This window comes from Glycine soja, chromosome 12, assembly GCF_004193775.1.
Source record: "Glycine soja cultivar W05 chromosome 12, ASM419377v2, whole genome shotgun sequence".
Classification (NCBI taxonomy): Eukaryota; Viridiplantae; Streptophyta; class Magnoliopsida; order Fabales; family Fabaceae; genus Glycine; species Glycine soja.
Genome location: NC_041013.1, coordinates 8,624,000 through 8,768,178, shown reverse-complemented (window position 1 = coordinate 8,768,178; position 144,179 = coordinate 8,624,000). Strand labels below are relative to the sequence as shown.

General features: G+C 32.8%; 10 protein-coding genes across 18 annotated transcripts; 1 reads left to right on the top strand and 9 right to left on the bottom strand.

The window, feature by feature from the left end:
- Nucleotides 1–11,570: 11,570 nt before the first annotated feature.
- LOC114380359 (uncharacterized mitochondrial protein AtMg00810-like) lies at nt 11,571–12,806 on the bottom strand. Its single transcript, XM_028339362.1, has one exon. The coding sequence runs from the start codon at nt 12,804–12,806 to the stop codon at nt 11,571–11,573; it is 1,236 nt and encodes a 411-aa protein (XP_028195163.1).
- Nucleotides 12,807–15,034: 2,228 nt separating this feature from the next.
- LOC114380358 lies at nt 15,035–15,586 on the bottom strand. The gene has a single exon (XM_028339361.1). It carries the CDS (start codon nt 15,584–15,586, stop codon nt 15,035–15,037), a length of 552 nt encoding a protein of 183 aa, XP_028195162.1.
- A 17,691-nt stretch (nt 15,587–33,277) lies between these two features.
- Nucleotides 33,278–41,098, top strand: LOC114378331 (homeobox-leucine zipper protein HDG2-like). 3 transcript variants are annotated; one of them, XM_028336901.1, is made up of 13 exons: nt 33,278–33,647; nt 34,183–34,426; nt 34,849–35,051; nt 35,215–35,332; nt 35,429–35,617; nt 35,959–36,405; nt 36,811–36,912; nt 37,114–37,314; nt 37,542–37,716; nt 38,252–38,523; nt 39,454–39,549; nt 39,664–40,064; nt 40,725–41,098. In XM_028336901.1, the coding sequence occupies exons 2-12, from the start codon at nt 34,316–34,318 to the stop codon at nt 40,033–40,035; spliced, it is 2,286 nt and encodes a 761-aa protein (XP_028192702.1). In that variant the 5' UTR covers nt 33,278–33,647; nt 34,183–34,315; the 3' UTR covers nt 40,036–40,064; nt 40,725–41,098. The 3 variants fall into 3 exon arrangements, with proteins under 3 accessions (XP_028192702.1, XP_028192701.1, XP_028192703.1); XM_028336900.1 differs by having other exon boundaries at nt 33,279–33,647; nt 40,719–41,098; XM_028336902.1 differs by having other exon boundaries at nt 33,280–33,647; nt 34,788–35,051; nt 40,719–41,098.
- Nucleotides 41,099–59,018: 17,920 nt separating this feature from the next.
- LOC114378303 lies at nt 59,019–60,965 on the bottom strand. Its single transcript, XM_028336876.1, has 2 exons — nt 60,431–60,965; nt 59,019–59,441 (listed from the first exon to the last, which is right to left on the bottom strand). Exons 1-2 carry the CDS (start codon nt 60,755–60,757, stop codon nt 59,262–59,264), a joined length of 507 nt encoding a protein of 168 aa, XP_028192677.1. The 5' UTR covers nt 60,758–60,965; the 3' UTR covers nt 59,019–59,261.
- A 3,892-nt stretch (nt 60,966–64,857) lies between these two features.
- Nucleotides 64,858–70,375, bottom strand: LOC114380147 (O-fucosyltransferase 1-like). Of its 2 annotated transcripts, XR_003659657.1 has the most exons (10): nt 70,202–70,375; nt 69,945–70,104; nt 69,761–69,839; nt 69,573–69,643; nt 69,304–69,392; nt 67,311–67,434; nt 66,940–67,223; nt 66,092–66,221; nt 65,231–65,920; nt 64,858–65,132 (listed from the first exon to the last, which is right to left on the bottom strand). XR_003659657.1 is itself a non-coding variant. In XM_028339087.1 (9 exons), the coding sequence occupies exons 1-9, from the start codon at nt 70,207–70,209 to the stop codon at nt 65,333–65,335; spliced, it is 1,533 nt and encodes a 510-aa protein (XP_028194888.1). In that variant the 5' UTR covers nt 70,210–70,375; the 3' UTR covers nt 64,858–65,332. The 2 variants fall into 2 exon arrangements, 1 of the variants encoding a protein (XP_028194888.1); XM_028339087.1 differs by having other exon boundaries at nt 64,858–65,920.
- Nucleotides 70,376–76,743: 6,368 nt separating this feature from the next.
- On the bottom strand, nt 76,744–80,390 carry LOC114378655 (septum-promoting GTP-binding protein 1-like). Its single transcript, XM_028337301.1, has 6 exons — nt 79,784–80,390; nt 79,348–79,468; nt 79,125–79,221; nt 78,950–78,989; nt 78,769–78,852; nt 76,744–77,400 (listed from the first exon to the last, which is right to left on the bottom strand). Exons 1-6 carry the CDS (start codon nt 80,111–80,113, stop codon nt 77,236–77,238), a joined length of 837 nt encoding a protein of 278 aa, XP_028193102.1. The 5' UTR covers nt 80,114–80,390; the 3' UTR covers nt 76,744–77,235.
- A 920-nt stretch (nt 80,391–81,310) lies between these two features.
- Nucleotides 81,311–81,640, bottom strand: LOC114380356. The gene has a single exon (XM_028339359.1). The coding sequence runs from the start codon at nt 81,638–81,640 to the stop codon at nt 81,311–81,313; it is 330 nt and encodes a 109-aa protein (XP_028195160.1).
- A 1,497-nt stretch (nt 81,641–83,137) lies between these two features.
- LOC114378127 (glutamate receptor 3.4-like) lies at nt 83,138–89,279 on the bottom strand. Of its 3 annotated transcripts, XM_028336674.1 has the most exons (7): nt 89,150–89,279; nt 88,331–88,732; nt 86,343–87,688; nt 85,916–86,193; nt 85,545–85,576; nt 85,027–85,436; nt 83,138–84,026 (listed from the first exon to the last, which is right to left on the bottom strand). In XM_028336674.1, exons 2-7 carry the CDS (start codon nt 88,629–88,631, stop codon nt 83,616–83,618), a joined length of 2,778 nt encoding a protein of 925 aa, XP_028192475.1. In that variant the 5' UTR covers nt 88,632–88,732; nt 89,150–89,279; the 3' UTR covers nt 83,138–83,615. The 3 variants fall into 3 exon arrangements, with proteins under 3 accessions (XP_028192475.1, XP_028192474.1, XP_028192476.1); XM_028336673.1 differs by lacking the exon at nt 89,150–89,279 and having other exon boundaries at nt 88,331–88,990; XM_028336675.1 differs by lacking the exons at nt 88,331–88,732; nt 89,150–89,279 and adding an exon at nt 88,144–88,300.
- Nucleotides 89,280–105,950: 16,671 nt separating this feature from the next.
- On the bottom strand, nt 105,951–125,982 carry LOC114380559 (protein DETOXIFICATION 40-like). Of its 2 annotated transcripts, none has more exons than XM_028339673.1 (7): nt 125,529–125,982; nt 124,357–124,988; nt 122,362–122,418; nt 120,976–121,214; nt 120,299–120,417; nt 120,091–120,177; nt 105,951–106,016 (listed from the first exon to the last, which is right to left on the bottom strand). In XM_028339673.1, exons 1-7 carry the CDS (start codon nt 125,880–125,882, stop codon nt 105,951–105,953), a joined length of 1,554 nt encoding a protein of 517 aa, XP_028195474.1. In that variant the 5' UTR covers nt 125,883–125,982. The 2 variants fall into 2 exon arrangements, with proteins under 2 accessions (XP_028195474.1, XP_028195473.1); XM_028339672.1 differs by lacking the exon at nt 105,951–106,016 and adding an exon at nt 119,666–119,972 and having other exon boundaries at nt 125,529–125,981.
- Nucleotides 125,983–138,992: 13,010 nt separating this feature from the next.
- Nucleotides 138,993–143,798, bottom strand: LOC114377993 (uncharacterized GPI-anchored protein At1g61900-like). 3 transcript variants are annotated; one of them, XR_003659239.1, is made up of 8 exons: nt 143,520–143,798; nt 142,834–143,016; nt 141,347–141,946; nt 140,969–141,214; nt 140,834–140,845; nt 140,246–140,389; nt 139,811–140,107; nt 138,993–139,391 (listed from the first exon to the last, which is right to left on the bottom strand). XR_003659239.1 is itself a non-coding variant. In XM_028336487.1 (8 exons), the coding sequence occupies exons 1-8, from the start codon at nt 143,587–143,589 to the stop codon at nt 139,321–139,323; spliced, it is 1,371 nt and encodes a 456-aa protein (XP_028192288.1). In that variant the 5' UTR covers nt 143,590–143,798; the 3' UTR covers nt 138,993–139,320. The 3 variants fall into 3 exon arrangements, 2 of the variants coding, with proteins under 2 accessions (XP_028192288.1, XP_028192287.1); XM_028336487.1 differs by having other exon boundaries at nt 140,063–140,107; XM_028336486.1 differs by having other exon boundaries at nt 138,993–140,107.
- Between the last annotated feature and the right edge of the window lie 381 nt (nt 143,799–144,179).

Sequence of the window (144,179 nt, the reverse complement as noted above, 5' to 3'; positions counted from 1 at the left end):
AAATTACACTTTCAAGATGCTAACATGAAGAGCATTGGAGGATCACTTGGATGATTTCAATAAGACCATTCTTAATATGGATAATATTGAAATCAAGATTGATGGTGAAGATTAGGCATTGCTTCTACTCAGGTCACTGCCAAGTGAATTTGATAACCTTTCAAACACACTCATCCATGGCAAAGATACAATATCATTAAAAGAGGTTCAAGCTGCTCTGTCTTCAAAGGAATTGAAGCAAAGGTCTCAGGGAAGAGGAAATCAAACAGGTGAAGAACTATACACAAGGGGCAAGTCAGAAAAGAGAGATTCTAAGAACAAGAAAGGATTAAGATCCAAGTCAAGAAATGGCAAGAAAGAGTGCCCTGACTAAAAAAAGAAAAATAAGAGTGGGGAACAAAAAAATCAAAGTGGTGATGTAGATTTGGCTTCTAAAGGCTATGAAAGTGTTGAAGTTATGTGTGTTTCAGGAGAAAAACTCATCATGAATGGGTTCTTGACTCTAGATGTTCATTCCACATGTGTCCTAACAAGGAATGATTTGTCTCTTACACTGAAAACCATGGGGGAAAGGTGCTTTTGGGAAATAACAAAGTATGTAGGGTGGTTGGAATTGGTTCCATAAAATTGAAAGTTACATATGAGGTAACCAGGATATTGCAAGGTGTAAGACATGTACCTGAATTGAAGAGAAATTTCATTTCTCTTGGAATGCTCGATGCATAAGGCTATAAGTATAAGGTAGAAGGTGGAGTTCTGAAAGTCAAGAAAGGTTCCATGGTGATGCTGAAGGAAAAATTGGTAAGTGGGTTGTATTTGCTCCAAGGAAATACTCTGGTGGGTACAATTGCTACAGTTTCTGAAGAAAATTAGTCCCAAGCAAGCCTTTGGCAAAAAAGGCTTGGACATATCAGTGAAAGAGGTTTAAGGGAGTTAAGCAAGCATACATTGTTGGGAAAAGATAGCATTAAAGCATTGGAGTTTTGTGAACACTGCCTCTTTGGGAAAGAAAAGAGACTAAAATTTTTCTTTGTTGTTCATCATACTAAAGGTACCCTTGATTACATTCATAGTGACTTATGGGTGCCATCAAGAGTTCCTTCACACAGTGAAGCAAGGTACTTCCTATATTTCATTGATGATTTCTCAAGAAAGGTATGGGTTTATATTCTTAAGAGTAAGGATAAGTCATTTGCAAAATTTAAGGAATGGAAGGCTCTAATTGAAACCTATACTGGTAGAAAAATTAAGAGACTTATAACTGATAATGGGTTGGAATTTTGCTCTGAAGAGTTTGATTAGTTTTGCAAGGAGAATGAGATTGATAGGCAAGAGACAACTACAAGAACTCCACAACAAAATGGGCTTGATGAAAGGATGAATAGGATAGTCATGGAGAAAGTTAGGTGCTTGTTGTCTAATGCCAAATGTACTAAACATTTTTGGGCTATAACAGTTATGCCAGTTGCTCATTTGATCAATAGAAGCCCCTCTATTTCTATTGGTATGAAGACACCATATGAGATGTGGTCCGGTCATCCTCCAACCTTCAAAAATTTGAGAGTGTTTGGGTGTGTGGCCCATGCTTATGTAAATTAGGGAAAGCTTGAACCAAGTGCTATAAAGTGCATGTTTCTAGAATACCCTTAAGGTGTAAAAGGGTTCAGATTATGGTGCATAGAAAAGGGGCAGCCCAGGGTACTAATGAATATGGATGTTGTGTTTAGGGAACCATAAATGTATTACTCAAATAAGGACTCAAGTCATCAACATCAGAAGTTGGTAGGTGATGAGAGGGTTTAATTGGAGGTAAAGCCTTTGCAAAACTGAACAGTCCAAGAGACTAGTACAAAATATGGAATTGATCAAGAGGAGCAAATTAAAGATCTTACTCAGGATCAATAAGATTATATCTTGGCCTGAGATAGGGACCGAATAACCATTAAGGCACCAAATAGATTTGGATATGTTGATATGGTTGCCTTTGTTCTTACTACAAGAGAGGAACTAGAAGGACATGAGCCTAAGAGCTATGATGAAGTTGTAAACAACAAACAATCTCAAAATTGGATTGCAACTATGAATAATGAATTAAGTTTTTTGTATAAGAATGGTTCTTGGGTGCTGGTTGACAACCCTAAAGGCAAGAAACTCGTTACTTGTAAATGGTTATTCAAGCTTAAGGAGGGAATTCCAGGGGTGGAACATGCCATATTCAAAGCAAGATTGGTGGGACGAAGTTTCACACAATGTGAGGGAATTGACTACAATTAAGTGTTTTTACCTGTTGTGAAAAACACTTCAATCAAAATGGTTTTGGCCTTAGTTGCACAAGAAGATATGGAATTGGAACAACTTGATGTAAGGATAGCTTTCTTACATATTGAGCTTGAAGAAGAAACCCACATGACTCAGGCAGAAGGTTTTGTCAAAATAGGTGAAGAAGGAAAGGTATGCTTGCTAAAAATGTCCCTTTATGGCCTTAAGCATTAATAAAATGGCTTAAAAAGGTGTGAGTATGATGGTTGTGTTTACTTGAAGAAAATTGAGCATGATGCTATTGTCTACTTACTCCTCTATGTAGATGATATGCTAATTAATTGCAACAACAAGGAAGAAATAAAAAAGGTAAAGGTGATGCTTGAGAATGAATTCGAAATGAAGGATATAGGGGCTTCTAGTAAGATTCTGGGCATGCAGATCTTAAGGGACAAAACCATGGGAACCTTATTCATCACTCAAAAAAGCTATATAGCTAAGATTTTGAAGAAGTTCAACATGGATATGTCTAAGGCAGTGTCAACTCCTATAGCTCAACATTTTAAGCTTTTACATCAAGATTCACCAAAGACTGAAGATGAGGTTTCTTATATGAAAAAGGTTCCACATGCAAATGCAATAGGAAGGCGCATATATGTAATGATTTATACTCGACCATATTTGGGATGTGCCATGAGTTTGGTCAGTAGGTACATGAAAAAACCAAGAAAATTGCATTAGAAAGTTGTGAAGTGGGTTTTTGTACATGTGAAAGGAACATCTGAAGTTGGCTTACTGTATTTCAACCATGAAGGCAGTGATGTTGGAGTGACTAGCTTTGTTGATTTAGATTGTACTGGTTGTTTGGACACTAGAAGGTATTTAACAAGATATGTTTTTAAGTTATATGATAATACCGTGAGCTAGAAGTGTAATCTCCAACATATGGTATCCATATCCATTACAAAAGTTGAATTTATTATTGTCACTAAAGTAATTAAGGAAGCAATATGGATGAAAGGAATGGCCATAAGTTTGAGAGGAGAGCATACAACCCCTAAGGTGTTTTTTGACGGTCAAAGTGGTATACACTTGGCCAAAAATCAAGTGTGCCATGAAAGAACAAAAGATATAGATGTTAAGCTCTATTTTGTGAGGGAAATCAAAGCAAAATGGGAGATAAATTTGGAGAAGATCAGCACTGAATACAATCTCGCTAACAGTTAACAAAGGAACTACCAAGGCCTAAGTTCAAACATTGATTGAAGATTCTACAGGTTGTGGAAGATAATTAAAGTCAAGCCAAGGTGGAGACATTGTTAATAATTGTCTTTGGACTTTAAGGCTTTGGGAGTTAGCATAGTGTAGTTTTTGTTATATCCTTATAACAAAATGTAACTAAATTAGTTGGCAAATTAGATAAGTCATTAAAGCTCTATAAAGCTTATATTTGTTATGATTGAAAGGCTAATGAAAAGTTATTATTCCCCACAAAACTCTTCTTCCCTTTGTTTTCTTCTATTCTGTATTCTTCTGGTTTCCATAACCATCTTTTGCTTTGCAGAGATCGACCAGTTACTATAACAAAAAATGTAGCATTTGACTGAGTTTGAATTGCTCTCCAACATTAACAAAAAGCTAGCTCATGGACTATATAAACACCTTTATTCAAAGGAGTTCATTACAACGAAGGAAAATAGCCAAAACATCCTAGCTTTTGATTAAAGTCTTCTTAACCCAAACACATTATGATTTATGGCAACTTTGTGTCCATCTCAAAGAATATATGTAAGCCTCATATTTATGTATAACCTCATTGAAGTGAGCATCCATAAAAAGTTATAAAGTTTGTCCAAATAGAACTTGTGAAAAGAGAACTTAAAAGTTCATTGAAGTGGTGCCTTTGAAGAGTGTTGTAAGCACAACATAGTTTGTTTTGCGAGTTTGAAATGAGGTTGCAATTGGGTGAAGCTTAAAAAGGCCTATGAAATAATACTTGGGTTGAGTGGAACCTACAAAAGTTGAAATGCCAAAGAAAGGAAGCTTTAGTGGTTAGAATACAGAGTGAAGAGCCTACAAAGTTGAGAATATTGAGTTATGTAATTGTGGATATGGAAATATTGTCTCAAAGAATAGAGAATAATAGAATACTCGGTGCACACCTAAAGAGATGATAATACTTGAAGCAAACTTACAAGGGTGTGAATATTGACATGAAAAAGGTGAGAATACTTGGTGCAAACTTGCAAAGGTGATAATAATACTATGAACACTTGAGGAGACTTAAGGAAATAATTCTATGAATGCTTGAGGAGACCGAAGGAGAGAATACCCTTTTGTAGTTGGTGTTTTCTTATTGAAAAATCCTTTATAGGTTGAACAGATTGGATATAGTTCAAGGTTGTCAATGAATCAATATAATTTTTTTATGTGCTGTATCCTTTCTTTTAGCTCATGTCTGCTATTGATTAATTTAATTTGTAATTATTGAAAACCTTTATTTTCAAAAACTAAAGTTAATTTAAAACTAAGCCTAAAAGGTTTTTCAAGATATTTTATTCATCAAAAGCAGCAACATATCCTTGCTAAAATTTGAAAACAGGATTTTGAAGCAAATCAGAATATGTGATTTTACATTCCAGACTTTAAAATCAATTTATGATATTAATTAAACTTAGTGTATGTTGTATTGTATTGCTTACATTTAAGTTTAAGAAAATATTTCCTTGCTCCTTAACATACTTCTAATATCTAAGCAAAAATTTGAGGGGAAAATATCATAAGTTTTTTTGGTTGTGTAGGAAAAAAAAACATTGATTGTTAAGTGTTATTGCTCTAGTGATTATCTGATCTACTTCTGTCACAACTTTCATTTCTTTTTTACGAATCAATATTAAATGTCAATATAAAAAATGTTTTTTGCACTAGTGCAAAGTTGACTTTCTATAATTAAAAGGATTACATGAAAGAAAAAGTACTCTATAATAAGCCAATAATTCTAATTTAAAGCAGACCTAAGCCAAATACCCAAATCGAATTTAGAGCACACCTAGGTCCTAGGGCAAAATGGGGCGTGGGCAAGTATAAAATTTAAAGTTTCAATAACTTGAAGCAAAACTACGTACGCCAACATCAGGTATAACAATAAATAAAACAAAGCATACATATGCGCATATGGAGTAACCCCTTAGTTCTATCCTCTATTTTTCAGATAGTTTAGCTCTATTATATTTAATGCATGATTAGAATTACACCTGTATTAAAATAACTTCCGAATCGAAAAAATCATATATAGGAACATGAGTCGTGATATTGTTGCCATTCGAAAAGATCTTAATTTCTTGCCAACATACAAAACATAACAACATTTGAATTTTCTATAGTTATGTTAAATAAAATTAGTTAAAAAGTTAATTGAAAACTGAAAAATTAATTTGTAACTGAATGCTAAAAGCTAATAGATAGAAATCAAAATACTAATTTATTAAATTATAAGCATTCGATAAAAATTAACTAGTATAAAAAATTAAAAGTTAACTGAAATATTTTGTCGAACATAAGTATAACTTATGTTCGATAAGACATTTCAATTAGTTATTAATTTTTTTTATTAGTTGAAAAACTTATTATTTGTTTGGCAAATAAACTTTTTAAATAAATTCTAGTGTTTTTTGAAATGTTACTTAAAGTAGCATTTTTAAAATGTTAGCTTCTAACTTCTAACTTTTTATAAAATTTTTTTCATTTTTATCCTCAATACATTTATTCAATTTCCAGATTACCTTTTTAAAATAAATCATAATTTTAATATTTTTGTCATTTTACATTTTTCAGCTACTTCAACAACTAGTTTTATCAAATACTTATAATTTAATAAGTTAGTTTTTTAGCTTTCTAGCTTTTGACTATATCCGATGATACTAGCTAGAAGCTGTTAGGTGTTCTAGTAGCTGAAAAATTATAAAGGGTTCAATAAAATTAGTTGATGAAATAGTTGAAAAGTATAAAATGACAGAAAAATAATAAAATCATAATTTATTTAAAATTGGTAACTAAGAAATTGAATAAATATATTGAAAATAAAAAAACTAGAAGCTAGTGTTTTAAAAAATTATATATTAAGACTATATTTGGTAAGACATTTCAACTAACTTCTAGCTAAAAAACTTATTTGATTATTTTATAATAGCTTTTAGAATTTTTTAAAACATTAGCTTCAAGTTTCTAGTTTTTTTATATTTTTTTCATTTTTATCCTCAATATATTTATTCAATTTCCTAGTAACCATTTTAAAATAAATCAATTTATTATTTTCCTATCATTTTATATTTTCAGCTACTTCAATAATTAATTTTACCAAATATTTATAATTTAATAAACTAATTTTTCAGCTACTAACTAGCTTTTCAGCTACCCGTCAGCTTTCAAACTAACGTTTCAACTAGTTTTATCAAATAGTTAACTAGCGTTTCAAAAAATATTAAAAATTTCTAAAGAAAACTTATTTAGCAATCAGTCAAACAAATTTTTTAACTAAAAAAAAAAGTTAAAAATTAACTTAAAATACCTTACTGAATGAACATGTATAATCATAGTCTATAACGAATCATTTCAGTTGCTAGGTCTCAGTCAAATATTGACCTGTGATATAACAAATGTTACTGGCTTCTACAATAGGAAAAAGGAAAAAAAAAAAAAGTGAATGCTGAATTTGGTTTTCGTAAAACATATAGACATCAAGTTGACCTTCTAAAAAACTTTTACACCGATTTGATTTTTTAATATAAAATAATCATCAAATCAATGTCTTAATCATATGCATTTCCTCTAAAAAAATTATATGCATTTAAGGGCCATTTTATAATTAATATTTACTTTTTTTATCAGGAAATTAATATTTACTTTAAACATTGAAATTCTAAATTAATATTTGTTCAATTCTGGTCACAAATTATCCTTAGAGAATGGTCTAAAAATAGCATATGACCAGGACATTTAGAGTTGATAACCCTATCCCTGGAGTTTCGATCTAAAATATGTATCTTTGTCTAGTGTTGCTTATGTGATCATGCTGAATTTTTTTTGAAAGTAGTTTCATCCATGCATGGTAGCATACTTGAAAAACTCGGTTTGATTTGGTCGATCGAGCTAGTCCAATCAAGACCCGATTGTATAACCGAATCGGTTTGGTTATTTGATCGGTCATGCATCTATCCCAAGATGAACTGATCAAATCCGGCCAGTTTTGTGTAAACTCGGCGACCTGCCTGGTTTTTGAAACCCAAATTGGGTTTTTCGCGTAAAAAAAAGTTCCCGAAAAAACTCCAAACCGAGAGCTACAACAGCTTCTCCGCAAGCCGCTTTGACGCCGAGGGAGCTTCCAGCTTAGCCAACCTCTCGCCGTGGCCCATCGCTGCTCACTTTAACTTCCCGTTGGCTCAGGTAATGCTTCCTGTCATTGTTGGCAAAGACATCATCGTTTGGGATCACAAGCATGACCTCGATTTGTCGGGTAATCTTTCTCTCCCTTCTACGCTAATAGCTTTTTTTGTCTTTTAATTGAGTGATAATATTGAACTTGAAGAGCAATTGCAATTTGCAAAAGTGAAAATGATGGAGAGGTTTGCTAAGTTGCTTCTGGGAGAGGACATGTTTGGAGGTGGAAAAGGGGTGTATACTGCACTTACAATCTCCAATGCAATAACCAATCTCCCTGGTTAGAGACTTTCTCGTGTGCTAATTAAGTAATCAATTTACACAATGTTATAGATACATCTGACCATAACCACTTGTAAAACAAGAAAAATAAGATATTAAAATGATTTGATATTCTATCAGAACCTATAATTGACTTATAGCCTTCGGCTTTTTTTGACTTGTGTTTTCATTTCAAAATTTATTCTTGAACTTGTGTAATTGTATTATTGAATTATTATTTTGTAGATTTAAGTTATCAACTTTAATACTTCAATTGGTATTTTGAATTCTGGGGATATGAATAAACTTTTCTTAATCAAACAATATTCGTCATATACTTATATATAATAGATACATATATAATCTTAAATTTTTTGATATATTCCGAGTCAAATCAGACCAATTATTGGTTCACCGGTTAAATCACTGACACATAACCTCGACCGAGTCAATGACCTGACCGAATTTCATAACATTGCATGGTAGTCAGGAACATTCCCTAGGTATACCCCTGCCGGGAGTTGCCAATATTTTAACCTAACTTCACTGGATGATAGAGTTCAACGTATAATATCGAGTACTAGGCTAATAAAGAGATCGATGGTGTTGAAGTAAGGTTATTTTCAGTGGTACTCAATCTCGGACAAGGATTCTGAATCAAGGATAATTAGTATAAATGATCAAAATTGATTCTCCAAAAAAGAAACTCTCACAATTCTTCAACCTCAAGCCTAAAAGTTGAAAAGGCTCATGGTTGAGTTTGTCATCAGCCTAAAAAACTTGAAAGATACATAACTTTTCAGCCTCAGCCTAAAAGATGAAGAGGCTTGTGACAATATAAGTTTGTGATCCGCGCAAATAGCTCATAGGATACAATATCTAAAATACTCATAAAAGATTTCATTATTTCATGTATATTTTGGAATAAGTTATTTATTGTTTATCGCAAAAGAAAACTCATTTTGAAGATTCTGAGCTGACTATGATATCATTAATTTCCCCAACAGGAAACTTTAAACCAACATTGACCTCTGTTTATGAATATAGGCGACCTATAATTATGACAACTAAGCGCACTTGTATAAAGAAAAGCAAAGGAAGCCTTCAATTGCGCCATGCCAGTGGACTTTGCCAATATTCTCATGACTTGACTTGTGTTCAGTGTTTCACTTGACCTTGGCCAATGTATATAGAGAAGTAAAAGAAGCCTTCAACGAATTAGGTCATGTGTTCAGTGTTTCACTATTTGGAAAACTAAGAGCCTCCTTGGCCCTTGCACACCGGTTTTGTGCTTCAAGTTTGACCCTCATCAATATCGAAGACTGTTTGTCATAAGTCAATGATGACAGTTGTATTTCTCACCATGACAGCTGCAGCTAGCTACATGCAGATCCTCGCTGTATGCAAATATGGACTCACATCATCATGGCCTACACAGCAAATGGACGTGCAATTTTGACAGAACCTGGCTCATATATTTGGGGTGGAGGAATAAATGAACAATATATAATCATCAATAAATAAAACAAAATTTCATATCAAAAATGAAACGCCCAACTACCCCAAATATATAAGTTAAAAAAATAATAATTTTATGATTTTTATATTTTTAGTTTTTATAGTTTGAAAGTAATTTTTTTTAATTCCTAGTTTATATTTTAATTCTCTTTTAGTTCCTAGTTTAAAAGTGATTTTTTAGTTTTTATCATTTGTATTTTAATTTCTATAGTTTAAAAGTGGTCTTTTTAATCTTTATATTTTATATTTTAATTTTCTTTTAGTCCTTACCATCAAAATATGAGTAATATTATCAATTACAATTAACTACAAAAAATATTAACAAGTAATTCATAGCTAATTTATCCTAAGATAATTTATAATAAAACAATAGTAAATAATTTATAGTTAATTTGTAGCTAATTATTTTTATATATTTTTTTTGGGTAAAGACTAAAAGATAATTAAAATACAAATTATAATAACTAAAAAGATCACTTTCAAACTATATGGACTAAAAGAGAATTAAAATACAAATCATAATAACTAAAAATAATGTTTTTAAATTACATGAACTAAAGAGAATTAAAATATAAACTATATAAATTAAAAAAATCTTTCAAATTATAAGGACTAAAAAAAGAAAGAATCGTAAAATTATAGAGACCTAACTAATTCGTAAATAACATGTCATCTCTGGGTCTATAAAAAGAAAAATAGAAAAAAAATTAGAAATTAGATAATATAAAGGGTTTATATCCTCTCTTAAATGCCTCAAAAAAATCCTCTCTTGCATGGATATATGGGATTAGCTGGTAGAAAGGTATTGATGAAAAATAAAATAAAAAGGAGATAATCATATGATTGTTTATATATAAAACTCATTAGTTATATATTTTTTTTCTCCTCTCGTATATTTTTCTAACAGAATGATATTCCATTATTCAAGATAAAGAGGATTCAAATCCTCGTACATATAAATAGTCTTGCATTGGAACACACCAAAAGCAAATGAATGTAATGAAAGCTGAAGATTTCATTTCACAATTTTGATTCACATATTCCAACTGCAATATATATATATATATATATATATATATATATATATATATATATATATATATATATATATATATATATATATATATATATATATATAACCTTCACATTATTATTACTAATTAAAAAATCGGAGGATAATTAATTTTATTTCCGTCAAATTTACATTGTAGTTAATTGGATTTGGAACAGATGTGAATTAATTTTTGTCCGCAAAATACGGTTAGCCCATATTTTAATTTTCATGTCCAATCTAATAAATAAATGGAGTATCATTTCTTCTAATATTAAAAGACTGGAGTACTGCATCCGTGTAGCACAGGACAGAAAACTGAAACAAATTAAACAAGAAAAAAGTGAAAGAGCATAAGGAAAAAAACACTATAAACAGTTGGCATTGTTCACTATTTGAATAGATTGTTATAATATAAATTACATTATATTTTTGTATGAGATAGACCCTGTTGGAATATATGATACATATATTCTATATATCTCCTATTTTGATTATGTGATTAATCTTGTGTATATTTTGTCCAGATTCTTAACTAATTAGTGTCTTACTTTCTAGGTTAATTATGCTCTTTATATTATATACAAGAGCATAATTAGCCTAGTAGGACACTAATTAGCCAAGAATCTGGACAAAATATATACAAGATTAATTACATAATCAAAATAGGAGATATACATAAATATAGAATATATGTATCATATATTCTAACATATTCCCGCAGTTGAAACAGGAGGTTCACGAACGTTGAGACTGGCTTGAAAATCTTCAAATAAAATACGAGGTAGGCCTTTGTTAAAAATATCGGCAATTTGATAACAGGAAGAAACATGTAGAACTCTACGTTGCATTTAGCAACCTTTTCCCTGACAAAATGAATGTCCATCTCAATATGCTTGGTACGATGATGTTGTACTGGATTTCCTGATAAATAAATGGCACTCACATTGTCACAATAAACTAGAGTAGCTTTAGGAATAGGACAATGTAGTTCAAGTAATAAATTTCGGATCCAACAAGAATCAGAAACAACATTAGCTACTCCTCAATATTCAGTCTCAGCACTGGAACGTGACAAAGTTGGTTGTCTTTTGGACGACCATGATATCAAGTTGTCACCTAGAAAAACACAATATCCGGAAGTAGAACGTCTAGTATTCAGGCATCCTCGCCTGCCAGCATCAGTATAAGAAATGAGCTTGTTGAAAGAGGATTTATACAAGTGTAGACCATAAGACAAAGTACCCTGCAAATAGCGCAAAATAAACTTAATAACACTCATATGCTCGTTTCTAGGATCATGCATGTGAAGGCAGATTTGTTGAACTACATAAGAGATGTCAGGTCTAGTAAAGGTAAGATATTGTAAGGCACCAGCCAGACTGTGGTACTTCCTAGGATCCTCATAAGGTGAATCATTCGATGCACTAAGTTTTGGTTTGGTGTCAACAGGAATGGGACAAGAGCTGCAATTAGCCATACCAGCTCTATCAATGATCTCTGTGGCGTACTGTTTCTGAGATAAGAACATATCATTAGCATCGCGGGACACAACAATCCCCAAAAAGAAGCTTAGAGGACCTAGATCCTTCATAGCAAACTCGGCACCCAAGAGAGCCATAAAATGCTTTCTCAATCGATCTAATGAAGCTGTAAGAATAATATCATCAACATATAACAAAATATATGCCATATCCAAGCCCTGACTGTAAGTAAATAATGAGTGATCAGATTTACTGTGAGAAAAACCAATGGTGGCAACAAAATATGCAAAATGCTGATACCAGGCCCGCGGAGCCTGTTTAAGGCCATAGAGAGATTTCTTTAGTAAACACACATGATCCGGGCGACCTTTGTCGCGGAAACCCATGGGCTGATGCATATAAACTGTCTCATTGAGATAGCCATGTAAGAAAGCATTCTTGACATCTAATTGGTGAATATGCCAAGATTTAGAAACAGCAATGCTAAGAACAGAACGAATAGTAGCCGGTTTGACAACCGGACTAAAGGTCTCATCATAATCAACACCTGACTGCTGTGTTTTCCCATCACCTACAAGACGAGCTTTATGCCACTCAAAAGAACCATTAGATTTTCGTTTATGGCAAAAAATACACATAGACCTGATTACATTCACATCTGGTGGCCTAGGTACCAATACCCATGTTTTATTAGAAACAAGAGCATTAAATTCATCTAACATTGCATTTTTCCAATTCGGGTCACGAATAGCACTAGCTGGATCTTTGGGTAAGGGAGATATAGTAGTGGTAGTCATGGCATAAAAATTAGAAAAATATTTCGAATTCGGTTTGTAGATCCCATTTTTAGCTCGAGTTGTCATGGGATGAGGGGTAGGACTTGGCAACGGTGTGGGAATGGTTGTAGGTCGATCTGGGGAGGGATGATGGGCTTGCTGGTGGACTGGCCCAGTTTGCATAGGGAAAGAAGGGGGCGAACCAGGCTACTGGTCAAGAGCGTGCAATGTGATAGTACCAGAAGTAGAGGAGTGAGTGGGCTGAGGTGGGTATGTTGACGCCACAGGCCTAGGACGGGAAGTAGGGTCAGCTTGGTGCGCCAAATTTGGAGGAATATTGCTTTGGTGGTGCAAGTGACGAAAAATGGGATTAAAATCCAGAAAAGTATAATCATCTTTGTGAGGGGAGTGAAGCTTAGAGAAAAGGAATTCAATTTCAACAAATTTCACATGACGACAAATAATAATTTTTTTACTTGACATGTCATAGCATTTTGAACCTCTATGATTTGGGGCGGGACCAAGATAGACACAAGGAGTGGACCTTTCTTGCAATTTGTGAATAGAAGTGGACGGGAAGAGAGGAAAACATAGACAACCGAAGACACGTAATTCTGAGCATATTGGATCACATTGATATAGAATTTGAGTAGGAGACATAAATCCTAGGACCTTGGTTAGGAGAATGTTTAGGACATATGTGGCCATTTCTAATGCATGATGCCAAAAAAAAAGAGGCAAAGAAGCATGAGCAAGTAAGGTCCGTATGATATTGTTTATTGATTTTATATGGCGTTCGGCTTTTCCATTTTGAGGGAAAGTATGAGGGCAAGATAGACAAAAAAACATGCCATGTTGATCAAAAAACTCTTGTAAAGTGCCATTAATATATTACGCGCCATTGTCACATTGAAAAGTCTTAATATCACGGGTAAATTGTGTATGAATTAGACTATGAAAAGATTTGAACAAGTGTTTAACTAGGGATTTCTTTGCAATAGGATAAGTTCACAAAAATTTACTGTAATCATCAAGAAATAGAACATAATAACAATGGCCAGAAAAACTCATGACAAGCGAAGTCCAAAGACCACTATGAATTATATCAAAAGGAGAAGCAGTGTGCGACATAGAATCAGAAAACGGTAACTTAGAATGTTTCCCGAGAGGACATGAGGAACAAAAGGTTTTACAAGCCTTATTATAATTAATAAAATTTTTGCTATTAAGGGATCTAAGAACAACATCACCAGGATGGCCTAGGCGAGTATGCCAAAGATCGAATGAAATAGCGGTAAACACTGAATTATTGACTGGAGGAGTGGCTTGAGTGTTTGAGAAGAGAGGATAAAGGTCACCGGTACTGTCACATCTCATTAGTTTGGCTCCCGTTTGTAAGTCATTCACAGAAAAACCAAGGGGATCAAATGCAACGGAAACCGAATTATCAATGGTGAATTTACGAACATATATTAAATTTTTAATCAATTTAGGAGCATGTAAGACATTGCTCAAGTGAAAGGGAGGGTAAGGGGATGACAACGTAGTACTACCGTGACCAACAATTGGAACCAGATGTCCACTACCCACAACAATGTTATTATTTTTAATGCTCAAATTGAAATAAGAAGAAAAAATACCTTGGTCCGCAGACATGTGAGATATAACGCTAGTGTCCATTTAGAAATTCCTATCCGGCTAAGAAAAAGATAGAGCATGCATTGTTGCTTCAATGTCCGTAGGTGTGTAGCTAGTGGATGGTGCTATGGCATTGTATGCCTATGGACGTGAACCTAAGATCCCTGGCCCAAATTGGTGTGGCCCAACAGTAGGAACAACAACATTTTTCAGTGCCCAGGAGGAAGCAGGATATGGGCATGGAGGCGGGTTTGGCCATTAAGCCAACCAAGGAGCCCAGGCGGCCCATGGCTGTTGCTACCAATTAAATGGCATGAGTCCAGATTGTTGTGGGGCCACTTGCCCATTGCTATTAAGGTTTTTCCCAGAAACCTTGGAGTTGGACTTCTTTTGCTTATTTCCTTTGGAACTCTGATGGGATGAAGCAGAGGATGCAGAGGTGTTGTTGTCCGTGCCGTGGTGGCTGTCGGTGCTCGTAAGGAGAGCGGCTTGAGAGCGGTTGCCGGAGTTGCCTTCCTTTGCCAAGAGGTTTTTAATGGTCCGCTCTGCAAGTTTGAGTCAAGATCGGCAACTCGCAAACGAGGGTAATAGTTCTTGATTTTGGATGATATCTACCGTCCCGGCATAGGCCTCAGGTAGCCTTGTCGTGAGTTTGAGAACCAATCTGCTGTGTTGGTGAGAGGGGCATCAACATCGGCAAGTTGATCAACCAACGACTTGATGTGATTACAATAGCTATCAATCGACGAAAAATTCTCAAAATTAAGGTCCGCAAGTTCCTCTTCAAGATGAGTAGCCCGAGAAGCCTTGTTGTCCTGAAACATAGATTCGAGACGAGCCCACGCCCCTTGAGCTGTGTCATCTTTAAGCAAGATAGCGTGAAGGAGATCGGTGGATATAGTCCCGTATATCCATTGAAGCACCGCGGCATCGAGTCGCTTCCATAGAGCAGGGTCTACGGCTTTGGATGCGGCATAGGCGGCTACCTCATGTGCCTCCGTAGGAGAGATGATGTGGTGATGTAAATCATGAACCCTAATAGGGACCTTGAATAAAGCCGCCCAAGAGTGATACATGCCATGCTCCGCATCCAACGTTATGGGAATGAGGGACTTAACATTGGTGATAGTCAAAGCAGGATGGAATTTGGGTTGATCGGCCATGGAGAATTGCAGCGGAAGGAGAATAAAAAAGGGTGGAAAAGAGGTGGTTGTTAGGGATTTTAGGATCGAAACTAAATTGATATCATGAAAGAGTTTGAATCCGTGTCTTTTCTCATTAGTAACGTGAGAATATTTACAATATACTAGAGCATAATTAGCCTAGAAAGTATGACACTAATTAGCTAAGAATCTGGACAGAACATGCACAAGATTAATTACATAATCAAAATAGGAGATATACATAAATATAGAATATATGTATCATATATTGTATATATTCTCATGTTACTAATAAGAAAAGGCACGGATTCAAACTCTTTCAGACACTTTAGATTCTTTAAATGAAAATAAACATCTTAGCAATAATAAATAATATAAATGCAAAATGAACTTGCATTGATAGGTCGCAGGTTTAAACTTTCACTCATATCCATGGAATAAGATAAATATTATGAATTTTTATGTGAATGCTCCTTCAACCTAGAGATTTCATCTATCTGCTTTGAATTGGGACATTATCTTCTCTTTCTAATTTTTCTTACACACAAAATTTATAAATGAGCCTTTTCTGAGTATTTTCTTCTCTTTTGCTACTTGTTGAGAAGCAGTGACAATTAATTTTAAATATCTTGCTGACGAATATAGAATTATAAAATTAATATGAAACAAAGTTATAAATATTACCATTGTCAACTTTAAAATTTTCCTTAAAATCTACATAATAACTTTTAAATCCTAAATTTTATAATATAGATTCAAATCAGTTATTAATGATGTTCAATATGTTTATATTACATCTTTTCAAAACACGAAAAGATCTAATATAAACATATTGTATGAAGAAAGAATAGTGTAATCTACTTAAAAGTTTTTTTGAAAAGTTTTTATAGAAATGACTTTGATTTTAAATATGCTTATTTTAGTTGTATATTTCTATATTAAAATTGATGTCATTTCTATATCAAAGTCATTTACTATGAAATATATAATACCAATGGCAAACCTACATGTGAGTGAGGGTGTGCACTTACATCCCCTCATTTTTTAAAATTCATCAAATTTATAAATAAAATCTTATATTTTTATATTTTATTTTATTTATATTTATATAATTAAATTCACTTATTTTATTTTTTTATAATTTACACCCACTAACTTAAGGTCTTGGATCCGTCACTGAATAATACTATATTATTTTATAGTAAAACTAGTTATAATACATTTTTATAATGACGTTAATGAGTGAAGGCCTAAGCAAATGGAGTAGAATGTCTAGCTCCACATACCATATAGTAAACTTCAATGCTTGACTGAATTTGAATGCAAAACGATGGCTGTTATTGGTGTTTTAAACATCACCCTGTGTGTTGCTATGTAAAATATATTTGTAATGTATGTGTGGAGCTACACATCCCTGCTTTCTCTCTCTACTTAGGTCCTACCATTAATTACCTTGTTATAAAAATGTAATTTAGCTAGATTCCTTATCCAATGAATTCGCTCTTTTTTGTTGTCATTTTAAGCAAACTGTTTATTATGTCATGAAAAAACTAGTAGTTTATTTTTCTCTGCAAAATTGGAACTGGATAAGGCGCAGCAATTGGAACAATCTTAACATAACCACCCGACAGGAAAACTGCTCAATAAGACAAATGAAAATCATTGACTTTGGATAATCAAATTTTCTAGCAGTTTGGAATTCAACTTATAGTCCAACCAATTTTCTAATTAAGTACTGCAAACTCTAGGTTTTCAAAATCCGTAATCAAAGTTAAAAAAAATGAACTTATGAATTCCACACACATAAAATATAAAGCAAATTATTATGTTTTAAATGAAATCGCATTACCTTTTTTCATAGAAGAGTGGGACTGTTTAGAATTATTATCTCATTTTATTGATAACCTTTAAAGTATTTTTATTTTTATTTTGAATTTGGGTATTTTTTTCGTAAGAGGGTTTGGGTGCTTTTACTCTCCTATAATTTAGATAATGTTGTATTATAAAAGTCTCGGATTGAGCACGTGTCTCGTGATAAGAATGAAGAATTGGAGATCATCAATTTGGTTCTAGAACATAATATTTATTAATTCATATTTCATATATTCATATGCAGTGCAACGCAGTGGCGAGGTGGCGTGCAGCATAGGGAAGGTAGGGTCCTTTCGCAGGCTGATCAACTGCTATCACATGGCCACTTACGACTTCCTTCTGCCCTCGGTGACCTCTGCCTATTTTTTGTGTTTTCTTTTTCTTTTTCTATAATATTAATATGAACTAGAAGTTTTCTATTGCTGTTCTCAATAATTTGAGAAATTTTGATACAATTAATTTTTTAATCAATTAAATTATATGTTATCTTTTTGTTTTTTTAAAATTATTTTTTAAAATTTTTGAAATTATAACTTTTATAAATTAGAAAATATAACCAAAGATGATTTTAGAAGCTGAAGTGTAAAATCTTTTAGTTACTTTTAACTTTCTTGCTAAAATCTATACTTAATAAACAATAGTAAGAAATTTTTAAATCCTAAACCCCAATTTTTTTTTTTTTTTATAAAAAGTGTTGAAAGCATACTAAAAAGATTTTAGGGTTTAAACTTTTAAAATCATCTTTAATCATATTTGTAATTTTAAAAAGTTGAAATTTTAGAAAAATAATAATCAAGGACTAATTTGAAAAAACTAATAAAATAACTAATGAGAAAATAACATGTAATTTAATTAATTAAAAAATTAACAATATCAAATTCTCTCAAATTATTAAAGACACCATATAAATTCTTTATAAAGTATTTATTGATTCTTCTTACGATTAATTTTTGTTAGTTACTTTTAGGGATGTTTCTTCTTTTCTCAATCAGGTTATTATTTATAAAGTATAAATTCAAAATCAAACTTAAGATGATGATACTCAATTAACCAATTTTATTTAAACTAACAACTTGTTAGTACTTTTAAAAACGAACAATATGGAGGTGTTTAGATTGTCGGTATCTACTTCCCTTTGTGTTCAACTTCCGTTTTTAGGAAACATCATTTCTTTCGTCTACGTTAAAGTTGTCTCGTATTTGGTATTGTAGCAAAATCTTTGAATATCCAACAAAAAAAAAAAAAACAGAAAACGACAAGGGTATCGGCCAAGTTCCATCAATGATCAATGTCCCGCGCTCCACCCATGACCCCCTGACTCCCTTATATGAGCTTAATTGTCATAAAAACAGTTATTGTATAAAGATCACATTTGGGGTCAAATGATACTTCGGAATTAAAATGTGCTTGACTTTGAAATAATATTTATTATGCAAAATTTATAAATTTAGACAATATAATAATGTGTATTTATGTTATTCTAAATTGTATTGATGTTATTCTCATGAATGAAATAATATAAGAGTGTTTTTTAAAAAATTGTATATTTATTATTGAAAAATATTCAAAGTCCCACATTGGTTAAAGATAGTCTAGAGTTTATAAGGTGAGGACAATCCTTATTCTATTAACTAATTTTTGGGGTTGAATTAGACCTTAATTCACAAAAGATATAATAAAAAATACTCGAGTCTCACATTTACTAAAAATATTTAACATAAAATTTTAAAAGAATATTTTAGAGGGTGTATGGTTAACATTTTTCTTATAATTTATTAAGGCCAGTTTAGTTGTGGGAGTATTTGAGTTAGTCTGAGTTTCTTCTGCATTGGTTTGGAACAATCCGAGCATGGCCTAACCCTGTCAGACCAAAGTTTGATTTGGATAGGTTCAATTTTTTAAAATAAACTCAATGTATTTTTTAGGACGGATTTGGGTTACGTATCGGATCATCCCAATCTTGTATAGTATCTAATATTTCCTTAAAAATGTACTTTTTTTTAATAATTATGTATTAATAAAACTTTTATTTAATGGTTAATATTTTATAAGGAATGTTATTTGTTATGAAGCATTCCTTGCACGAATTACACAAGGCAATATGTGTCAGTTTTTTCAAATCTATAAAGTTGTGTTTTTAATGGAACACAAGGCAAGCGAATTTAAAAATTAACCAATATAATCAACATTTTTCGTATGTTTTTTACGAAAGTAATTTCGCACCAATTAGATTTTTGATATTTTGTATAACATGATGCTATGTTTATAATGAAATGGTTTATTTTAAAATACATGTTATTAAATATACCTTAATTTACGTTTTGTATTTCTTTTATTCTACAATTTAACTATATATAATTTTGAAATTAATATATTGTGCTAAAATCAGATTTGTCTAGTCTTATCACATATATTTTGGTTTTTGATATATAAGGTCAAATTTAGGTTTTAAAAATGAATTGACCTAAATTTTGGATCAAATATAGATAAAGATAAATTTCATCTAACTGTTATCAAATTATAAATTATTATATATGATAATTTTATTAACTTTAATAATAATTACCATAAATATCATATGAATGATAATTTATGATAAAAAAAATAAGTGTAAAACTATTTTAATACATATATATATAATCATTAAAATCATATAATAATTTATTAATTTAATTATCAATTTTAGATTAAATATATTAAAGATTCTTCAATTTATTTTCTTTCAATATGTGATGTGACTACTCTATAGAGTTTATTATTATTTTATTTCTTAAACTTTTTTAAGATTTATGTTTTTAGTCTTGAATTATTTTTAATTGATTAATGTCTCTTGACTTTTTTCCTTGCATAACTTTAGATCCTTAATTTTTTTCCCTACGTCCTTAGTTTCAGTCCCTTTATAAAACCAGTTAAAAGAAAAAAATTAGAGATTAAAAACAAAAATACTAAAATGTTTAGAGACTAAAAAAATAACAACCACTCTCACATTATATGGCTCTTTCATTTGTGACATGATATTTATTTAATTGTTCTAATTTTTTTTAGAATGAAATTTTTTAAAACCGATAGATATAGCACATAGAAATTCAACTCTTATGAAAGTATCTAAAATTTAGTCTTTGACATTTTTTTCTCTTGTAAATGAACAGGGAAAAAATTCACATATTTTTAAAAGTTAAAGAATTAAATTCATCGATTTAAAAGTTTAGTAGACAACCAAATATAACAAAAATAATATAAAAACTAAAAACACATTTTTCTTATAAAATTCTACATCAATCTAAACAGTAAGATGTACGTTTATGAGTGTTAAATCATGCGTGAAAATTTATCTTCTGTTACTAACGCTTTCTTAAAATTTTCTCAGTTTTGAGTACAAAACTTTAAAAGAATGATATGGACGTGAACGGGTAGTAGGTTACAAACATGAGCGTAGTAAATAGCATTTGACATGCAGATCCTGCGTGGCCCAGAAACATTTAATACAGAGAAAGGAAAAATGGAAAATTGCGGAAAAGGGCGTGTGCTTAGTTTGTATAGCTGGGGGGGAATTAAAGGCCATGATTTGGCATGAGTGGAAAGTAGTGATGATTTAGGTGCACTTTCTTACCATGTCAATAATCATTAATTTCACAGCACAAATTTGTTAAGATCATTATACATTTATTTTAAAAAAAATCGATCTTTTATAGGTGTCAAATTAATTTACGGAAAAACAAAAAAGCCATTTATAGCATTTGTATTATAAAGTTAAAGTTATAAAGAAGAACTTTTAAAATTAAAGTTGTTTGGTATTTTTATAATTTTTTAATGAACAAGTTATTTTTAAGTTAAAAATTTTGATTAATATATTCTTTGAATCTTTGGATCTATAGTAACGTACTCAGCGTTGGTGGTTGGTGTTTTATGAGTTGCTTAAAATTAAACAATATTACTTAACAAATTTTTACTAGTGGGACATGATTTGGTATTATGTTGCTTTGTTTATATAAGCTACCGTCCTTTAATTCATTCTTATCAATTAGAAAATTATTTTTCAATTATAAAATTTAATATAGTTCAAGTTAAGTATTCATGCTAGCAACTTTAATATTAAAGTAAATTTTTGTATAAAATTTTTAAATTTATGTAATATTATAAGATTTATAAATTTAGGATAAACAACTCATTTAAGCATGCATTATAGATAGCATTGTAGATCCTCTAACTAAGGAAGAGGAGAAGAAAAAGTTAGTTTAATTCACTTGGCTAAAAGCTTTTCTATTTATATTTTCTTTATTGAAGAAATAATCATTGTTCATTTATAGAAGTGCACTAGAGAAATTTAAAATAAGTTGAGCAAATATTATAACGTTGTGTTTATTATGGCGTGATTAACTAAGTGATTGAAGAACATTATGAGAGTAATTTAATTTAATTTTTATGAAAAGATTTAATTAAATTAGCATTGTACTTTTTATTTTTCATGCAAATTTGATGGAGAAATCCTACTAGAATTGGTTATCTATATGGTGTCAGTGTAAGTGTTCACTCAAAGGGTAAGCGATTGAGAAGAGGAATGCCATGAATCAGGATCATAGTGTCATTGACACGTTTTCCTACACAATCAACAAGTTGATCGAGGTTAATTGCCAGTTGACTTTGTTATTTTGGCAAAAAGCGTAACATATTGCTTATGGCTAATTACCTTGCCTTTTGTGATAAGAAATAATTTAAAATGGATTTTCCCATCTGTGATTAAGAGTGTTTAGCCCATCATTTATCCTTTTTGGCAAAAGCAAGTTTCCTTTTTTTTTTTTATGGACTTAGAACCCTTGGTTAATAAAATCCCTCTTTAAATAGCCTAATTAGCTGAACTGTAAGAACTTTTTCACCATCCTTGCCCTGTTGATTTGTGGGAATTGAAGAGCCCATCCATTATTGAAGCTTCCTTCATCTTCTTCCTTAGAAAACCCCTCTATAAGACCTCCGAGTAATGGAAGTTACCCTTAGTGCTTTTAATTTTTTGTATGATGTATGAAAGTATTATTTAACGTGTTGAATGAATTGGTTGTTATCCAATATTTACCTATGGTTGATTTTGTGAAGTTATGTGCAAGTTTAGCAAAATTATGAGTTACGATGATTTTGTAGTTATTTAACGTTTTGGTTTATTAGTATACATGCATATGATGTTGATATGGGTTGTTAACAGTGTTTAAAAGGTTTGTACATGATACAAAATATGAAAAACACATGAACGAACTATATGTAAAGCCTCATGCTGAGTGAGACCTTGTCAGCTAAGCGAGACAATGAAATATAGAAAAAAGATGGTGTACAGCACCATGATATCTTTCTAAGCAAAAGTACAACGAATACACACAAAACATGACTAGACAGGCTAAGTGAAGTAACTAGGCTAAGTCTTATGAAGATATGAAACCTCGATCTGAACGTCATTGAGCGAGATAATGACTCATGAAGTGCAAATTATAAATCTCTAATAACTATAAAAGATGTTCAGTAAGTGAAAGATAACTCTCACTAAGTGCTCCTGAAAAAAAAGAGCTCCAAGTGGTTTTGCTTGCTAAGCAAGATAAGTTCTTGCTAAATACAAAATTCACACATCAATATAATAACCTCGATCTATATGTAGTTAAGCGTGAGTCACATTCTCGCTTAACAAAAACAAAACAAACCTGTTTGTATCGTCTTATGTAATGATCCTCAATGAGAGAGGAGGATACAACATTGAGCGACTAAAGGTTGCATTTAGAGTTGAACATGCAAGTAAGTCCGCCTATTTAAGTTTACAGCTGCAAAACTTGCAACTGCACCCTTTAGTCTTGCTAAATGAACTCTATTTTAAATGGTCCCACGAAGTCCACAATTTAAATAGTCTCTATTTTAGTGAGCCCACAACTACACCATTTAGTCCTACTAAATGGGCTCAATTTTAAATGGTGCGAAGTCCACAATTTAAATGGTCTCTATTTTAGCGAGCCCACAACTACACCATTTAATTCTGTTAAACGGGTCGATCACATAAAAAAACAAAAATTAAATTTAAAAAATCTGAAGTTTTATACAATTGACTAAAAAAATCAAATTAAAAAAGTGATTGGAAATCAAATTAAAAACTCTTTTGTCATCATTTTATACAATTGGAATGGAGGGAGAATGAAAAACATAATATTTAATTCTATTTTTACTAAACTAAACTATTGATTTTTTTAAGTTAAGGTATAAAAAAACTTGTGGGGGCCAAATAGACCTAATTAACTCATGGGTTAAAGGGTCGGGCTAAAAAACCCGTTCTTTATATTGTCTAAAAAAAATAAAGTTCATATATTGTGTGGATTGTGAGTTATGCAGGTGACCCATGGGTTTAAACCCAAATGTATGAAGCAACCATATAAAAAAAACATATGAAGGGTAAGGGCATTGTTAAGTACCATGTCTTGTTCATTTAAAGTCACACATAGTGATTTTTAGGTTTGACCAAATAAAAAATAAGTGTTGGAGTGTTCAATGCAATCATAATAGTTTTATCACATATGAATAGAGTTTGAGAGAAAGATTTATAATAACATGCATATGGAATAAAAGAGAAGGCAAGGAAAGTTACCTTATAAAAGGATTTGAACTTTTATTAGATTTAAAAAAATAACAACAACAACAACAACAACAACAACAACGCCTTATCCCACTACGTGGGGTCGGCTACATGGATCAACTTCCGCCATAATGTTCTATCAAGTACCATACTTCTATCCAAATCATTAAGTTCGAGATCCTTTTTGATAACCTCTCTTATAGTCTTTTTGGGTCTTCCTCTGCCTCGAATTGTTTGCCTTCTCTCCATCTGATCTACTCTCCTCACTACAGAGTCTACCGGTCTTCTCTCTACGTGCCCAAACCACCTAAGTCTATTTTCCACCATCTTCTCTACAATAGGCGCTACTCCAACCCTCTCTCTAATAGCTTCGTTTCTAATTTTATCCTGTCGAGTCTTACCACACATCCACCGCAACATCCTCATCTCCGCTACACCTACTTTATTCTCATGTTGGCTCTTGACCGCCCAACATTCTGTTCCGTACAAAATCGCCGGTCTTACTGCAGTCCGATAAAACTTTCCCTTTAGCTTGATCGGTACCTTTGCATCACATAACACCCCCGATGCTTTTCTCCATTTCATCCATCCTGCTTGAATGCGATGATTCACATCCCCTTCAATTTCTCCATCATCCTGTATTACAGACCCAAGATATTTAAACCGTGTGACTTGAGGGATAATATGGTCTCCTATTTTCACCTCTGAGTTATAAACCCTTCTACTTTTGTTGAACTTACATTCCATATACTCCGATTTGCTTCTGCTTAGGCGAAAACCATGTGTTTCTAGAGCTTGTCTCCAAGTTTCCAACCTCTCATTCAACTCCTCCCTCGACTCTCCAAGGAGGACTATGTCATCTGCAAAAAGCATGCATCTCGGCGCTATCTCTTGGATTTGTTCCGTGAGGACATCCAGAATTAAGGTAAAAAGGTAGGGGTTAAGGGTTGACCCTTGATGCAAACCAATTGTGATGGGAAAATCGTCTGACTCTCCACCCTGTGTCCTAACACTAGTTGATACCCTATCATACATATCTTGGATAGCTCGAATATATGCAACCCTAACCCCTTTCTTCTCTAGAGCTTTCCACAAAATCTCTCTAGGCACTCTATCATACGCTTTCTCCAAGTCAATAAAAATCAAGTGCAAGTCTTGTTGGTCCATGCGATATTGCTCCATCACCCGCCGTAATAAATAGATCGCTTCCATGGTCGACCTTCCCGGCATGAAACCAAATTGATTCTCAGTAACTTGAGTCTCCTTTCTTAATCTCCGTTCGATCACTCTTTCCCATAATTTCATGGTATGACTCATGAGCTTGATTCCCCTATAATTTGCACAATTTTGTATATCCCCCTTGTTCTTATAGATTGGCACTAACGTGCTTCTCCTCTATTCCTCCGGCATGCGTTTTAACCTCATAATTTCATTAAAGAGTTTGGTGAGCCACTCAAGACCTCTATCTCCAAGAGTTTTCCACACTTCAATAGGTATGTTGTCTGGCCCCACCGCCTTACCGTTACTCATTCTTTTCAACGCTTCCTTTACTTCCTGTTTCTGAATCCGACGATAGTACTTATAGTTCCGGTCCTCTTCTCTTGTGTCTAGACTGCTAGAGTCATATCCATATCCATCATTAAATAAGTTGTGGAAATACGCCTTCCACCTTTCCTTGATATCTTTTTCATGCACTAAGACTTTGGCTTCTTCATCCTTAACACACTTTACTTGATCCAAATCTCTAGTCTTCCTCTCTCTACCCTTAGCAAGCCTATATATAGATCTTTCTCCGTCCCTGGTTCCTAGAGCTTGGTATAGTCCGTCAAAAGCTTGGGCTCTTGCCTCACTCACCGTCTTTTTGGTTTCATTTCTAGATATCTTATACTTATCCCAAGTTTCAGAATTTCTACACCTAGACCACTCCTTGAAACACTCCTTTTTTACTCTAACTTTGCTCTGAACACTTTCATTCCACCACCACGATTCTTTACCCCTAGGTCCAAAACCTCTAGATTCACCCAACGTCTCTTTAGCCACTTTAATAATCTCTTGGGACATCTTGTTCCACATATCATTTGCACTTCCTTGTGATTGTCCACACCATCCCTCTCATATCTTTTGTTGGAAGATTCCTTGTTTCTCACCCTTCAAGTGCCACCATTTGATCCTTGGTGCTACCATAGGACTTCTTCTCTTTGCCCTATCTCTAATTCTTACATCCATGACCAAAACTCTATGTTGGGTAGTCAAGCTCTCTCCCGGGATAACTTTACAGTTCAAGCAATACTTCCTATCAGACTTCCTGATAAGGAAGAAATCTATCTGAGAACATGTCCCTCCACTTTTGTAAGTGATAAGATGTTCTGCTCTTTTCTTAAATCATGTATTGGCTATAGAAAGATCCAAAGCCTCCGAAAACTCCAAGATGGATTTACCCTCCCCATTCATCTCCCCTAGGCCAAAACCCCCATGCACCCCCTCAAAACCTCTAGCCACGCTACCTACATGTCCATTGAGATCCCCTCCTAGGAAAACTTTCTCTCCTTGGGGTATATCCTGAAGTACCCCTTCTAGATCCTCCCAAAATTTTACCTTAAAGTGTTCTGCTAACCCAACCTGAGGTGCGTACCCACTAATAACATTAAAGGTGTCCTGTCCCACTACCAATTTTAAGGCTATGATACGATCACCTACTCTTCTTACATCCACGACATCCTTCTTCCACTCCTTGTCCACAATAATCCCTACCTCATTTCTTAATCTGATTTTTCTCGTATACCACAGCTTAAATCCCGAGTTGTCTAAAAAAATAAAAGAGGAAAAACTATGTATTTGATTTTGTCATAATTTTCAATTACTGATTTTTTTAATAAATGATTGTAACTGTATTTTATTTTCTAAAATGCACCCCTTAACTTTAGAAGAGTCAGAACATGTTATAAGGATTTGGCTCCTCTAAAGTGAGAAAAATGCACTTTATAGGAAAAAGTGCAATAATAATTAATAACTATTAATTAAAAAATTAATGATTGAAGTAATAATTAATTTTAGATTTTGTTTAAAAGTATATTTGATTTTATAACAATTTTCATATTGATTTTCTAATCAACTATTATAAGTGTATCTAAAGTTTATTCCTCTCACTTTAGAGGAGTCAAAATGCACTTTAGAAAGTGAAATAATAATCATTAATTAAAAATTAACAATTAAACATTACTAGAATAAAGGTTTTCAATGTCGATTCCAAAACACATTGGACGACAGTTCCAGAATCATCTTTAAAGTCACCATTGTGAAAAGTGTTCGATTATCCAACCGTCCTAGTTTGGAAGATTTATAAGATGGTTTTTCAGAGAATCATTTTAAAATATTTTTTAAAAATAAAAAATGTCAACACGTCAAACAAATCCTATAATCACCAAATTTGGTGCACTTGTGTCAATTTCAACAATTCAACAAATTGGTAATAATCACAGTGCTGAAATACGAAATTTGTAAAATATTACCTCAAAACAAATAGGGCAATCGTGATGCATTGCTCCTTCCACACAAGGGTGATTGTTTTTCAGTTGAATTAAGTAGCAACAAACTGTGCAAAGAAATCATGGAAGAATGATCAACAAGTAAATCATTTTAAAACCTTGATATTTAGTATTCATTAAAATGTATAAAATACAGTCAATTTAAGAAAACAAAGTACACAAAATAGTCAAACTATATAAAGAACAGACACAAGGAAAGTGTCACTTCAAGATATTTGAGACAAGTTAACTTAACTAATTAGTAGTTCATATAGCTGCAAATTCCACATCCACTGCAATGATATTGCTGCTTAGATACATGCAATAGATAAAATAAATAATAGTGTTTTATAATCAAACACATTCTATGTTTACAGAACATGCTACAAAATGTTAATTAGGATGGTTCAATAGTTCTTATAATCAACGTAATATCCATCACCAAACTACTTACCATATAGTAGAGAGAATAGACACTGGCTTATGTGCTCATATCACAGATTGAATAAAATTAAAGTATAAAACACGAAAAAGAAAAAGAAAATAGTTCCAGGGCTGATAACTAAACTCATCCACAATCCACAATCAAAGTCATTCTTATTCATTCTAATTAGAATCATTCAACAATGAAATTTGAAATCAATAATAACACCGAAACTAAACTCATCCACAATCCACAATCAAAGTTATTCTTATTCATTCAAATTGGATTCATTCAATAGTGGAATTTGAAATCAATAATAAACAAATAAATTACCTGAGTGTAGATTTCAAGAGAGGTTTGTTGGAAGCGACACGAAACGGAGACCGAGCCGCTTTGGCTTCGGAGCCGAGACGAAACACGACACGGCAAGAGGAGCATGAACGAAAAATAGACTACTGTCACCACCACCACCAATACTGCACCTCCGTCGCCTTAGATTCCCAAAGTCGTTCCTGCCCCCAAACCTATCTCCGACTTTGACGATTTCGTCTTCGACTTCTTCAAAAATGTCGTTACCAAGGTCCAAACCTTAGAAGTTATGAAGGCGTTGAAGTCATCATCAACCTTGCACTTGATGGCGTAGTCGTTGTTGTTGATGCATCCTCGTTGAAGTTGGAGACAGTGTCCTTAGCTTAGAGAGAGCAAGGGTGGGGTTGCGGTCAAGGAAGGTTGGTGACCTCTTTTCTTTGGCAGCCCTCATCGGCATTGACAATGACCTTGTAACGGTTGCGGTGAACCTAGGTTCTAGCATTTGGCCTGAGCAATATGGTTTGGTTGTAGAAGGAAAGAAGATTTGGAATTGAAAAAAATCCTAGGAGGAGCGCGCTCGAGTGGACACAACGCTGAGGCTTCTTAGTTAATTTGCATTGAATACAACAATGGTTATTCAAATCCGTCTTTAAAGGCGACCTGTCTATGACAATTTTGACTAAAATCGTCGTCGTTAATGCATCTAATATTTACAAAATTGTCATCATCTGCTGAAACAAAGACAATTTTAATAAAACCATCTTTATTTTAGCATTATAAAAATTTTTATTTCTAGTAATGAAAATAATTATTAATTTTAAAATTTGTTAAACATGTATTTATTTTATCACAATTTTCAACTATTAGTTTTCTAATAAATGGCCGTAAGTGCATTTTATCCTCTAAAGTTCGCTGCTTCACTTTAGAGGAGCATTCTAAGTTAATTGTTACAAACAAATTTCTTGAATTTAACCTATGTAATTATAAAAACGTGCATGATCTCTTTCTTGCATCTCATTGAAGACATCATTATAGAAGTGAATATCGTCATGGTAAAAATTGGCAAACACAAACCATGACAATGTGAATGAATTGATCTCTATTTCAATTGGTGTGCAGTTAATTAGAAAATACTTTCTAATTTTCTAGATAGATTATTGGTACAATTAAATAGTCTTTGTTAGAAATGTCAAAAGTTGCAAACTAAATCAACGTTTTAGATCAACTGTATCAATAGTGGATCTATAAAATACTTTTTTAGATCATTTCCTAGTACAACTAATCGAGAAATTCTTATTAAAAATTTCAAAAGTCACCAAAGCGTTAATATTTTAGACTAGATGCTGAAGAATAGTAGAAATTAAGTATATATATACTTTAAATCAGTTATCGTACAACCGATCCACAATGTTTTCTAGATATAGGTTCGATTAAAAAATCAATTTACAATATTTATCTCAATATTACAAAAATACCAATATTTTACATACTATATCAATTTTCAAGAATTTATAATTTAAAAATCGTTTTTCTATCCTCGTGTATAAAGATATCATTCAATAATATAAATTTACCTTTTATTTTAACTAATATAAAAATAAAATAATTTGATAAAATATCGATTAATTCTTAAATTATATAAATTATATATATTTTGTGAGATCGAATTAATATAATAATTAGATTAATAAAATTTAATATTTATAAAAAAAATTATTGAAAGCGTAATGTAATGTCAATTAGTCTTTAGTCTTATGAGGATATAGTGTTTTAGTATTTTTTTTTAGGTTGGAATTATTCTTTTTTCTTATTATTTACCCAAAATTCCAACATCAGATCTCTTATTAAGTCAAAATAATTTCTATGATGGATTTAAGATATGAGGTTAGTGGGAGCAAACTATTTTAAAAAATAAATCTAACTTATAAAAATAAGGAATGGTTCAAATAAGTAAATGTAAAATATAAAATTTTAAAATAAATATTCATGATTTTATTAAATAAGCGGGTGCATTTGGTTAATGATGAGAATGAGTTAAGGGATTCAAACACATAATATTACAGGTATAAATATAAAATTAAAAAAAACGTGAATTTATTAAAATGAGGGTACGTTTGTTCATCTTCAATAATGCTTGGTCAGTCACTAAATAACATTATGTCTGTATTTGGATAGACATTGAAAAATTGATTTTGAATGGAATTAATGTAATTTATATTTAAATGTTTTATTATAAAATTAAGCTAAGAGTAAAATTCATTACAAAAATTTGTATCAAATGCAAAAATTATTCAAAATTATCTCAATCCAAAATAAATTTGGACCAAAAATCAATTTTAATTTTTTTTTCAACCATATAAAAATATATTCAAAATCAATATTAGACTCAAAATTAATTTCCCAATACTAAATCAAACACTCACTAATTAATTCAAGTGCTTAGTGGTTGGGATTATTGTGCTTGCAAGTGAATATAATAGTGCCGGTTAATGATATATCATTTGTTTTTAATGAAGTTATTTTTGGTTTAGTTTCTTTTAATGAAGTTACTATAAATTTAATTATAGTTGTTCAAACTAATATTTAGTCCGAACAAAATACAAATTGGCTACCGCTATGCGCTATCTAACAAAATTTTCCGAGTCATAACATGCAGATGCATGCGGTTCAAAATTAATACTTGCACTCATCATAAAATTTGTTCATATATAGGTAAGACTTTCCACGTCAAATATAAATTAAAGTGCATAGAACAAAAATAATTAAATTGCAAATGTATTTTATGGTAAATTGCAATTCTTTATAATAATGTACTATACAATATTTATTTAGAAAACAAAATCTTGCGTTACGAATTAATTTTTTTAATGTAGTTACGAATTGAATTACACGGTTACAAGTACCATGCATTTTTATATGCTAAGAGAAATTCATATTTTTAATCAATCTTTTACGAAGTGACTAGCTTACACGGTTACACTACATTGTAATCAAATTATATTATATGTAGTATCTTTTTTCTTTTATAAAATATATTACTAGGAAGTATCTTGTGCGGATACTTTTAAACACAAAGAAAATATAAAAAATACAAAAATATATAATTTTAAAAATATAAAAATATAATCAACAGAATGATTTTTCTTAATAATTTGAAAATATTTTATCATGCATAATGTTAATAAAAGAAACTCAAGTATTAATTAAAGAAATTAAAAAACTAAGAACCTTCTTTAATATGATTAATTGAGGAAATATATCAATTTAACACATTTCAAGAAATAAAAAATACATGCTTATGTAAAATATTAAAAATATATATAAATGTTATATCTCCGTTAAAAACACGTTTAAATTTAGAGTTCAATTAAAATATATTGAAAATGTTTTTTTTTTGTAGTATTATCTAATACTGTATAAATTATACCATGTAAGATAATATTATTGATTCTTGTAAGAATTACTTTAAAAATATATCTAAACGGTTTGTAATCATGCAATATTATAAATTTTCTTATATTCCGTAAAAAAATAATATTTTATTATAATAATATATAAAATCAAACTCTTATATTCATAATATAGGAAATAGTAGTCTTCAAAAAAACAGGAACGAATAAATCATCTCAATCTTATCATATCAATTATTAATTACCTAATTTCTTTAATTAATTAAATTATCAATAAAAAAAAGGTGAACTTTGGATCAAATAATATAAAGTTATTTCAAATTAACCAATGTTGTAAAATTTGGATCTTAAATATACAGTCACATTAACTTTGTAAACAATCTTACGCATTTGAGCAAGGTTACTTCCGCTGAAAGATGTATATAAGATGAATTTGTTTAAAGTTTTAAAAGATAACTTTAAAATAAACATTTTTTAAGTAATAAATATGGGCCAATTTGTTTAAACTTGAAAAAATAATTTAAAAATAAGTACTTTTTTAAATAAGTAGATAGAATTTGTGTCAGTTTGTTTAATTTTATTTATTGAAATAAATGCTTATTTTATTAAAATAAATAACTTTCTATTTTTTTAATGTGTTTTCCTAAATTATTTCTACTTGTTTTAAAAAGAAAATCTTTGCAAAAAGACATTTATATAAAAAAATTATTTTAAAGTTTTTTTTAAAAATTTAAACAAACTCACCGTTTGTTTCTTCAAATAAGCGGATTTTTTTAAAAATAGAAACAGTTAAAAAAAATAAAATAAACATAAAACTAAATATTTTATTAAAATAAATACTTATTTTAACAAATAAGTTTAAACAAATTATCACATGATTTACTTCTTAAAAAAACAAAAAAAACTGTTTATTTTAAGTAAAAAAAGTCTAGACAAACACATGATAAAATCATAAAACTACTTATTTTATTTTTAAAAAAATACTTATTTTAAAAATATGCTTTAAAATAATTAGCTCATAATTTGCATCAAAAATCACAACTCACGAATTGGGAGTGAATAAATTAATAGTAATTAGCTTGGCTCTTTTTCTTATTTTTTACTCCCTATTTTCCTTTTTTATAAGGCTTACTAGACTCTTTTGCATGACCAGCGTCTCTGGTCAAAAGAATTAATAATAATAATAATAATAAAATTCATTAAAAATCACATTAAAAGAATATTAATAATCACATTAAAAACATATTTAAAATCACATTAAAGCACATTAATGACATTTTCAATAGTACTAAGAACTCTTTCAATTCTTGAACCAATATTACTCTTATCTTAATGGAAAATACTCTACACTTATCCGAACGAAAAAACTGCAAAAGAGAAGAAGAAATGAATGGAGTGACACGCACAAATTAATTTCAAGATACCAGCACTTAGCAATTTAGCATTTGTTTGGTAGCCGTCATTCGTTGCATTGCATTGCATTTGCATTTGCATTGCACCGTCAACTCGCAAAATATTTAAAGTTTTATACTACACCAAACCAAAAAATATGCTGCGTCTCTTTCTCTCTCCCCTCTCTAGCAATTACACCTCTTTTGCCCTCCATTAAATGCAATTGCACCCTCTCAATACGCTCTGCAATTACTCTTCGCTGCCACATTTTCCTCCATCTGTTCCCCACTTCTCTCTCTCCTTCAATGCCCTTGTCCCTCTCTCTTCTTCTTCTTCTTCTTCTTCTCACTTTCTCTCTGTAACACCTTCTCTTCATGATATAGCTTCTTCACCTTTTTTTTCTTTCTTTTCTTTGTTACCATATATAAGTAAACTAGATTCCATAACTGTCCCAAGCCCTTCCTTCAAAAGGGTCCTCTCTTTTCAACCCAAAACAGATCTACACCTTCATCTTCCACCACCACTCTCACTGGTAAGTGCTAAAAAATATTGATAATAAAAGCTTCTGTCGCAACCAGGGTCGCGGCGTGTTTGTGTGGAACATTCATGTTTTGTTAAGGTTCTCTAAGGTGACATTTGTTTTTTTTTTTTTTAAAACGAAACTAATGAAGCTGTTTGGTACATTTTGTGAGTTCTACTAACATTTTCCGGGTGAGTCGCTTGCAGCTAGGGCTGTGAGAAAAGGAACGTTATTAGGTCTGTAAGAAAAAAGAAAATATCCTGAAATATAGGATGCGTTGTAGGATTCTCCGAGATCTTCGTGTTGTTTTATTTTATAAATAAAAAAGTTTTGATTTTGTTTTGTGAAAAGGCAAAAGATCAGATAAGGGTTACAATATTTCTTTTCTTTTTTATTCTGTTTACATATATTGATGATATATATATGCATAGCGTATATTTGTTTCGAAATTTTGATAAGTTTTTATCTTTTTAATTTTTTTTCGGCCGTTTGTATAACTGAGTTTTGTAGTAACACACTGACTCGCTTTGACATTGTCATCTGACAGAATCCAAGGGCTCAACCTCTTTTAGCTTTTTCTCTATCCAAGAACCTCTTAAGAGAGAGAAAGAATAAGAGAAAGAGAAAGTGAGAGAGCCAATTCTACATTTGTTGGTGGTGGTTTTTGAGGCATGTGAAATATGCAAGCCGGTATTATGATGATTCCGGCGAGAAACATGCCTTCGATGATAGCAAGAAACAACAACGTTGTAGGGTTTTTTGGATCATCTGCACTTTTCACTCTTGCCCAGGTCGGTGCTTTTTAACTTTTCACCTTCTCTTTCAACTCTTTTGACTCTTACCTTTTTATTTTTTTATTTTTTAACCTTTTCAAATTTTCACTTTTTTAACGCTCTCTCTTTTGAATCACAAATTAAACAACCCTTCTGTTTTGTACAACCAACCAGGCCAAATATCCTTCTCGATATTACAACTCCGCGTTTTCCCCAAAACTGCGTTATTTTCTCCATAAAAAAGTCAAAAGAAAAAAATTACACGTTTTTTTTATAAAAAAACAAGAAAGAAAAGAAAATAAAATGTTGATGTGTTTGTGTCTTTTTCTCTGAGAGAGAACCGTACTATACTACATGTGTTTGAATTGTGTTTTGTTAGATTGAGAAACTATAAGCCTCTCCGGAACCTTAAAAGATCTATAGCAATAATAATGTTCCAGCCGAACCTGATGGACGCGTTGGAGATGGGTCAGAACACTTCCGAGAGTGAGGTTCCTCGAATCCTTGAAGACGAGTTCGACAGTGCCACCAAGTCCGGTAGTGAAAACCATGAAGGTGCCTCTGGTGAAGACCAAGACCCTCGTCCCAACAAAAAGAAGCGTTACCACCGCCACACCCAACACCAGATCCAAGAAATGGAAGCGTAAGTTTTCCCAAATAAACCCCAATTTCGTGATATTTTTTTTATACCAGAAATAGTTCTGTTCATGTCAGATAAAAAATTCTTTTTTGAGTATTTAAGTTCAAACTTAAACTTTTGGTTAAACTGGAGCAAATAAAAAAATTGGATGAATTTTGTTTTGCAGTTTTTTCAAGGAGTGTCCGCACCCAGATGACAAGCAAAGGAAGGAACTGAGCAGGGAGTTAGGGTTAGAGCCATTGCAGGTTAAGTTTTGGTTTCAGAACAAGCGTACTCAGATGAAGGTATATTTGTATATCTTTGGTGCATATATAGTAGGTTTTGCTTTTCTATTTTTGTGAGTTGTTGGTAAAGGGGGTGATGGAGTTTTGTTGTTGCAGACACAGCACGAGCGGCATGAGAATACAAATCTCAGAACCGAAAACGAGAAGCTTCGAGCAGATAATATGAGGTATAGGGAGGCTCTTAGCAATGCTTCGTGTCCTAATTGTGGTGGACCAACCGCTATAGGAGAAATGTCATTCGATGAACATCACTTGAGGCTTGAAAACGCAAGGCTAAGAGAAGAGGTACATCAATTAATTAAGTAGAGCTAACATTTTATGTGTGTGACACACTATGTGTTTCAATAATTCTATGGCTACTATTCGTTGGTCCAAGTATGGACCTTAATTAAAATAAATATTAAAAGAGCATGCATTGTCCTTTTTAATGAGTGCATGCACCCAATTCAACTCATATTATATATATTAGCAATGACCTAACATGCCCAACAGTTGCAAACCCCAAAGGGATAGTTTTTTTTTTCTTCTTTTTTCTCTATTCTACTTGAAGTCAATTTTGTTCGAATTGGGTGGGACATTTGATTATTTCATGACATTTTTTGACTTTTTGATTTATTTATTTTCAGATTGATCGCATCTCAGCAATTGCTGCAAAGTATGTAGGGAAGCCAGTGGTGAACTATTCAAATATTTCTCCTTCTCTCCCTCCTCGTCCGTTAGAACTAGGGGTTGGTGGTGCTGGTTTTGGAGGCCAACCAGGGATTGGTGTGGACATGTATGGAGCTGGGGATCTTCTTAGGTCAATTAGTGGACCCACTGAAGCTGATAAGCCAATAATCATAGAGCTAGCTGTTGCAGCTATGGAGGAGCTCATTGGGATGGCACAAATGGGTGAGCCTCTTTGGTTAACTACCCTTGATGGCACATCCACTATGCTCAATGAGGATGAGTACATTAGGTCTTTTCCTCGAGGGATTGGTCCAAAACCTAGTGGCTTCAAATGTGAAGCTTCAAGAGAAACTGCTGTTGTTATCATGAACCATGTCAACCTCGTTGAGATTCTCATGGATGTGGTATGTTTCTATTCTCTTATTCTATTTTCAAAAAGGTTTTGTGGACACCATTCAGGTGTCTTCCCTGGAGAGAAAAAGAAAGAAAATGTTCAAGGTACACGTATGGGTGGAAAGAAGAGAGTCAAAGAGAAAAGTTAAAGGAAGAAACTAGGACTCATAAATATAATAAATGATGTGATAGAAAATGAAAAGAGATAAAAAATGATAAATGTGACTAATATGATGTTGCAAGAAAAGAAAGATCAAAGAAACTGAGTGTTAATTAAATGTATGTTTACACTCGTAAGGTGTTAAAAGATTGTAGTTGTTATACATTATTATTTGTCTATGTTGTGCTCCTGAAATGTGTTATTTCAAGCCCTTATTTCTCTGGACTTTTACATTTGATTTCTTTGTTCTCTTCAGAACCAATGGTCCACAGTGTTCTCTGGTATAGTCTCAAGAGCCATGACTCTGGAAGTTCTATCAACAGGGGTGGCTGGGAACTACAATGGTGCCTTACAAGTGGTACATATTTACTATGTTAAAGTAGTTTAATTAACTTGCAAGCAATTAGAGATATAAGGCTGATTGAATAATTAAGAGAAGAAAAGGAAGGAGCAGAAGGTCGCGGGTTGAACCCCTCCTACTAGTAAAACTAACATTTTAATAACTAACATTTGTAAAAAATAAAAAAAATACAAATGAACCTATTGTTTGTTTCTGCAGATGACAGCAGAACTACAACTACCTACACCACTTGTGCCAACTCGCGAGAGTTATTTTGTGAGGTATTGTAAGCAACATGCAGATGGGACTTGGGCAGTTGTGGATGTTTCTTTGGATAATTTGCGCCCAGGTCCTTCAGCCAGATGTAGAAGAAGGCCTTCTGGTTGCTTAATTCAAGAAATGCCAAATGGCTATTCAAAGGTATCAGACACTAATATAATATACATGGTAGTTTTGTACATGTTTGTCTTTTATTTGTATTTTTCTTCAAAGGTAAGGTTGTTGAACCAGTGACACCGGTTACACTGACCTTTCCTATAACCTTGTGCACTAGGCCGTACCTTTTATTTTATTTTTTTCTGTTAATTTTTTTTATCTACAAATATTCTTAGTTAATGTTGGCTTAGTCTGTAATCTCTATTTATTAGGTCACATGGGTTGAGCATGTAGAAGTGGATGATAGAGGTGTTCACAATCTTTACAAGCAGCTTGTTAGCTCTGGACATGCATTTGGTGCAAAACGTTGGGTTGCAACCTTAGATCGACAATGTGAAAGACTCGCTAGTGCCATGGCAACAAACATTCCCACTGTAGATGTTGGCGGTATTAATAAAATACTTATTCTCTAGTTTTACACATTCTTTAGTTTTGAAAAAAAATAAAACATTCTTTTTAACACTGTTTTTTTAATTAGTTATATTAATTATAGGATAATGATATCACAAACATTCTTTTGATATTCTTTTTTTATCTCTCTTTATCATAGATATTATATCACATGGCAATGGTATATATATTTTTCAATCTCTCTCTCGTCAAGTGGCATAAAGGTGTTCATACATGATGCATTATTCTTAATTAAAATTAATTGAAACTCTTAAAATCAAATTAACAATGAGATTCAAATAAAATGAGATAAATAACTTTTTTTTTATGAAAACTACTTTAGTAATATAAAATGTTATTATATTGTTTGTTATTCTGTACTTATAAAATTTAGCTTATGATAATGTTTGAAAATAGTGTAGCTATTACAAAGCACACATTGGCACGTTGCTAGCATTCCTAAAAGTCTTTGATGGGGACAATTTTGTATCTTAAAATTAACTTTTGATTCTTATATACTATGGTACTATAGTGATAACAAACCAAGACGGGAGAAAGAGCATGATGAAGCTGGCTGAAAGAATGGTGATAAGCTTTTGTGCTGGAGTGAGTGCTTCCACTGCTCACACATGGACAACACTCTCTGGGACCGGTGCTGATGATGTAAGGGTTATGACCAGAAAGAGTGTGGATGACCCTGGAAGACCCCCTGGCATAGTTCTCAGTGCTGCCACTTCTTTTTGGCTTCCTGTTCCACCTAAACGAGTCTTTGACTTCCTCCGTGACGAAAACTCTAGGAATGAGGTATGTGCAAATTTTTTTTAAAAAAGGCTAAGTTAATAGCGTTTTAGGGTCCATTATTGGGTGTTAGTAGGCCCATTATTAATTAATAGACAACCTTCATCTGGTAATCTTGCTTACTTGATGGATTTATATTTATTAATTATGATTTGACTTGCCTATTTTTTTCACCAATTATCTTCTATCAAATGCTTTGGATTACATGCATATCTTTTTCACATTGCCTAAGACAGCATGATAGATACTCCTCCTTTTCAATAAAGGCCCGGGATATGCTAAATGAAAAAGTGTTAGGTAGAATAACGATAGATATCTACTTTTACACAAACAAAGCAATTTACATTTAGCTGGTGTTTATTATCTAATTGGTCCCATTTCATTTTCTGCTCACCTATGTTCTGAATCTATTGATGTAACGTGATTAATTTATGTCAACAAAAATGTGTACCATGCATATTTGTGTTAGATAAGAAATTCTTCATTTTTTTTCTTTTTTACGCACGTCTTTTCACAAATTAAAGAGCATCAACTTCTATTGGAAAAAAAATTAAGTTCAACGGTGAACATATTAAGTCAATGCGATCTTAACAAAACTTATTTTTAATTAAAAAATAGAATTAAGTTAATAAATCAAGAGTTGCTCTTTGACTACAAGCAAGTGCTGTTACAAAATAAATGTTATTAATTTTTAAAGAATTTAATTAGAATTTGCTTTATATTTCTTGAATTTTTGTAAAAATTATTTAAAAAATTTAATTATATATTTTTATATTGATTACTACATGAAAATTAAATTCATTCTAAAAATTATAAAGCATATGTAAGCATGTGTTTGTGGGTCAGTCCTAATATCTTGATCTTTATTTCTATTTAGATTTAATTTGTATATTGTTTCTTTGTCATTTTAACATTTTCAACCCCTTAAAACGACAGTGGGACATTCTTTCCAATGGAGGAGTTGTCCAAGAAATGGCACACATTGCAAACGGAAGAGACACAGGAAACTGTGTATCTCTACTTCGAGTAAATGTATGTTATATATTATATCTTATATATGTATATTCATTATTTGTCAATTTGAAACATTCCCAGTAAATTAAACTGAGTGAAGTGTGACTAATTAACTATGTCATAACCTTGTAGAGTGCAAATTCGAGCCAGAGCAACATGTTGATATTACAAGAGAGTTGCACCAATTCAACAGGCTCTTTTGTCATTTATGCTCCGGTGGACATTGTTGCAATGAATGTGGTTCTAAATGGTGGAGACCCAGATTACGTGGCACTTCTTCCTTCAGGGTTTGCTATTCTCCCTGATGGAACCACATCGCATAATGGAAGTGGTGGCATTGGCGAAACTGGCCCTAGTGGTTCTCTCTTAACCGTTGCGTTTCAAATATTGGTGGATTCTGTTCCAACCGCGAAGCTTTCTCTTGGATCTGTGGCCACTGTGAACAATCTCATTGCATGCACTGTTGAGAGAATCAAGGCTTCTTTGTCTGGTGAACCTGCTTGATCAGAGCTTCAAGACTTTTGGATTCTGCGGTACGTTCATGATCATGAAACCTATTCAAGCTTTATTAGCACACGTGCACCTGTGCACGCACTTTTTTTTTAATTTCTTTGATTTTTCACAACACCTTGATTTTAGGGGTGTTAGGAACTTGTTTTATGCTTCCTAATGCATGTTGGGTTTTAAGAATTTTTATCAAACTATGTATACATGCTTGGAGAAGGGTTTATCTAAATTAAAGTAAATTAATTTTTTGAATTCAGAACTATAATATATGTCATCATATATAACAGGAAAAAAAAGGTTGGTGGAGGTGTTAACTCTGTCACACTTTGATAGAAGAAAGAATATTGTAGATGTCATACATGATTGGATAAGAAAATGAAATAAAGAAAAAGGAGTTAATGGGGTATTTAGAATATAGAAATGTTCATTAATCATGCATTACTTTTAAATGATTTTTTAATATTACATTTTTTTCAAACCCCTAACTATCAATTATTATTTTTCAATCTCTTTCTTCTTATCGTATGATATTTTTTTCTTCTTCTATCTCTTTCACATTAAGTGTCAACTAATGATTTAGATATCTAAATTTCATTTTGCTTTGTATATGAAACTCTTCAACCTATTCTTGCTTCTACTATTCTACTAATTTTAATGTTTTATTTTACTTGACAACTCAGTTGCAGTTTACAAGAAGGATCAACGGGACGCATTGCATTGTGGAAAATTAAAAAGTTGGTGTTGAACCTCGGCTTATATTACAAAGACGGGGAGAAGTCAAGAGCGCACCTTGCATGATTCCTTCTCAGTGCCCCAAAAGAGTTCTGAGAGGATTAAGGTTCGGGAATTGACTTCCCTAGCTAGATATAGTAAACGTTAAGAGCACATTTTAAGATCTTGCTACCCTTTACCATTTCCAAGACTAAAATATATATATAGCTAGCTAGGATTAACCTTTTGAGTAACTAGGGTTTAACATTAATGTAAAACTCTTGTCTTTTTCAATATCTGATTTTGTGTGATTTAGAAGTAGTAGCACCGGCACTAGTTGGTGGGAAAATTTGCATTTAGTACGCAGTCTAATCTCACCAAACCTCCTTTTTGAATAGGTTTTGAAATGGATTTAACTTTTCCTTTTTGTGAGTAAGTTTACACTAAGTAATTAACATAATTAACATAGCTCATCATATCTTATTACTTTAATCTCTTATCCTAACTAAAAGTTGAATTACGATCGGCTAAATAGGATAAGAGTTCATTTCTCTCTATCTATATGGTAACCAATTAATTTATATATAAGAAATAAATATACATTAAGATTATAGTATAATTAATTAAATTAGCTAATTTTAGTATCATAAAATTTTAATTAATAGTATGATAAATTTTAATAATTTCAAGAATATCTATAGAATTAATGATTTAAGTACGTAGTAGTTTAGATATTTCTTTAATAAAATTGACCATACTATAAAAGTGACATCAACAAACTATTAATGTTTTAATGAAATTGACAATTACGTCTTATCAACAATAGCTTGAAGTTGAGATGGGTAATCAATACTTAACCCAATAAATGTCCGTGACAAGAAAAGCTAAACGAGGGAGACAATCAGCTGTTCTATTTGCCCTTCTTTTTAATTACCAAATTAAGACTATGGAAATTAGATAACCTGGCCCAATGCATACGATCTTTAAGCACACCTGCAAAATAGCTTCTTCTACTAAGCGAGAGTGACATTTCCAAGCTATATGAAGTTTGTTGGCAATCGGTTTCATATTCAACCAAAGGGAGACACAATGTGATGCTGTCTTTATTGACCATCTAAAAGCTACAGTTTCATCAATTTTAGGAGAATAACAGTGAGGAATACAAACTGCAGCATATGCCACAATAAAGTTTCATCAAAATTGGCCTTGTTCACCCTATAAAAAATTTGCCACATATGGAGATTTTCTATGTTGCAAAACCACATTAGACAAAAGAAGAAACCTGTCTCATACTCCAAGTCATTTAACTCCAAACAAGTATACACCCACTCTGCAAAGTTAGTATTCTCATCTACATTCACCCGTCCCCCAAAAGGAGAAGAAAACCAAACTCTTCTAACCTCTTCACACATGATCAAAGCATGGACCCCGGTTTCCTCTTTTTCTCCACACCTGGGACAAATTGGATCGACCTGGATGCCACTGATCTTATGCAATTTCTTCTTGATGGGAACAGTAATTTGACAAGCTCTCCAAGCCAAATTTAAGCATTTATGCAGCGCTTTCACTTTCCATAATTTTTTCCACAAATCACTAGGAATTGAGCTAGATGCATGAGGCTTGTGATGGTGTGGTATTTTTTATAGCCTGATAATAGGCAGATTTAACGGTATAAATACTATCATTCCTATCAGGGGCGGACCCACGTGCTGGGTTGGGGGGGGGCATGATATAAGGATATAATTCAATTTATCAGATATTTAATTTCCTTTTTCTTGGATAACAGTACGTAGTATATACGGCCCTGTGCGCTAATTCATTGGAATTAATTTAGGATTAGACCAACGTTCACGTAATTATATGGGGATTGCAACTTTTAATTATAGATTCTGATTTTTTTTATGCGTATAGTTCATGAAGGCAACAAGTTTGAAGGCTTTTAGCATTTATCTCTTAATTTTTTTAATTATAAAATCAATAATAATCCTTTTTAAGAAATTTTATCTAAATATTACATTTTTATCAAATTTTAGTTATTATACAATCAGTTTTTATCTTTTGACTTTTTTAAATTATAAAATGAATAGTAATTTTATCTTCTTTTAAGAAACCTTATCTAAATATTTTATCAAATTTTATTTATTATATAATCAATTTTTATTTTCTTTAGACTTTGTTAAACTCTATTTTTCTTGTAATTGAAGGAGTTTAGTTATTGTTCAAATCTCATATTGGACTGCCAGAAACACATAACAGTTGATAATCACAAGTTACAACCATGACATTAGCAAGAGGCAAAAATTGAAAGATACCCCCACAAAAGAAAAATATTTTCAATTTTCTATGTTTTATAATTAATGTTTTAGTATTTTACATTTATATAAAATAAATATAATTGGCTAATTATATATTATTTTTTATTCTAACTATATATATAATATACTATAATATTCGTAATAGATTAAGGATATTGAGACAAATTATAAATATTTTGTATAAAGATTGATAATATATTTTTTTATCAAGTTGATAATATATTTGTTGCATGAATTTTTTTGTTTTTTTACCCGTCATTGGAGTCTGGGTCGGTCCCTTATCCCTATGCTTCCATATTAGAAATCACTAGAACTCTCCATATTTAAGGGTAAATTCATAATGGTACTGCATAAAGGCTCATTGAACATAGATCTAACCTTTGAAATGCCCCATTGACGGATGGAAACATCAACCAAGTCTGCCACCAGTGTGGACTCGTCATAGTTATTTAAAGGTGCAGAATGAATACAATTGTCCACTGTGTTTGGTGTCCATCTATCCTTTCAGATCCTCGCTGATTGACCATTGCCAATTCTCAAAGCACCTTCCTCCACTAACTCCTTAGCTGACAGAATGTTGAACCAATTATAGCTGGGTCAATGATATATTTTTGCAACTAGAGGATTAGATCTTGGGTAACATCTTGACTTTAGAATCCACACAACCAGAGAATCCTCATTATATTCACCAATCTCCCCTATTGTTTTGCAAGCATGCATGTCCATATTAAAGGCCTTCATACACCTAAAACTAAGACCACCATTAGATTTTGCATCAGTTAACTTATTCCAGCTCATCCAATGCGTCCCAGAAGAATCTCTAAGTCATACGTTCAAGTTAATTGCACAAAGAGGAAAGGAATTGGTAACAACTCATGATGTAAGTTGGGATCGACTGAACATCTTAGATAAAACTTTCTTCTTCCAAACCCGGGCTCTAACAAACTAAAACACTTCAAATTTTGGTCTATCAATGAGGGTTGGTTGGCCCAAATATCTAACAAGGTCTCCCACTGGCTTTACTCCCATAAGCATTTCTAGCTCATTTACTCTGAAACTCAGTACATTTCATCTGCAAAAAATAATGAGCTATGGAGAGTATACAGAGACAATTTTCCACATTCATTCAATCCTGGTCAACCCTATGGACAAGGAGTGTGATTTTTTTTTATTTTTTTTTTTGCTCCATTTAAAATTTATTATATAATTTATATTAAATATTAAATTAAATGTGTATGTAATTTTCTTTTTAATTTCCGACGCATTAAAAAATGTGTATATAATTCCTGAAGGTCATTTTTGGCCATCACTTAAAGGATAACTGGTAAGTTGTGTTGTTTTTTGGCAACGAATTTCAAGTAACCTATTTGTTGCTCCAATATTAGGTGATTTTTGCTACTGTTTTTAAAAACAAGCCCCATGATAAGTCTATTAAATTTATTATTATTTTTAATTTTAATGTTTTTAAACGTAGGGACCTACATTTCACGATCTCCGACGAAATCTCACAAGAAAATGACTTGTTGGCTATCTTCAGCTATTCCAATCTCTTGAAGCTTCCAACTTCCGACAGAATCTTTCGAAAAGCCATTGCTAGAGACATCGAGAACCAGCAACAGTACATGATCACATTGGTTAACCAGGGCAGAAACTTGCCACACACAATTGCGCTGAATGTTCAAAACCTCAAGAATGCTGGAACACATGGTGGCTTGAGGCCACGCGAAATCTGTGAACCCATTAAACCCTAACTAAACCATACAAAGCTAGCGATGGTGTTTTGAGCAAGACATTGCAAAAAAACATAAGTGGGAACCACATAAATTGTTTCGTGTGAGGGACAACACACTTGAAGCTTGGAGAGACCAAAAAGGTCAACGTACTTCAAATGAAGAGGAAGTTCTCGGGGATTTCCCCCGATGGATCATTGCCAATGATGTTGAGAAAATGACGATTGAGCGAGCGAGGTTACAGAACTTCTATGGGAGTCTGACAAGAGAAGGAGTTGGACCCGAGGCTAAGCCTTCGAAGAATGCCGTTCCAATTTTATTATATTTTAAAATTTAAAAATGATAAAAAATTTCACTATTCCTAAATTTAAACGGTCGGTCAGAACTTACAACTTAGGCCACGTTAACTTCAATTGGACCAAAATAATATGATTATAGTATTTTTAAAAATTAAAATATCTAATTGAAATTTTTAAGAATTGAGGGATGGAATTCAATTTTTATAAATAATTAAGGGATTAATACTACAATTAAACCTACATTATCAATTAAGCCTACTTTTCTATATCTCAATCGAGAAAAAAAAAAAAAGGAATGCAATAGAATCTGAAAATCTGCACAACACAATAAGAAAGGAAGAGATGTGATCGTGGGTAAAGAGAAGAGGGAACTTTGATTATTTACTTTTTTTCTTGAAAAGACAAGTTAAATTATAAGATTGTCCGATCCTTTTCTTTACCTGGAGTTAACATTAAGGAAATCAATTTTTTTTCCAAATAAAAAAGGTGTTTAATATATATATATATATATATATATATATATATATATATATATATATATAACTTAAATATGTTTTAGGCTCTAATAGTAAATTTTGTTTTGATTCTTAATAAAAAAAATTTGAATTCCTAATAAAAGGAAAATTTTGTTTATGGTTTTTGTTAATTTGTTTTAGTTGTTCTAATATATTTATTCTTTTATTTTTGTTACTAAAATATGTTGATATCATTTGTTATTAGTGTTTATCAAATATTTTTAAAGAAATTAATATAAAATGAACAAGATATTATAATGACTAAAATGAAAAATAAATATATTAAGAGAACAGAAACAAAAATAATAAGGACTAAAAACAATTCTTTTACAGGAGACTCAATAAAAAAATATTAAAAATTTAAAATAAAATTCATTAATTTATGATATGCATGCTTGCCTAGAATGAGAATTCGTTAACTTTGGTTTTCAGTCTAAAATTTTATTGTTTTTTTAACATTTATTTAATCCGGGATGGTGACACGATGGTTTAGGAGCCGAACTCACTATTTAAGTGACAAGACAACTAAGTTTTAGTCATCTTTTGCTTTGTTTTAGAACTACATCCTCTGAGTGAGTTAATGCGGGCAAATTTCCCCATTTGGGGTTGTTTTAAAAACTTTTTCCCCAAATGGGGTGCTTTTGAAACAATTTACTCAAGGGGACTGGTTTCGACGTAAATGCATGCATGGTGCAAGCAAACCGCCAGTGGGACTGGTGGGTTTGCTGCTGGTGATTGGACTCGCCACTAACAGTGGCGATATGCACATGCAAGCCTCAACTCGCCATTCGAAGTGGCGACATGCTACAGCAAGGGGAACCGCCAGTTTGGCTGGCGAGTTCCCAGCACGTAGCCCTCAGGGCTAGGCGTCAGGGGCACAGGCCATGCAGCAGGCCATTCAGGGTTTGCAGCTGCAGCAGGCTGGATTTGCCAATGAGGATGGTGGGATGCGCTTCACGGGAATCGTTAAGCTGGCTGGTGATTTTCTTTGTTTCAAATTTGTCCATTATAAAAGCAGGAACTCAGCTACACTTGCATTGCTTTCTTCTTCTTCTTCATATTACTCCAGTTCTTCATATTACTGCACTACATTGATGTTCTTCTTGTTTTCTTTCTAGTAAGTATTTTATATTGGTAAATATATGTTGTATTATATATATATTTTGAAACATAATTTTAGTGAAAATTATTTACATGGTTGTTCCTGTTGTAGGACAGTGCTTGTTCCTGTTACTATTACGTGGTTTCTTCTCCTCCGAGCTATTACGTGGTTTTTCTATTTGGTAAGTGTTTCTTAACTTGGCTTGGTAATTTTAGTTAATATGTCAATATTATTTAAGTTAAATTTTTTAAATTATATATTATTAGTTGTCTTATATATATATATATATATATATATATATATATATATATATATATATATATATATATATATATATATATATATATATATATTGTTAGGTTAGTTTTAGTTAATTTGATAATATTATTTTTTTAAAATTTTGTAAATTAGTATAGTATTAATTGTTTTATATATAGATATGCTAAGTTTGTTGATGTTAGGTGAAACTTTTAAATTTTAAGTAGTATGTTTAAATATGATTTAGTTGGTATATTATTATTTGTACGTTAGTTATAGTTGATTTATTAATATAATTGTGTTAAGATTTTTAAAATTTGTATGTTATTATTTGTGATAAAATTATTTGTACGTTAATTTTAGTTGTTATGTTATTATTATTTGGTTTAGATTTATTAGGTTTGTATGATATTATTTGTATTATATATATGGCATTTTAGGTTTAGTTAGAATGTGAATATTATTTAGTTTATTAAATTATAGTTTTTATTGAAATATATGATACTTTATTAATTTTATATATACGCTCTTTAAATTTTTTATTCCATGAAATTTTTTTGATTTAATACCTTTTTTTTGTGTATAATATTTGTTATATAATTTAAATTTTAATAATTGGAAAAAAATATGGTCATTTAATTAAATTTATGTAGGTATTTTAATATTTAATTTTGTTATGTATAGAGTATTTTAGTTAGTAAATTAAGTTTTGTTGTGTTAAATTTATGTACGTGTTTTATTTTATAATTTTATTATGTACATATTTTAATTTGGTCATTTATTTCAACTTATGTTGCTATGTTAATTTTTAATTATGTTATTTGTAGAGTATTTTAGGTAGTATTTTAAGTTTTTTTGTATAAAATTTATGTACGTGTAACAATTTTTAATTTTATTATGTATTTTAATTTGGTCATTTATTTAAATTTTTGTAGTTATTTAATTTTTAATTTTGTTATTTGTAGACTATTTTAGGTAGTATTTTAAGTTTATTTGTGTAAAATTTATGTACGTGTTTAAATTTTTAATTTTGTTGTGTATTTTAATTTGGTAATTTATTTAAATTTGTGTAGGTATGTAATTTTTAATTTTGTTATTTGTAGAGTATTTTAGGTAATATTTTAAGTTTTTTTGTGTTAAATTTTTGTACGTGTAACAAATTTATGTATTTTAATTTAGTCATTTATTTAAATTTGTGTAGCTATTAAATTTGTAATTTTGTTATTTGTAGAGTATTTTAGAACATTTATTTAAATTTGTGTACGTATTGTTATTTTTAATTTTGTTATTTGTTCAAATTGATGTATTTTGTTATTTATTCAGATTTTAATTATGTGGTATGTATATTTAATTGATTTTTTGTAAATGTAGTTAATTTTTTTAATGTAAAATTTTTGTTGTCAATTTTTTGTATTATATTTTACTTTACAGTATCAATGACATGTTCTTCGTCATCTTCATCTAGTATACACATTAAGTTTGGTCCAATAGATGAAGACATTTTATGGCTGCAAACTAAACATGTTTCCGAACATGTTTGGAATGGGGAACCAGACAGGAAGTTACATATCAGACGAGCTGTACCCATCTATCAAGGACAAGAAGAAATACCAGAGGAAATTATTACTCTGTTTCGCCAATCTGGATTTTATTGGATAATGAAGATGGGGTACCTAAAAATTAATTCTTCATTAATTACAGCCTTGATTGAAAGATGGAGGCCCGAGACACACACATTTTACTTGAGATGTAGAGAGGCTACGATTACTCTTCAAGATGTGTCAGTCTTGTTAGGTCTTCATACTGAGGGGGCACCATTAATTGATCAGACTAATCTTGATTGGGCTGAATTGTGTGAAAAATTATTGGGAGTCAGACCACAGGAATGTAAACTTCAAGGGAGTGTGGTCAAATTAAGTTGGCTGACTCACCATTTTTTAGAAATAAATATCCATGACGGTAACATATAACAATTACAAAGGTTTACCCGTGCATGGATCCTCGGATTCATAGGAGGAGTTCTATTTGTTGACAAAAGCAGCAGTAAAGTTTTCCTAAGGTACCTCCAATTTTTACGGGACTTTGAACAGTGCAGCACGTATGCATGGGGACATGTCGTGCTTGCTTATTTATACAGAGAGATGTGCAGCGCCACCGATTACAAAATAAAATCAATCGGAGGTATGTGCATCTTAATCCAAATGTGGGCATGGGAACGCTGCACGACTTTGGCTCCAAAGAGAACTCCTCCTATGATAGAAAACAAACCACTCGGACACAGGTTAGTTGTTTAAAAAAAAATTCATTTGAAAATAATCAATAATGTAACGCGTCGGCACTAATTATTTCATATTTTTTTTGTAGGTGGTTGCGACGTGGAAACCAACATATTGGCAATGATGATCTAATAGTTTTCCATCGCAAATTAGATATCATGAAACAACATGAGGTAACAAGATCATTATGTATTTGTTAAATAATAAATAAAATGTCATGGTTTAAGATAAATTAACAATTGTGTTATTGTATGCAGTTTCTGTGGGAGCCTTACACAGCAACTGTTATGTCGATGTTGCCTCCCATTTGTTTGGTTGGCAGTGTGGCGTGGTGCGCAGTGGTGCCACTCATTTGTTTTCATGTTGTAGAGTGGTACCAACCGGATAGAGTGTTGCGACAATTTGGAATGCAACAACCTATTCCGGAGTCTCCTTCGCAACCACAGAATATTCATGGGCTAACGCTGAAAGGCAAACAAGATGAAAATTGGTTTCAGCTGTTGGCCCCATTTATCAGTCAGTGGAATAATCGAGCTAAGTTTAGGGTCGACGTTTATCCTCGACAAGATGGCCTATTGAGTTTTAACTCGGATTACTTGGTCTGGTATAGGCGAAAAACAAAAATGTTTGTCGACCCAAACAATGCAAACACGGCTACATTGGTATTTATTTCTTTTTAATTACTTAACTTCAATTTATTTTTTAAATCATCGACATTAATTTGCTTACCCTAATAATTGCAGGGTGAAGTTGTCGAGACATTGCAGTATATGGTGTCTCCACAATGGCGAAACACATGGACAGTTGATGATCTCGTGCCATATGTGGAAAAGTTAGCGATTTTATCCCAAGAGCAAGAGAGGATCACTGAGCCTGTGGCACATGGTCCAGCATCAGAGCGTCGATTTCCCCCACAACAGTTTCACATGCTTCAGTCAAGTGTTGAAACTCGAGGTTTTGACAGATGAAGGGAGATTGTTCAAGCGGAAGATTTTTCCCAGCAAATGGACCAGGGTGGCCATGGAATGTATTACACGCCACCAACATTTTCTCAGTATCCTTCGCAGATGTATCGGTATCCTTTCGAAGGTCATGGCACTGATATGTCTGCAAGTGAATATTCGTTTGGTGGTGTTGCGGAAACACATCCTCATTTTTCATGGCCGACCATGACCCTTTCACAGCAACATGATGCCCCAATGGCAACACCTAATGCCCCATTAGGTCCGCAATGGGATGTACCCGGAGCAATACCTGATATGGGTGACTTATTAGGTTTTGATTTGCGTCACGAGTTTTTTGCAAAGGCTAAGCAACAAGGGCGGAGACAGCGCGCAAGAAGAAATTCGGATCGTCAAGCCCGAAGGTGGGATCAACCATGTGGCACATCCTTGCGCCATCACGGACACCATAATGACTGATTTTGATGTCTCTATTTGAAATTTGTGTTGTATCTTTGTAATTTGAATTTCAGACTTAATTTATGGTATTTCATACTACTTGTTATGGAATTTGTTATGGAATTGCGTTTTCAATGACCATTTGTTATGGAATCACCATCGCGGACACCATAATGACTATTTTTATGTCGCGCATCAAACTAGAATAATAAATAAAGTCATAAAGAAAAATTAAAGTAGACAAATCAAATTAAGTAATGGTAGTAATCATAATGACTATTTTTATGTCGCGCATCAAACTAAGTATATGGTTTAGGTTTAGGGTTAGTGGTTTAGGTGAAGGGTTAGTGGTTAGTGTTAGTGGTTAGGGTTTAGGGTTAGTGGTTAGGGTTTAGGTTTAGTGTTAGTGGTTAGGGTTACTGGTTAGTGATTAGGGTTTAGGGTTAGTGGTTTAGGTTTAGGGTTAGTGGTTAGGGTTAGGGTTAGTGGTTTAGGTTTAGGGTTAGTGGAAATGGTTTAGGGTTAGTGGTTTAGGTTTAGGGTTAGTGGTTAGTGTTTAGGGTTAGTAGTTAGGGTTTAGGGTTAGAGGTTATGGTTTAGGTTAATTGGTTTAGGGTTTAGGGTTTAGGGTTTGTGGTAAGGGTTAGGGTTTTGGGTTAGTGGTTAGTGTTTAGGGTTTGTGGTAAGGGTTAGTGTTAGTGGTTAGTTTTTAGGGTTTGTGGTAAGGGTTAGGGTTAGTGGTTAGTGTTTAGGTTTAGTGGTTTATGTTTAGGGTTGGTGGTTAAGGTTTAGGGTTAGTGGTTAGGGTTTACGTTTAGTGGTTTAGGTTTAGGGCTTAGGGGTTAGGGTTGATGGGTATGGATTTGGTTTAGGTTGAGGGTTATAGTTAGAGGGTACGGTTTTGGTTTAGGGTTGATGTTTATGGTTTTAACTAACGAATTCATTGAACCCCACAAATAAATAATGTACAAAAGGCAAAATGTTTTTAACTACTGAATTCATTGAACCCCAGAAATTCAATACATTGAACAGAACGTAAACAAATACAAGTCACTCAACTAACATACATAAATCAACGATTTGAACAACTCCCACGCTCAGATTGCATTGGACAGCGACGCCTGTTATGCCCTTCGGCTCCACATCTACTACATTTTGGTCGGTGCTCAGAGGGTTCGACCCAATCCATCTCATTTCTTATCCTTGTTGATTTTGGCCGACCTTTCGCACGAATTGTAGTTGGATCAGGGATAAGTGTCCATGCGTCATCAGAAGGAGGAATAGCCGCTTCATTCCCAAGAGGCCACCATTGTGCGGAGTAAGCTTTTAAGATGTGCTCGTTTGTATAAACAACATCTATATATTGATAGTAGTTCATGATCACGTAACCACAAGCTGCAATAATGTGTGAACATGGATAGTGAAGCGCAGAATACCTTCCGCATTGACAATGATGACCATTCAAGTTAATTGCCCACTTTTGTCCGCCACGTTGCGTTATAAGGTTGAAGCTCTCCTCTACTTCAAACCTTGTGGAGTGGATATCATACACGCGAACGATGTGCGTACAAGCTTGTTCTGGATTTTTCCTCAGTTCTTTAACAAGCTTTGAACAATATACTTGGCCTTCATTTAACTGTCTTTGGGCTTGGCGGCCACGCTCAACAAAGTACTTTCGACTCCTACTGTACATTGATTTCACCAATGCTATTATGGGAATGTTGCGACAATCCTTTAAAACCTTATTGATACATTCTGAGAGGTTCGTTGTCATGTGGTCATATCGACGTCCTTCTCTATCGTAAGCCATCGTCCATTTTTCCTTTGAGATGCGATCAATCCATGTTGCTATGGCTGGACTCAGTTCATGAAATTTTTCTAAATTTTGATCAAAAATGTGCTTGCAAGGAGTGTAGGCTGTATAAAATTAGTTATGAATAACAATTTTAAGTATAAATGAAAGTAAAATAAACGTGACCATCAAATATGAAATCTTACCCAATTTCTTCAACATTTCTTTTTGTTTGGTATTATTTAATTTTCGATTGAAGTTGCTTGCTATGTGTCGCACGCAGTAGACATGATAACTGTGGGGAGGTTGCCAGCCAAGTGCTTCGTTAGCGACAGCGGACTTTATACTCGCGTGTCGATCAAATATCAGACAAATATCATTTTTATCTGTGACATGTTCACACAAGTGTGCCAAAAACCATGACCACGCTGTCAACGTCTCACCTTCGACCACCGCGAATGCTAGAGGAAGGACACCACCATTTCCATCTTGTGATGTGGCCATTAAGAGGGTCCCACGGTATTTGCCGTACAAATGTGTGCCGTCAACTTGTATGATTGGCTTACAGTACTTGAAAGCCTCTTTACATTGGCCAAAAGTCCAAAAAACTCTATGAAATTGGCGGTGTTCGCGACTAACCGTATTTCCAACGATAAAATCGTCATGTAGTATTTGAAAATACGATCTAGGAGAATGATTTTGCATGTGTGTTAGCCTCGACGAAAGTTTCGCATATGACTCATCCCAATCGCCATATTCAATAGCAATGGCTTGTTGTTTCGCCAACCAAGCTTTTTTGTACGACACCTTGTACGCAAATTGACTGTTAATCCTCTCTTGAATCAATGAAATTTTTATCGATGGATCTTCTCTGATCATGTCTGTCAATAGATTAACAAAATTTAAATGACAATTAAGGCTAAACAATAACATAATATGAACATAAAATACGTACCTACTACACAAGTGGCAATTAAATCTGAATCAAGTTTCTCGTGATCTTGGGTCATGGTCATATTGAGACATGTGTGTGATCCACCCCATTGAGTGACTTTCCATGAATCAGTTTTTTTAGATAGAATTGACCTCATGTAGAAAGGGCAAGGACAATCTGCATTTTTATTCAAGCAACAAACCACATACTTGTCCCATTTGCTTTCAACCACTTTGAAACTTTGATGCACCTTCATAACATATTGTTTGACCGCATTCTTGACCGCATCTTTACTATCAAATTCCATGCCAACATATAATTCTTGGCCAACATTAAAACTGGATGACATCTCCAAACCGCAAATGTCCTCCTCATCAGGATGACTCCAGTTGATATTATTATAATGCAAAGCATCATTCCAAAATGGATTCTGAATTCCTTGTACACCTTATAGTCCAAAAATAAATTCAAATCATACTTATTTGGCATTAAATACAATTGTCGTGAAATAATAAATGTATTGACGTATTTTTTAAGAGGAAATTATACCTTCTGCTGGGTGAACAATTCTTACTGGTGGAATCATCTCGGTGACTTCATTGTCTGTATCAGATATACCATCAACACTGTCATCTTCGTCTAAAGACTCTTCAACGTATAAGTTAGACACAAAATAATAATAATCATCATCATCTTCGTGAAGATGTAAATTGCTCATATTTGTTGGCGGTTGTGTCTCATCATTAGATAAATAATTTCCACATGATGTAAGCGAATTTGCAGAATGAAACATTGAACCACCAGCCACATCCTTTTCTGTGTACAATTCTAGAACTGACATTTCTTGTTATTGTTTAAAACTTTCTAGCATCGTTTCAACGTCTTCGTCATCGCAGATTTACAAGGCAATATATTTTCCTGACACTAAAAATCTACAACTGATAGCAGAAATAATTTCATTATTTTGTAACTTTACCTTGTCTCCAATTTTTTTTTTCAAAGTACTGAAACTAATTCCACGTTTAATCTGAATCTCTTTTTTACTGCCTTCAAATATTACACCATCACTATCTTCATATACCCTTCCATTGAAATACAACACTGTTATAACCGAATTCATCGTGTACCTACAAAAAAATATTTTAATTAATTAATCATAATAAATTCAAAATAGTAAAATGTAATCACAAAAAATCTCTTTAACACAATTTTACATTAAAACATTATTCTATAAAAAATTTATTAACTTTAAATATTTTTCATGGTAAAAACTTAAAAAAATAAACGATTCCTACGTAGTAATTTTAAAGCCCAAATAAACCATAAATAAAGTTAGTATTATTTATAATTAATTCATTTTCATAATAATAACTTCAACTTACGTACTACAAATAAATATAATGGGAAAAAAATTAATTTTAAATACCGTTCAAGTTAAATGCTCATAAAATAAATTTACTATAACTTTATATTAAAATAAATTTCCACACTAAAATTACTTATTTCGAATAATTATGATGTTACAAATTTTTTTACTTTCAGACACTTTTGACAATACACGCTCGATCAATTTTTAACACTAACAAAGTATTAACACCAACCTAATCTAATTAAAAATATACTAAAATTTTCATATTTACCAATTTTTTTCAGGACTCAAATATTTTCTTTAGATAAATATCATCAAAAAAAAATTCTATTTTATACACACAAACAAGCATATCAAATATAAGACTAATTTAATTAAAAAATTATTAAAAACAATACATTCAAAATGCTCTAAATAATTACTTACAAAATATTTTATAATACAAATTATTTGATTCAAAATTACTAACTTGATTCAGAAATTTATGCCTCAACAAATAAATTTCAAACCTTATACGCACAAATTTAAATCTCAAGAAACACTTACAATTTATGAAAACTGAAATGTAACTTTGAACGCACAGCACCAACACTAAGAACTTGCAGTTTTGAATACACAGCGAACTCGCTTTGGGAAAAAACACCAACACTGAGAACTTGCAGTTTTGAACACACAACTAAAATGCAGTTTTCAACACACAACATGACTGAGGTTTTTTTTCGAGTTTATAAAGGCATTGAATCACTATCTCCAATGGCTATTTCTTTGTCCCTAAATCGCCAATGGCAGTTGCAACTTGCCCTTAACTCGCCAATGGCAGTTGCAACTTGCCTTTTGGCTGAAAAAGCTTAAGCACCCCCTGCCACCTGAAAAAGGCTGAAAAAGCAACCCTACGAAGCAGCCTGGAACTCGCCAGTTTGACTGGCGATTCCCACTCTATGTGTATATCGCCACTCTGAGTGGCGAGTCCTTCCTCTGCATGTGCATATCGCCACTGTCAGTGGTGAGTCCAGTCACCAGCAGCAAACCCGCCAGTCCCACTGGCGGTTTGCTTGCACCATGCATGCATTTACGTCGAAAACAGCCCCCTTCGTAAATTATTTCAAAAGCACCCCATTTGGGGAAAAAAGTTTTTAAAACTACCCCAAATGGGGAAATTTTCCGTTAATGTGAGTGAAAGAAAGGTCTATGGACTGGGAAAAGCGTGAGGAGCACGACGGGGTTAAAGCTTTTATAGAATTTTCCTCCTTTTTTTCTCTTTAGGCATTCATTTACCATGTGTTTGGATGGAAGATTGGAAAGACACCCTCACCACCCTCATCATCGCTGATTGGAAAGACATTGCCGGGGAGATCCCCACTTGCGTCACCGCGCTTCCCTCTCTCCGCCTCCTGGACCTCATCAACAACAAGCTCTCCATCGAGATCCTCGCTGACGTCGGCAAACTCTCACGTCTGACAGTCCCAAAACTTGCCAACAACGCCCTTAGCGGCAAAATTCCAGCATCCATCACTCGACTGGGCTCACTAAAACACCTCGACCTCAACAATAATCAGCTCTGCGGCGAGATTCCGAAAGACTTTGGGAATCTGGCCATGTTGAGAACCAGCTAAACGGTACGCCGCTGAGAGAGAGTTACGGAGAATACGTGTGGCTAAGAGAGGGAGAGAAAGCTGGTGTGCGCTGAGGAATTTTAATTCCTTTGTTTTGGGTAAGAATTTGAAATGCTGTTAAGTTAGTGTATTAAAATGCTTTTAAAAAATGACAGTATTTTAATTACTTTTAAAATATCTCATCCAAACAAATTACATTATAGGAAGACATTTTATTATCTTTGTTAAAATACTTTACCTACTTTAATTTTTCTATCCAAACACATTGTTAAGGTTTTATGTTTTCCAATGTCCATAACTAGTTAAATTCCTAAGTTAAGGTTGTGATATGGGAATCCCAATTTCTTATTTTAATTGAAGTCAATTGTTATTCAGTTAATTGAATTATTCCATTATTATTAATTAATGAATAAATTGATCTATTTGAGCTTGTTTTGAATCAATTAACAGTCCACCACCAATGTTGTGATTAATCAGTGGACCTATGGAATAATTGGGTTTAGAATAACATCACATGAACAACCGTGTTTACTAAACCTCTAGTTAGATTAATTAATTAATCATTAATCATCCTCGGTTAATTAAGGGGAAAATGATTAATTCATGACCAACATCTATTAATTAAATTAAGAAGAATGATTAATAATTGAAATTTAATTTAGGTTTCTTGCACCGTATGGTAAATTGTCACAAGTCAACTTCATATAAGGAACTGAATTCAAATCCGATATTACATCCAAAATTACGAAGTTTGATTCAGGATTCAAATAGAATAAAAATTTGGGAAAATTAAAGGGACATTTGAAATCACAACCCTAGGCATTCTTATACGTGAAAAGTTTCGATGAAAATGGTTGCTCATTGCTCTTAGTACAAGTCTTCATTAGAACCACGACCTTCTTGTCTTAGTTAAGTCACTACTTATTTTTCTCGGCCAAATCGTTAGCATCAACATTGGCTATAACATTAGGCATACAACCATCAAAAACAATGAATGACAACTTTTCAAATATAATAATATGAAAAAAGGATACAGTAACAAAATCTGAACACGAAATTCTCATTTTCTTTTCTCTGCATTATCTTTCTCATATCCTTTGAAGATCAAAGAGATTCCGTATTTTATTTCAGACCCCCCCCCCCCCCCCCCCCCCCCCAATTAATTTGAAACCTTTAAAACATTTCACCTATCATCTTCCATCTTGAAAAGCTCATATATATTGTTTGATTAACATATTGATCTTAGTACATTTAACATTGTTTGTTCCCTCATGCGTGTGAGTCAAGATGTCTTACATTTCTTTGGCAGGTTAGTAGCCAAATACTTTGTTATATCCTGATCTCAATAAAGAATAAGTGGTAAGATATCTAACCTTTGCGTTCAACTTGCATTCTATTAACTTCTTCTTCAGTTCATTATTCTTATGGGGGAAGGAATTCCAAGAGAATTCCTTGGAATATTACAGCATTCACTAGAAATAACGTTCCACAGAGTCTTGATAAACATTTCCATCCTATCTTTCTAATAAGGATAATCCTCACCAAAGAAACAGGGAAGATGCTGAAGAATCTTATTATGGATATAAAACCAAAAGGCTCTATTAGTTGAATATAGTATTATTTTGATCCTTTCATTTGCCAGTTATTATTCAAGCTCTTAGAAGATTAATTTACATGGTGTGAGAACTTTACATCTTAGCAACTGGGTTATCCGGGTAAATTATTACATACGCAGATCATATCTTAATTGGTGTTTTGCTAAGAGACAAAGCATAACTAACTAAAGATTTTTCAATTTTGCAGATTTCTCTACTACCAAAATGATTATCAGTAGAGATGAAAGGCAGCAACATGTTACGCTTGATTATATTCTCTCTTTGTGTTTCCACTTTACAGTTAACTGGTCTCTGTTTGTTGAATATGCTTAGCAAATCATTTAGAATATTACTGATATTTGTTTGTGAAGAAAACCATAAATTTTGGTTACTTAGTATTTCAAGTGTTCATTAAACCGATTTCATGAAGTCCATAAAATTTCTATTCATTTTAACTTGCAATCTTAGTATTTGCTTCAAGTTCGTTTTCTTTTTTGTCCATGCTTTAATTTCATTTGTATTAATATAAGGTTATGAATATTAACTGCATCTAAAATCTGTGAATAACAATATTTAAAAAGGAAAAGAGAGGAGTCATATTTACGGTGATATCAATGAGAAACTGGTCATTGACTAATGAATATTTTTTATACTGCATAGGACTTCATACGAAAGACCCGATTGTTTAAATAAGGAATAGAGCCAAACAAAAATTCGGAAAATAACAGTGAAATATTGAACAATAGACTTGTCACAACTTAAAGTTATAAGCAACGTAAGTTTTATATCCTAACTTAAAGTATGCATAGTCAGAAACAGTTGTTAAACTGATTTGTGTAAAAAGAATGGTTAGCCATAAGAAAAGGATAGTAGGAATTCATGTCTTCTCAAATACACCACTTAAGTCAGCACACCTTATGTCACAAAAGCAATTCATATCACAAATATGCATGGAATTCACTTTATTTATATGTATTCTTTTTTCTAATTTGTTTGCGCTTTGTCTCATTTTTTTTTTTTATCTGAATCTGTTGCCACCAACACCAACTACGTGTACAAGCTAAAAACAACTAATCCAAGTAGCTAGCTAGCATTTTATTTCTTCTCATAGCAAATATGCAACCTGATGGAATTTGATGTTCTCCTGATACAAAATCTTTTTTACTCAGATACGCAATCAAAGGGACTCAGATAAATAAAAAAAACATACAAAAATTTGGTTACAGGAGGGGACCTTGGCATGCTTCATCCCCAATCACACTATAACGATGCTCCTCTTTCCATTTTATCATGTTTGATTCAATCCTCACACTTTCAAGCTCGCTTTTTCCTTGCCAATGCAGATCTTTTGCCTAGAGCTGAAGATGATTTGGATGAACACGTCAGCAACCCTCGCAGCAAAGCCAGAACACCCAAACCCAGGAAAGGGGCATAAATTGTCAATAGCTTCTCAGATGCCCTCTTGGAATTCATCATTTCTGATAATATAGCAACCTGCAACCCACAAATAACCAAAGTCTCTTTGTAACTTACACCATCTATGGCTGGGATGGAGAATAGTATTACACCTCCAACTTCAGTGAAACATATGCCATTGTAAAAAGTCAAAGGACAAAACTTAGATACAGTTCCTTAGGTTTTTACTGTTTTCCAATCAAAATTGGAATTTCACCTCAATAATTCACAAAATAAAAGTTTAAATTGAAGGATTATGTGGATTATCAAGATGAAGCTCCAATTTTGATCGGAGAACAACACAAGCAGTATCTAAAACTGTATCTCATCTAAGTTTTCTCCAAAGTCAAACTAGAGAGTTACACTTTTGTAGTGTAATTAATACCTAAGCAAGCACCTGATTGTTAAAAAAGCCATGCATATCTGAACCATTGTTTCTGATCAAATTTTAAATCTAAGCTACAAAATGTCATAACCCCAATTTTTGTTTTCATTATATTTAGACAGCAAACTTTGTTTAAATCAATTCAACATGATCTAACAGCTGCAAAAACGACCATTTTTTTCCTTGTACAATGTAATAATAACCAAGAAAATCTTCAAATGAAAATCCATGGTACAAGACAACAGAGCAAATGATGAGGATGAATCTAACAACAACTAACATACCCCTGTAAGCAAATAATTGAATTGATTCTAAATGAATGGTTGCCAGTAACTCCAAAAAGTTAGACTTTTTATAGGTCCAAACATGAGAAAAATAACCATTTTCTCTCTTTCCCCAGAAGCCTAATCATTCATATTACCAAATGATCCACACAAACACGCCATCCTATTAATTTAAAACAAAAAAAAAAAATGGGGTCATTTAAAAAGGGAGAAACTTTTTTACTTTTCTAATAGAAACACAAGTATTCTCCGCAATCTGGCCTGTAAGACCATTATGGACGACAAAGCTTTAAAACGAGAAAAAAAGAAACTTTAGAAGAAGCAAAAAATGAATTGAAAGGTGACAGATAGATAGATACCATGGAGGTAGTGACAGAAACACCATAGATCAAGCAAGTGGTGTTGAACCAAGGCTTGGAAGTGAGCATGGCGTAGAGGCTGAGGAGTGCAAGGGGCCATTGGAAGAGAAGCTCAAGCCAAACAAGGCCTACAAAAAAGTGCGGCTTTTCTGCGACAAGGTAATCGCCGTAGTCATTGGTGTACTGTTCCTTGAGTTGGACGAGGATGTCGGGGAAGTAAGAGAGAGGAAGACAGGTTTGAGCGTCGATCAGAGGAGCCACCACCGCTATTAGGAGGAAGAACAGGAACAGAACGGAATCTACTAGCTTCAACACGCAACCACCCATTTGTTGATTCGTTCGCGGTTTTCACAGGATGAAGATTGGAGGGATGAAAGAGAGATGGGTTTGTAGGAAAAGAGGGATCTTGGTGGAGCTGGAAATTGGAAATTCCCCAAGACTTGGACTTTGAATCGTTGTATTGTATGATTGATCCTCCTTTTTCATTAATTAATAAATTAAACATTGATTGCATTTGCTTTCCATTTTTAGAAATGTTTTATTTTCCTTAAAATAGCGCGATGGGTTTTTAAGGAGTTCTTTGAGTTTGAACGGCACATATGTTTTTTTTTTTTTTAACTATACGTTTGGAGGTTTGATTCTTCAGGTATTGCAAAATTGCCATATGTAAATTTCAAGTTATAATTATAATTGTATTAATCGGGCCATCCCTTTGTTTAATATGCCAACATCAATCTAATATATATATATATATATAAAAGAAGAATTTGACTTACTCCAAAAACAATTATTTTTATAGTTATTCATTATTCTTATTATTTATTCTCTTTAGCTTTAATGATTGAGATTAGTTATTTATTACAACTATTAAATCTTAAAAAAATAAATTATAAAAATGATAAAATAGTTATTATTAAAACAAGTGAAATCCTCATCGTATATATGTTTAGGGGTGTGGGGTTCAATAGAGAAGGTGTTAAGTGCTAACATACACCTAAAAAGTGGGTCTATGTCGACATATATAATTAGAAGGTGTTAGCACCCAACACCTTTTGGGTTAAACAGAGAAATTAATTAATTTTTATTTAGATATGAATAAATTAAAGAATTATTATGTAATTATTTTTAAAATACAAATATTTTTTTTCTCTTTCGCACATTAATCTTTTGTGCACCCTTCTTCCATCTTTTGATGAGTTTCTCCCTCTTGACATCTACCCCCACGTCTGCCTCAACATGCCAACCCTTCATCGGAAGTCAAAGAGCAACAAACATACAAAAACGTAGGCTCATTTATTCTCAACGAGTCCATATGATGCGATTTCATTTTTTTCATCAAGTCTGGGTAGTGACCGAAGGTCCTAAGCAATCGATATGGTAAAATAACTCAAAAGATAAAGAAGTATCATTAATTTATTCATACTCATTTAAGTTCAAAGTACCATTTGTACAAATAAGAATCCCCCACGTACAATTAGAAATTTATATTTAGAATTTCATATTTTTTGTTACTAAATTTGTAACACTCATTTTTCATAAAATAAATTAAAAAGAATTTTATTTAAAAATAAATAGAGTTTTAGGAAAATAATGAGGTTTTTGTAATTAAATAAATAAGAAGATATAATTTTATTAATTAAAATAATATTTTTAAGGTAAATAAAATAAATATATGTTCTTAGAAAATAAAAATGATATTTTATTTATTCATTTGATGGGAAATAAAATAGAGTTCCTTTTTATAAAGTAAATGAGTAAATAATAAGTTGAGAGTGCCCTAACTATAAATAGAGACATATTAGATCAGTTTTTACATTTATTATACGTCTCTACGCTTTCTCTTCCTCTCCAATTCGTTTTTCCTTCTTCCTCTTCCAAAATCCTCTCTTTTTCACACATACACCCAAACCTGTTCCAGTAAAATTATGATCCCAGACTCGTTAATCGGTGGACCATCGTGAAATAATGTTTGTGGAGGAAAAAATGTCCCTCGCACACCGACAATGAAATTGAGGTTTCAATCTTTCCTTCTCTCTAACACTTGGAAACCCCAACAGAGCAACCAGAGGAAAATCTTGGGGAATCTTAGAGAATCGTTAAAGACGTCACTATTGTTGTCGGACTACACACTTGAGCCCGCTTAGAGGTAAGGGATGAGTTTATCGCAATTGGGATTAAAATGAACATGTTAAAGAATCCTTAAAGGATCAAATTGAGGTTTATTTTTGGATGTTTACTGTATTGTAATTCTTTCTTTATGAGTATAATTATAAGATTGTTATGTTTGACGGACCAATTGATGCCCTGATGCGAATTGGTTGATAAAATTGAGTGCTCTTTGTGTTTTCGTGTTTTGACCTATGATTTTAATTCTTTTGATTTTGATATGATTATGTGCAAATGTTTAAGGGGTTTTACTCCCCATGTTGTGAAAAACATTTTTGTATAATTTGTTTGTGTTTTGGACAAGATCTACTAGATTAGCGTGATAAATTGTTATATTGGGATCATGAAATTGTGATTGAGATTGTGATGAATTGTGAGATACATGTGTATTGAGATATTGTATGTATTGAGTTATTAGCTATGAACTGTGCGATCACACAACTGTAAAACCATTTAAGGGTGACGAGTTAATGCGCGACGAGTGTTGTGATAAAATCCACTGTAAGAATCCAGCGAGTTGAATCACTTTGAGGCACAATGAGTTAAAATGATTTTGAAAACAATTGAGCAGTTGTGTTTATTGCATAGTTTATAGGTAAAGTTTGTGTTTGTGCCATGTATATATTAATACTATGTGATGTGTATGTGATTCATGAGGTGTGATAAGATGTTGTTTTGGGATTATAACATTGTAATTGAGATTGGGTGTATGTGATAAATTAAGTATGTGTTGAATTATAAGATACATGTGTATTGAGATCCTGTGTGCATTGAGTTGAGTTATGAACCATACAATCACACGACTGTAAGACCTTTTAAGAGCGAGAAGTTAATACACGATAAGTATTGTGATGGGATCTACTGTGGGAACCCGATGAGTTTAATCACTTTGAAACACAATGAGTTAAAATTATTTTGAAAGCAATTGAGGAGTCATGTGTTTTGTACAGTTCATAGATAGAGTTTGTGTGCTAAAATATTTTCTGAGTTGGACCTGAATTAAGAGGGAGAGATCTTGACGGACTCTTCAGAGTCTAGGCCTTGGGAGTAAATACACCCAATTTGAGTGCTCCTTTAAGCATGTGACGATCCCACATGGTTAGAACATTCTCGCAAAATAACATGACCCTACGATTTTACCTAGTGAGAGTGACCTGACTTACCTGTGTGTGATCTGTCTTATCATGTACTCCTGGGCACCCAATGTTTTTCACTACCATGATACCTAGTTGATTTCATGTTAGGTCCAATATGCAATCTGACCCAGTTAGACTATCTTAAATTTTAGTTGAGAAATATTCCTTCCATACGGTTCGTTCATGACGTCTAAGTAGGTTTTCATACTATCATAAATTTTATCACCATACTTAGTACATCAAGTATCACAAATCCATCTGAAATTCACTTCCCACTGCATCCCACTTCCATTAAAAATATATATCATTTGAACACATTAACCAGATGCTAGGAAGAATTTGTGTCTAACAAAAAGTCCAAGCTTCAATATTCAAACTTCTTTAAAAAAAATCATGGTAAATTCTTCAAAACAAGCTAACATATGGAAGATTGATTTTCTCCTTTTAGGCAAAATGATGTATTAAGAAACAGACCAATAGAGCACATGATGTGCCAAATTTGGCAAAGGAGGTACAAATACATATGGAGGATTGGTTTGACAACCATATAAATTAAAGATCTATATTGTTTCTACTCAATAATTTTGTTCATTTACATTCGTTGAATATGTAATTTTCATTCTGAAATTTTTTTATTGAATTTCATCTCCTTTATTTGAACATGCTTTTCCATATCTCATGTATGGCCATTGATATTTTTTATATAATAATAGAAAGATTTAAATATGTTTCTGATTCTTATAATAGACTCATTTTATAGTTTTATTCCCTATAAAAAGAAATCTTATTTCTTATGATTTCGGTTCCTATAGTTTCATTCTCAATTTTTTTTATTGAATTTCATCTCCTTTATTTGAACACATGCTTTTTCATATCTCATGTATGGCCATTGATATTTTTCATATAATAATAAAAAGACTTAAGTATGTTTCAGATTCTTATAATAGACTCATTTTATAGTTCTATTCCCTATAAAAAAAATTCTTATTTCTAATGATTTTGGTTCCTATAAAATTTTATTTTATGATTTTACTCAAGCTACTATTTAGCATTGACATCAGTCATCAGATAGATATCAGATCACAGGTTTACTGTTTTCAAAGAGGAAATATAGAATTGTGGAAATACTTGAACAAGCTCATTTCATTGCGACCCGAAAAAAGATTAAATAAATAAAACAACATAAATTTAGCACATCTGGTTTTTTCCAGCACTCCAAAGATCTATAACATAAATCTGCCACACTTTTCAACCTTCCCTAGGTAACTAGAATTGCCTTTCTCTGGCAGATCGAAGAACTATTACAATTTTAGTTGATTTTTCCTAAAAAATAAAACTCCAGTCACATAGCCAGCTATCTATCCAATCCGTGTGGTCTTCCTCCTATTGTCTACATGAAGCTAAAGAATGCAAATATACAAATCAGCACCTTGAATTCTCAATGTCTAACTACACCATTCCCCGAGTAGAGTAAATAGTTTGAGACAAAAATGATCACCTGCAAATCTCAGTAATAGAACTTCATTCCTTTTCGCTTTGGCCCACAGCAGTTCATTACTGCAGAGTTGAAGAACCATTAGCCCAATGGCACAACTTTGGCTCAAGATATTGTAGAATTTGCGTCGGTCTCTGTTTTCTGTAATTCGTCATTCATGATATTTAAAATGTCATTTGGGGGACATTTGTCTGCCGGGTTCTGTGTAGATGTTTGGCAGAAGCACTCAGGCCAAGAATTAGTATAGAAAGACTCTGGAGAAACGCGCTTATGAGGTTCTCCAAAGTTTGTTTTGAGCATGACTTTCCTAATAGCTTCCTCAAAACCAGCCGTTCGCCCATTCTCCCTATCGATGAAGATAGGGGCAAGAGATTTTCTATCAGGTCTGATAGTAGTCCGGAAGCCATAATAAAGGCGATGTCCAAGGAGATTGTTGGCAAAGTTGCTTGGGCCATCATAAGTTGGCATGAAAATGTCAGAAAGAAGACAGACCATGTAATCCACAGCAGAACCTGCCAATCCCCTAGTGTTTTCGGCAAGCTCTTCAGAGTTTTCAACAGAAGAATGATTTTCAAGTCGAGGGAACAAACTTCGAAATGGCATCATAAATCGATCCCCACCAAACAATTCACCAGCTGCAAGATATATCCTGGTAGAATTGTCAAAACCCAATGCACGCAAAATAAGACCAACCTGCAATGAGAAACACATAAATGTACATGTAATTTAAACATTGGAATCATATCATAGTCATAATCTTTAACAAATTTGAAATTTGTTATCACCAGCATGCATGTAAAGGTTAGTCCTTACCAGGCCCTGAGAAACAAATTAAAGAACAATCAAAGCAAATCTAATTTTTACCTCCTCAGGAGTCAAAGGGCATTTCCCAATAGCCCTTCTTTCATCATAGACAAGTCTTTTAGGTGCAAAATTTTCTTCTCGATACTTCTTCAAAATCTGTTGCTCCTCAGGTGTAAATATATCAAAGCATCTACAATCACATTTATATTCAAGATGAGTAATTTAGAAAAAGTAACATCCCATTATGTTATGGGGGAGGGGGGAATTGAGTTCATTAATCTACCAATAAAACAGACTCTTAAATCAGCACTTGCAGTACATATTAACCACTAGTAGTATAAATATGGATTTTTGCATTACATCACATCATATCATAGCAAATCCATCAATCACGATCACATCCTTATACACAAGAATATTATTTAGAATCTCAATTTTCTCTCTCCTTCATACCTAAATCCCTATCATTTCTACACATGCTAATACAACCACTACTCAAGATAAGGAGGATATAAATATAAGAGAGAGAAAGCCAAGTATTAATGACAATGGTAGTTTTGGAAAAAAAAATATAAATTTAAGGCATTTATTACTATCAACTAAATTGACCACATTCCTTAATCTTGATGAATTAGGTAATTGGATCTTATAAATAGGACCGGAGGGAGTATCATATATACATAGGCATCTGGTTTCTGACAATGATAACAAGGAAAATCCCACACATTTGGTCTATGGTTTTTTTTATAAAGCTTTGGTATAAACATCCATTGCTTTAAATCAAAGAAAAACATGCAATTAACTCTTGATATTTTAGGACATAAAACAACAATTACACAATATTTATATCACATTTAAATTCAATAGACATATAAACATAATTGTCCAGCCCAACCGAGATAACTTACCCAGCAAATGACAACATGTCCATCTCAAACCGAAGATGTATGGACATAAAGGGACCTTGTGCACGTAGCTTTTCAACTATTGATTGACTTAGCTTCATGATATGTGGCTTGAATCTTAAAGCATGATAGTTGATTCTACACCTCAACCTTTGGTACTCAGGATTGTCAATTTCTTCAGCTAAGCGATGTGAAAAGGGAGTAAGATAGATGGCACCATGTTCTTTCATTTTCTTCAGAGCATCAGTAGTATACCAACTTATAGGAGCATCTCTAGGAGGGCGAAGCTGTGTGAAGATAACATTTGAACATATTATCCAATAAATTGAAATAATTTCAAACTACTGATTGATGACCAAATTATTATAGTCTACCTGAAATGGCTTTATTTTCTTCTTTTTGCCATTTTTCTGATTCTCTGGAATGCTTTCAACAATCTTTACATCATACCTCAGTGTTTTGATGAAATGTTCAACATCATAGATACCATGGAAACCGCTGCATGTAATAATTAAAAAAAAGCACCTATTTAGTGTAGTGTGATTCTGGTTCATCACAAATTAAGAATCAATTGAGCCAGGCTCTATACTATTATAGAAAGGGGGTTCCCCATCCATTTGGAATCTTTCCTACTTTTCCAAAACATCCATTTATTTCAACTAAGTGCATATTTGCGGAAGCTCTTTGGAAATAATCACTTGTTTCAAAAACTCTCTCAGGAAGCAGCCTAAAATAAGTGATTATTTCTTCAAAATAGAAATGCTAGTACCAAACTCTATTTTGGTTGAAAAATATTGGCAATCACAAATTTGTGTGTTCTACTTCTTATTTAATGAGTTTGACTCATGATTTTGTAGATTCCAATAAATTTAACCAAAAATAAAGAATGTGTTCAAAGGAATGTGTTAAGAGAGTGTTTTGCTAGCACTCTTTAAAATAAGCTAAACCAGAGACATGCACTAAACCAAAAGGGGAGGCCAAACTTGTCTCTACAAAATAGAAATTAGCTACAAAGGCCCACCACTTAACATACTCCTAGTTGTAAAGAACTTAACGAAATATTTTTTTTTCTTTTGATCAGTGAACTTAACAAAATATTAATAAGGAAGTTTAAAGCTCGTATTTAAATTTAAAAAGAAAATTGAATTTTCTCTTTAGATATGCATTATATGCATCTTTTCGTAAATCCAAAAAAGATTCCAATTAACAAAACACAAGCAATTGAACTTAAGAAACTTAGTCTGAAGTTTAAGTGAACCATGCTATATGTAGATTTTGGATGATAAATCCAACTCATTTTTGTGCATCTACCAAGGAAGTTTAAAGAGTTTAATAAGCATCCAAATCCATATGATAAATGAGCAAGCATATAATGCAAGTTTATAGAAAAGGACAGAATTCATGCTATATGTAACCACATCAATATGTTTCTGAGAAAAATGCACTCAGGCAATTCTTAACTTCTAATGACAATTTAGATAAGGAAAAAGGAGATTCCTTTATTAAATGGTAACTCACCGATGGTTATCCTCACTTGCTGTTAAAAAAAAAAGGCAGTCTAGCAATTACTTGCTATCAGATATATAAGAACTAAATAAGACACTATCTTCCAAATTTATTTGTGAAAATCAACATATTATCTATTCTCAATCTTCCTGTAAAGTAGTAGTAATAATAATAATAATAATAATAGTGGTTTTGATAATGGATGTCCTAAGGAAACACTTTAAAAAGAATAAAAGTAAATTACATTAAGGTCCCCTAAAGTTTTGTCAAATTCTCTGTGGTACTCCTCTGATTTTTTACCCCCACACTAACCCCTTTGATTGTTTGAAAAAGATTACACTGACACTCCTATACATTACAGAAATTAATTGTTTAGAAAACATAACAGTTGTGATAAACATTAACAATGCAAGGGGTCATGTGCAATCCAAGAAACATCAAGGAGAGTTAGTGTAATTTACTCCAAATAAAAAACCTTTATTTTTAGTAAAAACACATGTTTTCCTAGGCAAATTAAAAACAAATTTGATAAATTAATGCACAAGTTAATACCAAATTCAAGTTTAGATAATAAATGCATATATCTAAACATACATAACAAAAGCGATTTTAATTTATAAAAAAAAGTACAAAAGTTAATGCATTCACTACCCAGAAAGAGTTAATTGTTTCTTAATATGATAACTAATGCCTAATAGTAATAACAACTTTGTCCAGTATATTATATATTATATTATTAATCCATCATTCCATTCCAATTGAACAACCAACATATGTTCAAGGGATGAAATAAGTCCAGGAGTAGATGAATGCATGCTGCAGTTCAGAAGTCAGATAAGAATTAAAAGTTAAGACAGTTACCTGTCGTCGTGCCAAAAAGAGTTTGCATCCAACTCAGGTAGCACAAGTGTAGCATTCATGATTCGCGCAGCAAGAACAGCATTAGAAATCTATAGCATTGAAATGCAAATTTATCAGTATATCAATATCAACATATATGTACAGAATAGCACCAGCATACACATAGGAAGCCTCATCCTATCAACAGCACTAAATTCAATTCACCTAGCTTAGTAAGCAGACACAAAGCAAATACTCAGCAGTTTAAGTGAATGCAGTCATGCACTTACCGCACTACGCTGCTGATTCAGGCCACCGTTACATCGAACACGCAAATAGCCGTTGCTCTCATTCGGAGGAGCTGAGACAAAACAACATCAAACAAACAAGGCATCAGAAAGTAAGTTCTAGAACATTACATTCAGACGAATAAATTTTGCATCAGAAACAGTCTGTAACTACAAGACTAGATAGATACGGGGCCAATGAGTTCTCGGAGCAGACGAAGGCCGCCAACCGCCGGAATCTGCGTTGCTCCAAAGCTCTTCTAAACGGATCTGAACGAAAATTGAATAACAAATAGCTGAATTACATGAAATAATAAGTACAAATTCCATTTCACCAAAAAAAATGTATAAAGATTCTGAACGAATTGCACGAACCTCGGAGCGATAGTTGGATTGAAGATTGGAAGAAGTTCCTGTTGAGGAGAAGAACAATGAGAGCGTGCAGATCAAGAGCACCACAGCAGCAACCGACAACTTCACAATCATTCCTTTGAATCCTGAGCCTCCTCCGCTTTGCCTCCTGTGAAAGCCAGTTCTGCAAATAACAACATTACGTCGACGTTTAAGGATCGAATCGAATCTATTCGAAATGAAAATTTGCATCGAACCGTTGTTATTTGAACTAACTGTACCTCCTCATGGCTAAGATTCAATGGCTCTGTTGTGTTACGCCTCAGTGGTGAAGTAGGGATTGGAATGGTGATCGCGGCTGAGAGTGCCGGCGATCTAAATGGCGGTGGCCGGTGGATATGTTGTGGTGAGAGAAAGAAGGTGAAACGTAATTGCCGTCATTGAATTGAAATAAATTACAGAAAATGGCTTAGACTAATCGATTGGGGATAGGGTATGGGCTCCTGGGTGGGTTTGGAGAATGGGCTAGAGAATGTAAGCAATTATTTCCATTTTTTCTTACTGCACCCCCAAATTTGTAAAGTCCCCATCTTACCCTTCTTCTTCCAAGTTTCTTCTCTCCTCCAGCAACCTCTTCTATGATGCATTGCAGATGGATGTTTTCATGCAAATGAGCAGCCTCAAGGAGCTCACGGTGGCCTTCAATAGCTTCCTCGACCCTCTCCCCGAGTCACTCTCCTCCACTTTGGAGTCGCTTGACTACTTCAACAACTTCAGCGGCTCAATCCCTACAACATTGTGTGTTGGTGATGTTGGGAATAATCTGAAGTTCTAGCGGCATGTTTGGAAATCTTGATTTGGAAGAGGGAGGAGGGTGTTGTTGTGGGCTCGAGGTGGAAGGTTCGAGAAGCTTCCAGAGCAAGGGTTGGTCAATTCATAATGCATTGACATTACGGATTGATCAATCTGTAATACATCATGAAGGAGTTTTGGCTTGCGCTAAAGTCGTGGATGGTGGGGCCATAGTCGCGAGTGTGACAGAGGACATGGATATGGGGTGGATGGGTCGAGAAAGGGTCGTGCGATCTTGGCTTGTAATGGTTCCAAGGGGAGTGGTGGTGGTCAGTGCAACTAATGGAAGTGGTGGGAGGGAGGAAGAAGAAGGTAAAAGGGGAATATTATAAGATTATGGGGTGCACTAGCAAAAAAGGAGCACATTAAGTAATTGTTGAGAATGTATTGGACAAGAAGTTTGGGCTTTAATTAGTTTGTTGGAGCTTTTGCCATATCCAGTTCTTGTTTCTAACTACACTCCAAAACTTTTTTAAAATTTATTATCATATAGACTCTTTATACCCCTAACACTGTTACAAAATTATTATTCCGTGATGTAATTTCTGTACGAAGTTTTGTTTTTAACATTCAGAAAATAATTTTTAAAACACATTTATTTTTAACATTTTTAAAGTGCTTTCTAGAATACTATTTTGTGTTTCAAAAAACACTTTTTTAAATGTTTAAAAATAAAAATTGTGTTCTGAAAATTACTTTTATAAAAAAAAAATTTCTTGACATTTTGGAAAATTGATTAATGTCTCAGAAACAATTTTCCTAAATGTTGAGAAAAAAAATTTAGGCAAAACACTAGATCCACTAAACACAGCATATAAAGGAAAAAAATGGAGAATAGTGAAGAAATTGAAGTGAAAAAAAACATATAATTGATATCGATCCTTTAATTTGGACAACTCTAAGAAGCATCTCATGCAACAACTTGGAAAAAATATAAGATATAGTAGTATGTTGCTGCATATATAAAATGAGAGACATTAATGTTGTTATGTGAGTGAATAAAAATAAAACAAGAAAGAATTAGCAGCACAAACATATTGCATTGGAGTTTGGATGATGAAAAAATCTTAACATTAAAGAGAACGAGCAAGGGAAGAACAAAGATAGACCAGAACAAAAGATTGGGAGGGAGTGGAAGATAGGAGGGAGTGTGATGAAGAAAATGGGAATGTGTTAGAGCTATGAAAGATTGTTTATGTTATTGCATTGAAAAAAGGGAGTGTGCAAGGCAGAGAATTGAAGATGGTTTGAAACAAGAAGATTATTTAAGTAATTTGATTTAAAAAATAAGGGAGGGGACTTAATATAGCAAAAGGCTTTCATTAGGCCAGGGAAAAGAAAAAAAAAAGGTAGATTCTTAGAGAAGAATAACAAAAAAAATGGAATCATTGGAAGATATCGAAATCCCTACCTCTTTTTATGTCTTTTTCTACATGTAAGAATCAAAGAAAAGTATAGAAGGATTTACAACAACTCACGAACTTGCTCAAACCCTACCTCTTTACATGTCTATTTCCTTGTTTTCTAGTTAAAATATAAAAATGCCAACAATATCCCTTTTGTCTTATTAAAATGTGAATTGAATGTGTGAACTAATATATGTGTCCCTGTCAGCCTAATTTTAATCAAGTGATCCAATTTGAATTTTGAGAATCACCATATGTTTATATGTTAATTGAGTCAAGCCTATCAAACAAATGTGTTGAGTTTGCATATAGGACCTAATGAACTTAATATCCATGATGGTTGGGTATTAAGATAGCTCTCTATTTAAAGAAGGACAAGATCCCCACTTGACTCACATCCTCTTTGATAACTCATTGCTCTATCTAATGTGATTGTATATAGGAATCAAAGACAATACTGGTAATAATTTATGTGTTATGCTTAACCAATTGAGTTAAATTTTCTTGACAAATGTATCATTATTTGAATTATATATATATATATATATATATATATATATATATTCTTAAATATAAAGTAAATTATATTATAAAATTGAGATGAATTTTAGAGTTATATTTTTTTAAATTAGAGTTTTTGTTACTTAAATGAAATAATAATAATAATATGGATGTATATAAAGAATGAATCAGGTGTAGTAGGTTCTATTATTTGAGTGCACTAATAATTTTTTTACTTTACTAAATATTGTACCAGGTCGGGTCAAGAAAGATTAGGGTCTAAGATAAAATTTATAAAAAAAAATTAATCAAATATGAATTATTATTACTATTATTATGTTATGAATCTTCTAACTTTCTAAGGTACAAAACCATTTAGCAATGCTTTAAAATCAAGGTATTCAAATATTTCACTCTCAATAGTTAACCTAATCAATATATGTTATAAATATAAAATAAATAAGAGAAAATGAAAAAATGATAGAATCTAAAAATAAAGACAATTACTTGCTAATATTTTTTAATACAACAATTTAATCCAAGTCATCTATTATGAACTTTGACAATTAACTTCAAATCTTAATCAAGTAATATAAATAAGAGGAAAAAAAGGGAGAAAAGATTGAAAATGAAGTAGTGAAGAAAATCTGAAGTGAAAAGTTTAATTTTCAATTCTTTTAAAATTATTCTTATAATAACTTGATCACATGCACACACAAAGACATGCATGGGTTGGCTGACATGAATTTTGATAATTGAATGGATGCAATCTTATTGGAATTTTTACAATTTTTATTACCGTTAATTTATTCAATTAGTTTTTATGATATTGTGTCCCTCAAACTCCTACACACACACACACACGGGTTGGCTGACATGAATTTTGATAATTGAATGGATGCAATCTTATTCAATTAGTTTTTATGATATTGTGTCCCTCACACACACACACACACAATATGAGCAGCAAAAACAAGTTTCGCTACAAGGACTTGAAATTTCATTGAAACAATGGTGATTACTAGCTAGAATGACAAACAACGGTGATGTTGAGATCAATACTGAGGCGATGCTGGAGGGGGCAGAGGCACCTGCACTACTGCGTGTTGCATCTACAAAGTCTCGTTGAGTATCCGAAGACAAAACCAAGATGCGTACAGCCCAAAGGTAAATGATGAATACTATATATAAATACATATACTGGCATTTACAATGCCACCTGCAATCATTTGACTTGTTAGGACCATTTCTTGAAATCCGCGGTTGATGGTGGCATTGGATCCAATGTGTTATTTTCTTACATTATACACTAGGGACTACGTTCAGTTTTTGGATTTTCTTATAAACACCAACAGAGATGTGGATGTAAAGAGAAAGTATTGTTTAACTGACTAGGGGTTCTATGGCAATGCTCTCATGAAAAATTTACGACATCAAATAGTGTCAGATCTTATGAAGCATGGACCAACACGGATACCGGACACGACACAGACACGGACACGTGGACACCTGTAATGTTCAAAATATAGAAGGTAGTATGAGTGTCGTGTCGGTATCGGACACTAACACGGACGCATGTCGGATACCGGACACGGCAAGGAGTTGAGGTGTCCGTGCTTCATACTCAGATCCTGTTACTTTCTTATCTGTGAAAATTTTAATGGGTTAGCAATAGCAGCCGGAATTTCAAAGGATGAGAAAAATCACACGAGGCAAATGTGCCTACGTCTTCCTTAGTAGCAAAACAACTGTTTTTTTTTCTTATTGATGATCAATGCTTTTTCTTATTGATCAATGATATCGCATTGTAAATTGTAAATTGGTGTACAATATCTTATCTTATATGTACGGTACAGTTTCTTATCTGCATACCCTACTGCAGGGTGAGGGTTTCACCCTGCGTAGTAACTCAATGGGCATATGCTTCTATTCTGTGTAGAGGTCCTTGGCAAACTGCTTCGAGATTATCCCTTTTGTTCCAATAGTTTGTTTTATCTTGCATGTAATACATCAATAGACTATGTATCCTGGCCCTCTCCGAAAGATCTGTAATTAAATTCAATTATTGTTAAATGCTGAATTTTTTTCTTATTCGTTTCCTTTTGTCTGAAAACGTTTCAATGACTTATTTCAGGTGTTCTTCCCAAAATTACTATGGATATGCATGAAGTTATTTAGTAATGCCCTTGAATCTGTGTCTACGGTGCAAAATATGATCTTTTTTCTTCGTGAAAGTGCAAAATATGATCTAAAGTAGCTTACCCAGCTTCAGATTTGTGAGCTGATGATGGCCTATACATACCTAGATTAATTTTATATATTCATGATTAGTTTATTTGCCAAACAAACCAGGATTAATATTGTATATTTCTATTGTTCTATGTAAAGGTCATTGTGTAGCTTGTCGAGATTGAGTGTGCTTGTTCCTATTTTTTTTTCTTTAATCCCTAAGAATTGAACATAGGGATGAAGGATTTACAACCACTCAAGTAAAACGATCAATTGAAGTAGATCCCTGATTGTTTGCTCTCCTTTAAAACTATGAAACACAAGCTTGACCTACAAACACAATTTCCCATGTACTTCATTTCATGTCTTTTATCGACACTGCACTCACAATCACCACATTAACTTCTTACTTTCTTTTCTTTATTCTCTCCTCACTTTTCATCTCCATGCAAAGCCATGGAGGATTTTCCCTACATTAATGTGGAGGGTCTTCTGTAAGATTATTGTCAATCTGACTCATCAACTCCTATGATCACTTTTTTTTCTTTTCATGTTTTCTTTTTTCATTTTATATATGTTATTTTCCTTCCTTGATTTTTTATATCACTCAATGTCAAAATCAATCAATAAATAATTTTTTAACTCTAATTCCTTAACTGAAAGGACCCTTATAAGTTAAGTTATTTACTTTCAATTTTTTAAAATCTTAATAAAGGAACTAGTTTTTACATATAATGACTCAAGATAACATATGAACAAAGTTTGATTCTTAAATACAAAGTTCATTGAATATTTTACTTTAGTTCAAGAAGATATATGAATTTATTTTCCAAACTTAGCTTTGGTTAATAACCAAACTTATTAGCTTTTGTTAATTTTATTCAAGTTGAGTAAACTTACTTAAAGAAATCAATTTCTTTAGCTTTTTTTTCTTAATTACTCAAAGTTTGAACAAGAGATATTAAAGGAAAATTTGACTAAGTTAGTTGAATAATGTAGGTAAATTATAATAATTCCTTCTTTTTTTTAAATAAAAATAAAAATTGAACCTGAGATGTTATTTAACAACATCAATAACTCTCAATCTCCCCAACCCACAACTTTGACCAAATTAAAATATGAGAAGAAACATAACACCTCCTCTTATGAGTCTTCAAACTATTTTCATACGAACACCTCTTACTAGCAATCAAAATTTATTTGATATAATTTTCACATTTTTTTATAATATTCCATCGTCATTATTACATTAAATATTAATCAACTTTTTTATTCCAAACCAGAAATTTTAAAAAGTTTCTAAAATGAAGCGTATATCTACTCTACTCTCATATTTTACTCTAATTGCTCTGACATCGTGACAAAAATTATAATGAAAATTTTTGTGGGACTAGCTTATAGTGGAAAGGAGAGTAGTTATATATGATTATATCCAACACCGGTGACTCTAACATAACACAATACACCAAATTTGTTGCTACTTCAATAGTAACCAGCGTTGGGGATGAGCGTAGTGAATCAAGAAGTCCATGAAAGCATCAATTCGTGCACAGCTGCAGAAGGTGGAGTAGGAACATCATTGATTGCCCAAGCGAAAATGAGGGAGACAAGACTAGTATGCCTTAGAAAAAGTCCATGGGAAATTATCATCCAAAATTTAATCATCTACTTTTTGTTTGAGCCACTACAAGAATGCTAGCGATTAGTCTCCAAATTATCATTGATTGATATTAGAAAGTCCATCACTATTGTTAGGACTTAGGATTTATGTTGGATTACTATATGATGTTAAATTCTATTAAATTGAAAGATCCCTGAGACTTGAGTGACACAGATAAGGGAATCATACAAAATGATTTATTTATTCAGAAGAAGCTTTGGATTACCAGAACTTCAAAACTGGGTGAGAAATGCATAAAAATGAAACAAAAGGAGATTCGGTACATCCTAATCTCATTTTCTATGTGCTTTTGACAGTAACTCACAGGACACTTCCTTAATAATCAAGACAAGAGCACCATTAATGACTAATTTGTACTCAATAATGCATTAGTTCCCTTCTCTTGTTATGCTACAAAACCTTATAGTCCTCTCCTTTGTTTCAATTTCTTCTATTTCTAACTTGCCCTTTATTCCTCCCCTTGTATAAAACCTTATTGTTGGTGGTGGTGATTGAAGAGGCTTGTAATTTTCATAGGAATTGACATGTGTCCAAACCTAACAACTCTATTGCCCCAAGTGTGATTGAGATGGACTCATGGCACTCCTATTGGAGCCGGTTGACTTTGATACATCACTCAACTTCAAAACTTTATGTATTGTACAATTTAGAAGTCAATGATGGGTTCCCCAACAGTTAGATTCCTCTCCACTGTCCATGGTAGGTCAAAGAGTTTAGCAGTGATGAACTTGAAGATCTTATTCACATTGATGTTGTAGGTTGCACTTGAAAAGAACAAGGTGGCATTGAGGGCCTTTGCATATTTTCTTGCCTGTTCAATGTCACAAAGCACAACACACATCATCATCAAATCTTATCTTGAAAACATAAGAATTTTTTTGCTATCTTGGAAAGCCTGCATAGCATTCCAACATGCCTTGCTTAACTTGCTTGTAAATAAATGGATATGGGAATATGGTTGGGCTTGTCTGGTTTAAGACTCAATGAATCATCAAACATGCAATGTCTTATAATGCAAGATGGGGTCCATATTTACCAAAAATAAATCAAAGAAAAAGATATGTGTAAGGGGTCCATGATAATTGATTATGCTTTATGCAGGCCACTCTACTTGGTTTTGTATAATTAACAATATCTTTAACAAGCCTACCCTACAGAGAAATTAATGAGTCTGCAAATTAAAGTGTTAGGAGGAAATAAGGGGTTTCTTTATATGCTGTCTGCAGTGATTCCATCAATCCCTTTCACTAGAATCGACGTTGCAACCGAAAACAACCATTTACAAATAGTGGCTTAATCATAAGAATGAAAAAATAAAATAAAATGTAGTAGAGGCCTTGTTTTGCAGCATCAACTAGAAAGGTCCTTTGTCCTTATTGATCATTTCTCTCAGTAAAGAATGTACGAAATTGATTAGTCTTGCAAGTATCATTATGTAGGCTTCTAAGGCATTCATGCCTCGGACTAGAATCCCCTTTAACAGCTTTAAGACTAATAGGTGCTTGAGGTGGTTATGTTGAAACAAAACGTGGTCGTTGATAAGTTGTAATCAAATTTACTTTTTCTTAATATGTTATATCTAAAACATGATTGGGAATAAAACTATTTGAAATACGTCACTAAAAAGAATCTGACTAAATTTCAGTTTTCAGTTACTTTAAGAAATGAATTTAATTTATACGAATCATATGAAAGCCTTCTAAACTCTTGACTGGCTATAAATATTCATGTATAATAAATGTATTAATTTTTATGATAATTATTTTTTTTATCAGCTAACAATACATGATTTTTTAAGAAATATATGCCAGCTTATAGTAATTTGAATGAAATTGATTTAGATTAGAATTTTAAAGTAAAAGGATTTATGTTGGAGTGTTTTTATTTTAAATAGTAAAATTTAGTATAAAAAAATTTGATTTAGACAAAAACTTCCTAAAGTTGTTTAATTCAAAATTAATTACGGATCCAAAAATTAATTCTTAAATATGGGATCAAACATAAGCATTTTCTTAAATATGGGATCAAACATACAAACATTTATCTAAAAGCACGTATATGAAATACTTCTTTAGATCCGGAGGCTCTGTTTTACTAGATCTAAGAACAAGCATTTTTTTTGTTGTGAGGAAGATCATACTTAAACTGTAATTTTTATGTTAAATATTGGAATCCTTACCTCATTGGCGATGGTCCATTGCAAATCAATAGGGAGCTGAATGAAATCATCAAACTTGGTTCCAATCAACACTGGAATTGCCGTCTACAAAAATTTAGCGCAAAACACTTTAACATTCCCCCATTCCTCTGCATCCACACGCCTACAATTTAAGCTATAGGTGCCAAAAACATATATGTACCTGATTCCATTTTCTGGCTTCTTTGTACCATCCCACGACACTGAAATCAAACACCCACAATGGAAACACAAAGCACCCCCAAAAAATGGTGAAAAATTCATCTTATATTAGCAATTAGCTCTTGAAAAAGCTTGAATTAATTTTAAATTTAAAAGTGACACAACATAGAAGATACCTGTTTAATGTGCATCGACTTGTTAGATCAAACATAATCAAAATTGCCACGGAGTCCATACAAGCCATTGGGAGTTGGTCTTCTGATTTTCCATCACCTGCATAGATAATCATATAAAATAATAAACCATTAACAATCTTTCTTTTTGGCCACATCCATAACCATAAGTGATACCAAATTCGTTCATATGAAAGAATCTGGGATCTTCTCTCTATATATATACCTTGTACTTCCCAGATACAATACGATATACGTGCTCCTTCAACAACCAAAGTCTTGTCCATCTGATTTAACCCTTCCCTCTGGTTCCCTTGCTGCTCTTTTTCATCCCCAACATATTTCGCCTGAAAAACAAAATTAAAAAAAATAAACTAACAATAAAATCAAAACAAAAGAAACATATTTTTGACTCAACCCATTTCAGATTAAACCCAATAGAACCAAAATATGAAAAAATATCCATGTTGGTTAAACCAAAAAGCTGGTTTTTCCAATTTGGCAATCACCCAACAAGCTGATCTTCGAGGAAACCAAATTCTAAAAAAATAAAATTGACTCAACCCATTTCAGATTAAACCCAACAGAACGAAAATATAAGAAAATATCCATGTTGGTTAAATTATAAATTATAAATATTAAAAAAAAAGTGATGAACCAACCAAAAAGCTGGTTTTTCCAATTTGACAATCCCCCAACAAGCTGATCTTCAAGGAAACCAAATCAGAGTCCAAGTCATGGGTCTGAAACACCGCCGACGAAGAAAGGTCCATCTCTTCACGGCCAAGCTCGCCGTCGGAGCTCACCGGCGGCGGCGGAGAGGGCAATGCCGGCGGCAGCATGCTATACGTGGCATTGGTGGCCTTGCTCCCGGAGCAGAGGAGGATGCGGTGGAGGACGCGGAGGAGGCACCGCTGGAGCAGGGAAACGCGGTGGTGGAACCGTCGCCGGACGGTGGAGGAGCGGCTGAGTTTCCGACCAAAATGGGACATGTTTTATTGTTTTTTCTTCTTGTTTTTAATTTTTGTTCTTTTTCGGTGGAAATAAGAAAGAAAAAATGGAAGTGTTTGTGTATGGAATGGGATGGGATGGCCTCAAGTGCAACAACGAGTGAACCTCTCAGCCATGAAAATGAAAAGCGAGGTCGTGTGTTGTCTCATATTTTTGAATGCGCAGGGGTGTTTTCGGGATTTCGCTCTCCCTCTCCCTATGTATATCTTCTTGATTCTGTGAAGGGTTTCCACTTTTCAGTTACATCTTCCAACGACTTTTGTGCTATCAGCAACACTATTTTAACGCCACGGTTGACCGTTAAAATATGGACACTGCCCTTTCATTCCCACAATTTTAAATCGTTTTTTATTAGTGGCTACAGTTTGTCTTTCTCTAAGATATATATACCAACGTAAGATAAATGTAGATTTGGTTCTTCTGTGAAAAAGGGTAATTGGTTATTGATCAGAAAAATCAATAATTGATGTTTTAATATATTTACTCTTTTTTTATTAATGATTGAGATTACTCGTTATATTTATGTGTTAGGATCCTTTTGTTTATGTATATATAATTATTGAGATTATTTGTTTTATTTATGTATTAGGATCCTCTTATTTATGTATATATAATATAATATTAATATATACATTTTTCAGGGGATAATTACTTTTTTATTAATTATTGATATTACACTTATTTCATGAATTAGGATCTCTTAAGTCAAATTATCATGATGCTTATATTTTACAATATCTTAGTATTTCATTAGTTTATAATATAATGAGTTTTAAAAAATACACTGTTAATCACTTAGACTAATATGTTTGTGTAACTTTTAAGAAATTATTGTTTAAGTCAATAAATATATATGATAATTTGTGATTAAATAATTATGTAAAAATTATTTATATTATCAATATTTATATTATTTATTTATTCATATAACAATTAAGGAGAGAAAATATAATAGATGATTTTGGTTTTAGGCTTTTAACAACACAAGAAAAAAATTGATGGAATCAATCTATGAAGCACGAGACACCTATTAAGTGGCGTTTCTCGTTTTTGATACTGCACGGGGATTGGTATGGGATGGGTACAAGTAGGAGATGTCATTGACTTATTGGGTGCGACTAACCAAGATGGGGACAACAGGTTTATTTTGTGGGGACGTATTAGGAACGACATTGGTTTTAGAATCCAACGAAGGTGTGAGAAGGTTCACAGAGGAATCTACGGAGTCTAGTGAGTTGGAAAATCAAGTAGCGCTTCTTGACGCAAAGTTGTAATGTGTCCGCAGGTGAAGGAATGAAGTCAGAGGGACCGGGAGTAAACTGGACGCCAAGACCGACGACGAGCTGCTTCAGGTAGACGTGATGGCGACAGAAGTAGAGCTTGGCGGAGAGCCACTTTTTGACGACGAAGGCAGTGGCCTTGATGGTGATAGAGATTTTAGTTCCGACGACCTCGATGGTGTAGATGTCATGATTGAAATTGGTTTCATGGCGGATGACTTTGGCCATGCTTTGGAAACATGTGAGGGAAGAAACGAAGCAGGGAAGATAAAATCTCTGAATGGAAGATTTTGCACTTCGCAATGCCTTTATGTTGTAATTAGTTTGCATTCACAACAACCCTCGTCTCCTATCAAGAAATTCCAATCAATATGAGAATGAGAAGACCAAAATGTGGGATGTTGGTGGTGATGCATTTGATTCAATGAGGGATGTGGGATTTTTAGAGTTTGCAGAACTCTCACTTAATGAGCCAGAATTGGAGAATGAGTTGGTCACCGAGAATGTTGATAATGCTTGATGTTTTATTATATTTGTTGTTTTAGACATTAAACTAAGTTGCTTGTAGACATTGAACTAAGTTACTTGTAGTACTTTTAAATAATAAAAAATATTTAAAAAAATTGTTGTTCGTATCTGTATCTTGAGATTTCTAAATTTGATATTTTTAGTCATACTCGTATCTTGAGATTTTTAGATTTATCATTTTTCGTTTTGTCTCTCCATACCCGTATATGTACCCGTTTCTTTTGGTGCATCCTAAGGCTCCGTTAATACACTATTTATTCATGCAACGATTAAGAAGATAAACTATAACGAACAATTCTAATTTTAGCTGTAGAAAAAACTTGATGGAGAGACGAGAGAAACTCCATTCTGCTTCCTTTATTTTCTAAAATAAGTTGTGAACGGGTAAAATAAATGTGTACATGAGTAATTTTCTTTTCCTAAAAAAGATGCTATTACATGGAAGAATAGATTTGCCTTAGCCTTGTTTTTATTTGTTGTTAGCGACATAGATAGTGACGGTTCAATTACCGTACCAGGTGGCAGTTATCTATGGTCTCATGCTGCCATCCAAGTAACCCTTGTCTTAACTCTTTAACAGATGTCCTTTAGAGAATGGTTTTCATTTCCTATAGAATTCTGCCTAATTGATTGTGTTCCTTGTAAGTTGACTAAATCTAATTATTAACTTCAACGAAAAAATAGTACTAATGTTATTCAAGTAATTAAGGATATCATCGATTAGTGAATAGTGACTAGTGAGGGTACTATAAAAATATCTTCCCTTTGTTTTAAGTTTGGTGAGTAACAAGAGGCTTTTGAGAAACAAGACAACATCATCGACCACGTGTTGCTATCGAAAAACATGTGTACAATGGTCCCATTTGGTGAATCATTTTCCAAAATTTGTAACTTACTAGCGACAAACCCATGTAGTGAAGTCACGAAATTATTAAATGCAGTCTTGCAGCTTTTATATTTTATAGAGATTCGTGAATATAAAAATTATGTTGACAATCTAACTCTTGTTCATTTTTTTTTTCATATTAAAACAAAATCTTTAAATAACAAAGATGAAGGGCATCTAAGAATACTTGTAATGATCGCATAGGATCATATCAAGCTTGAATTTGCTACTTTCTTTTCATTTTTTACGAGAAATTTGCATCACTAAATACAAGGGTCAGTATAAACCAAGCTACCCTAGTAAAATCATCATACAACTAACACGAGCTCACATTAAAACTTGAATAAATGTCACTTAACAATTCGTGCGCATTAACACCGTATGCTACATTGAGCATGGTGATCTTGAAACCCTTGCAGATATTTATGATTATAATGAAACTCAACATAAAAAGGACCACCAAAAAGCTTGGAAAATGAAAAGCATATATGCAATGATGTGAATAGCGGTTAGGGTGTTTTTTTCTTCACAAGCTTTTTCTAAGCAAAGGTACAAACTAAAGCATGATTTATTTTTTTCCTTTTTCAAATACTATTGTGGTGACATTCTTGCTGTCACAGTTTCCTTGCTAAGAAGGAAGGAATTTTACCTTCACTAGTGTGGACTAATTTGTGCAATTGTGCCAACACTATATCACTAAGGTTGCCAAAAGGATCAAAACAAAAAAGATGCACCAACAAAAAAAATGTAGAGGGGTTGGTTAACTAGGTGGCTGATGAAACAGAATGCTTATCCAATGCTGTGTCTCCTTTTTTTGTTTTCCCTAAGTATCTCTTTGATATCTGCTTCTCTTCTATCTACAAATACCATCAACTTCTTGAGGCTACGAGTTCTGCTAGGACGTCTAGACCTGACTGGTTGCATTTCCTTGTCGGTCTTCTCAGGCTCGGGGCTGAATTTGTTGTATTGACAGAAGATTCTAGCAAAAAAAATAATCAGGGCAATGACACAAGCAATGCCACATATAAGAAAGAGGCCCCAGAAGCTTGTCAGAGCTAGTTTGTTTGAATTAGCATCAACGGTTGCACACTCCTTTTTATTAAGCCATTTGTCATGAATCCTTTGCAGGTCCCCACTCTCAGAGAGTTGAAGGATGGCAGTTGACAAATCAACAGCAAGGGGAGAGTCCCTTTGGAATGCCTGTTGTCAGGGAAACGAACATGAGAAGTTGAGAACAGTATCCAACCATGTTTAGAAAATTCTCACAAGATATATACTATATCAAAGATATAGACACAACAAGCACACTCATAGTAAAAGAATATTCAACAACAAGCACACTCTCAAGTTCAAGCCTTATGGACCGAAAAAAAATTGATTAAGAGAAGAGACCTCACTAAAGGTGATCAGCTAAGTTTCTCAACAAAACTTAGTCATTGACAGATTCAATAAATACTTTACACCAATAATATGGTTAGAAAAAAATAGTAAAAGAATATTCATGTGTAAACTTAGATCTACCTTTATTTATTTATTTTTCATAGAAAGTGTCTTCATATAATCATTATGTAAGGTACAAAGCAGAGTGTGGAATTGAGAGACGTTGAACAAGATGAAAACACAAGAAAAAGATGAGAAAACATCTCTCAGCTTTTTCTGTTTTTTGATTTTAAAACACTTATCTTGGAAACAATTTTCAAAACTTAAGATTTTGGATGAGAAGTTGATTGCTGAATAATGTAGAATTATTCAAGAAAATTGTTATTAAAACCAAAAAGTAACAATAGAATCAAACAGGCCACCATTCATATATACTTGTACTCTAGTTTAATGTCCTTTCAAGCAAGAATAGACCATTTTCCTTATTGTACAGCAAGGGAGGCATCATAACATAAAAGCAACCTTGTATTCTTAAGGATATTCTGAATAGCCATCAATCCAAACAAAAATAATATTCTGCCCATTTAAATGGGAGGAGAGAGATAAAAAATGAACAACATAATCAGTCATTCTATAATTCTAGTTCTTTTCTTAAAACAAAAACGTTTTCAAATCACCATTTGTGAAGTAATTTGCCCTTAAGAGAGACTTTCCAACTCTAGTATTTTAACAAAACAGAAAACCACAATATATTCTAAACTTATTTAATGGATGAACATATAGAATCCTTTACCATAGACATGCAAATAAAGATACTTACAAATCCCCATCCACTTTTAGTGAACTCCTGCCCAACAGTTGTGAACTTACAGTCAGTCCTGGACATCAAGACCTCAATATAAGGAAGCTCATCAACAACTGCCACAACCCCTCCAGCTTTAGGACCACGCTGAAGGGCATCAATATAATCCTCCATGTTTTTCAATGTAACTATCCTAGATTCAGCTATATTAAGGTCATCTATCAGATACTTGCGTGCAAATGACCCGTCTTGAATTCCAATTGGTTGAGTACTTGAGATCAAGCTGTCAATTCCTTCAATTTGTGATGACAGTTGCTGCACAGTGAGGATAGATGTCAAGCTAGCTGTGTAGCTTGAATTTATGATCAACACCACAAAGAGCCATATTATTAGCACCAATCGCCCAAGTCCACTCACAGTGTTCTCCCCTGTGTCAGGTCAGCAAATAAGTCAGAATTTCATCACACACAATACAAAACAAGGACTGTTACAGGTAAGGATTGAAGAGGGTGTGAATGAATATATAGGAAACGTACTGTGTGAGAAAAACATTGTTGAGAAACTAAACCTGCAAAAAAGGAATTCATCTCAGCAAAAATATTTAACTTGATGTTAAAGTAAGCCTACACACTTCCTATTTGGAGCTGAGGCAGGATACTCGGATAAAGGCTTATTGGTTAAGGATTGGGAGATACGAAATAATATATTAACACAATGAAAGAAATAAAATTAACTCATTTCTGACAAACAAATTACAATCCACTATTGTATATGATATATGATATGATAAAACAAGGGTAGAAATGGCACACCCTTGCAATAAACAGGTCCATCTTAAATTGGTCTCTTTATCATCTGCAAAAGGATTCAGATTAAAAAGGCTTTCAAATGGGGAAAACATACTCACCAAAACACTGTTATAAGTTGTTTCCTCGGAGAACCACGAAACTCAGGATTGTGCCGGTGCTCAAGAATCCACACAGCAGTCCCAACGAAAAGAAAGAAAGCACCAGTGACCAACCACATTTGAGCAGTGAACGGCTCAAGGAAAGACCAAGGGCTTGACTTCTTCTCCTCCACAGGAACAACAACAACAAGCCCTGATGGCATGAAAGGTTGAGTAAAATCCACAATCCTTGTCCTATTTGTAACAATTGTAACATCTCCAACAACTGCATCAAAGTTCTGAACAAAGAAAGGGCCAAATTAACAAAGCTATCAGAATTTAAAAAACCATGTCAAGGAAAGGACCAACTTTCCATATTATTGCTTCTTGAAGTCCTTTTTAGACCACACATACATTGCCAATGCAAACATAAGATTTAGAAACTCACATTCTGTGCAACTTGCTCCACAAGCTCGTTGTAGCTAGGATTCCTTTCACCATTTCCAAATAATATATATTGTCTCGGGACAGGATAATTCAACAATTTTAAGGCTGCTTCAAAGACATCAATGCAATAGCCTTGTACCCCTGGAGGGTTCTTGCTTTTAGAAACAAAATCCGTGTAGCTCACTCGGTTCGGCACTGCTATCCTGAGTGGCTGTCCATTGTTGGGAAACACCCATCCCCTTGGTGTAGTTGTGGCCTCTCCTGGCCATATCACACTGTACAGCTCTTGATTGCTCTTTAAAGAAGTCTTAGATGATTTTTTCTCATATAAAACTTCAGGAGCTATAACTGATAGACCGGAGTGATTAGACCAATAACCAATTCTACGGGATCCACTACCACCGATATTTAAAATATCATAGGCTGGATGAACTAAATTCTTGTCCATGTCAAACTCAACTTGACCACTCAAACCAGTGAAGTTCATTCCCAAAATTGTCTTGAGAAACTGTGGACCACCATCAAAGGTACGAAGCGATGCTAACTGCAGCATGCTTCCATTTGTGTCACGCAACTTAGGGTCACTGGAGAAAGATACATTTCCACCTTCATTGAGATAAGCATCGAGGGCGCGAGCTGCTAACCAAACAGAATCATATGCATAAAGTGCATAAGAATTGAAGCTCACAGTCTCATTGTCTCTTTGGCTTTTCAACCTGGAGAGAAAACTCTTCTTGAGATCAGTATCAGGAATGTGATGACGAAACGCCACAACACCTTGCAAGAGATCCATTGTGTCAGTATCAGGTGAATCTAAGGAATCCAGCACTGAAGGAAGCCAATCTGTTGCAATCCAAACATAGCCACTGTCCATCATTCTTAGCCTCTTGGCAATGGAGAAAATTGCTAAACCATGATCAGGATTCACGTGTAGAACATAGACCCGCGATTCCATTAAGTTCACTTCATTTAACAAGTCACTGATGTCACTTTCTTTGGCTTCAGGAGGGAAAGCAGCCTTGTAAGAGATCTTGGCACGTTTCTTTGACATTGCATCGCCCAATACAGAAACTCCATTCCTCCCATTGTCATCATCTACATAGATGGCAATCACCTTCTTCCATCTGTAGTAATCAACAAAGTCTGCAATTGCATACATCTGAAAATAGTCGTTCTGAGTAGTGCGGACAAAATATGGGTATTGTAGAGCAGATAGAGTGGGGTCAGTTGCCCCAAACGATAGAAGAGGCACATGGAGTTCATTAACAACATGAGATATGACATGAGCTATTCCAGATGACACTGGACCAACAACAGCAACCACATCATTCTCCATCAACTGCAGAGCTACATGATCAAAAAGATTAACCAACGCTTGTTTGCTACACCTAATTAGGACAAAACTTGGATATAGTTGCTTAGGTACTTTTGATGTTGTTTTTCAATTAGAATCTGATGAAAGTTTTACCTCGATAATCAATGTTAACTTTCAATGCAAACCTTCGATATGTAGATGACCGAGGTGAAACTCTAATTTTGATTGGAAAACAGCACCAAAAGTACCTAAAGAACTATAAAGTTATGTCCTAAATATTAATCAAGCATAATGTTTTTTGGTCCAATAAAGATTTTCTTGGTGTAGATAGTCAAGAAAAATGTGACTTGACATGATTAGAAGCAAACTTTAAAGAGAAGTAGTTCTTCAATAAACAATGGATATGGGGGGACACCGTGTGAGATGAGAAGAGCTAATCTTAACTATTTAATTATACATGTGTGGTCAAGATTAAAGTAAAACTAACCTTTACCAAACCCCACTTAGAATAGAATGGTAAGATTAGCTCGTCTCACATTACAAGAACCATGAAAGCACGAGAGGTGAGAAGAGTCAATCTTGACCATACAAGCATACATAAGTTGTCAAGCGAAGTCAAGTAAAACCAATTGGTGAGAGAGATAGCTGCTGAAATTTCAAGTTTTGGCAAATACCTTCCATTGTTCCAAGAAAAGCACTGCAATTGGTATCATGTAAAATAACTTGCAGATCAATGCCAGGGAGAATGCTGGTGCTAGAATTAACATCCTTAACAGCAGCCATAATTGCAGGTAACGCTGATCTTCCAATGACAGAATCCATATTAAAGAGGGCACCAAACTTCACAACCTTCGGTCTAGAAGAAACAGTGGAATTCACAGTGGTAGGTGAATAAAAAGGTTCTTTCCTTCCCACCACTTCCAAGGGAATCCACAAGCACAAAACCAAGATGAACAGTGTTCTCCCCATAACCATGCTGCCAAAGAGAACCAACCTTCCTTCAAAACTTCAAAGTATGCAGCAACTCTCTTAGCTTCAGTTCTTCTTCAGTTTACACCACCATTCAGCACAGAAAACTAAGCACCAGTCAAGTGCCAAAACCATTTCATGAACATCACAAAAAGTAAACAAAAGTAAGCAAGCACCATCATAGTTTAATAAAGAAGAAAAAGTAAAACTCATGACTCCATGTGCCTAAAGATTCTATGTTTTTGGGAGGGGTTAGCCCAGAAAACTAGGATTCAATAAGCACCCAACATGAAAATTCTATGTCCATGCTTTTGGTGATTCTAAATATGAGTGAACCACAATAGTCCAATCACGCCCAGAAACTCCAAAAGATAAGCCACTTAAAAAGAATATTATAAGGTTGTTGGTGCCTTGGAGAAAAACCCCATGTTTAATTTATTATTGATTAATATATAAAATAATCAATATAATATGTGACAGAAACCTACATAGCACGTTAGGAAGAGGAGAATATCTAAGATTACCTCAAGAAAGACCAGACTTGAAGAGATAAAAAAGCTTGCAACAGTGCTGTTCTGAAACATTGGAACATAACCAGCAAAAAAGGGAAGTTACTGTGTCTTAAGTTCAAGAAAAGAATCATTCACTCGCTTTCAAGCATATTCATTACACAATTGGTCGTGCTTAAAGAGATCTTTGACGTTTCGGGGATGGAATCAACGTGTTCATTTGTTTTTCAGTTTTTTAATTACATTTACATTAGGATTCTTACTATTATTGTTCATTTTCTCTTCCACCTCAGTTTTACACTTTTTTTCTATCTCTCTTACTTTTTTAATTATATCATTTATCATGTTTGTTATTTATCTCTTTCTTTTTTCTGGTCAAATATTCCAGAAATTATGAGATCATTTGGACTACTGTGTAATATGTATCCATGGTCTGATTAATATCTATGTGAAAGGTAATTTAGATTTTCAATTTTAAAAAAATTATAACATTTAATTTAATTACATGTCGTGTAAGGTTTGTTTTGTTTCGTCTAGAGGTATTTTTACCGGATTCAAATCCAATTTTTTTTATTAAATTAAAATAAATTCATATCAATTAATTTATGTGTTCGATTTTTGTATAAGGTTTGTTTGATAAAATGTAAAAAAAAAATCGATAGAAATAAAAAAAATAAGAAACAAAATAAAATTAAAAATAATAATTTATTTCAAAGATGGGGTATGCGTTATTTTTTTTCCTTATATTAGAAGTTTTAAAAAGTAATCTTTTAAAAATAATTAAAAAGTGTTTAATAAAGTATATTAAATGAACCTGTGAATGCAGACAAGCCATATCTTGGGAGGAACTGGACACAACGTCATGGGCAGACAAAAACATTGAGAAAGACTTGTGTAAGTCATCCTCGTGCCTCTCATTTACTACGATTGCGTTCGAATCTTGCATGGGTGAACTCATTGTATTTCCCGAAATTAAAGACTCATAATTTGAGATAGTGGTACTTATTTAAGAAATTAACTTTTTAATAAATTATTTATATTATACTGATAATTCTTAAGAAAACATTTCTTAATAATTCGAGATACTGATCAAGTCATCATTATTTTTTTAACAAACTTAATTTTTTTAAAAAAAATCGAGATACTCATTGTATTTTTTTTAGTAAAATTTATTCATGTAGACGTATACTATTTATTCGTAATTACTATTACAACCATTTAGTTGGAGAAACATCCTTTCCAACATTAGATTAGCCGATTAGGGCTACCTAATGGAGAAGTATGCATTAAAGAATTAATAATAAAAAGTTATTAAAAATTACAATAAAATACATTAATAGTATATCTTTTTTATTCCTTAATTGATCTCTCCAGTGTTCAAAATACTGATTAATATTTGCATTATTTTTAAAGTAAATTACACATTTGATATCCGTTTGATTTGTAAGAAAAATATCATATTGAACAACATAAATATTATTGTTTTATGTTTGATTTGATTTTTTTAAAAAAAAATTAAGGGACAAAACAAATCATAAGCTGATAGACAGCACAAAAATTCAATTTTTGTTGTCTTAAATTTTGGTTCTTATAAAATAAGGTGTCTTTTAATTTTAGATATTTAAATATATTATTTTTGGTCCTTATAAAAAGAAATGTTTTAATATTTGTTATCAAGTAAAAGTGTTAACTAATGACATAATAATAATGATGACAATATATTGACTTGTTATATTATCAAAAAGTCTTACTTAATAATCTTGTGTAATTTTTTTAAGGTAAATTATGTTTTTAAATCTTTTGTCAACTAATAAGCCTTTATCAACTATTTTAAAAGATAATTTATAAGAAAAATTACATGTGACAATTATATAAGACTTCTTGATGGTGTGACAAGCTAATGGATGTCAATGTTATTATTATGTCATCAACTAGAACTGTTATTTGATAACAGGAACTAAAATTAGAAAATAAAATCATAGAAACTAAAATCAAAACAAAATTTTTGAATGACTAAAAAACTATATTTTATAGGATAAAAAATTTATTTAAGCTTTTTTTGTTACTAAAAAAATCAAGGTTTATTTGCACTTTTTACCTTCAATTTTTTTAATTTTTTGCAAATTTTACCTTCAACCAATAAATTTGGTGCATTTTACCACAACATTGTCCTTATAATTTTTTTTTGTTTAAATTCCTACTATCAAGTAATAACGTTAACTAATGAGTAATGACATAACAATGATATTGATAGCTCGTCATCAAGGAGTCTGATAGGACAATCACCTCTAATTTTTTGGATGAATTATGTTTTTAAATTCCTCATTAACTAATCTAACTTTATCAATTATTTTGAACAAATGATGATTTTAAAAGAAATTTTACCAAAGAATTTACATGTAACTATACTAATTGACTTCTTGAAGATGTCACAAGTCGATCAATTATTGATGTAGTTGTCATGTCATTAACTAGTATTGCTATTTGATAGCAAACACTGAAAAAAGGTTAAAATCAAAATAAAAACATTGAATGATTAAAAAACCTATTTTATAGAAATCGAACAGTTATTTAAGTTGCCTAAAAAAAGTTATTTAAGCATTTTTTGTTACTAAAACAATTAAGACTTAATTGTATTTTTTATCCTCAACTTTATACTTTTTAGCAAATTTTACCCCTAACAAAATAATTTTGTGCATTGTACTCCCAACTTTTTTAAAAAGTAAAATTTTTACCTTATATCATTTATCCATTAATTGTCTCTAAAAGTTGAGGATAAAATCCGCTAAAAATAAAAAATAAAAACTAGAGGTAAAATATGCAACTATACCAGCATGTCACATTAGCTCAAATGTTAGAAGGTAAAATTCACAAATTTCTTAAAAGTAAGGGATGAAAAAGTATCAATTAATTTGTTGAAGATAAAAAGTTTACCAAAATAAAATAAAATATTGAAGATAAAAAATCAATTTAAGCCAAAAATCAAATGATAATTTTTTTTATCTCAAATAAAACTATTCAAAAGACAAAAACATCCTTATCTCTCTCTCTTACACTTTATTAGTAGTGTGTTTGGTAGAGAGGATAGAAATAGAAAAGATAGAAATATAAGATATATATTTAAATTAAAGTAAAGTGTAGAAATTGTGAGATCCACCTTATTTCTTCTATATTTCTCTCTTTCCCCCATCTATCAAACACAAGCTAAAACTATTTAGAAACTATCATACTCTCATTTACTTCTCCTATTACATAGTTAAAAAATAGCATTGGATTTTTATTTTCCTAAAAGTCATGACTTTTCTATATATATATATATATATATATATATATATATATATATATAGAAAGAGAGAGAGAGAGAGAGAGAGAGAGAGAGAGAGAGAGAGCATATCGTATGAGAAAAATATGAGAGTGAGATGATTAAACTTGAACTGTATAATTAAACATGGACATTCAAAATTTAATGTCATGCGACCACTTAAAAAGTCATGTGACATTTAAGTAATCACATGACATTAAATCTTAACCCTTCATGTATGATTATACGATTTAGATTTAATCATCTTACTCTCATATACGATACTTTCTCTCATAAAATGGGATTATAGGTTGATTTCATTGGTTGGATGCATGTATAAAATAGTGACAAAATTATTGGCTAGAAGGCTTTAAAGAATGTTTCATGGTGTTATTGATGGAAGACAAAGTGCTTTCTTGGGGGGAAGAAATATTTTGCATAGCACTTTGGTAGCAAATGAAGTGGTGGATAAGCGAGGAGGAAGAAGAGAAAGTGTTTGTTATTTAAAGTTGACTACGAAAAGGCATGTGATTCAGTATGTTGGAGTTCCCTTTTTTATATGATGAGAAGATTATGTTTTAATGAAAAAATGGATTAAATGGATCCATGGATGTCTTGTCTCTAGCTTGGTAACGATTCTTGTGAATGGTAACACCTCAAAGGAATTCACTTTGCAAAAAGGGTTAAGATAAGGAGATCCCTTAGCTCCTTTTCTTTTCACTATTGTGGCAGAGGGATTAAGTGGAATGATGAGAGAAGGGGTTTCTAGAAACCTTTATAGGGGCTTTAAGGTGGGGGCAAAAGAGGTGGATGTGAATTTACTACAATATGTGGATGACACAATCTTTGTGGGGGAATTTATTGAAGATAATATGGTGATTCTAAAGAGTATGATGAAATGCTTTGAACCTGTATCTAGCTTGAAGGTGAATTTTCACAAAAGTAGATTTGGGGGTATTGGAGTGCCAAGGGAGAAAGTAGGGAGATTTTCAAAGTACTTAAATTGTAGAATCTTGACCGTCCCATTTGTTTATTTCGAGATCCCTATTAGTACAAATCCTAGAAAATTGGAGACTTGGGAGCCAATCTTAGCCAAATTTGACAAGAAGTTTGCATCTTGGAAACATAAACACCTTTCTTTTGTTGAGAGAATATGCTTTTTAATTCGGTACTTATTTCTCTACCACTTTTCTTTATGTTCGTCTTTAAAATTCCAAAAGGAATTTCTAGGAATTTGGTGAGTTTACAAATGAGATTTTAAGGAGAATTGAGGCTTAGGGATCAAGGATGTATCTTTATTTAATTTTGTTTTACTTGCTAAATGGAGGTGGAATCTTTTCCACAACTGAGGGGAACTATTGGAGAAGGTGTTAGATTCTAAGTATTTGAGTTGTCAAGGGTTGAGTGATTGTGGTATTACATCAAAGGAGTCTATTTGGTGGATGGACATAAAAAGGATGTGCAAAAGAGATGATGATAGGTGGTTTGTTGATTTGGTGGTATGGAAGATAGGAATGGGTCATGTACTAGATTTTGGAAGGATAGATGGTGTGGGAGTGAGAGTTTGCAACATAAATTTGCATGGTTGTTCCTTAATTCGAAACAAAAAGATGCATGCGTAAAAAAGATCGGTAGTTGGAGAGATGATAGGTGGGTTTGGGAATTTAGATGGAGGAGAGAATGGTTTCAATAAGAGACACAAGTGGTGGAGGAGTTCTTTGCATTGGTTAACAATGCTCATGAGGATTTGGTGAAAATCATTGGATTTGGACTGTGAACCTGTCATATAGTTTGGCAGTTAAATCCATGTATCTAACTCTACATAACTTAAAGGTGGGATCAAATGAGGAGGAAGTCTTAAAGTGGTTATGGAAAATCAAAATTCCAAATAAAGTTTTCTTTATGATTTGGAGAGTCTTGCATGATAAATTACCTATAAGGATTAATCTTCATAAAAGACAAATTCAATTTCTAGAGGATGGTCTTACTTGTGGATTGTGTTGACAAAGTGATACGGACAATGGAAATGGTATAAATTGTTGAAAATCCAAACAGTATCACACAATATACCTTGTGATCACTTTCATCAAATTTCACATTGCCTACAAGGGAGAAAATTGGTGGATTGTTGGAGTTCCATTGTATGGAATTTATGACATCAAAGGAACAATATAATTTTTGAAGAGCAAGTACTACTTGAAAACAATTTATGGTATAAAATCCTCTTTTGATACGTGGTCATGGTTAAAGACATATCAAAGTAATTTTGATGTCTCTTTCCAACAATGGTAAGCGGACCCGGGTATTTTTTTTGGCTATTTGTTGAGATACGATGTTATTTAGGAGGTGTGGTAATTGATTTGCTATGATTCTTAGAGTATGTATCTTTTCATATGCAAATTCCAAGTTGTATAGGTAAAAAATCGTTTTCTAGAATGTGGTGGGCTTTTCATGCTATGAAAATAGTTTGTTGTTAGTGGACAGCTATTAGTTGTTTCTCGGGTAGAGGGTCTATTTTTCATACTTCCTGTATTATTCTATATTCTATAGCCATGGTGGCTACATCTCAATCCTTTGTGTAAATGTTTAGCACCTCTCTGATGCAATTAATAAAATTCTTTAGTTGCTGACAAAAAAAAACTTTTGAGATATGTTTTCATATATATATATATATATATATATATATATATATATATATATATATATATAAAATACAATACGAGTTATATAATTAAGATAATTAATCATTAATATATTAAAAATAATATTTTAATAAATTTTAGATTAGTTTACTTTTTTTTTTTACATTTTCTAACCAAACAACACATAATAAAAAGGGTTTGTGTAATTATTTTTGTAGTTTTGTTCTCCTTATATTGTACTCTAGTGTGTATCAAACAAACTCTTAAAGAAAATTATTGATTATATAAACTATTGTGATAAAATGATTTTTTTTATAAAAAATATTTATTAAAAAGGTTATATATAGTTAAAAACATTTTAAAGTATTCAGGTAAGATACCAATGAATGAAGATATTACCAAAAAAAAAAAGTAAGTGAAGTGTGAAAATAAATCACTAATGGAAGATGTGTCCACATTTTGAGTTTATATATCAATGTCTGAAAATATTTACTATTTCTTAATGTCTGATAACGACAGTTTAGACTTTGGACTATCTTACGATACAAGAAATTGAGTCAATACTGTCGAAAAATACTGACGGCAATATTTTACGGTTATCGCATTAATTAATATTTTAACTTTCATAACTACCCACAAATATCATTTATGATAGTTATTTAATAAGCATTCTCAACTTATATATAAATAAAAATAATTAATTTTATATTAATTAAAAAAAATTAATTAACATTATTTTTTAAAAAAATTTATAGAAAAAGTAAGATTATTTTAAAAATATTTTTTATTAAAATTTATTATCATAAATAAAAATAAATTATTAAAATAGAATTAAAATTAAATAAAAAAATTATTTAAAAATGATAATAAAATAATTAGTTATTTTTTCTTATATTTAAGTTTAACTTATAAAATTATCTTTTTGTTTATATATGAATTAAGTGGGAGTAGTACATTAGCAAGCATAGTCTTCTCGAATGTGTTTTGTTATCCTCCACCGACGGGCAGTTTATATTTTATTTGAAATTTTATTTTTGAATTTGAGATGGTTTGAAATTAAAGTGTTACTTTTCCTCCCTCCCTCTCTCTCTCTCTCTCTCTCTCTCTCTCTCTCTCTCTCTCTCTCTCTCTCTCTCTCTCTCTCTCTCTCTATATATATATATATATATATATATATATATATATATATATAAGTATATTTTCGTTTCAAGACACGCAAACTTATGTCAAATTAAGCTAATGTCTTTTCTCATTAATTTGTTGTAGATTTAAACAAAATTTTATATTTTTCTTAATTCATTAGTCATTACTCAAATTTTTTTAATTAACAATAATTACAATTGGATAGCTTCAAATTACTAGTATAATAATTATTTTTAATCAATTAAATAATTTTTTTACATTTTGCAAAATGAATATTTGAAACGCCTGTAATTTTTATTTTTTATTGTATTTTATTAATTAAAAATAGTTTTATAAATTAAGCTATTTAATTTTTCTAATTTTCCTCAACTTAATTTTTTTGAAATATTTCACACACATTGAATTAAAAGTGCCTATATAATATACAAAATATTTTTTTTACAAAAATATACAAAATAAATGTTAGTACATGTAAGTATAAAATTATGAAACTTTATCTTATTAATTAAGCATGCATCTTATAAGTAATATCATTACACTTGTTTAAACAAAATTATAAAAAAAATTCGCAAAGGCTCTCCATAGTCTAAAAGGCTGAAAGTGAAAATTCACAAAAAAAAAAAAGAAAAAAAGCAAAGGCTGAAAATGAAAACTCTCGGTCAAATGTGAGTGTGAAAGCTATGAATGCTTGTTACACAATAAAGTTTTTTTTTTAGTTTATATAATAAAAGTTTTGTTTTTCAACCACGGAATATTTAGGTCCCTCAAGGTATTTTCACTTGATTGGTGGTCCATTATGAATCATTAATGATGATCTTTAGATGGATCTAATGTTCATAGTGTTATGGTATATTTTCTGCACAATACTATTACATATTTCCTTCTACCTAACAATTATCGCCAACGGCTATAGTTCGTCGTCGGAGATAATTTTTGGCGGTAGTGACATTTTGTTTATTTTAATCTTTTTTTCCTCTAAAAATCAAAACCAAAATGATTTAGCAAACATTTTCCCTCTTCATCATTCTGATCATCATTGGTGCAAATCAGCTCCTATCAGACAACAATCACAACGGGGTCGTTGGTGGGGCCTGATGGGTTCACGACAAGGTCAATGTGGAAAGAGTGGAATACAAATTGAAATGTCGTTGTCGGAAATCATCTCCGACAGTGACGCATGGGATTGATGACGAGGGTAGTTGTTAACTCATTGTCAAGTGTATCAAATTGTCACAAGTAATAAAGTAAAATGAAAGTCTGAGTATTGAGTTCACTGAGACTTTGTTTGTACTTAGATTGGTGTAAACCTAATTTTTAAGCAATAAACAAAATAGAAGAGATAAAGAATTATAAGTGAAATGAAAGGAAAAAAAGTAAAAGATGGAAAAACAAGAAAGAAAAACAATAATTTAATTGCGAAGATGAATTCATAATGCAAATGCGTTAGGGCCTAGCATACCAAACTACTTGTGATGTAATATTAAAGATTTTTCTCTATCTAATATTATCTCAGTTTTTACTCACATCTATTTTGATACTTTAACCCTAATTCCTTAAGTGAAAAAGCCTAATTTATTTATTTTCTCTCTCAAATTCCTTTGCAAAGGTAAAACAATAAATTGCATTAAGAACAAAGATGCATGAATAGGCTAAACAAGTTCATTCTATTCCTAGACATGATTTCATTTAGATGTCATTTCCCAATTCTTTAGAAAATAAACACTTTCCAATACCTACTTCCTAAACAGATGCATGAATATGGGTGATCAGACCACAATCAATAACAATAAAGCACAGAAAAGAACAATAAAAACTGGCATTGCATTAAATAGATAGTAGGGAAAAATTACATTATAAGAAGTTGATCGCTAGGCTCTCAAAAATAGGGGGTTTAGTCTCTCATTGCCATGAGATGCTTTACACTTCATGGGTTGATGGGAATGGAAGAAGAAGAGGGATGGATAAGGAAGGAGAAGGGGAGAATGGCTCTAGAAAAAGGGTTTCCCTTATTTTAGATACTTAGGCTTTGGGTGTATTCAATAGAGAACTCTGAGTCTCAGTTTGTCTTTCTCCTTTGCTTCCTACTCCTTTTATAGGTCTTAGTTAGCTTAAAATTCACGCAACCTCATGCTAAGCGCGACAACTGCGCTTAGCAGGTATGGTGGCACGCACTAAGCGCACCTTTAGGTTTCTTCGTGGGTCTTTTTTGCGCTAAGCTTAGGCTGACTGCTGAGCGAGACTTCGCACTGGGCCTGTCTTGCGCGCTAAGCGAGATGTTCCAATCTTCAACTTCTTCTTCAAGGCTTTTTTTTTCAAGTTTTGCATCAATTTAACTCCAAAGCACTTGTAATTTCCCTTCTTTTGACTCTTGTTGGTCAAGAATTAAAATGACATTAAAATCCTCATTATTCTATGAAAAACAACAATAAAGTAGAGGAAATCTAATCATTCTTGTCTAATTTGACTATCAATAAAACCTAAATTTAGCAATTATTAGTGACTGAAATGTCCTAGATCTACAAAAGCATATTTGCACTAGATCTACCAGACAGGGTTGACGGTGAGGTTGAACCTTGTTTAATTGTTGTTTCTTTGGTTGTGGATGGGAAAAAAGGTGATGCAGACCTTTGAAGAGGCCATAATAACTGCTAGAGCATTGGTTTGGCAATAGCGACAACGACGAACATGTGGTGGCAGAACGGTGAGGAAGGAGTGGATAAAAGGAACAATGAGGAAGGCAGGAAATAACAAAATGTTACAGTGTGGGAGGATCTATTATAATACTAAACAACTTGATGTATCTAACAGTTGTAAAATATGGTTCATAATGAACCACATGACTTAATGGTCCATACTAGAATTTCCCTATTATGTATCCCATATCAATCTATTGTCGTATGAACGAGATCGTCATTGGTTGTTCTTCTATAGGAGTTTCAACTACAATAAAAAGTATTGCAACAAAAAGAGATGTGGTTTGTGTTGGTTGGAAAGTAGTTGTAGTCACCATTATTGTAGGCATTCCCAAGGTAATTGCTTTAGTTGATTTTCAAGAACCACTTTTGTTTATGTGTGGAGTCCATGGTATTCAATTTTTTTTTCCAGAATGCAAATGTTCACCTATTTGGTCCCACCGAGCATGCTAATTTGATGTTGCGTAAAAATGTAGAGTTAGCCATAATATGTTTTTGGCCATCCTTGGTTTAACACGATTCCAAATAATGATCAAACAATTTATGCCAAGAAGGAGAATATGCTCCTTGGCTATGGATTCCCAAACTACTCCAAAAGATAGAATTTTGCGTGAAAGGTAATGGTTGAAAGGTTATATAGAAAAATAGTAAAGGAAAGTAATAAAGGAAAAGTTGTAAAGGAAAACTTTAAATGAAATCAATAAATGACAAAAATGGTAAAGAAAAGTGATAACAAGTGCAAAATAAAATAGACTTGTGGTTTGGATTGATAGTGGCCTTAAAATTTGAAGTACAAGGCCTATTTATAGGTTACAAACTCAAATCCCTTAGTGGACCACATTTATCTACTTGATAACTTCCTAGAACATGATTTAGGGGGTCACTCGAATCCCCTAGTTGAATTCATCAAGCAACATTTGATTTCGGCTAATGAATTTTGAGGTAGATTTATATTTTGGTAATTGTTCCTAAAATCTAGACACATTATTCTCTTTCCACGAGCCAAATGATAAGTTATTTCAAACGTTGAAAAAGATGACAACCACTTCCTATTTTTTAGGAAGCACTACCATTGATTAGGTTTAACCGCTACAAATCATTTGAATATAAAAAAATCATGAAAAAATATCTTCATATCTTTATTAAAATAAATCTGACTTAATTCAACTAACTTTCTAATGCTTAAAGTTAGTCGAAATCTATCATTCAATTAACATAGTAAGTAGTCGAAATGACTTATCCATGTTCAACTAACACTAAATTTTGTTGAATTTCTCACTCAACTAATATTGAACATAGTCAAATTGATCTTCTACTCATTCAACTAACCTTAAAATTAGTCATATTCTGCTAATTCAACTAACATTGTAGGTAATTGTATTGACCTTATCCATGATTAGCTAACCTTCATGTCCAACAAATATTGAAGATTAGCCAACTGCGTATTCAACCATTATCGTTCGTTCGTGTGTGTGTGTGTGTGTGTGTGTGTGTGTGTGTGTGCGCTAATAAAATTTGCTAATATATCAGAAACTCAAAACATATTTAACCTTACAAATAAAATTTTAGTTTAGTACATGGACAATTACTCAATGCTCCTCATCTTTTTGCTTGTTGCACCCCATAAGCTAAACTAATGAACTAGAATGGACTATTATGCCCCTTGGTAGTGTTTTACTCCACCCCATTACCACCAGAGACACGATGGCAAAGGAGTCAAAGTGCGTGGCTATTGTGACATAGAAGTAGAGATCGAATTTGAGAACTATAATTCTGGATTGACTAATCCATAATACTTTTGTATTGCGAATTACTCAGTCCATCATATAAATGTATTATTTGTTACTTAATTCGAAACCATATAGGGGTGGTTGACACAATGGTGGGTTTGATGAGACATGGAGGTTTGTTGGTCACGATGATGCACGTGGAGGTGGTGGGTGGTTGGGTGTTGACACATAGGTAGGTCTGGTGCAATGTGGAGGTGGCGTTGGGTGGATGCAGTGGTGGTGTTTGGGTGTGGCAATGGAGTTGGATGGTTGTGTGGAGGTGGGGTGCGGTGGTCTTGGAGGTTTGTGCGAGATGCGACTAGGGTTTTCTTGAGAGAGGAAGAGTAAGAAAAGAATATTTGGAATTTGAGGCGTGTACCAAGAAAAAAATGAGGTGCATTCAGCAATTGCCTAGTAATTGAGAATTTCAGTTATATGTTCTACTACATTTAATATTAAGATACTTTATAAATGTCTTGCTGTTTTTTTTAACAGGAAATATTAAAATTTCTTATTTGATATTCAACTAATTCATCTCACATTTTTTATTTGATATTCAACTAATTCATCTCACACCAAGTCAATTTCAGGATAAAATGATATAGTAGTTGCTATTTCTTGCTCTCTTATATAAATTGGGCCTAAAATTTTCCCTTAGTTGAGTTGCGACGTTGCGTCCAAATTGCTGCTAGGCACATAGTCACCTTGTTGCCTTGTTGGGTAAATGTTCAACAAATGATCTCATACTTATATTCTTTCCTTTCTTCCTATATGTTGTTGGGTTCCCTTTAACTCTAGTGCTCATTTTTTTTTTTAATCTTTGCGGCTTATTCAATGGCTTAGGAAACCTATGATTTTTGTTTGTTGAACCAATATTGTACTAGATTACTATTTATTTTAATTTTTTTTTGGATCAGGACTATTTATTTTAATAGTTAAATTAACTAGAATATCTCTTTTGGAATGTGCATGTAACAATTTTTTTCTGGAACTAAGCAAATTTGTCTACAATTTGTGCCGTGTTTAGAAAATTTTCAATTGGCTTTGACAGGATATAGAGATACGTCATACGTGTGTATACTTGCCCACTTTGTATATTCTTCTTTTTTTTTTCAATGATCATATTGAGGTTTGAATATGCATACTACCCTAAATCCTCACCGTTAGGCTACCCTAGTGGTTTAACCACTTTGTTTATTCTATGATGTAATAAACTCAAATTACGGAGATTAAAAATTGAACTCTTGCTAATAATAATATAAGATGTCTTTTTCCCTGTGTTCAACTTCAGGCTATTGTGTTTCTGTTGATACCATTATCAAAACGTTAAAAGGTAATGCTATTGCATTAAATTGGTGTCTAGCCTTCACTTTACAAGTAGCCAAGATGTTTATATAGTTTTGTTTTCAGTTCAATAGACGTTTCACGTACTTGGAGCTTATAGTTTGATTGTGCATCACATAGAATCAATTATTGTCTGCAATTTGAATACCTAGAATGCTTATCCAACAAACTCAACTTCATTATACTTGGCTTTCATGTGTGAGGAAGAAGCATTTGCTTCTGCTATAAATTTTATTTGATTTATTACAAGTGAGGAAGTAGAATATTCTTCTGCTATACACTATGATCTATTATTTCATACGCTCTATATACTTACTAAATGTTAAGATTCAGTTCTGCTAAACACTTCAGTCATATGATTATGCAATTATTGATATCAATTGTGCAAACTAATTTGTGGGTAACTACCTGTTTTTTAGTTTATGCACCAGAGTTGTTGGCAGAGAAGTATGTCAATGTTTTAGTAATGAAGTTAATTCTTGTATTTTTTTTCCTATTTAGTGGGGTTTTATATTTCTTACAAATGCTCCTTGTTTTTAACTATGATTATGCATCCGATATTTTACTACTATATTTGTGAAGAGTATATATTGTATTAAGAAATACTTGGAGTTTTCTTTAGTAGTTTGATTCTTACTTTGTCTTGAACAAAATGGTGGCCGTGAAGTATGCCTAATTTGAATTGAAATTAGTGTTTCACTCTTGTTTTTGCACTAACATTGTCATAGTAATGTGAATTTTTACGCTACTCTTTGGCCTTCTAAAATAGTACTAGTTGTCACAACTTGTGTTAGATAGTGTAGTATCAAGTATTATCTGCAATTGTATAACTAAAATGTTTATTAAAAAAACTGTAAACTTAATGATAGTAGACTTAATTTGTTTATCATTTAATATGTTCTTTATGCTACTAAATGTTAATATTCCTTTCTGCTAAACAGTTCAATCATAAGATCGATAAAGAAATTATTGATTTTAATATAATAGTGCTAACTAATTTGTGGCTAACTACTTATAATTCAGTTTATACACCAAAATTGTTGACAGAGAAGTATGCCAATATTCAATTCCTTCTAAATCTTGTGGCTTTGATCTCAAATGTTGGTTTGCATCACTCCATCTACAAGTATTTAGTTTGTTGCTGCTAGTTCAAGAGGCTATAAACCTATCTTGTTTCATGACACAATAGTCAATAGTCAATAGCCAATTAGCCAGGTACTTTATGCCTAATATCTTCGTCTAGCTTTTTGGCTTCTCTAACCTCTTTTGTGACTTGGATATTTCTAATGGTTATCAATTACTCAATTAATTAGTTCGTGTATTTCATGTTTCTTTGTGACTTGTGATGATTTTTTATCTGATAAATTTTATCTCTTCCAGTTGCGTAGAGGTCTCCCTTTTGGTCCAAGATAACAACCTCTGACCCAAGATTGACGCAAGCTCTCCAAAATCTAATCAACAACTTTAACTGTGTTTTATTCTCTAAAATATATTTCCTCACTTTAAAGAATTAAATCCGTTTGTAATATAGAGTAATCGTACAAAAAAAAAAGCTAACTACACCGGTGCATGAAGGTTCCCCGCTATTGAAAGGTATGAAGGATGGTCATTGTACACAACCTTATCCTTACATAGACAGAGACTATTTCCGGATTTAAACCCATAACCAACGGTACCAAGGCACAACATTACCGCTGTGGTAGGGTTTGCCCTCAATCATACAATTGAACATAAGACTAAATTTTCGAAGTTAAATTATTTCCAATTAGACCAACACACTTTGATAATGAAATTAATTGTTTAACCTCGTGTTATGGGCACAAAATCAGAGAAGAGAAATAGCCTAGCTTCGAGGGCTAGGAGCTAGGACCTCCAGAAAGAAAGGTAAGAAGGGAAATTATATTATTTATGATTGCCTTTTCCTTACATTCAAGTAGCCTATGGGAAATTAAGATGCTGAAATTTGAAAAACAGAATTTAGCACTAGCATACACACTAAGAAGTGGTAGACAACCATATTCATGTTTATCCAATCATATTCTTTCTTAACAAAATTAGTATTACACAAAATCCTTGAGATGCAATGGTTTGGTGATTCTGCGTGATGGCCTTTGGGAAATATTTGTGCTTGTCTCCTCCGTGCTTGGTGATGTTTGTTGTATTGCTTCCTGTGCTTGCTGGACCATAACACTCACTGGCCTTTAAAAGATACATTTTCCTCAAGGTGTTGGGACTTCAAAACAACTTGGTGACATAGTTCAAAAACAAAAATTGCTAAAACACGAGGTGGGTTTAGAAAAAATAACACGTGACTGCAGTTTGGGCCATGGCAATTTGGGCTTGCTGTGGAAAAGATGTAGGTGTAGAAAAAAAAGTGGGTTTTGCAGTAACACAAAGGTCATGTACAGGAGATAAGGGGTTCAAGACCCTTGTGCGGAAGCCGTGGTGGTGCATGATAACGCTATGGTCAAGTGCGTTGCGAAAGGAAACGACATTGATAGCCAGAGTGGTTGTGTGTGTCGACATCGATTCTAACTCGGCAGCGGCTGCAAGTGACAATGCTATGGGATGACGACACTGTGGTCGTTCATGTACCAGAGGACTGCAGAATCTAATTGAACCCCATTTCTGCCCAGGTCCTCCAGTGTTGTTTCAGCTAAGCTCACATGGTTCATCAGTCTTCCCTAGATATGCTTCTGCAATTTCCTTCATCTTGGTGAGAATAAAGGCACTAATGTGGCTAGGGAAATACTGTTGCCCATTAGCTTCCACCCACGCATCGCCATTTAGAGGCTTAACAATGTTGAATGGAACCATTTTCATCTTTTTTTACGTTTGAGCATCACCAAAGCGCCTAACAATCAACCACTTGGTATCAAGGAGAGTGTTTGGTGGGTTGGGTACAGCTTGAGGCTTAGGTGGGGTACCTACAGCAGCTCTGTTGTACACAAAAGGACAAGTTCCTCCATGGCGTCATAAGGGACTTTCTCATCGGTGCAGTTTCGCACCTCGAGCACGAGAGGAGGAAGACTATTACCGCAATGGAAGTTGTTTATGCTCTCAAGAGGCAAGGCACAGTGACGTGGTGCTACAAGCTTCACCGCAGTGTCGCCTTCGCTGCTAGAGTCTGCAACATTTATGCGGAAAATGCTTTCCATTTTCGAGGGTAAGGTGGGAGATGATGGATGAAGAGTTCCCTAAGTACCGAACAAGCCTAGCAAACATTTTCAGGTGCTCTCAAAATCAATCCCAAGGGATTGAGCTGGATGTACATAAGGAGAAGGTGTGTGCAGAAACGAAAGGAATGGGTCCTACAAAAATGGTTGTTGGTGGATGGTTGTGTGGAGAGGATGCCATGGAAAGAGGTGGTTTGGCGGGTGGTGTAGGCTGGCGTGGCAGCCATGGAAGGCAGCCATTGAAGCTCAATGAAAGCACCAATTATTTTGGGCACAAAATCAAAGAAGAGAAATAGGCTAGCTTTGAGGGCTAGGACCTCCAGAAAGAAAGGTAAGAAGGGAAATTATATTATTTCTGATTGTCTTTTCCTTACATTCAAGTAGCCTATATATAGGAAATTAAGATGTTGAAATTACAAAATTTAGCATTAGTAGATACACTAAGAAGTGGCCAATAACCATATTCTTGCTTATCCAATCCTATCTTGCCACATCACCAATTCTTAATAGAATTAGTTTTACACAAAATCCTTGAGATGTAGTGGTTTGGTGATTATGCATGGTGGCCTTTGGGAAATATTTGTGCTTGTCTCCTTCGTGCTTGGTGATGTTTGTTGTATTGCTTCCTGTGCTTGTGGACCATAACACCTCATGTTATCATTTACAGGTTACAACATAAAGTTGCGAGATCTAAAGCCTGATTGGTATAGTTATGGACTAAGCTACATTGGGAAGCAAATTAAGAGCTTTAGTTCTTGACAAGTGGCTCCGTTTTGTCCTCCCACTTGTTCAGCCTCTTTGTTGCTTCTTCAACCTACATCCAAGAAAACTTTGGTTAGAAATAACTAACTTATTACCGTGCATATATACATAGTAGAGTAGAATAATCAAAACTCCGTTTTATTTACCTCTTTATTCCAATCCGTTCGAAATATGACCCACACTAAAATAATTGTTTTCAAAATCGTTCCACCTTGCATTCCCAACCATATTCCCTGCGCATAGATACCCTCCTCAACACGTGCATGCAAATTACATATAATATATACGATATTCTTACATTATTAAATCAAAGCTTAAGATGAGAAAAAAATATAACACCAATTCATATCCATCAACATACCTTAGCACTGAATTTAAAATAGAAACTGAGAATCAAACCCAATGGTATGCCAACTCCATAATAACAACCAATGTTCACATACGCAACGAAAATTTGCCATCCACATCCAACGACCACCACCTTTTCATATATGTTACGTTATAATGCGTGCATTGGTTTAAGAAATTTCTAACATTCACTCATAAAAAATGCCATATGCTAACAGAAAATTTTAACTTTCATTAATATTATGAGTTTAATTGTAAAACATTGCTTTTGAAATTATTTCACATTATTAACCGATTAGAAATTAATCACCTTGGGTATCATTTTGAAAGTAATTATTACAAAAATAAACATTTTTACCACACATGATTTACTCATTTTGTAATAATTAGAAGGTTTTTTTTTGCTAATTAGTATCCTTAGGTCATTGATTAAGAAACTAAAATAAAAAATTTATTACAAAAATAATAGGAAAATGCAAAAAAAAATCGGGGTAGCATAATTTTGTGCAACTCAATAAAATAATTTTTCTTTTTAATTCTTTAACCATTTTTTGATCAATGGGAAAAATAAAAAGAAGCAGGCAAAAGAAAACTAAACAAGCCTAGGCCACAAATTGCCTGGAACATTAGCATCAAGCAGTGAAGCTAATGGCAGAGAACACTGGTCACAAGTCAAATTAAGCAAGGATTGGCCACCTTGCTTTGGTAACTAGTCGGCTATCTTGTTTCCTTCACGAAAAGTGTGAGAGAATTGGATATTCCATGGTTGTTGCTTAAAATAATGAATCTTTGTAATGAGAGCTACATATGGATGACATGAATGCACTCTAAGATTGATAAGCTCCAAAGCGACTTTTGAATCTGTTTCACATATAATATGATGATCACCTAGGGACCATGCGAGTTTAATGCCATGAACCAACGCAAATAGTCCTACATGAAGGGATGTAGTAACCCTACATGATCCATAGAAACCTGTTACCTATTCAGCAACTATGTTCCTAATTACTCCTCTAAAGCCTGCTTTGCCCGAATTCCCAAGAGAAGAACCACCAGTGTTCAACTTCAAGAAATTTAGTGGTGGCAGACTCCATGAGATATAGATAGCTAAGTGTCCCTATTGCCTCCACGTCGTTGATGCGTAACAATGTCGAGTGTAGCAAAAACTTGAAAAAGAAGACGCTAATTTTTCCAGTCTTCATTATTGAAGATGAAGGAATTGCAACACCTCTAAATGAACCGGCAAGTGATAGGAAACATCAAACCTTTCGGGCCAATCCTATGATGTTGGAGCCAAGTTGTATTGTCTTGCTCCATAAAATCCACTTGTAGAGCATGATGAAGAAGATGCCAAACTTGTTGAGCTTTTTGGCAATCACGGAGAATGTGAAGGATTGTCTCTTCTTAATCAGGACACCTGCAAAAAAAAACACATTAGTAGACAAATGTCTAAAGGTTAGAAAAGTATTTGTGAGAAGCCTCTTACGGCTAGTGAGCCATAAGAAGAATTTTATATTTTGAGGGATGTTAATGGACCACATCTAGGATCTATTGTTTGTAGAGCCACTAAGGGATTCATGGGCTTAAAAAGTGAGTCATTGGTAAGAAGTTTTAGATGTGTAACAACCATTAGAGGAAGCATCCCAAATAATAGAGTCCTCCACAGTAGGACACAAATAGAGTGAGATGAACTCCTTTCTAACCTCCTGAGGTAACACTATTGCCAACCAATCCCATTGCCACTCACTATCTTGATAAAAGTCTTTTAGCTTCAAGTAGGCATCCTAATAATGGACATAGTCAATCATGGAACATATATGTCCCAATGAACTCCACTTGTCATACCAAATAGAAGTGTCTCCTCTCCCAACTCTGAATTTGAAACCATGTTCAAGGATGTAAGCCGCCTTTATAATTGAGGCCCATGTGTAGGAGCAACCCTTATACTCCTTTGTAAGGAAAACATTATCCTCCTTCAAGTACTTGTGTGTTAACATCTGAACCCAAGGCTTATGTTGATCATGCAACAGAGACCACATATGTTTCCCTAAGAGAGTTGTATTTGTTTCTCTAACTTTACAGACTCCCAGTTCCCCTTCCTTCAAAGGCTAAGTTATTATGTCCCACCCCACCCAATGATGATGGTTGTTACTCCAAATAAAACTTCTTGAGATTCTATCAATCACATCACATGTCCCCTGAGGAATCTAGAAATTTTGCATGGAATATATGGGGATTGAGTTTCACACTGACTTAACCAAAGTAACACGTCCAGACCTACTCAAAGTTTTTGTTTTCCACCCTGCTAATCTCAAGTTCAAGCATTCCAAAATATAAGGGAAGTCTTCATTCTTGACTCTACCAGAAAGCATGGGGAACCCCAAATATTTATCCATCTTCTAAGTATGCTAGCATCCCAGAATGGCTGCTAATCTACCTGACTTTCGCTTAATGTTCTTGGAAACAATGAATCTTGATTTCTGGAAATTAATTTTTTAGCCTTGAAGCTTTGCAAAATTCATCCAACACCTTCTTTATGATATGTGTCTGGGAGATGGTAGCTTGAGCAAATAGCAAGAAATCATCGACAAAGAACAAGTGTGAAATATGTGGTCCACCTCTGGAGACTTGGACAAGCTTCCAATGCTTGCTCTAGACTTTTTGGTGAACAAGCATAGCTAATTCTCCACACAGAGAACAAAAAGATACTGTGACATGGGGTCACCTTGCCTCAAACCTCTCTGAGCTGGGAATAGTTCAATTACTTCATTATTCCATTTTAAAGATAATGAAGTACTAGAAGTGCAATTCATAATCAACTTCATTATCCCTTTACTTTATTGTTGTTTTAAATGAAATAATGAGGATTTTAATATCATTTTAATTTTTGACCAGTGGGATTCAAAAGAAGAAAATTACAAGTGCTTTGGAGGAAAAATTGATGCAAAAACGTGAAAAAAAATCCTTAAAGAAAAAGTTAAAGATTGAGACAACTTGCTTAGCGTGCAAGATAGGCCCAACACGTCTTCTCGTTCAGCGGCCAACTCAGGCTTAGCACGAAGAAGACCCACGAAGAAGCGCAAAGGCACGCTAAGCGCGTGATCACTGCCATACTTGCTAAACCCAAAAGGTCAGCTTAGCGCGAGGTCGTGAATTTTAAGCTACCTTAGGCCTATAAAAGGAGTAGGAAGCAAAGGAGAAAGACACGACTCAAAGATCTCTAATAAATACATCCAAAATCTTAGTATCTCTAATATGGGAAACCCTCGTGCTATAGTCATTCTCCCCTTCTTTTTCTTTGTCCATCCCTTTTCTTCTTCTCTCCACATCAGCCCCTAAAATGTAAAGCCTCTCGTGACAATGAGAGGCTAAACCCCCATTGTTGGGAGCCTAGCAACCAATGTCATTGTAATGTAATCTTTCCTTACTATCTATTAAATGCAATGCCAATTTTATTATTTCTTTCCTGCGCTTTATTGTATTGTATGGTATGATCATCCATGCATTTGTTTAGGGATTAGGCATGGGGAAATGGTAATTTCTAAAGAACTGGAAAATGGCATCTAAATGAATCATTGCTAGGGATAAAGTGATCTTGTTTTCCTATGAATACCTCTCCAAACTTCATGCAATTCACTGTTTTATCTCTACAAAGGGATTTAGGAGAGAGAATAGATAAATTAAACTTTTCATCATGAGAGATCAGGATTGAGTATCTTAGTAAATATGAGTGGAAATTGAAATAACATTAAATAGAGAAACACCTTAACATTACGTCAAGGGTAGTTAGGTATACTAGGCCCTACAAACATATTTTAAATTCTAAATTTACCTTTAAGCATTCAAACGCATTATTATCATCTTTATCTTCTTTCTTATCATCTTTTACTTTAAATCTTTATCTTATCTTCTACCTCTCTTTATCTTCTATTTTAAATTCTTTATCTTTCTAATTCTTGACTTTCTCCAAATTTTACATTTACAATTCTTCGTTCTTCTACTCTCCTCTTGCTAAAAAATTACGATATACACCAACACAAGTACAAATAAAGTCTTTATGGATTCGACACTCAGACTTCTGAGTACTTTACTACTTGAAACAAATTGGTACACTTGCTAATAAGTTAACAGGGGAAAACTAAAATCATGAAGGGTAAGCTGAAGAAAATTCCAATTGCCATAGCCATAGGCTTTTCCAAAGTCAATTTTAATCATCAATAACCTTGACTTACCCTATTTTTTTTGCATACGATGAACAATCTCCTGAGCAACAAGTGCATTATCCCCAATACCTCTCCTTGGAATAGAACTACTTTAGCAGGGACCAATAAAGTCATTTATGAAAGGACGGATCATGTGAACAAGAATTTTGTAAATTTCCTTAAAAAGAACATTGCAGAGACTAATTGGTCAGAAATCCTTAAGTTGTGTAGGGCTATCAACTTTTGGAATAGAGACAATACAAGTCGCTACTAAGGAAGGGTTCACATCTCCAGTAACATACACTTGAGCAATGTACTCACTAATATCCTTCCCAATAACATCCCAGAGCATCTGATAAAAGATAGGTTGGAATCCATCTGGCCCAGGAGCTTTATAGGGACTCAGAGAAAAAAAACATCTCTAACATCTTGCAATGCAACAGGCTGAAGAAGTGAATGCGCCATATCCCGACTAATTTCAGGAATATCATTCAACAACAAACAACAAGGATTCCTGTCTTGAAACACCCTTTTGAAATAGCTAGTGGCCTTTCTCTTGATAGTATCCTCATCAATGGTCCATTTGTCATCAATCCGTAATTAATGATCATATTCCTGTTCCTCCTAATAACTGTCTGAGTATGGAAGAACTTTGTATTTTTATTCCCCAGCCTTACCCATTTCTCTTGTGATTGTTGATACCATAAGACATCCTTCTGATATAGAATCTAGTTGTATTGCTTTTGGATATCTTTCTCAAAAAGGACTAAGTCTAATGAGTAGCATAAGTCCAATTGTCTGTGAATACTCTTGAGCCTTCCTTCAGTTTGTTGCTTCTTTCTAAAGATATTACCAAAGACACCAATATTAAATTTGATGGAATCTTGAGTAACCACCCCCAATTTTTTGAAAATTGTCCCTCCTATGTTGCTCCAAGCCATAGTAGCCACATGTGCATACAATGGATATGCTTCCTCTAAATGAAAAGACTTATGCTTACTTCGGGCCTTGTGACAGTTAATGAGGAGAAGATTATGGTCAAAACAATGACGATTTAATAATTCGACCAGCGTATAAGGGAACTTAATGTGCCAAACCATGTTTGTCGTGCATCTGTCAAGATGTTTGCAAACATGGCCTCCATTCATTGTGTTCTTTCTCCAAGTGAAGAGGCCACCAACAACTGGCATATCAATAAAATTACGAATATCTAGTGCGTCTTTGAACAATAAAGATCTAGACAACAGGAAACTTCTGCCTGATACCTCTAAGGGCTGAATTATTTCGTTCATGTCACTTGCAATCAACCAAGGCCCATTCACCATAGTTCTTAGTGTAGCAAAATAATCCCATAATCAAGCTCTCGCTACTGGGTTAGGAGAAGCATCCACCCCAAAACAATATCAAACTTGTTGCAACTTGCTAACAAAGAAGGTAATAATCTGAGGATGAGAATCAATAAGTTGGAAAGACAAATCATCTCTACAAGAAATAATCCAAATGCCCCTTGAGTGACTGTTAGTCGTCATTTACAACTAACTTTTGTGTTGAAAAGCTTTATGAAAATCATGACTTTTCCCCAATTTATGGTTCTTTTTGTAGGTTTGTACATATTTTTAGGTTTAGTTTGATTTTTATCCAATAGATATGCCCTTCAATGTGAATTAATGAGTTTTCAACTTCAGTTTCAGGTGAAAAGATGAAGAAATAGAAGGTTGTTGCAGTTGGTGTCTCACTAAGCGAGACATGTGCGCTTAGCGAGTAACATCCGCTAAGCGGGACATCAGCTCGCTTAGCGAGTGAGGAGAATCTGGAAGAGAATCTGCCATGCATGCACACGCTCAACATGCCATCAGCTCGCCTAACAAGTCATTTGTCTCTTCTAGCGCTCAGCGCGCCTGACTCGCTCAGCCAAATATCACTAACTCACACTTAGTGCGAAAATGGCGCTAAGCGAGCCTTCGAGGAGAGAAAGCCCTTAAAAGCTGAAGTTGGCGAAAAAGGATGGATATCCAAGAGCTTTGGCAAAAAACACAGAGAGTTACTACGCGAGAGACGCAACAGGGCAAGGGAGCACCAAAAACCCCAGCTTTCAAGAGGATTTGAGGTTTTAGAGTGATTTTTAGGTTCCTAGAGGTGGATGAGACATCCTCACTACTATGTAATTTGAATTTTGCTTCCAAAACCTCCTATTGTAACTGAAATGTGATAACTTGCCATGGAAGGCTAAAGCTTTTGTTGGGAATTTCTGCTGAGTCTTGATGTGAATATTCTTTACTATCTATTTAATGTTGTTTTGATGTGTTCATTGCTTCTATCTGCACTTAATTCTTGCATGCTTTTGGTATGATCATCCATTTGTGTGTAAAGTTAGGATTTTTAGCATTGGAAAATGTTTTGAATCCTTAGAACTGGATAGAGCAGGGCTAGATAACTGCATTACTGGACACAGAGGGGTTTTAGTTTTTAATATGTTGTAATCGTAATGCAATTCGTTTAGGCTAAGTTTGACTAGACATCCGAGAATGAGGTTTAAATAGAATTAGTCCATTCACACGAGGGATCGGTGTTTGGTATATTTGTCATCAGCATAGAACACAAAAATAACCTTAAATAGAGAAAAACCTTTAATTGCATCAAGTCACTCGGTAAAAAGGCCCAATGTTTTAATCATCTGTTTATCTTTCGTATTTACTTAGTTAATTTTGTAGTTATCTCTAGAATTGCAACTATATCCTGTTTTTATTTCTATTTCATGATGTTAGACAAATGTCTACTTACTGAATGAACGTTTTTCTGAATGAAACAAACTCCCTGTGATTCGATACTCGGTTCTTACCGTTTTATATTACTTGTGACTCAGTCCACTTGCTGATAAATTTCACAATTGTAGTAGAGGCGAAATAGTGACCAATGGCCTCTTGAGTGAATAAAGGTTTAAAGCCAACCTTTGTCCAACGTTGTTGAGTGACAGAAAATGGAATATGCATCTTATACAACATAAAAAATAAAAGGTTTGTATTTTCTTATCATATCCTTCAACTATCTCCAGGTGCCCTTTGTTGGACCAGGGTCAATCTCGTTGGTGGGAATAGCCCTTGACACCAATTCCATTTCATCAGTTTGTTCCATGATGTTCTCATCAACTAGCATAGAATATTGTAATGTTGATGCTTGCACTAATTCATGGTGGACTTTGCACCCCCTCCCACATTAGAAATAATTGGTTCAAACTCTTTACCTTTGAGAGATGGTGGTCTTTTTTGGCTTTTAACAATCAAATCTTCATTAACCCCCATCGTCACACTTTTTGTAACCGTATCATTCCCATCAATAACCAAAGATTTTGAATTGAAATTTGAAAATGGCATTAATGGTTGATGATTGTTTGTTGAGACTAGAGGCATCTTGTGGCTGAGAAGTCACTGTTGTCGTCATTTTTTCCTCTAACATACATGGTGGTGGAACAACTACCTTCATGGGTTTTGGACTCATGCATTCATGGGAAAAATGACCAAAACACCCACAATCAGAACATATGCAATTCAACCCCTCATACTCCATCATATACCAATGGCCCCTCATCCATACTTTCCCAATCATTGGTTTATTCGTATCCACCTCAACGCATACTCGTGCAAATTTTCCTCGCTTGACATCTAAGGTGTTGGCATCCACTTTGATGGGTCTCCCCACCGTGGTTGCTAGAGAAAGCATGACACTTTCATCATAGAAATAAAGATTAAGTCCTGGAAACCTAATCCACATCATTGTTTTGTTGATCGTTGCAGTCAGAGCTACAAACTCCGGGGTCCAAAGTTGCACTGCTAGATAGTGATCGAACACCATCCAAGGGCCTCCATCCATAACCAGAATTTTGTCCTCCCCCAAGTCAAACTTTAACATGAAGAAGTTGTTCCCTATGTCCATCATATCAAAACCCACCTTAAGTTTCCAAAGCCTCATTAATATCTCCTTCAAGACATTCTAACCAATAGACTTGCCTAACAATTTCACCACTAGCACATCTTGCCAAGGAAACCACAAACCATCAAACACCGAATCATCAATGTGGACCATTTTCTTCAGTGAGTTTCCATTTTCAAACTCTATTTTTGTCAGATTCTCACGTAAGAGATCCCTTCTGGTATGTGAAGGTGCCCTTTCTTTATTCTCTATCATCTTGTCTTTAAAGGAAACATTTGATTGAACAAAGCTGCCACAACCGTCTGGTGGTTCCTCACCCAAGCCGTGGTATCCCGAGGTGCCTGTAGAGAAAATGTAACCTTTCAATGGTTCCATTACTTTTCCTTCTAATTCTTTAACCATTAGAATATTGGTTAGCATTTGTCTAATTAAAAATGTATTTAATCCATATAAATATTATAAATCTACAATGTGATAGTATTGTATATAACAATGTGACACTATAATATACCAAATGAATATACTCTCTAAACTAATAATATTATCTTTTAGTAGGATGTAATGTAGCTAGACCTCTAAACATACAATGGTTTCATGTAGGCATGATTCATGAAATTGTCTGCATATAGTTTTTATATCAATGGTTTAATTCTTATTGGGTTTTACTCCCCATGTTATGAGAAACATTTCTGTATAATTCGTTTGTATTTTGGACAAGATTTAATAGATTAGCATGAGAATTAGATTGTTGGAAATGTTCTTTATCATATTTTGGTCTCATAAGCTTATTGTGTGTTGATGATTATAACACATATATATGTAGAAGAATTGTTAAAATAAATTAGGAATTAATATTTCAAATAATAAAATTAAATTGAAGGAAATTAATATATTAAGATTCAACGATAAATACTTTCAATGCATTTTTAGTTTAATTATTTATTAACTCTTTTTAATTGAAAATAATATAGTTTGATTTAATATATACATGTTTTGTGCCATGTAAATATTAATATTGTGTGATGTTTATATGATTCATGAGGTGTGATAACATGTTACATTGGGATTATAACATTGTGATTGAGATTAAGTGTATATGATAAATTGAGAATGGGTTGAATTGACAGATAGATGTGCATTGAGATTTTGTATGCATTAAGTTGTGATCTATGAACCATGAGTATTGTGATGCACGATGAGTATTGTGATGGGATCCACTGTGGGAACCTGATGAGTTTAATCACTTTGAGGCACGATGAGTTAAAATGTTTTTGAAAACAATTGAGTAATTATGTGTATTGCATAGTTCAAACTCCAGTGGCTCAAATATGATTTTAAATGTTTGTTTTAATGAGATGATTAGTCATATTAATATTATTACTATGTGATATGCATATATGTGTGTACTTTTGTTTATCTCTACCTGTTTAGGAATGTGATAATTCACTCTCTGTGTGTTGTTTGAGTTTGAATCATGTGATGATCTCGAACCTTATATTTGTGGGAGCAGATAGTTAGGTGGATGACTTTAAAGAACCTTGTGCTAGAGGATGCTGAGACATAACACTCTGATAGAATGTGGCATTGGGTCATGAGTTTCTATATTATTTACATAATATTCTGAACATGTTACTTTATGTTGTTCTGTTGCTTAACTTGTTTTCCTTTTGTAAAAAAATTGGATGGTCTTGTTTTGGGCCGAAGATGTTTTCATTCCCTTATTTGATAACTTTTTAATTTGATGATTAACGTGGATGTGAACCTTTTACTCATGTGAACTCTTTTATGCTTAAAAAATAAAATCTATTTTATGTAACTTCGCATTTCCATGTATTTTATTATATTATATTATATTACATATATATATATATATATATATATATATATATATATATATATATATATCGGGATAGAGGGTGTCACAGAAACTACACAGCAAACTGGAATAGTGGAAAGAAAACACCAACATTTATTGAATGTTACTTGAGCCCTTCTTTTTAAGTCCAAGTTACCACCATTTTTTTGGTCTTTTGCCTTATAACATGTTGTTTTGCTTATCAATTGTTTACCAACTCCATTTATTAATAATGTGTCTCCTTTTGAAAAATTATATCGCAATGCTTATGACATTTTTTCCTTAAAAGTCTTTGGTTGCTTATGCTACACTAGCACTCTCACTAATAATAAAAAGAAACTTGATCCTAGAGTTATTGCTTATGTTTTCTTGGGCTTGAAGCCTCACACTAAAGGGTACATTACCTTTGATCTTTCCACTAGTGCCACAGTGGTTCTAGACATGTCATTTTTTATGAAGATTGCCTCATTTATGCCTCTCTTAGTGTCTCTCAATTTTTTCCCATATTTCCTGTGCATTCCTATCCTACCATTTATCATCATGGTAACGATTTGGATTTTTCTTCACTTACTATCTCTGATAATTCTCAGTCACCTAACACTTTTGTTGATCATTCACAATTAGATTCTTCAAACATTTTTACGAACCATCAAATTCACCAGTTATTATTGCTCCTAGAAGATCTGATAGGGAAAGAACCAGACCAAGCAAGTTTCAAGACTTTCACACTACATTCACATCAACTATTACTATTCAATCCTCAAGTACTCGTTATCCTTTAGCCTCGATTTTACCTTACAAGAATTTGTCTCCTACATACCATAGTTTTTATGGCTACATCCTCTAAGACAAAACCTAAGTCATTTAAAGAAGCTTCTGAATCAGACAAGTGGATCAAAGCAATGAATGATGAAATTGAGGCTTTAGAGGCTAATCATACTTAGATTTTGACTGACCTTCCTCCTAACAAATTTGTTATTTGATGCAAATGGATTTATAAATTTAAACACAAGACTGATGGGTCAGTAGAAAGATATAAGGTACGGTTAGTAGCAAAGAGGTATACTCAGATTGATGGTCAAGACTACCTTGATACTTTTTCACCAATGGCTAAGATAACTATTGTGAGATTATTACTTGATTTAGTTGTTGTTAACAACTAGCATTTAAAACAATTAGATGTGAATAATGCATTTTTTCATGGAGACCTCAATGAAGAAGTTTACATGATTTTGTATCCTGGTATGCACTCAACCAAACATAATTAAGTCTGTAGATTACAGAGATCTTTGTATGGCCTTAAACAGGTCAATAGATAGTGGTATGCTCGATTGTCCACTTTCCTCATCTCACATGGTTGTAGACTATTTTTCTAATCATTCTTTATTTCTTAAGTAGCACCATTAACCTTCTACTGCTTTATTGGTTTATGTAGATGATATTGTCTGGTTTATGTAGATGATATTGTCTTGTCTGGCAATGATCTTCTAAAGATTAAATCCATCACTCAGCTTCTGGATGAAGTTTTTAAAATTAAAGACCTTGGTGACTTGAAATTTTTCCTTGGATTTGAAGAGGCTCATAGTAAACAAGGGATCAATATTTGTTAAAGAAAATATGTTCTTGATATGTTGCATGAAACATGTCTCTACTCCAATTGATTATGGTGTAAGACTACACCAACAATCTGGCACTCCACTTGATGATACAAAAGCTTCATCATATCACAGACTCATTGGTTGCCTCATTTACCTCACCAATACAAGGCCTGATATTACATATGTAGTGCAACACTTAAGTCAATTTGTAGCTCATCCTTCTTCAGCTCATCAACAAGCAGCCCATAGAATTCTTAGATACTTGAAAGCAGCACCAGGTTCTGGTTTATTTTTCTCTACTTCCAGCATACTCCAACTCAAAGCAATTAGTGACTCTGACTGGGTAGGATGTATTGACATCAGGTGATCTATCACTGGCTACTCAATTTACCTTGGTAGTTCCCTTATTTCTTGGAAATCCAAAAAGCAGGCCACAATCTCTAAAAGTTCATCAGAGGCTGAGTATCGTGCACTAGCTAGTGCTACATGTGAATTACAATGTTTAACCTACTTGCTTGATGATTTTGGGATTATTTACACTTAACCGGCTCTTTTTTTGTGACAATCGATCAACATTTCTTATTGTTGCTAATCTTGTCTTTCATGAACGCACAAAACATATTGAGATAGACTGTCACATTGTGCAAGAGAAGCTACATTCAAGTATTATCAAATTGTTGCCTATTGCTTCTACTCAATAACTTGCAGACATATATACTAAGGCACTTCCTCCAAACGCTTTCAATTTTCTTTAATGTAAGCTAGGAATCTCAAATATACATTCTCTAGCTTAAGGGGGAATATTAACCATCCTAGTGTAACTTGAATTAGTTGTTAGTTACCTAACTAACTAAGTTTGTTATAGTTAGTTAGAAATGGTTAGATTTCTCTTAAGATAGTTAGAGAGTATATAAGTAATGTAAAACACTTTATACTCTTCAATCAATGATAACCACAATCTTGATTCTTTCTCTCATCAAATATTTTCTCTCTTTCAATAACATCTTTCACAAGCTATCTCTTTTTCTTCTTCTTCCTTCAAGTTCATCAATAGCATTCTCTTATACCTTTGTTACTTATAGTATAGATTTACATAATGAGGTTGACCCTTGTATTGTTTTTTGTCTCGAACTCTCTCGGTACATAACAAAACTTTTATTTTGCTTATTAGTTAAGATCAAGATTAATTTATAAATATGCTCCTATATAATTTATCAAAAAATATTTTAAGGATAATATCATGAGCCCTACATAAACACCAAAGCAAAGTAAAGGTTGAAGGAAGTCTTAGGCCACACAGGAGTCACAAGGCTTTCTAGTCTCTTATTCAACTACTCATATGCTATGAGCCTAATGATGCAACCGATGAACTCGAGGTTGAAATATCTTTATTACTTTATGAGAGTGCATTTAAAAGATAAAATGTAATGATATCTATTTTTTTAGAAAATTAGAGATTAAAATTCTAATTAATTTCGGATTTGATTGTATATGCTTTTGATTTTATCACAATTCTCAACCAATTTTCCATTCAATAATTATAAGGGTATTTTATTCTCTAAAGTACATTTTTTCATTTCAAAAGACTCAATTTTTTATATATATGGTAATCATAAAATTGAACATAAGATAAATTTTCAAGAAATTAGATTATTAATTTCCAATTAGACCAACACATTTTTTTGTCCTGCCATGCCACATGTATTTCTAGTCCATTGAGCCAAAAATCAATCTTGTTCGCGGTACTGTTGATCCGAAAGATTTTTACACATGATGAATACGAAATTTATTGTTAAATAGATCGTTTTTATAACATGTTTGTTCTCCAACATGTAAACACAACGTGACTAACACTACACAAACTATTCAGGTTAGACCAACACACTTTGGTAGTGAAATTATGAATTTGGCCTCATGTTACAATTTATTTACAACAAAAAGCTATGAGATCTAAAGCCCGATTTGTGTTATTGTATAATTGTGGGCTAAGCTACATTGAGAAACAAAGAGCCTCAGTTATTGACAAGTGGCTCCGTTTTGTCCTCCCACTTGTTCAACCTCTTTGCTGCTTCTTCAACCTACATTAATTCAAGAAATTATGGTTAGAAATTATTAGCTCGTTAACTTCATACACATTACATAGTAGAATGATCAGAACAACAGAAGAAGGTTGTTTATAGTCTTCTTCTTTTTTACCTCTTTATTCCAATCCGTTCCAAATGTGACCCACACTAAAATAATTGTTTGCAAAACCGTGCCACCTAGCATTCCCAACCATATTCCCTGCACACAAACACCGTCCTCAATACGTGCATGCAAATTAAATATATACCCCTTCTTGCATTATTAAATCAGAGCTATCTTTTGGATGAGAAAGATAGATAACACCAATCGAGTAACATACCTTAGCACTGAGTTTGAAATAGAAACCGAGAACCGAACCCAATGGTATGCCAATTCCATAATAACAACCAACGTTCACATACGCAACAAAAGTTTGCCATCCACATCCAACAGCCACCCCTTTACATTACGTTATAATGAATTAATGCATTACAAATAATAAGAGAAGGAATCTACTTAATCCAAGAGTAAGTTTAAAGAATTACTCCCTCATAATTTATGAGTTTGCATTATTAATCGATTAGAAATTAATTAAATCATGTATAGTTTTTAAAGTATTTATTTCAAAAATAAACAAATTAATTTACCACACATGATTCAATGGTTTTGTAATAATTAAAAATGTATTTAAGCCATATAATTTATATATATACAATGATAATATATATATATATATATATGTGTGTGTGTGTGTAAATTGTACATATTTTCTATACTAATAATATTGTCTGTTAATAGGATATAGTGTAGCTAGACCCTAGATATAGAATGGTTTCGTGTAAGTAGGGATGATTCATGAAAATGAAATTGTCTATATATAGTTTTTATATCAATGGTTTAATTCTTATTGGATAAAAAAACACGCGGAAGAGAGGCAAATCCAACCATGCATGGATGTGCATCACATTTTTATTTGTAGTGATTGGAATGAATATGAAAGTTAAATGAAGATATTACCAGATAAGACAGGTTGAATGCCGTTGAGAATAATAGAAAGAGCAAGTAGAGGACAAAGATCTGAGACAGCAGCAGCCACCTCTTCACCGTCTGTGAAGGCATAGCTAATGACATCTCTTATTGCCAGCACCACAAGTGCTACAATAACTGATATTATGAAAGAAATCAATGTCACCACCACAACCGAAAATGACGCTGATTTTGGATTTCTTGCCCCTAGTTCATTGCTCACTCTCACACTGCATGCATGGCACACAAAAAATCATGTTTAAAATTATTGACATGTTATGTGTTCAATGAACATCACTACTATAAATATAATCTTTAACAACATTTTTTTTTATCTAATAACACTTAATATAAATATTATTAAATTTTTTTGACAATATTTAAAAATGTGACAAAATCATAAATAATATTATTAATATATTTTTTAATATTTATCAAATATTACGTATAATTCATGTTGTTAAAAAAAATTTATGATATTTTTAGATTTTATATAACATCTGATAAAATAACACAAAAATATATTAGTAACATTTATTAATAATTTAACAATATTTTTTGAAAAGACTTTTAACAATATTTTTATTAAGTGCTAGAAAAAAAATATTATTAAAATTTACATATATAATAGTACATTAACAAAGTTAATTTTATTTAAAATTATTTTTAAAATAATGTGATTTATATTTTAATATTTCTGTTATAAAAGAAAGTTGATAATAGAATTCAGTATAAAAAGTTAATGCAAAAATTATTTAAATTTGCTTCAACTCAAATTCACTATTAAACTTAGATTTAATTTATCAACTCAGAATTAAATATGTGAAAATGCAACTAATAAATCTAATGTTATAAAGGATTTTAGGAGTAGGTACAAAACACAGTTAAAGGATTAAGTGTGTTTGGAAAACTATTCCAACCACACGTTGAACGAAAGTTTCTTATTTTCTCATGTAAAAACAGAGAAATAAGAAGGAACTTGCTTTGACATTCAACTGTGTCATAACGTGTATTCAAGCACAACTTAAGAATAGTTAACCATGTTTTATTGGTATCATGTCATCCTAATTTCTTTCAACAATTTTCAATCATATATCAGTTAATTAGAATTTGAATTCAAAATTATTAGTTAAACTAAAATAATTTTACATTAACTGATCTACTATTTTAACAATATAATAACCCAAAAAATATTTTTTTTAATTAGTACTTGTATATTTAAAATGTTTGTCAGAATTTTCTTTATTTTCTATTTAAAACATGAATATTTTTCAACAAATGCTAGTGTAATTTAAAACAAAATAAACAGCATTAAAATAAAAGCAAAACGAAAGAAATAAATTCAAAACTTCAGTTCTATATAAAGGATTATCAAACCTTGCAGCTGCGTTAAATCCAACTGAGATCATAAAAACCCATCCAGACACTGTGGTACTGCAATAAGAAATACATGTTAATCGAACAGAAATTAAAACTTGTTCAACCAATTGCCTTATTTTAGAAAAATTACCACACTCTTTTTTGTAAATTTTTTAAAAATAAACGATTATGTTCTTACAAATAATCGTTTTCTAACGTGCAGGAACATTAATTGGATTGATCAAGATATAACGAGGTGTTATTATTCAAGAGAGAACAGAGATAATTAATTAACCTACAATAATTTGAGTGTCACATAAGGACACAAAAACCACATACGCATACATTTTGATGGACCCAAAGGCTAAATAAAAGGAAAAGGAATATTCTAAATAGCCCAACGAGTACAGTCCACATACAAGTTGATATGAGGAGATTTGTTTCGAAACGCAACACCATCGTCCATCATGCTATTTTTCGTTTCTCATTTGGAAAACGTAAAACCGTGACTTGGGTGAAAAATTTATTTTTTCATTTTTTATTCAAATCGTGAATTAATTTATTGAATAATTAAGAAACTAAACATGATTATTATACGTTGTTTAAATTATATTTAAAATGCTAAAAATGAAAAAAAAAAAAAACAAAATAACAATATGATTACGAGATTATATTTAAAATTAGAGTTAAACAAAATATATTATCAATTTTATATTATTTTTTATTTAAAATAAAATATTATGCTATATAAACATTTAAATAATCATATAGTGATTTTATTCTAATTCATTATACATATAATTTTAAGAGGTGCCGCCACTTGGATGATCTAATCCCTATTTCCTTCTTTTTCATGTTAATACTGAAATCTCATCTCATTGTTTGTTTAACACTAAAAAATGCGTGCCTGGATGGCGGCGTTTAAGGGAATAGATTTTGTCCTAGGATTCCAAAAACATCTCTTTGTTGCACTACTTGATTGCTACTCGACAAATTACAAGTCATTTGTGACGTGCTTGAAAACTGGGTTCTGTTTTCTACTTCCTATAAGGGTCAAAAAAATTTCCATGAAGATTCTTGTTTTTAAATTTAAATAAAGTACAACAAGCCAAAATATGTTGCAATGTGACATACTATTTAGACTCCACAAAGGTTGTGGTCTATGGTTTCTATAGAATCCCTGGCTTACAAGTTGGAATTGGATTCAAATACAACTTTTTCATTTATATTTATCTTATATCTATTTTTTTTACTTTTATATTACTATCACGATTATTTTATTTTTTGGTTTTTCATTTTAATGTTGACAAACATAATTTTTTTTTAATTAGATTCTTCTTCTTAAACCAAAAAGGAACGAATTAGATTATTCCTATACATAATCCAAAATCATTACAACTTCTCTACTTTGAATGAATCCTTTCCCTTTTAATTCTTTTTTTTTTTAATTCTTATACAGCTCTTTATCCCTCTCCATTCAAACTTTTGGAAGGATGGTTCTAACAAAAGACAAAAAGAAAAATCTAATATATTCCCGATGTTATGGCAACTAAAAGTTGCTACAGGCATGGTTTCTCACGTTTTTATTCACACAATTATCCTGCTTCCAACACAGAAGTGGTAAAATAGAATTGAGATAGGAAAGAAAGTGAATATATGTTTAATATTTTTAAAGAGTTTTAAAGTGTAAATCTATTTTATAATATCATCCTATTATTTCATGATTTGTTACTGGATAAAAGTATAAAATCATTTATGAATATCACATGCATCTTTATTCTTATTTTTTTATATCAAATATTAATAAGTAATAGGTGAAAGTGATCCTATGGATATCTTTGAGTAACATTTGAATTTGAATTTTATGAATGAAAAAAAATTAAAATGAAAGATCCCACTAAATACGATCAAATGGATATTCCATTCTAATGTCATGAATAAAAAAAAATTCATTTTCCTTATAATTAATCTGACATGTTTAGAAAATAGTGTATGTGAAGAAAAACAACTTACCAAATAGATAGAGAATCCAGAGCCAACTCAGGGTGAGGAAGCAACCCTGCAAGCAGAACCAAAATTTGGAAGTACCAGGTCTCTAGGCAGAGCATCACCGCCGAAGCAGCAGACAGCTTAAAAAACTCTGGCAAGCCCGAAAACGCTTGAAAACTGAACCCTCTCCAAGTGTGCTTACACTTTTCACTCTTGACAATGTACACAAACTGTGCAATCACAATGATCCACCACGAAACACTCAACACCAGCGACGCACCCAACAGACCAAGCCCCACCTCGTACACAACAAAATAACTCAACACAAGATGGACCAACAACGTTGCTGTTGAAATGTATGCGCTTGGAGCCACAATGCTCTGGGCTTGGAGGAATTTTTGAATGGGGAAGTTTACAGCGTAAGCGAAGATTTGAGGGATTAGGCCGTAGACGAAAAGTGCTGCTGCGGATGCGATTCTTGGGGATTCTCCTAGGAAGATTAGAATGGGTTCGGAGAAGATGTATATGATGGTTAGAATAATGCCTGCTAGCGTCAGAAGCACCGTTGATCTTTGCAGGTATATGCCTAACATGTCGAATTTTTTGGCACCGTATGCTTGTCCACATAGTGTCTCAACAGCACTTCCCATTCCTAACTGTTCAAGAACATCACCAAATATGAAAATCATAACTGAATTATTGGAATTCATACACCCCCAACACCAATTGTCTTTCCCTACTTATATATGAATGAGTTTAAAATATTTATGAATTGACCCTGGAAATGACTATTTAACAAACTTATCAATGATAATTTGTAGTTAAATGGCAACTTAAAAATCTTTTTACACCGGTGCATATATACTATATTCTCTATCTAAAGAAATCAATTTCTATGCAAGATCATTCTAAAATCTTAGAATATTTGGACTAATTGAGAATATAGCATGATGAGTGGTACATTAGTTCAAGAACATAATGTTTAAAAAACGGTTTGTAAACGTCATTTCAAATTCAACGTCAAGGTTTTTGGAGTGTCTGAGACTGCAATTGTGGCCACATCTGTTACGTTGGTTCATAATTTCACTTAATATCAAGAAACACGATTAAATTGCGATTGCGACCATAATTTTAAAACTTGTGAACATAATTTAGCAGCAATGAGATGGAGAGAAACAGGGTGAGTAGTACTGTACCATGAGGCCATAAGCGAAGACTTGGATGCCGGTGTTTCCAAGAGAAGCAGCAGCAAGTTCAAGGTTACCGAGGTGGCCTGAAAAGATTTGTGTGGACATGGACATGACATAGTTGATAAGGTAGACGATAACAGCAGGAGCAGCAAGGTGAAACAAGAGCTTCAACTCCACCCATGTTGCCGGTCCAAGACGCTTCGCGAAAGGGACGCTAGTGTTTGAGAGTATTCGCTCAAGTTCACCATCTGATCCATGCTTTGAGCTGAATGATTGAGTACAAGAAGGTGGCTCTGGTGAAGGTTCGTTTGAGACCAGCAAAGGTTCATCAATGTCCTTGTGAACTGATGTAGAATCCATTTGGGAACTAACTTGTTTATGTTTGGAAAATGTTGTGGACTAAGCCTTTTTTCCCTCTGCAGCAGAGGAGGTTTTGAGGCTCAACTACAAAAGGATTGGATGGGATTATATATTGTCCACTCTTAAATACGTTTTTAATTCTTTCATTTCATTTGTTTTTGTTTCTTGTCTTGGTTATAATTTTTTTTTAAATAGTCATTCTCATTAATATTATTTAGTGATATGTAACCTGTATCAAACCATGTCTAGTAAATTTTAACAGCTTTTGATTAGATTTATATAGAGAGAGAGAGAATAATAAGAGATGGGCTAATATGGTGTCATATGTATAAAAAATAATAACATGTAATTAGAGGTTTAATCCTTTTGTTTGTGTATATAAACATCAGGTAAGAAAGGTTAACTTTCAAATAAATCGCAATACATTGAGTAATTTTTTTTAGTATAAACTACAAATATTTTCTAATCAAAATAAAATGATTATGAACAATAATTTTTTAAAAAATATATATTTAATGTCATTACAATTATTAGAACTCAAATTTAAAACTACTGATTAAAATATCAATTTAAAATAATCTCGTTTAAGTTGATCAAAGTAATTAATCTCATGATCCAAAAATGTCCTGAATTTGGGCAGATAGAGATGCACGGCAGCGTGTACAAGGTCGCTGAGGCTGGTCATTATGATCCATAGAAATTATCGGGTGGGAACTTTAACTAATACATGTGTATAAAATTGTGTTAACAGTGCACGTATAGTATAAACATGTATAGTTTTATACGTGTAAAATATTCATTAGCATACGTAAAGTAGAAAGTTAGTTACAACTTAAAAGTTTCTCACTCGATGCTACTGCTATTAAAAACATGCATGTTGCATTTTCAAGAAACGTGAGTCTAATGTTTGGAAAGAAAAGAATTTAGACCCCATCATGGATCAATCATGGTCTGTGCTCAAGTTTTTCAATTAGTAGTATTTCAAATGGCCTACATGGTTAACAAGTAACACCCCTTATTCGCTTTAGTTTAAACCCACGAAAACAAACAAATACAAAATAAGAATTGAGTTCTAGAATCTCTTCTAGCATCAAATCAATAGAAGAATGCATGTGAGAATCAGTATGTGGTTATATGCATTGAAAGTTTTCTTTATTAATTCAAGCGGTAATTAAAAGCCAGACAGTTAAATTCATATTGAAATTTTCGAACCTTAATTTACTTTAACAAATTATTTAAGTTTAATAGAAGTGGTGGTTAGCTTACAAATTTTCAGCCATCGATATTACAGTAAGATCTGTTGGGAATTTTCAATAAATCTTATAAAATACCAAATGAGTACTAAAACATATTATGTAAGATTATCAAGAGGTTTTAAGTTTTAAAGAATATCTGGATTCATAGAGAGCTTGATCAACACGCAGTCTGACAGTGGTCACGAACAATTGATTTAATGACCTTCCTCAACCAAATCATTTTCTTCCTTATGGGACTTTCGTTTTCTCTTCAAATGGGGAGAGGAGAAACTGTTTATTGATTTTGTGTATTGGAGACCATAACTGTGTCTTATGTTTTAAACCTATTAGGGTTCTCATTATCACCTAATGGATCAAACTGGTTTTCGCTCATTAAGTTCATATCAATTTTTCTGACAGTCTAATGGGCTCACTTAAATAGATCACTTTATGTTGAACTCATTTAAATGTAAATAATTAATATAAATGTTATAATATAATATGTAGCCCATATTAATTAATTAGGAATTATAAAATTCCTAACAATCTCTCACTTGGACTTCATATTAACCTTAGACATTTATATCACAAAATTTTTTAGGCGCGCAACCGTATGTTATTTACTTTTAGACTCCTTTTCTACAATCTGGTTCATCTCATATAACAACAGGAAACCACTGCAGTTTTCATCACAATTTAGCGTGACTAAACCATAATGATCACCACTGTTACTCATACTTGATGACATAGATTAAATATGGATAAGCAGCATGAAAATTACATACAATGTGATCTTATCATGAAAATTACATACAATGTGATCTTATCAATCCGAAATGCAATACAAATATTGCACACAAAACAAACTTAGAACAGAATGATAAACATCAACTTTATTTCTGCAGAAAATCCAAATAACAAATATTTGTAAACCGTAAGATATAAAACATAAGTAAGACTCCCACTAAACTAAGGTACTGTCAGGAATTATACCCATATGAGCAGTGTGTTCGTGAAAAAACTTTAGTGTCATACCTTTAGTAAGTGGATTAGCTGGCATGGAATGAGTTCCTATATGTTCTATACAAATATGTATTTTCTAAATTCTTTATTCAATAACCAAATACTTTATGTCAACCAAAAAAAGATACTTTTACTTAATTGAATCCTTAACAAGATTGCTAAGATATTGTCTCAATAAACATTTGATGGCTACTTAATGTTGGCGACAACAGACAAGCCAGTTACAATAATTTAGCAATCATAAATTCTAGTATGATGTTTCATAACAAAATATTAACTCCACCAACATGGTCAAATATGAATCCTTATGTGAAGTGATTGCTATCAAGATATTCTGAAATAATCAAAGTCATAATACCTAATGATCTCTAAACCTCTAGACTTTCGATATGAAAACATGTAGTTCCTTATTCTCTTCAATTAATGCATAATGCACTTTACTACTTTCTAGTGTTGCATACCAAGATTACTCATATATCACCTTAGGACTCCCACAAAAAAAAAATCAAATTCTAAATTTTATACATGCAAATTTGGGATTCACATAATATGATTAATTTAAACCATAGTAGTAACAACAACAATTAAAGAAGAGAACAATAAACATGTAATGCACAAATAATCTTTATGGTAAATTTCAAGACCCAAACAAGATATCTAACGCACCATTAATCCTCAATCTTTGGATTGAAAAAGACTAACTGCAAGTGGTACTCTCAATGCATTGATCAAACATTGGTGATAAGTCCCGTCAAACAAAAGTTATCTTTGGACACTCCATTGCTCACATGGAAATCTTATATGATGATTATTCTGGTCAAATAATGATTGTCTTTATAGTCAATGCCTCCCTTCTAAGTAAAGTCTTTAGCAACTAGATGAGCCTTATATCTCTCGATAATACCCTTTGAATCCTTCTTGAGATTGTTGAGGTTGCCCTAAAGGTATTTGAGGGAGAACCTCATTGTTGTCTTGTTCTGGAACAATGTCAATAGTTTGATCATTGTCTTTTATTACTGGAGTTGTGTCTTAAACAGTAATAGGTACGAGGACTTGATCACCGTAAATAACAGGTTCTTCCTCAAAGACAACATTCTTTATGTTCTCTTCCTTCCCAAACTCAACTTCCTCAAGAAATCTCGCATTTCCCGTCTCGAAAAAGGATCTTAAGGTGGGATTGTAAAATTTATAGCCCCGAAAGCGTTCAACATAGCCAACAAAATAACAGCTAATTGTTCTTGAGTCCGACTTTTTTTCATATGGCCTATAAGGTCCTGCCTTAGTTGGACAACCCCAAATGTGAAAATGTTTAATGTTTGGCCTTTTACCAGTCCAAAGTTCATAAAGGGTTTTATTAACTACTTTACTTGGCACCCTATTAAGGCTTCTCTCCAAAGTGACTCTAGTAAAGAGGAATGATTAATCATACTTCTCACCATATCCTTAAGAGTTTGATTTCTTCGTTCTGTTACACCATTCATGTTGGGTTTGCCCGGCATAGTGTATTGCAGAATAATTTCACACTCTTTGAGGAAAAGCACAAAAGGTCCTGGACGTTGTTCGCCTGATCCATCATATCTGCCATAGTACTCACCACCACGATCAGATTTGACAGTCTTAATCTTCTTTTCAAGTTGAAGTTCAACCTCAGCCTTGAAAGCCTTAAAAACGTCTAGGGATTGGGATTTCTCATGTATCAAATATAGGTAACCGTATCTAGAGTAGTCATCTATGAACATAATGAAATATTGTTGTCCATTCCAAGAAGTTGTAGGAAAAGGACCACAAATGTCTGTATGCACTAGTTCTAAGACGTCTTTAGCTCTTTCGGCACCTAATTTCCTTATGCTTGTTCGTTTTTCCTTTATGCATTCAATACAGACCTCAAAGTCTGATAAATCCAAAGGGTCAAGAATTTCATCCAACACAAGTCTCTGAATTCTTTGTTTAGAGATATGGCCTAAACGCTTATGCCATAAGGTGGTGGAATTTTCATTCAATTTTTGTTTTGTACCATGTGAACTTATTTGCAGTATTTCATTATAGGAACTAACAACATCAAGCATGTAAAGATTATCAATTAAAGAACAAAAACCAACCATATTTGAATTTTGGTAGAGACTAACTTTATTATTTCCATATGAACAAGAAAATCCAAATTTATCCAAACTAGAAATAGAAATCAAATTCCATCTAAAAGACGATACAACAAAAGTCTCAAATAAATCCAAATAAAATCCAGTTTTTAATTGTAATCCAAAAGTTCCAATAGCTTCCACTGCAACCTTCTTGCCATCACCCACAAAGATGAATCTTTCATCATCACTTGGTAGTCGACTCTACAGACAACCCTGCATAGTCATACTTATGTGAGTAGTAGCACCAGAATCTACCCACCAAGTATCTTTAGGTTCAAAAGCCAAATTAACTTCTGAACAAACTAGAGTAAGAAATTTACCTTTCTTCACACGCCATGCAGCATATTTGGGACACTCTTTCTTCATGTGTCCTGACTTCTTGGAGAAGTAACAGGCAAATTCTTCATCCTTATTTTGTTTCTTTTACTGAAAAGTCCCTTCTGCAGCACCCTTAGTCTTCTTCCTTTTCTTACTCTAAGAGGTCGAAGTCAAGTGAGCACTTTCAGTCCTATCTCTCTACAGCCTCTCCTTCTCTTGCACACAGTGAGATATAAGCTCATTGAGGAACCATTTGTCCTTCTGAGTGTTATAGCTCACTTTGAATTGCCCAAAGTGTGCAGGAAGCGAGATCAAAACTAAGTGCACGAGCAGGTCTTCACCAAGCTCTAACTTAAGTGACTTGAGTTTTGATGCGAGATTGGACATCTCCATAATGTACTCCCTTATGTTTCCTTTGCCTTTATACTTCATGGAGATGAGTTTAGCCAAAAGGTTACTCATCTCCGCCTTTTCATTTTTGGCAAAGTATTGCTCAATTTCCTCAAGGAATTTCTTTGCACTTTGACCCTCAGAAATAGAGTCTCGAAACGTCTCTGGAATAGAGCGCTTCATGATCATAAGGCACATTCGGTTGGACCGATCCCACTTCTCAATTTTTACCTCATTAGAGGTTTCCGGAGTGAAAATGGGTCATTTTGTCCACAATGTCAAGTTCAAATCCATACAGCCAAGAACAATTTCTACAACTTCCTTTCAAACCTTAAAATTTGTCCCATTCAACATTGGGATAGAATTCACTTGGGCAGCATTTGCAGCACTGATAATATTAACTAAAGAGAGAACAAAAAATAATAACATGTGCACAAATAATTAAGCAAGTCATATAAAGTATATATATAACAAGACATGCAAATATTTCCCATAACAGATCCATCACAAGATACCCAACACAACATTAATTCTAGTCTTTGGACAGAGAAATTAATTTGTAATTGATAATCTCAACGCAATGATCAAATATTGACAATTAGTTTTGTCAAATAATAGTCTTTCTTGATGCCGACTATTATTCACAAAAAAAATTATAATTGTCACATATTTATCATCGCAGGTATGTTATTATTTGGCCAAATTGTGTCTTCCTTTGGGCCGATCACAATTCGCATAAATAATTTCATACTAACATCCATGCAATTTAATTAAATTAATTTACACAGTAGCGATTACTTTGACAACATAATGGTTCAATCAATTTAATTAAAATTATTGGACACGCAATTACATGGATAGGATCTGTAATGGTTAAATTTGTACCTAATTGTGATAACAGTAAATGTTTGAAAAACAACATCATGGTAAACTAATTACACACCCGAAACAAACATACCACGACACCATCACAAATTTATATTAACCACATGAATATCATAAATTATCAGTTTATCACTGTTTCATAAAAAAAATAGTTGGCCAAAAAATAATAAATTATTCATATAAGACAAAAGACCATTGTCTTATCACTGATTCATATAAACAAAAATATATATATTTATGAAATTGTGCCACTTATTAAATGTCAACATCAGATACGTAGAATCTTTATCCCAAATAGAATAATATGTCAGCAAATGCGACACAAACAAAAAAATAAAAATAAAATTGTACAACCCCATAAATCAAATGCAGAGGCCTTTTATTGATTCTAAAGAGGAGAAAAACTTTATAACCATAACACATAAATTTAAGGGTTTTACAATTTTATTGATCAAAATAGTTTCTCCCTAAAATAAAATTAGGGTTCATATAACTAAAATGATCCAGATATAATACATATCAAACAGAGCTTTAAATCCCAATTATCTAACAGTAATGGTGGCTCTGATACCACTTGTTGAAAATTTTCAATAAATCTTATAAAATACCAAATGAACATCAAAACATATTACGCCAGATTATCAAGAGGTTTTAAGTTTTAAGTTTTAAGGAATACTTGAATCCATAGAGAGCTTGATCAACACGCAGCGGAATCTGACAATGGTCACGAACAATTGGTTTAATGACCTTCCTTAACCAAATCACCTTCTTCCTTATGAGACCTTCGTTTTCTCTTCAGATGGGAAAAGGAGAAACCGTTTATTGATTTTATGTACTGGGAACCATAATCATGCCTTATGTTTTAAACCTATTAGGGTTCTCATTATCCCCTAATAGGTCAAACTGATTTCTACTCATTAAGCCCATATTAATTTTTCTGACAATCTAATGAGTTCACTTAAATATTATAATATAATATGTAACATATATTAATTAATTAAGAATTATAAAATTCCTAACAAAATCAAGTGTCTTGTCGTGTTCTGTCTTAATTTATGTTCATTCGATCAAATTCAAAGTTTGTATCTAGCTGTTCATGGAATATCGTTCTCTGTTTCTATTCGCATTTTTCGGACTACGAATTTAACATTAACACGTCTCCAATATGCAGGTCTAAGTCCTCTATAATTTATATGCATACAATTTAAAGTACAACCAAAATCAAACTAGGTCTGAGGTTGGCATTTTTCCTATGGTCGGGTATAATTCAAAGTTAATATAACATAGTTTTAATTTAGCTTGTCGCAGAAAGTGAACAATTCCTGTTTTGCTTTCAATAGGTTGCTCTCAGATTTTGATAAGTATAGAACCTTCAGTGTTATTAATGGCATCATATATACCACCACATATGTCACTAACTCATTGACAGGGACAAGCCCGCTCATATAATTGTTCTTATGACGAAATCAATGACGACTAGTTTGCCTCACGAGACCACATAAACCAAAAATGGGTATATTTCTGCTATAGAAACCAAATTGTAATACAATTTCTACATAAACATAAATAAATTTAAATGAAAGGACGGAAATGTCATGGTAAGTACGCAAGTGCAAGGCATTTTGAGAATTTTCACAAGTTGTGACTGAGGTGAGTCATGTACCTTAAATTAGTTACACAAGCCGTGAAATAATATTTAAATTTTGTTTGCTTTAAGATATTAAATAGGATAAGCAAAGTGAACTTGAAAATATCATATTTCTATATTTTATACAATTTTTTAATAAATATTTTTAAGAACTGTTAATTACTAAGAATATAAAATGTTCATATCTTCCTTGTTTCTTATTCTCACGGTGAAAGGTGAGTATATTATATTTTATGAGATTGAAAGTTATTTTTTATCATAACTATCTATGACTACTCCATTCTTCCACTTCTATTTTTTCAATTTTTCAATTATACAATTAACAAAACTATTAAATGTCAGCTAAAAATGATCATGAAAATAAAATTTTTGGACACAATATTCTTAGGAATATGATTCCTAAGGATACCATATTATTAATATAGAATATCTACCGATTTTTTAAATAACTTATAAGGATACAAATATTATGTGTTTCAAACACTAGACTACAATATTATACCTTCAAACAAATATCTCTTTAAATCCATCATGTGAATATATGCAATAATAATACTCATTTTCTCTCCTAATAATTGTTGTGTAAGAAAAAAAATATCTTAAAATAATTATCATTTTAATTTTTTGATATAACATTAATTATTATTTTTCTTATATCCTTATAATGTTAATTAATGATATGATTACAAAAACTAAAAATAAATTAATGATGATAAGATTAATTTTATAAAATTATTATTCTTTTTATTTATTTATTATTATTATTTTGATTTGTGTAAAATAATCTCAGACAACAATTATAATGAGATAGAGGGAATAACTTGTTTCATTTCTGTTTGTTTTGTGCCAAAATCACGTTTGTGACATCAAAAATAAGATTGCGCAATAACCCAAGGTGTTTGGTTAATTTTTGGGGTCCAAAAAAAATTCTAAAGCGAGTATAATTAAATTTAAGAAAAAATAACAATTTGTTTCAATGAGTAAAAATGATTGCATTTGAGACATTTTTTGTTTTACTAAAATATAACTTTATTCTCTCTATTTTATTTAATCTTCAATTTTTATCTCTCTATTATAAATTTGAGACATTTAGTCCCTTTGTTTTTCAAAATAGAGGATTTTGATCCCTTTGTTAAATTTAATTGATTAACCATTAACTTTCTATTTTTGACTATTAGTGGGTGAATTAAGATATCTTCAATGAGATTTTTTGAAGTGTTTCTTAAACGAAGAAATAGTTTCTTTTTCTTCTCTATTAGAACAAATCTATGTGAGAGTAAATGAGATTTATATCTTTTGCAAGAAATTATTTCTTAACAATAAAAATAATATTTATTCCATATATAACAACACCATAATTAAATAAAAATAAAAATTATAAAAATATAAGTTTTTTAAAGTTTCTTACATTATAATAAAATTATGTATGAATTTCGTATAATAACATGACATTGTGAGAAAAAAAAAATAACTTAACAAATTACTTAACAAATTTTTATTAAAAATGTTGTTAGACACTCTAGTTTTTGTTTCTTTTTAAATTTATATATTAATGAATATATTATTAAATTCTACAAATATTTAATTAAAAAAACAAGGATAAATTGTTCATTTCCATCCAATTGATTTACATAATAATAATTTGTTGGAGCAGTAAAAAGGCTCCCAGCCTCGTAAAATCCAAGACAAGGAGCAAACTCCACATAGGCATTTGTTTGAAGGCACAACTATACAATTCTGTAAACAATACACACAGCAAACAAACCAACCCCCAGTCCCACTATGCATTGAATCCCAACAATTGTAATTCACCCCCGACAACATGCTTAAGCACCAAAAACAATTCTTACCCAATACAATTATTCTGCACAAATTGATATGTTATCATGTGCCGCAATTGTAATTTTGGGAGAGCTTCATCTGACTATAACAATTTGGAACAACTGTATTTTTTCAGCCCAATTGAGAATACATTGGGACTCAAATTAAGCAAAATTAAAACCTAAATTAACAATCAATCCTAACACCAAATCCAAAATCAACAAAGAAGAAAATAACTAATTGAATCGCACGGTAACAACATGAATAGTCGAACAATCTAACCTGCACGAATGTCGAGGATTCCGCACTGTCATGACGATTTTCCCCGCTGACCACAAAGACGGTGGCAAACTCCGACCGTGTGGATTTCAGCAACCGAATCCTCTACATGTCAAAGTCGAGATGGATTTGGACGATATCTGCCAATGGTGTGGGTTTGAGAGATATGAAGATTTAGGATTAATTTTAGAGGGTTTGAGAGATATGATGTTTGTAGCAAGATGAAGCTTAGGGGGGCATGGAGTTTAGGGGAAGCTGAAGCTTAAAAGAACATCAACCTCATGGGGACTTTTTTACCAAATATTTCCCAAAATTAATTATCAAATGTTTTACAAAATTATTTATCTCATGGATAATTTTGTCACATTGGATACATGAGGTATCAATCTTGATTGACATGTTGTGTTTTATTATTGTCAGATATTTAAATTTAATAACATTAACTTGATTGACACTAAATTAAGCAAAAATGAAACACATGTTCTAGTTATCAAACGGGTATTTAGCGTCAGTATGTTTGATATTAAATAGCTTATAGTGATAAAACATATTAGGGTAACACCTCTTGATATAGGACAAAAAAATAAGGTTAGATTAAAAGTATTCTTTTAATCCTTATCGTTTGTATTTTAATTCTCTGTTTACATTTTAATTCTCTTTTAGTCCCTATAATTTAAAAGTATTCTTTTTAATCCTTATCGTTTGTATTTTAATTCTCTTTAAGTCTCTATAGTTTGAGAAATGATTTTTTTAGTCCTTGTATTTTAATTAACTTTTAGTACTTATTACAAAAAAAATATAAAAATAATTAGCTACAAATTATCTTGCGATAAATTAGTTACGAATTACTAGCTAATATTTTTATAGTTAATTGTAATTGATAATATTACTCATATTTTGATGGTAATGACTAAAAGAGAATTAAAATATAAAGTATAAAGACTAAAAAGACTACTTTCAAATTATAGGGACTAAAAGAAAATTAAAATGCAAATTATAAGGACTAAAAAAATAGTTCCAAACTACAGGGACTAAAAGAGAATTAAAATGTAAACTATAAAGACTAAAAAAATCATTTTCAAATTATAGGGACTAAAAAAATAAAAATGGTAAAACTAGTGACCTAATGAGTAATAAAAAAAATAAACAATATGAAATATCACTCAGGATGACACCCATGCATCCTATCCCACTTAACAAAATTCACTCATACAAAAATCAGTAAATAATTTTGTAAAACACCTAGTAATTAATTTTATGAAATAACTCCGGGAAGATGAAGAGGAGGGGAAGAAGAAGGTTAGGCGTTAGGGTTCTGTTCAGAATACCCACAAGGCTCTGGTATTAATTTTTAAAATTAAATGGCCTACTAATGTCAAAACAGAACTACAATACACTTAACAGTCAAAGAAAAAATTAACGGTTAACCAATTAAATTTAACATAAGATCAAAATCCTCTGTTTAAAAATACAGAGGAACTGTATGTTTTAATTTATAATAAATAGTACCAAAATTACAAATTGATTAAAATAAGAAAATCAAAATTACATTTTAGTTTTATTTTTCAAAACATGCCTATATCTATGCTTCATTGCTTCATATCATTTTATTTTATCATTTAAATAAATTTAAAAGTTAAATTTATTTTTAAAATATCATTTCAAAACGCAAATCAATATTTTTTAAAATTATTTTGAAGTCAATTCTGTTAGAATTTAAAGTAACAAAAAGTCATTATATTAAAGCCTGTTAATCTACTCTGTTAACCAAATTTGAGTACACATAGTTTCATATATTACTGAATATTAAAGTCTGCCCATTTAAAAGCACAGTATAAGGAAATTTTCTAACTAAATGAAAATAGACTAAATATACAATTTTATCTTAAAAGTGATAATTGGTCCAGAAAAGTTTGTAAGTAAACAATTTATTCTCCTATTTATTAATTTTATGATAAATCAATCATCTTAAATGTACTTGATTAAATTTGGGATAAAGGTAATTCAAGAATTAAATTATCACGAATTTGTCATGGAATTGATAGATTCAGAAACAAAGATGTATAAGGATCATATCAACCCATGTCATTTTCAAACACGAAACATATTTATCCATTTAAAAAATTTCATGCCATGCTCACAAAATTAATCTAACTTTTTTTAAACTTAAAAGTTTCTTTAAACTTAAATCATAGTAAGACCCAAAATAAACTATATGTGATACTTAAATCTAAGGAAACCTCATACTCAAAACACTTAAAAAAAATACTTACAAATTACCCATTAACAAAGTTCTTTCTAGCTGATGTCACTAAATATACGTTGCTTATAAGCTACAAGGTCTATAAACACAATGGGAACTTCGGAAGAAAAATGGAAAACACAAGATTGTCAAATCACATTGTTGGCATTTACTTTTAGCACTTCATCATCTACTTTCTGCTCTTTCCATTTTCATTATGTGGACACAATTACCTTAATGAGTCTCAACACTCCCTTAATCAAAATGTTGTTCCAGAATGGATATTTCGTAACACAAGTGCCACTTTGGTCAGTCACACGATGCACTTCCCTCGGCATCCTTACCTCAATCACCCTCTAGGTGCGACGCCGACGAAGATAAGTAATGGTCGTATGTTGGTTAAAAATGCTTTGGTTTGTTGTGGTGTTGGATTTTGGTGGATGTTTGGCTTTTGCGGAGTGGGTTCCAGGTGTTGGCTTCCGGTGTTCCAAAAATGTGTTACAAAACACCTATTTTGTAATACAAAACTTCTTGGCTTTTTGCTTATGAAATAAGTATCCCGGAACACAATCCAGATCCAGATTTACAAGTGTATTACAAAATGGATATTCCATAATAGACTTGTAAATCCCGAAACATGTTTCAGAATACCCATCCTGCAAAACTGTTTTGGATTTTTCCCCTAGAATAGGTGTTCCAGAATACCCATTCTGAAACATGTTCTAGAATGCCCATTCGAGCAAGTGTATTACGGAATACCCATTCTAGAACAACTTTTTGATTAAGGAAGAGTTAAGTAATTGTGTCCACACAGTGAAAATGGAAAGTGTAGAAAGCAGGTGGTTAAGTGCAGAAGGTAAATGCCATGTTGGGCGTGGAAAGGGCCCAACGCCACAACCGCAGCACCACACAAACAAAATCTATGGCCCAAACAACTGCAAAGACATTTTGGAATGAAGTCTCTCATGTAGCACCAATGTATGACAAAATCATTTTATTAGAGAAGTAGACATAATGTTGCTGTTGGACCCTCTACAAGAGTTTTGTACATCTCTCATGAAAAGAAATTCCAATTCATTATTATAAGCATCCAACCCGTGTAATATCATTATGTAGTGGAAGAGGGACAAATAAGCCACAACGAAATTGTATAGTATACACAAAGAACTTAGATAATCCTTTTTGTATTTATACTATTTCTTTATAAGGAAACAAAAACTTATTACAATTTCAAAGAATATTGAAACAATGATATGGTAAAATATTAGAATACAATCAAGAATCTACCAGAAAGACTATCTCAAAGTAGGATTCCTCCACTCATTAACTAGTGACAATATAAACATATTGGATGATTGGATAAGAATAAGGACTTGGTCCTTTCTTGGAACCTCAAAGAATAGCCAACTTATCTGAAAAATCCCTGTGGCCAAAAGAACTTAAACACTGAACTCCAAGGTTAAAGAAGCCTCTTGGGAAGTAGTATAGAGGTAAAGAGGAGAGGCAAAACCAAGGTATTAATGAAAAGACCTGCAATCAAGGGAAATTCAAAGTAGACACACATCAATGAAAATGCATAGTATCCAACTAAGGGTGACTGTATGTGATGAAGAACCAACATAGGTAAGCTCCTCGTGTGATCAAGTTGAACAGTTTTCCAGTGCACTTAATTAAATTGTCTAATCATCAATCTATCCTTACAGAAGTCCTGCAATGATTTGGCTAAAGTAGATAGCTGAAAAGCAAACTGAATTCCTAGTCTTCAAGAAGATTTAAAATAATTCTGTTCATTTTATCTTATTTCTGTGTTTCATTTTTCTTCAAGAATAGCAGGAAAACATGTGTGCATCACATTAAATGAAAATACAAACTGATTTTGTAGCTCTTATATTAGATATCTGCCTCGTTAATGACTATATAGATCATACATGAAAGAAGAGAGAAGGAACCTTTTATGTACATGTTTGGTTGGACTTCATAATCACGTTCTCATCTGTGAAAAAGGGTTTTGAAAGTACTTGGATTGCTTGGGAAGATTTTGGAGTTGTAAGAATCAATTTTGTAAAGTGTAGAAATGATTTTGAGAGAAAATCAATTTAAAACAAACTGACCCTATATTTTACAACTGCCATTGCTTTGAAATGAAGAGAAGATCAGACCTGAAAAACCAGTTTGTAGTAGTACAGTAGTATGGTTCTTACCATTTTGTGAAGACGTTGCTGTAGGAAGAGATGGAAGTTTTGTAGCTGCAATTCAATGAATAGAAGAAACAAATGAATTATACATGGTACATAGTGAAGATATGGTCATGGTAAAAATATTACAAAGAACAATCCAATGTTGTAGAGGGAGAAATTGTGATATAGTGGGGAGCTTATACGTACTTCTATTGCATGAGGATGGTAGCGAATATGATGTTGTGGGCCATGGAGCTACAATGTTGTCATTAAGGTCGCAAATGAATCCAATCCCTGAAGTTCCATCAAATACTGCATTTGAAGGCAAACTGGGCAAAAGGCAGCCAGATTCTAGATGAAATCAAAATGATTGATTAATGTTAGATACTACAACGCCAAGGAAAATTAGCTGCAGTCTCTGGAAGAACCTGATGTATAATGTGCATAAATATACAATTTCATATCACTTAAAATTTTCAGTTAAAGTAATAAATATATATTTTCTCCATGAATGAATCTCATAACTATACAAGAGATCACCTGGTTGCCTCTAAGTGTTGTCAAGAATGAAGTGTTGACTCTGCTAAAATTACTGATAAGTTGTATTGCGATGCCTAAATGAAGTTAGTTTACATTTTCTTAAACATTTAAGCCCAAATTAAATTCATTTGAGTGAAATTTAAATTTAATAAAAGAAAGCACCACATTTTTCGAGTGAGAAGAACAAGGACAAACACAAGAAATTTCTTTATTCAAGCAGCTTGGCAAAGCAATATATCAATAAAAAATTTGTACCTTGCAATCCAACTGATTGATCCAAGGGAAAATCCATCGACCATTAGAAACATAACAGGAAAAGTGTGAGCATCAGTACTTCCAAAAAGGGTAAAATAGCAATTTCCTAAGCAAGAGAAATATGACAATGCCAACCTTGAAGAGAAAAGTCCTTCAGGCTTATACGACAAAGATTATAAACATTTTTGGAGACATTTGCTTGCTGCAATTTCTTTCCAAGTGATGTAGCACATTTCAAGGCTTGCAGATTGGTTACAAAACTCTGTTCTTGCAAATAGGACACATAACTTTTGATGGCTTTGCAGCAAGCTGTTTGGTTATTTATGAGATTCCCGCATTCTTTCACAACACTTGTGACATTTGGTAAAACCAATGGGCATACTGAGTGAAGTATTATAACAACATTGAACATTGTCAGACGTATGCTTTATATTCCAATAAATTAGCCAAAATTGTAATAATCAAACATGATATAAGGAGAGTGTATTTCTCTTTTATTTTCTCCTTGCTCACCTCTGTTTAGGTTGCAGTTTGAGAGTCCTCTAAAAACACTATTTGCAGTGGATGGATCAAGTTTATTAGCCAGCCAACGAAGAACAATATTCTTGCAATCATTGATCCTAGTTGTCGGCCAAGGCAAGCTATGATTTCCATCTGAATTAGACAAATCATTCAAGGCAATTTTTCTAGCAGCATAATGTATGGCATTTTGGCAAACTTGATCGCAACACTCATTTACAGGATCAATTTTTCTACAAGCAGTCAGAAGTCTTGAAGTGTCTACAATACTCTCAAATTCATCAACAAATACAACAGGACAAGAGGCCTCAGTGAGATTTGTTGGGTGGACTGAACATATTTTTTTTAGGTCCCTATTTGCTCCTTGACTGGCCAGGACCTTTTGAACATCAGAGAGGCAATGATGAGCATGAGTTGTGTTCAAAGCTAGCACCCCAGAGTATTTGCTAGACTGCCCTATGAGGGTCACCAGCATGGCATCAAATTGAGGACAACATACAACGTTTGCCAAATATGGAGCAAAGGAAGTCCAGCAATCAGTAGCAGTTGTGGTCATTATATCTTGAGCAGCTGAGAAATTCAATGAACAATGACCTGGAAGTAAAAAGAAATTATAAGTCATCTCAACTTATACTAAGGATGCACATGCAATAGCATCTTCAAGAGAAAATAAAGTGATTTCACTGTTTGCTTGCAAAATGCCATCTATAGTCCCATTCATAGTGGTATTAGTGGTATTTGTATCATATAATAAGGCTAGGAATAATTGTAGAGTTACCCCAAGCCACCATGGTACTTACACAAACCCATATATAGCACCAATGCTAGTGAATCTTCACTTCATTGCCCTTGTACTTCACCTTTTACTCAGAAAAAATAGCACCAGTTTTCAGGTACAAACTCATTGTTAATCCATATTGTTGCACCTTACCATATCACTGAACTCACCAGTATTACACTGCATCCTTCAGCAGTCGTCATTATTCATGCCTAAATTGTATGCTAATTCAATTCTCTTGACTTAAATATTTGATGACATTTCAATCTACTTTGGTTTAGCCTCTCTAGGATTAAAATCTTGGCTCTGCCCCTGCTTCCTCCCCCCCCCCGCCCCCCCAACTATTCACCAATGTTAGAATATACATTAGAATATAAGAAAATATCTTAGTCCCTATTTTCTCTTATCATGATTTATTTCCCTAATAATCAAGGTTATGATTAAAATGTGACAAAGGGTAGGCAGTATTTGTGAAAACATTGTAACACATCTCACATCTCAATTAATATCAATTTAGTGCTTCATTCTCTTTTACCTCTCTCTTCCTCCCTTTATACCTAAAACCCCATAATTTCAATTCAACAACCAAAAACTACAATGTGACAAAGGGTGGGCAGTATTTGTGAAAACAAGAATTTAGCAAACAAAGATTGACAATGTATGCTCTCACACTGAATGACTGAAAAGGAAAAGTAAACCATACCTGATAACTTAGGCACCGAATTATTTGTGAAAGGTATCAATGGGGAAGGAGCTAGAAGGGGAATAAAGGGCTGTGGCTGTGTACTACTTGGAGGGATAGCAGGAGGCAGCGCATCAACCTTAGTAGTGACAGAAAACGAATATTTTGCGAACCTGATTGGAGAGCCCTGAGACTTGTTCATAACTGCGTACATTACATGCAACTTTCAGCTTAAGGAATTATATTTCTACAAGAATATATTTCTAGAAGAAATTTAAATACTCCTATATTGCCTAATGCCGCAAAATAAGTAAACTCATTCATCATTAAGATATCAAAGACACTGCATTATTTTATAAAGTACATGCAGAAAAGTTATACATCATGTCAACTTGAACAACATACTCAGTTCTTTCGCTACTATTTCTGGTAGCTCATTAGCATTCTACAATGCACACTGCTTCATAAAATTGCATCGAGCTTGCCCTTTTTCATTATGGTTTGTACTCAAAGCATATTAATATCAACAATACACATTATTCTACTTGAGATGCAAGCACAATTCCATTGCTTATTGCAAATTCACTATCATATCTAACAGAAATTCAGTGACCAAAAACCATCAAGATGCAACCTTGAAAAGCTAAGTGACAAATTGAGTTAAATTAGCAATCAAGGGTCATGCAGATATCTGCAACAACACATACACAGAAGAAGAACAAGAAGAAGAGAGACAGCAATTTGAAGGAGAAAACTGTGAGAGAGAAATCTCTTCATAGTTGCAGCTTGTCACCAACCAACACAATGAATAGTCCCAAAGTGAACATTAAGAAGAAAGTTGCTCCTCACTTCAGAATCTCAAACAAAAAGCTTCAATGCAACCCAAGAGAGAGAGAGAGAAGTGAAGTGCAAAGTGAAGTAAATGCAAGAAACCCCTTTTCACTCACAATTGAGTTCAGACATGAGAGAGAGAGAAAGAGATGGCATTGCAACTTGCCAGGCATATTATCAGGGATAATCACGTGAGAGGCACGTGATGGATTCAATGCCATGTGGAGAGGTAGCTTGGTTAGTTAATCCCATGTTACCTGCTGTCCCAGCATCCACAAACAACTTCACCCGTCCGATGATAGTAAGACCAACCACGCACCGTTCGATTCAAGAAACCAAACACAAACCCCAATTAACTACTCTTTCTATTCAATGCAAGTAATCATAAATAATTGATTAAATAGTGTATTTTATATTATAATACATTATCAATTGTATTCGCAATATTTCCATTTAGGCTTTTTTTAATATAAAAATAGATTTTGAAAAACATGCATTACAAGTGTTTATATTCGTGATTATCAACTATCATGACA

Bases quoted from the DNA above. Each gene is read 5' to 3' on its own strand.
- LOC114380559 (XM_028339673.1), bottom strand. From the start codon at position 125,882: ATGGATTCTACATCAGTTCACAAGGACATTGATGAACCTTTGCTGGTC. The intron at 124,989-125,528 runs GTACAGTACTAC...GTTCTTGAACAG, and splicing joins TCTTCGCTTATGGCCTCATG to TTAGGAATGGGAAGTGCTGT. The intron at 120,178-120,298 runs GTATGTTACTCG...GTTTGTGTGCAG, and splicing joins ATTTCAAACTCAGTGCTAAG to GGAATATGGTTGGGAATGCT.
- LOC114378303 (XM_028336876.1), bottom strand. From the start codon at position 60,757: ATGGGTGGTTGCGTGTTGAAGCTAGTAGATTCCGTTCTGTTCCTGTTC. The intron at 59,442-60,430 runs GTATCTATCTAT...TGTGGGTTGCAG, and splicing joins TTTCTGTCACTACCTCCATG to GTTGCTATATTATCAGAAAT.
- LOC114378655 (XM_028337301.1), bottom strand. From the start codon at position 80,113: ATGTCCCATTTTGGTCGGAAACTCAGCCGCTCCTCCACCGTCCGGCGA. The intron at 79,222-79,347 runs GTATATATATAG...TTATCTATGCAG, and splicing joins TTGTATCTGGGAAGTACAAG to GTGATGGAAAATCAGAAGAC. The intron at 78,990-79,124 runs GTATCTTCTATG...GTTTGATTTCAG, and splicing joins AGTCGATGCACATTAAACAG to TGTCGTGGGATGGTACAAAG.
- LOC114378127 (XM_028336674.1), bottom strand. From the start codon at position 88,631: ATGGTTATGGGGAGAACACTGTTCATCTTGGTTTTGTGCTTGTGGATT. The intron at 86,194-86,342 runs GTGAGTTTCTAA...TTCTTTGTTCAG, and splicing joins TGGAGCAAGTTGCACAGAAT to AACTTTGATGCAGTTGTTGG. The intron at 84,027-85,026 runs GTAAGTATCTTT...CCCTGACAACAG, and splicing joins CTAAAAGTGGATGGGGATTT to GCATTCCAAAGGGACTCTCC.
- LOC114377993 (XM_028336486.1), bottom strand. From the start codon at position 143,589: ATGAAGAGATTTCTCTCTCACAGTTTTCTCCTTCAAATTGCTGTCTCT. The intron at 141,947-142,833 runs GTATGGTTTACT...TTTTACTTCCAG, and splicing joins TTCGGTGCCTAAGTTATCAG to GTCATTGTTCATTGAATTTC. The intron at 140,108-140,245 runs GTACGTATAAGC...ATTGAATTGCAG, and splicing joins ACCATCCTCATGCAATAGAA to CTACAAAACTTCCATCTCTT.
- LOC114380358 (XM_028339361.1), bottom strand. From the start codon at position 15,586: ATGGCCGATCAACCCAAATTCCATCCTGCTTTGACTATCACCAATGTT.
- LOC114380356 (XM_028339359.1), bottom strand. From the start codon at position 81,640: ATGGCCAAAGTCATCCGCCATGAAACCAATTTCAATCATGACATCTAC.
- LOC114378331 (XM_028336901.1), top strand. From the start codon at position 34,316: ATGCAAGCCGGTATTATGATGATTCCGGCGAGAAACATGCCTTCGATG. The intron at 37,315-37,541 runs GTATCAGACACT...TCTATTTATTAG, and splicing joins TGCCAAATGGCTATTCAAAG to GTCACATGGGTTGAGCATGT. The intron at 39,550-39,663 runs GTATGTTATATA...ATAACCTTGTAG, and splicing joins TATCTCTACTTCGAGTAAAT to AGTGCAAATTCGAGCCAGAG.
- LOC114380359 (XM_028339362.1), bottom strand. From the start codon at position 12,806: ATGACTACCACTACTATATCTCCCTTACCCAAAGATCCAGCTAGTGCT.
- LOC114380147 (XM_028339087.1), bottom strand. The intron at 69,644-69,760 runs GTATCTATCTAG...GTTTTGTCTCAG, and splicing joins TCCGAGAACTCATTGGCCCC to CTCCTCCGAATGAGAGCAAC. The intron at 65,921-66,091 runs GTAAAAATTAGA...TTCTCATTGCAG, and splicing joins GCCCTTTGACTCCTGAGGAG to GTTGGTCTTATTTTGCGTGC.